Source organism: Eretmochelys imbricata, chromosome 19 (assembly GCF_965152235.1).
Source record: "Eretmochelys imbricata isolate rEreImb1 chromosome 19, rEreImb1.hap1, whole genome shotgun sequence".
NCBI lineage: Eukaryota > Metazoa > Chordata > Testudines > Cheloniidae > Eretmochelys > Eretmochelys imbricata.
Genome location: NC_135590.1, coordinates 10,919,846 through 11,041,741, shown reverse-complemented (window position 1 = coordinate 11,041,741; position 121,896 = coordinate 10,919,846). Strand labels below are relative to the sequence as shown.

The window sequence follows — 121,896 nt, the reverse complement described above, 5'->3', positions numbered from 1 at the left end:
GGAGCAGGCCGAGAGGGTCAGTTAATTGAGGAGTCTGCAGATTTTGATCCAGAGGGCTTGGCAGAAGCTCGCAGGCAGCCTGGTGCGTGTGGAACATACAGACTTGGGTCTCGGCCAGGAAGGCAGAGCCCCCCGATGGCAGGTTTAAAATGCATTACCTCTGCAGCTCTGTGTTCCGTGCTGCGTTTGATCAATTACCTGCTCTTCTGGGAAAGCGGCAGGTCTGGGGAGGTTGTACTGCAGTGCGGGCGCTGGACACCTTCCCTCCCGTACAGCTAGACTCGCCTACGGATGAGCCTGCAAAAACAAGCCCGCGCTCCTTGTCTGTGTCACAGCCGAGCTGGGAGGCCCACGCCCCTGGCGTCAGGGGGCCGAGAGGGACGGTCCCTGCTTGCAATCTAAGGAGTTGGGAGAGGCACGAGGTGGGAGAAAGGAACTTTAACGAAGGAGAAACTGAGCCCGAGAGGGGATGAGCCACAGCTGGGGTTTGAGCCCGGATCTCTTGAGTCATTTCCCTTGCACCAGCCTTAACCACTAGGCCGCCCTCTTTCTCATGGGCCCAAGGGCGCCCGCTGCTCCTTTTGGTGGCTGATGCTCCCAGACACGCGCCCTGCGGCTCTCAGAGGAGGCGGGAGCCTTTTCCCTTGCACAGCAGGGTTTAGAGGCGAATCGGGCCCGTAGGCTCAGGGAAGGGATTTGCACGTTAAGGAGCTTGATGAATTATTGAAAAGCCTCCGTGATGCCTCGCTCCTCCAAACCCTATTAGTGTGTGTGGGCACAATGACACCGCACATGGGCTAGGGAGTGGGAGGGAGGAGCACAGGCTTCCTCCCCCCAGTGCCACCCCCCGAGGGAAGACTCCAGGCAGCGCTCTGGCAGAGCCGTGGCGCTGGACTTGGGGATGGGGGTTTGCCCTCCTGACATGGTTGACAGTCGCGCTGCCAACCCTCCCCTTGGTATGTGATCACCTCTGTACTGTCACCGTTTGGAACTCCCCCCCCGGGAAGTGTCAGCTGGTACCAGCCTGTTGTTTCAAGGTGCCCTGTGTCTTTATACAATGCAGCATTAGAGAAAGCCGCCAGTGAAAGTGATTAGAGCTCCAGGAAGGATCCCCAGTGAAAGAGCCAGGGCCATTCGGTTTCGAGAGGAGAAGAATGAGTAGGGATAACGAATCCTATGGAGGAGGTAACTCAGGAACTCCTATTTACCCGCTCAGACTGCAGGAACAAGGCGATGCCCAATGACACATTTGTTGCCTTTTCATCTGATAAAAGGAAACTGTTTTTTTTTTACGTTATTAGCTTGTGGAACTCTCAGCCACATGCTCACAGTGAGCACGGAATTTAGGTTTCAAGAAAGGATTAACCCATTTCTCTGGCTAAGAATAGCTGCAGTTACATTAGCTAGGGTAAAATATGTAAGGCACAAATCCTCATGCTTCAGGGCATAAGCTGACCACCATGAGCCTGAGATCAGGAAGGAACTTCCTCCAGGAACAAGTTGTTCTATACTAATCGGGGGTCCCTCTGAAGCAGCTGGGATCAGTCACTGGGGGGATGGCGTACCAGGCTTGATGAACCATTGGTCTCACCTGGGCCAGTTCCTGTGTTCCTATAATTTAACAAATATAACCTCATGCGGTCTCTTCTACCATTCCCCTCCTCCCCCTGAAACCACCAGAAAGGGCTGGTTATTAATGTCCTAACACCCTTTTATTCTGCTGACACCAGACAGAATTTCCCAATTTGACTCCTAGCCCAGGCACAAGTGCTGGCTAAGCTGCCACAGCTGACTTCTGGGGGCACCAGGAGAAGCTGTTTCCCACTGCACTGATCCAGACAGCACTGGGAGGAAGGAGCAAAGCCGGGTCATGCAGAAAGGATAACACGCCAGCGGGCCTGATTCAGAGTTGACGCCGCTCTGTCGCGTTCAGTGGTGTTACTCCTGATTTACACCAGCTTGTGTGATGAGAATCAAGGCCCCGTGCCTCTGCCCGGCTGTTCATACAGTCTCACAGATGCACTCGGATTTCTCTCGCACTCAGAGGCACATGCTGGGTGAACCCACGCCCCTCTGTGACACCCGGAGCCCAGCGATGCTGCCAGATGTCCTGCTCTGGACGGTGCAAGGATTGCGTTGCCATGGCCCTCCCGGGAATTGAATCAAACCGACCACAGCGATTTCCTGCTTTTCAGACTTGTAGGCTGCCACAAAGGTCTGCAATAGCTCAGTTAAAATCCGGCCTCCTCTGAGGGTGATTTTTTTTCTCTAAAACCCTTCCTGTGCCCCTGAACCCACCAGCCCCTGACCATAGAAACCGAGCTTCTACCCCCTGCTCTGACCCCGCTCGTGATTCGATGTAAGTAGGAACAAAATAGGTTTACAGACACATCGCTGCCAAGGAAGTGTGTGTCTCAGGAGGCCAGTCCAGCAAGCCTGCCTTTAAACATAAGATGAATACAGTGCGAATGGATTGCCTACGTTCACGCAGGTTCACCATGTGCATGGCGTAGCATCCCTACACGGCTAGGCCGTAAGACATCCCGCTGTTCCAGCCTGGTTTTCTAGTCTGTTTCCTTTCAGGTTTACAGATGGAAGGGTCCCAACAGTGCCAGTAAAGATGAAACCAAAAGCCTGGATCCTTTGCAGAAGTTCAGCGGGCGACAGACGTGCGCTCAAACCAGGCGCCGAGGAGGGCCGGCCAGCCAAGCCAGCCACACGGTGGCAGCGTAACCCCACGGAGAGGCAGCAGGAGCCTGGGCGAGAGAAGCAAGACCCCCGGGCAAGCTGAGTTCCCGCTAGCCCCTGGTGCGTCTCCGGGAAGAGCAGCGGGAGGGGGCTGCAGGGAGTCGGGCCCCCCCGTGAACAGTGACTGATGGGACGGGTGTGCCCCTCTTTGCAGGCTGTGGTGATTTTGGCATGCACTCGTGCGCATTGTGTTGTCCCCTGCCGTCGACGGAAGTGCTCAAGGCCTCGTGTGTGAGAACGGACCCTGGTTCGTGAGCTCCGCCTGCCTGAGACCTGAGCGATTCGACACCCACAGGCCCCGGGGATTGTGCCTCGCTAGATTTCCCCCTTGCAGGGAAGGGACCCATCCCGGCGCTGCCCGCCGGGTCCGCCTAGACCTGTCTAAACTGGGGCCTGGCTCTGTCCGATGCTGGATCTTGCCCAGCTCATCCTTCTCATTTAGAGCAGAGCAAGTCAGGACCCCAACAGCCGCGCCCTGGAGACGTTTGGCTCTACGTCCAAGACACGGGGTTGCGGCCTCTGTCTAATGGGAATGGAGGAGACTATGGGGTGGGGCTGGGCTCAGGACCGCAGCCCATGTGGGTGCCCTCGGGCGATGCGGTCACTGGGTAAAAGTGGGAGGGTTGGCTCAAAAGCCAATGTGGATTATCAGGACAGGCACCCACTCAGGACTGAGGCTTGAGTCGGGATTTGGGCAGCTCAGATGCTTTTGATCCTCGTTTAACAGCAAGGAGCTGAAAGCAGTGATGGCACCCGCCGCCCCATGGTCGTAGGAGAGAGGCTCTGTTCTTCTCTAGTACCTTTGACCCCATGCGCTCCTTGTCCTTCACACGTATTAATGAATTAACCTGGGTCTGGTGACTCAATGTGATTATCCCCGTTTTGCACAGGGAAACTGGGCCACCAAGAGGTGACGTGACTTGCCTGAGGTCACGCAAGTCAGTGGCAGAGTAGGGAACAGAACCCAAGAGTCCAGACTCTGAGTCAGTGTGTGCTCTAAGCAGGGTCTCTTGCTTTAACCGTGTGTGTGTGTCTAGGTATAGGCTGATGCCTGGGCTGAAAGCCATTACGTGGTGAAATTCAATCCAGGGGCTTGGGGATAGAATAAATTCAAGTGGTTTATATAGATTCTCAGGCCCCTCAGCTTGAGTTACAGCCTTAGGAATGGCTCAGGGCCCATGCATTGTTATTCACAATTGGTGAGGCGCACGTATAAATATTCACTAGTATAAATATTCAGCTAGGATTAATTGCTTCTGGAACAGAGACCTGTGCAGGTGGCATAGCAGAACAGGGCCTCCAGAGCTAGGACTCTGGGTTCGGTTATAAAGTGGTGACTGGGTCACGGTTTGTTAGCTGCCACCAGCATCCCGTGTGACGTGTGTGTGTGCGGTCGTGAGCATCGCACAGGACATACATGCCAACAGAAAGCAGGGGAGGAAAGGTGACATCCTGTCAAAGGCCATGGGAATTTTGTTACTAGTTTTAAACCGGAGCGAGGGGATGCGGCAGGTCCTACCCAGCTCCTTGTAATTCCCTGGGGCTTTGGGCCAGGTTGGGATATATTTTTTTATGATAACTATAGACATGAACTTCAAACCCGACAAAGGACTTGGACAGTTTTAAGCAGCTCTTTGATTAATATGTGACCTTTCAATGCTGTGGATTAAATTAATAAATCTTTAAAATTTAAACCTATGCCACTTGCAATGTAATGTTTTTTGTATAGTCTTCTGGGGGGGGTGGGGGGGAGATCTGCTCCTCTTCTCCGCCACAGATGTGTGTTATGCCCACAACTCCACTATAGTGCGTGTGCATATACAGCAAAAGAGGCAAGATTACTACCAGGTAAAATCCTATGAGATCCGAATATGTGCATCCTTCTGGATTTTGATCTGTTACTAAAAAATAGCAGAAAATTCAAGGCTGACCTCATGGGCTAAATGATAAAACCAGCCTCTCTATGTGCCCGCTCCAACAACACGGATCGTGTGCATGTGCAAATTCTATCGATCCAGGTGGAGGGCGCCCATCCTGGTGGCAGCTGCAACGTCTAATATCATGGCGCTCTCTGCATCATCTGCTTACCTACCAGTCCCCGGCAGACCCACTGACGTCCCTGAAATCAATGGGTGAGTGCAATGAACAGGACTTAGTCCTAGGTGTCTGTTGATACCCAAATATTAATTAGAATTGAATACACAATAAGCAACCTAGGAGTGTATGTGTGGGTGATACATTTTCTGTTTCATCTGCACCTATGTGTTACTTCATTGATGACTCACACATGATTAAAATTCTAGTGATATTCCCAAACCCCTGGAGTTAACCCTTCACTCATCACTCAAGAAAATAAAATGTCATAACAAACATCAGTCATAGTATGTATTTTAATTGTATTGTATCTATGAGCCTCTGTGAAATTAACAATGAGCGAGTGCTTTGAGATCCTTGGAGAGAAGGCCCTATGGAAACACAAATTTGTATTGAGATGCAGCATGATTGAGGGGGCAGGACACTGGACTGAGGGGAGGAGACCTGGATTGTACTCCCAACCCTGCTACTGACCTGCTGTGTGACCTAGGGCAAATCACTTCCCTGCTCTATGGGGAAAGGAAGTATTTTTTCACACAATGCGCAGTCAACCCGTAGAACTCCACAACATCCTCTGGCAAGAAGGCCAAGACCATAAGAGGGTTCAAAAAAGAACTAGATACGTTCCTGGAGGCTAGGTCCATCAATGGCTATTAGCCAGGATGGGCAGGGATGGTGCCCCTAGCCTCTGTTTGCCAGGAGCTGGGAATGGGTGACGGGGTAGATCACTTGATGATTATCTGTTCTGTTCATTCCCCCTGTGGCACCTGGTATTGGCCACTCTCGGAAGACAAGATACTGGGCTAGATGGACCTTTGGTCTGACCCAGTGTGGCCCTTCCTATGTTCTGTTTCCCCTCCTGTTTTGATTGTAATCTCTTAGAGGCAGGGGCTGTCTCTTACTAGGTGTTCGCACATCACCGAGCGGTACCAATCTTGTCCGAGACTTCTAAGCATTCCTGTGATCCCCGTGCTGATCATGCAGTTCCGAGGGCTGTCGATCCCTCACCACGTTTTACGTGAACCAAACAGAAAGTGAGAAATGGTCATGCTGTTTCCTCGTGCTTAAGGCACAGCTTTGGATTTTGCACATGCAATTTGACCATGCAATTTTGCGTGTGTGTGTGCGTGTTGACAGGGCATATGAGGAATATCCACTTTGTCCACAACCCTGTACTGCCAACGCCAAACGTTCAAACATCACGAGTCAGGGCCTCAAGCACCATGCGATGGGCTTAAAAAGCAGGAGACTCTTTAAAGAGAATTCAGCTGGGGCTCTTTTCGTTTGCCTTCTGGTTTGTGATGCTTTAGGGGGGCTTTGGGGTCACATTTTCAATCTTTTGGCCACAACCAGGGTTAAAAACTTACTTGTTTTTAATGAAAGCTGAGAGTCTCTTGTACTCACATGACTCCAGGGGCTGGGGCTTTAATAAATACACCCAATACCATGGCAACCCCAGCACAAATGGAGTCCAAGCAGGAATTCACCCCGAATAAGTCACATAGAGGTGGCTTGAATATTTAGGCTGATGTTTCCAAAGCCACCGTACAGGATTTGTATGCTTCCTTCCCAATGGGAATGGGGTGTCTAGATCCTCTCGAATGGCTTTGAAAATGTCATCCAGAACGTACACAGCCACCCCACCCAGAAATAGGGAACCCCCAGACCCTCCACCAGCATTGCCCCAACCCTAGCGCTGAGTCCTGCAAACCGGAGACAGTGCAAGGCAGTCCCTGTCTATCCTTTGCCAGCACCTGTCCTGAGCCCTAGTCCACGGGCCCAGACCCTGGTGCCACCCCCTCCCAGTGCCATAGTCTGTACTGACTGAGTACCAAAGAGAAAAACACTGCGGTTTGGGCAATGCTGAAACAAAGTGGATTTTTCCCATCCTGTGTGTGTTTAGGTTGCAAGATCATCAACCCCTAGCTCCCTGGGACTGTCTCTCTTTGTCTCTCCCCCGAATATCCTGGCAACAGCAGGGAGGAGAGAACTCCAACCCTCCGGCAGCCCCGCCGGGAGCGAAAGGCGAATCCCCACGAGCAGTAGAGAGCCTATGACACACACACCGCGGAGCAGTTCCGATTCCACCCAGCAGAGGGCAGCGGTGCCACATCCCGGGGGCGGGGGTGGGGACAAACCAACCCCCCCCAAAAAAATAAAAACAACCAACCAGCCCGTCCTGCGGTTCCCAGCAGGCTGCGTCTGGAGGGCCCCGGAGCCTGGCTGTGGGTGCAAAGTTCAGCCCCAAACTTGGCAGAAGTTGGACGGCCGGGCGCGGGAGGTTGGGGGGGCTCCGAGCCCTCGCAGCCGGCTCCGCGCCGGGCTCTGCCCCCCGCCCCAGCTCGGGCTCGGCGGGGACTACAATCCCCGGCATGCCCCGCCGGAGCGCTCCCTGGGGTTCCGGCTCGGCTCCGGCGGCTGACAGGCGAAGGTAAGCAGAAGTCGGAGGCAGGCGGCGGCGGCGGCAGCAGCCCCCAGCGCTCGGGAGCGGCAGGCGGCGGCGAGCCCGTCCCCAGCCCCGGCAGGCTCGGCGGAGCCCGGCAGGCAGCGCGCAGCAGAAGGCGAGAGAGGAGAGAGCAGGGGGGGGAAGGAGGAGGAGGAGGAGGAAGAAGAAGAAGGTGGGGGGGGGGGACGAGCAGCCTCCGCTGCAAAAGCCAGGGCTCTGCTCTGTGTCTTCATTTCCTTTTCCCACCCAGCCCCGAGAGCCGCGGCGGAGGGTGGAGAGCGCGGAGCCGGGGAGCGATTCCTCCCGGGCTTGCAACCCCCCCCCTCCGCCCCCCCCCCCCAAAGCCCCGCAGCCCCCCTCTGCTCCTGGCTTTTCTTTTGTGTGTTTCCCAGGCGGAGAGAGCGAGAGGCGGGAGGGAGCGGGGCAGATCGGCGGGGAGGGGGGGGCAGGCAGGCAGGCAGGCGGGCGGGCTGGCGGGCGGGGAGGGGGGGGGGGCCGTGTCCAGCCGAGCTGCCGGAGGAGAATGTGAGCGGAGGCGATGAACATGCTGTCATTGAAGGTGGCCGGTGGTGCTGAGGGCTCCATGAATCTCTCTGGCAGCAAAGACTCAGCCCCCGTGGAAGAGAAAAACCTGCCCCGGCGGGCGGCTTCGGAAGGGCTGGGTGCCCCGCAGCCGGCTGGTGAGTGCCAACCTTTCCTTTTCCCTGCCGCCCCCCGCCCCTGGGACCCCCCCCCCCGCGCCGCTGCTCCGCTCGGCCGGCTCCTCGGGGCTGCTGGGTTTGCCAATCGATCCCCCCCCCCTTTCCTCCCCCCCCCCCCCGGTAATGAGCTAATCTAGCAACTTGCTGCAGAGTGCTTGGGCAGCAAACTCTGTGGGGAGGGGGTTAAAGGGCAGCCTGCAGTCCAGATGAAACAGCCTTTGTCTCCCCGTGTAGCAGCTTGGCAGCAGTTGAGGCCAAGTGGGTTGTATTTCTCTTATTTCCTGTCCGCCCTCCCCGAAGCCCACACCGCTCCGGTGACTGCCTTGCAATATGCTCTCCATCTCTCGGTGGCTGCCTTTCTGTGTGTGTGTGTGCGCCCCCCCCCCCTTTAAAAAAAAATCCCTACCGCAAATCGCTTTAGGTGTAAACACTAATCTTGCCTTGCACATGCAGATGGGGGCGATGCAGGCAGGGGCTGTGCATCTGAGAAGCCCCAGAGTAAGAGGATATGTTTACTAAGTGGCGGGGGTGGGTGGGTGGGGAGCTGCTTTGAAAGGGAAGGGTGGGTGGCGAGGCGAGGGGAGGGGGGGGGGTTGGAATGGAAGATCAAGCCAACAGTCCTTTATTATTTCAGCATGTGGGTTTGGTTCTAGGCAAAAGCGTGGGGGTGTCGGGGACAGACGCCTCCTGGCTCTGGCTCATTTCCCCCCCCCCAACCACCCCCCCCCCCGTTTGGCAGGGTGAAGTTGCATCCTCTGTGAGAGTTGTTCCCAAATTGCTGGAGTTTTAATTGCAGTTCAAGGAGCAAAAGCCGCAGAAATGTTTGGCAAGGGGGGATATGAAGGCGGGGGGGGGGGGGCAGGGAGGTAAAGGCTGGGGTGGGGAGACGTTGTCTGGCAAGCAGAGTTGTGTGCGCGCTGGCAGGGTGGGGGGCGGGGGGAGTTACTGGAGCCAGCGTTACCTGTGGAACAAAGTCGCCTACTTCTTTAAATAAATAAATAAGCCTGGAATCTATGCGTTTCCTTTTGGAGGGATGTGATTTCACAGGGTTCCTCGCCTGCCTCCCCCTGCATGTGGGATTGCTGAGTGACAGCTGTCAGGCTGGCTTCTGTCCACTAGAAGGCAGGCGGCAGTTATAATGAAGGATGTCAACAAAATTTGTGGTGATCTTTCTTTTCTCCTGTCTGCGCCTGTATCTCTGTGATATCAACCCAGCCCTTCCTGCTGTGCTTCCCCCCACCCCCAAAGCGGTGGGGGCTGCTGGACAGCAGAGGGATAGACCTTTGGTTGGGGGGGGGGGGTTCTTTATGGTTCATAAAGGCCTTTAGTTGCAAGCATGGTGAAGGTGCTTGGCTGGGCTGTCCAGGGGGGAATGCTGCACAAAGTTGGATGCGTTGGAGACCCTGCTGCTACCTTAAATTCTAGAGAGCTAGTTCTTAGGGGCCAGATTTTTGTAAGAGTCTTTTCTTTTGGATTTTTTTTTTTTTTTAGATCCCTTTGGTGCCAAGGTGCTGCACCCCCTGCTTGCAAATAACACACTGGAATTCTTAGCTCAGACCCAGACACAGGGTTGCTGGAGTAACTCCACTGAGCGGCACTAGTGGGAGATCAGAACTACCCCCCTGGGTGCTTAGTTGGAAAACACTGAGATTCTTATACATCCAGAAAATCAAACTACCCTAGCAGCCAGGCTGAGGAGACTGAATACTCTGCGAGCTCACTTGGCAGGGGCCAGTTTCTCCCCATGCAAGACCAGGTGGCCTGTGCATAGAGAACTTGGCATGTTGCTTTGGGAGTGGAGCTCAAAAGCCCTATTCTGAGCTCAGTTTCGCTGGTATAAACCCAGCGATTAGTGGAGTGACTCCAGATTGACACCACCGTGACAGAGAGCAGACGGGAGCCCTAAGAACTTAGGCACCGATTCAGCAAACACTTAAGCGGGCGCTGAAGACCCACTGAATTCAATGCGACCTCTTCAGAGCTTTGCTGAATCGGGGCGTGATGACTCACTAGGTGTCCCCTTGCAGTGACTGTCTTGTTGTCTGTGGGATCTGGAGGGGGAGGGGGAAATGCTGCTCTTTATGCCTATGCAACCAGAATAGGCCAAACCATGCCTGGTGCAACTCCACCGCAGTCCATTGCCTCCTGGGCCGTTACGTGGTGGGACGATTTTAGCCCCTTGGACCTGACTGTGCCCTCACTCGTGCTGGCTTTGCACTGAGCAGGCACCCCATTCCCTTCCCCTAAATAGTCTGGCTGTGTTGCTTTCCATGGAGCTGCTCCCGGTTGGCACCAGTGTTGCTCAGAGCAGGATTGGCCCCGTTGCCTTGGACGGGGGGGGTTGCGGGAGACGTATTGGCACCATGGTGGGAACGGGGTGGGCAAGGACGTGATGCAGAGTTGGGAGCTGGAGGCTGGGGCAGGAGAGGCGATGGAAGGTTATAGGAGGCTTGAAGGGGCTGGCTGGACAGAGTACCTGCCCTGGCCTCCTTAGAAGAGGCAGCAGGGACCCGGGGCAGTCTATTTCTGCTGAGATCCCGAGGAAAGCTCTGGGAGAATTGTAGGCTTCTATAAATAGCGTGTGTCAGCCAAGTGGAAACAGGGCCTTGAAATGCTCCTGCTATTCTCTCGAGTGCTGGAAACCAGCTCTCAGTAAACAGGCTTTGGTGGGGAGGGCCCTTTCCTACTTCTGGACTTGTAATGTGGGTGGATGGGGGGGATTTCTGCCTGGAAGTGGAGCCCAGCACCCCACGGAGAAGGGGCTTTGGACACCAGCCTGTGGCTCTGTCTGGCTGGATGTGCGATGGGTCTTTTGCATTGAAGATCTTCTCCCTTGCGCTCGATGCTCGGTAATGGACAGTCTGGTATGTGCTGTCCTGTCGGGCTGAGCCTTACTAAAGTGACTAGTGATTTTGGGTGCCCAACCTGAGAACTCTTAAAGGGGCCTGGGTTTTCAGTAAGTGCTGAGCATCCTCCGTCTGAAACTCAGGCCCCCTTTAAAGTGGATCAGGTCAGGCCTCCAAAATCCCAAGTCACTTCTGAAAATCCTGCCCCTCATTGAGTGCGTGTGATCAATGTATCCATTGTCGACTCGCCAGATCCGTGGGGGCTCATTGTCGTCTCCTCTGGCATGCCACCATTGACTTGGAGTTATTCCTGATTCTACACCTGGTACGAGCGAGGAGCAACTCGGATCTGAGATGTTTAGCAAACCCATTGTGCGGTGTGTGTAGACCATGTTTTTGGCCAGATCCCTGGAAGGGTCAAGTGAAACGTACATTTTATATCCATGTGGAATAAAAGCCAGCAGGAGATGCTGTTCCATTTCCAGCCCTGCTGATAACCTGGACATCTGTCCGGAATAAGCATACATTTTCAGCTGTTGGCTCTGCCTTTCCCCACCACCTCTATGTCAAGTGATGCACGAGGGGCTCTCGAAAGCCCTGACTTTTGGTGTGTTTGAAAGGTAAAGCTTTGCTTTGGAGCTTGTGTGTTGTCTTCCATGCTGGGGAGCATGAAAAGTGTGTTGCCTTCTGAGACACATCCCTTCCCACACTGGTATTCTCTGGTGCAATTCGTTGCCCCTCTGCTCTGCTATGAGGCATTGTCTGTTGCACAAGAGTGCGTTGTAGGGCTTGCTGTGACTCCGCCTCTGTCGCACACCCATTCTGGAGCATTGCACAGCTCCCCAGGACACTTTGGCTCTCTTCCATAAACGTGTGACTGCATTGCTCACTGGGGCATCTGTGCATGTCTGGGGCAGTGCCCTGACCACCATGACACGTTCTCTGGCTGGTGCGTATGTGTGAATGCATTGCACTGTGCTCTGTGGCTCCTAGGCTTTGTTCACGTGCGTGTGTTACTCACTGTGAAATAACTGGTGTGACCTCCTGTGCGTTGCAGGGCCAGTCATAATGCCTCCTTGCATGTACTGGTGCATTGCACGGACCAGCAGGACACCTTTGCTTCTTTGCACACTGTCCTATGCAGAGCACTAGTGCACCGCTTCTCTCCTGCATGCTCAGACTGGTGCTTTGCACTAACCGTTGCCATGTGTCTTTGGTCCCTCGTGTGCACATACACTGATGCATTTTATCGCCCACCCTTTCACCTTTGCTTGAGCACCTGGGTAAGTATTTTGTTTCCACAGCAAAACGTAGCTTTAAGGCTGTAATTTTCTTCAGATGTGATCTCTGGGATGCCCGCTGCGACTCTTAGTGGGGTATATTCTGGAGCCCGGGATGAAAGGGATGTGACACACTCGAGATAGTTTAGCGGTGTAAAGAGAAACAGCCTGGAGTTTACTGGGCTGTCTTCAGGGCCCAGGCTAGCTTGCTGTCGAGAAGGTAGCATGTGCTTGCAATGTGATAAGGTGTGTGAGGAAGGCGTCCCGTTTCCAGCTTGGCAGTACTCGTCCATTTGGGCTGGGAGCTTGCTGAACTGGGCTTGGTCTCAGAAAAGCACAAAGATACATGGGGCAAGTGTGGGGATGAGTCCCTGTTCCTCTCTGTGAGTTTGCTGCTGGGGCTGCATATGGGGAAGATTGGCATGACGGTCTCCTCTGCTGGGCTGGCATCAATCACCGGTTCCATTGGCCATCACAGACCCGGCTCTCCCCCTGCGTCTTGGCTGCAAGAAGAAAAATCGGCATCAGAGAGTCCTGCCACAACTGGGAGAAGGGCGTCAACGGGAGTCAAAAGTTTGATGGCGAAACGCATCCCTCTCCTTCCTCCCTGCTCCCCGGCACTGCACCTTGCCCAGCACTGAGACAGGCTGATGTTTTCTTGGCATGGGGAAGGCTGCTAGCCCCCAACGCCCTTGGGACGGGGAGGTTCCCGGAGCATGGAGAGACCACTCAGGGGATCTAATTAACTAACAGAGCCCCCTGGCCCAAGGGAAGCAGGGTGCTGGGGGGAAAGTTGGGTGGAGCAGGTTTCCAAACAATGGGTTGCCCGTTGGGGCTAGTTACTTGCCTGGGCAGGAGGGCTGCCCCAGGGGAGCATCTGTTAGAGCTTGCAGGATGCATGCAGAGCCGAGCTGGGGAGAGATACGCGTGTATGTGAAGTTTGGTGTGTCCCCCTCCATCCGGGAGCGAGCTGCTAGAGAGGAGAGTTGCCTCAATCCAAGGGAGGGGTGAGGCAATAGCAGCCTGAGAGACCCCAAGCCCTCCCCCCAAAAGCTCTGACAGCAGTGGTTCTGTTCCCAGCACTGGGAGTGGGATCTAGTGGTTAAAGGAAGTGGCTGATAGTGGCCCGTGGTCTGCAACCTCCGCTTGGCTGGTCAGTGTCTCTGCCGTGGGAGAGGGGTAAGACCAGACCAGGTTTGTGGGACAAAAGTGAACCTGGCTCTGCGCTGCAAGGTGCTGGAGAGCGGGAGACAGCTGCCTGGTACCCAGGCCAGGGGAGTCTGTTAGGGCGGAGCTCTTCTGCCAGCCCAGGTGGGGAGCAGCAGCCGTGTTCGGTGGTGGTGTGACTTGCAAGCCAGGCGGAGGCTGGGTGCAAAGTGCAGAGATGCCAGTGAGAAGTGGCAGCAGCCGTTGGGCCCTCCAGAGGGGGCGAAAGGGATGCCGCAGGCCATGCTGGCTGGGGAGCAGGAGACTTGGATTTTCCTATACATGGCAAGTCGGGGTGGGCGCAGAAGAGGCCACAATGTGGATTGTGGGGGGATGGCCCCATCAGAGGCAAGTGCTTAGAGATGTGGGGATGATGGGTTAGGAGAGGGGGAGGTGAGCTGAGACGTGGGTGGGGAGGGGCCGTGTGTGCAAAGGTAGGAATAAAGACACTTTTTAGGGACTGAGAGACTCCCCCAGGCACACCCCTGGGTGGAGAAGTGGGGCGAGACACACTGACATCTGGCAGACACGACCAGGGAGGGCAAGCGACCACTCAACATATGTGTGCGTGGAGACGTGGGGACCGCCGATGCATCCTCAAATGGCAAGATATGGGGAGACTGGGGAAACTTGACCATGGTACCGGTCTTCCGAAAGGAGGATGCCGTGATCCTGGCGTTTGCTGGCCAGGAATTTCTATCCTCCCACATTAACTAAAGGGGCGCTCTTAAGAGAAAAATGTCAAAGGTCCCAACGCTCTCAAGGCTTGTGCTGGCACTTAACGTCCATGGGTCTACCCAAGCGAAGCCTGGATGTTAGTTTGTGCAAGATCAGGGTCTAAATATCTAGAGGTTAATGGAACCTTGGTGCGATAAAGATCAAATCTTGCAGTGCCGTAAATCCAGGTGGTATGCTGATTGACGCCAGCTGGCCCCCAGGAATTTACCCAGCATAAAATGTGATGGCTTTCCTTGGGATGGGATGATACAAGGGACGCTCTTAGGGGAGTGTGGTGGATGAGCTGTAATGCACCTGGATTTTAGTCAAGCCTTTGATAGGGTCTCTCAAAATTTTACGGGGAAAGTTAAATCGTCTTGGCCTGGAGTGAGCACCTGTGGGGAGTGAAAAGTGTCTGAAGGATTGTGGTTAGGCAGCGATGATAAAAGGGAACCCCTGGCCTAGTGTTTGGTGCCTAGTAGAGGCTGCTTTAGAACCAGTCTTGATGGTCCAGAAGACACTAAACTGGGAGGAGCCGGGAACTCCAAGACAGAAGGAAAACAACCCCTCGGGCTCTGGAGAGACCAGAAAATAACGAACAAAGATTTGGGTTTTGTGGAGGACATTCAAGTTGGATGGGACTTTGCTGCCAGAATGTAAAGCTATATTTAGGGAAAGTTATCGTCTTCTGATTTTGTTCCTTGTTTTCCAGCGTGGCTAGTAGAAACCCATGGGAAAACGAGCCGAACCAGATCTTGGAGGAGAGGGGAGGAATGTGGGAAGGAGTAATGGCCAGGAGAAACCGAAATGTGACAGTGGGCAGCAGGTTGAACAGGGAGTGGTTTGCATACTTGTGTGGCCGTTATGATAACAAAGAAAGCCAGGGTAGCCTTGGGCCTGTGTGCTCTGAGACCTGGAACAGAGGAAGCTAGTGTCCTCCTTCCTTCCAGCACCACTCACCCCCTGCTTTGTGTGATGAGAGGCTGGGCTGTATTGACCGTCGGGGCCTGTTGGAAGGACCAGCAAGGGAGGCTGACTGGGATCTGGGGGAGGGTTTTATTTGTGCTGTGATTTGGAGGGGTTTCCATTGGGGAGCCCTTCTCTTACTTACCAATCCACCAGCCCATTGGCACCTTTGTAACACTTCCTGCAGCTCCTGGCATTTTGGATGCTTTTTAGAAGTGGCAGTAAGTCTACAGGTAGTTGGATTGTCCCAGCACCAGTGCCCTGGGAATGCTGTGCTCGGCTCTGGGCATTTTGTAACCAAGGGAGACCCGGGCACATTGGGAGAGGGTCGAGAGAAGAGCAGCAAAACAGATCCAGGGCTGCAGAGGCCAGCTGACATGGGGCTAAATAAGTATAGGCTGGCAAAGGGCTGGAGCGAATGGGGCTGGGGGCATATGCCAAGGCTGCAGGGAGATTAATTTGCATGGGACTGGGAGAGGAAGGGAGGCAGAGGGAAAACTTCGGCTGTTGTCAGGGGAGGAAGCTTCCTGGCAGTGGGAGCTCTGGGAGCGTGGCCTAGCATCTCGGTCAGCGTGTCGCAGGCTCTGAGCCTGCTTTGGCCGGGGATGGGGAGTTGGGCACGGTTTTTAGGTACTTCTATGGCCCCTCTTACTATAATCCCTAAGTGCCTCCAGTCTTCCGTGTATTTGTCCTCACATGCCCCGGGAGGTCAGGCAACGCTGTTACCCATTGTGCAGAAGGCAAACTGAGGCACGGATGATAAAGTGTCTGGGGTGGGGGAGGTCTATGGCAGAGCAGGGAATTAATGCAGGGCTCCCAAGTCCCAGGCCCATGCCCTAATCCCTGGGTCTCCTTTCCTTGCACCAGTAGGGGTTGCTACCCAGAGGTCTCTTCCATTTCTGATTGCTAGGGGTCCATACATGTTGTGTGTACTGGGGTGGGAGGGGAGACCCCCAGGGATTTCCCCATGGCAAGGGAGGCTCCTGGTTCTGCAGCTGGTGAAGGGGCGTTGGGCACATACTGCAACATGACCCTGGCCTGCTCTGGCCCGGCATGGGCTTTCCCCAAAGCATCCTTGGTCAGTGTCTTGGACCATGTCCCACCATAACCAGGTCTTAGCTGGTTTCTCTGCAATGCCCCCACCCCCGGTGCCGGCTTCCCCAGCAGCTCCCACTCACCTGGCATGTTCTCCCGGGTGTCCCCAACATGCGCACCAAGTCCACTGGCTTCCGCCAACCACGGGGTGTTAACGGGATGTTGTGGTGTCTCTCCCCCCGACCCACCCCCCAGCACAGCCATCCCTGAAAAGCTGCATCCTGGGACGGCTGGGGGTGAGCGTGATGAGAGCTCCGGGCCAGAGGGGGGACACCTCGTTCAGGACGGGGGGACCCCCCTATGTGGGAAACCCTGGGGTATGCAAACAAGGGAAGCAGTGAGGATGGGGCTGGGCCTGCCATGCCCAGGGGAGCTGGTGGGGAAGAGAAAGGCAGGATGGCAACAAGGAAGCACCCATATCCCCCCCACATCCCCTGGGGGCTGGGGTGAACCCCCTTGGGGAGGGCTGGGAGGAAGAGGCCTGGGCTGACCTGTGACCGAAGGGGGATGCCGAGCGTCTAGGGTGAGGTGTGGTGGCAGGACCTCACGGGGCGGGCAGGGGTCTGCAGGTGCAGAGCAGGGAGTGCCGCTGGAGCTGGCGTGGGTCTCGTGGGTGCTGTGCAGGAGGGGCGAAATGGAGGGGCCGAGCTCTGTGTGACAGGGTGGGGATGGCCGCCCCCCCACCCTCCAATGTGCTAGCGAAGGCCGAGGCCCAGTCCAGCTGCTCATGTTGGCTGTTGATGCGTCCCAGCTGTCTGCTGGCCCCTGGGCGCAGCTGGGCAGCTCTGAGGTGCTGGGTAGCGGGTGTGGAGAGCAAAAAGAGGACAGGGCAAGGAAAGAGACTGGGGGGCGGGGAGGGTCTGCTGTTTGGCTGCCAGGCGGGCGTGTGTGCGAGGTCCAGATGGGGCCAGCTCCCTGTGAGCCAAGCTGCCATCTCGCTCCTGGGCTCGGGGTGGGGGCAGAATGGAGGAGGGTATGGGGCGCGGTGCCTGGGTTGGTTCCTTGCCTGGCGAAGGCCTGGCTAGCCCGGAGCTGTCGCCTGGCTGATCAAAGGTGAATTCCTGAGCCGAAGCCCCAGGAGCTGTAATCCTCAGGCTGCAGCCTCCTGCTTTCCTGTCTCCCTCCCCCACCCCTCCCCACAAGCCAAAGGAGCCCGGGTGGAGGTGCCTTCCTCCCTCCCTCTCCCCCGTCCCCCCCAATCCAGGGGGCTCCTCGGCAGTGTCTCTGTCAGCAGTTTGTAAGGAGATGAAAACAATCCACAAAACTTGTTTTTGGGCCTGGCATTCTCCCTCCTTCCCTCCACACCCCCTACACCCGCCCCGTTTTCTCCCTCCCCCTTCCCACCTCTGCTTCTCTCAGATGCTTCAAAGGCAGGGATGCCCTGAAGGCAGCAGAAGCACCTAGCAAGCACACACTAAATATTTGAACATGGATGGGCAGGCTGAAATTTTGCCTGTGTCCCTCCCTGACCACTCTCCCCAGCTCCCCATGACCCCTTCTCCTCCCAGGACGATGGGGCAGGAGGAACAGACATAAGAACGGCCTTACTGGGTCAGACCAAAAGTCCATCTAGCCCAGTATCCTGTCTTCCAACAGTGGCCAATGCCAGGTGCCACAGGGGGAATGAACAGAACAGGGAATTGTCAAGTGATCCATCCCCTGTCGCCCATTCCCAGCTCCTGGCAAACAGAGGCTAGGGGCACCATCCCTGCCCATCCTGGCTAATAGCCACTGTTGGACCTAGCCTCCGTGAATTTATCTAGTTCTTTTTTGAACCTATTATAGTCTTGGCCTTCACAACATCCTCTGGCAAGGAGTTCCACAGGTTGACTGTGTGTTGTGTGAAATTCTTTCCCCTCTCTACCCCCCTGGCCATCCCCATGTTCAGGAGAGGGGCTGTGGAGGTCTTTGCTCTCTGCCAGGCAGAAAAACACCAACTTGCACCCCCTCCGGCAAGCGGCAGTCCTCTTTGCTAGCGGGGGATCTCAGCTACCTACGGAGAGCCCAGAAAATCAGTGGGCATCTCTTCGACACAAAGCGCTCTAACTGCAGCCCCTGGCACACAGACGTATGCGCTAGGAGCCGCAGTACCTGCCTACGAGCTAGCACCCCAGTGCATGCTTGTATCCCATCGCTGACACCAGGGTGCCCCCAGCACACACTCACCCAACACACATTTACACTCCCCCAAGCCAAGAGGCACTGTCCCCTATCACATATATGTACACCCCTGAAATGTTCTGATACACACACATTTCCCCCCACCCCCCAGCACAGGCCTGCAGCTCCTCACCAGACACAGGCAAACATCTGCTTTCAGAGCCATCTCCCGTCCCCCCCCTCCCCCAGGCTGAGAAGCACCCTCCAGCCCAGCCCCAAACCCTGCAGGGGCTCCTGACTCCCCTCCCCTCCCCAGCATTCCATGGGAGTGAAACACAAGTGCTGGCAGGGGCCGTCTCTCTCTCTGGCCTGCTCTCTGATTCCTGAACAAAGCCTCCCCTAGTTCTCCTGGGAGCCAGGGCTGAAACAGGAGAGGCGGCTTCTGCTGCCGCTGGCCTGGAATGGCTAATGATTGTTCCTCAGTCCCACCTCGGCTTTGCACTGGGAGAGCCAGAGCCCGGGGTGGGGGCTGGTGCTGGGGGCACTGGGGAGGAGAGGAAAGGGCTGCAGGGGTCTGTAGCTCGTCCAGGCCAGTCTGGGTAGTTCTAGTTGGACCCTGCAGGGTTTACCAGCACACTCCCCTCCACACCCCCACCCTCCAGGCCTTCCCCAGGGGGCATGCGGTGCTGAAGGGTGTTCTTGCTTCTGCTCTGGGGGGTTCCCTGTGCTGTCATAGGGCTACCGTGACTGCCCAGCTGCGATCCTTCCCTGGGGACATCCGGGAGAGGAAGTTGAGATGCAACAACTGGAGTGTAAATGCTGGGCCAGTTCTGCTCTCCCTGCCCTCAGGTGGATTGCGGATCAGCAAATCCGGATTCCTTCCAATGTGGCCGAGAGCAGAACCTGATCACTGCTGTCTTTGCATCTCAGCAAAATGCCAGGTCCCCAGTGGTGCTCCCAGAATTACAGGAATCTCTTGGAGAAGACTTAGAAATCAGTCACCCTGGTGGATCTGTGGCGGAGGGGAAGCCACACTCATGGATTGTGCTAAATTCTGGGGTCCCCAGCAGGTCCCCTTCACTTACCTAACACTGATTATCTGGGGAGCTCACTGCACTTTGCACAAGCCTCACAACTGCTGCATTGCAAGGTGGGTCAGTACCATTATCCCCGTTCTAGAGATGGGGAAACCGTGGCTCGGATTGGGGCTGTGACTTGATCAAAGCCATGCTAGAAGGGGCTTTGTCAGAGCCAAGATTAGAATCCAGGAATACCTGGCTCCTAGTCCTGTGTGCAGACCATGCCATGCCTTGCTCAGTGCCATGATGGTGGTATTCAGGTGGGCACATGTGAGTCTGTTCACTTTCTAGGTATGTACAGGAGGCCAGATGCAGCCCTGGTATAAGGGGCTCTGGGTTATTGACTTCCATGGAGTCACAGGTCTGAATTTGGCTGCGAGGTGCCGCTCAGAGGCAATTCTCGAACACCAGGCTTGCTTCCCGAAGTCCAACTCCTTGCAGCAGAACGAGGCTTCCCCTCCCCATCCGCCTCTGGTGAAGCAAGCCCCTGTCGGAGCGCAGTCCCCGACAGCGAAGGTTATTTTAATGGATGCATTACTTTAAACGAACCCTTTGCCATCTGTTCCACCCCCTAATTACGAATGCAAAAAAAGCCCATCTCACAGCCAGCGCAGGAGAAAGTAAAGATATAAGTGATTTAAATGCATGTAGCTGCAGCTCTGCAAGCAGCTGGGATGGGCTGACTTCCACTCCTTCCTTTCGTCTCCTAGGCAAGTGGGGCAAGTGGCAGGGGGCAGGCCCTCTCGTGCCCCACGCTGAGGGTATTTCTTCTTGCAATGGGAGGGGTGGCTTTGCTGGAGAGCGGGCTCTGGCTCTCAGGAGGGGGCAGCAAGGGGGCACCTTGTTCCCCTCCCCTGCAGGTCAGCTTTGCCCCAGGGCTAAATTTCTCAGCTCCTAGGATTCTGAGCCTTCAAAGTGCAAGGAAACGTTTTCTGCCTTCTTTTGCTCCAGTGCATTGTGGGAATGCCAGCGGGGTGGGGGGAGTGTGCGAGAGAAGGAGAGAGACACACAGCTGCGTGCTGTTTCAGACAAACCCTGGTTCTAATCAGCTCTAAGCCGTGCCACCATTGATACGTTCAAGGCAGCTATCCGGTCAGGATGTTGCTTATTAGATGTTTATGCCGCGGTCATGCCTCGAGGCCAGGCAGGTTGGGACCCAGGGTGCTAGGCACTGTACAAAGATCTGGTAAATGATGGTGCCTGCCCCATAGAGCTTAGGGGGTGAGACTAGGTGATTTGCCCAAGGTCACAGAGGAAGTCGGTGGTGGAGCAGGGACTTGAATCCAGGTCTCCTGAGTCATAGGTCAGTGTGCTAACCACTAGACCATCCAGCCTACTAGTAGCCCCATGCTATTATGGCTTATATGGCACCACACGTGCACAATGGTGTCTCACAGGCCAATGGCAGAGACGAGACCCTCGGTCCAGGGAGCTTCCAATCTAAGATAGAAGAAAGGTTCAGTTAAACAACTGATCACCCCAGGAAGAGAAGCGAGGCTTGGCTAGGGGGCTAAGAGGGTTCAAGTCCACAAAGAGCAATGTGAGAGGTAATGGCTCAGAGAGAGCGTCAGCTGTTCCCAGGGCAGCGGGTCATACGCTGTGGCCTGGTTTCGCATATTTCGTGTTCGTCAAGGTTTCTCACAGCCCGATCATGCAAGATTGCCCGGCGCCCTCCGCTCCCACACTTGGCACCGTTGGCCCCAGGATTTTGTAACTTTAACAGGAAAGCTAATGTGAATGCCCATGTCTGATGGGTGGCTATTGAAAGGGTTGTTGGGGGGCTTTTTCACCGTCACCTCCCTGTAAGAGCAGCTGCACGGCTCTTCAGTGCCTTGCTACAAGATTCGGAGGGGGAGCTGCTGGAGTCACACGTGGGGTTATGGGACAGCGAGAATAGAGAGTGCCAAGAGACCCTTTCTGCACCATGGGGGTAGGGGTATGTGCGTTGGACTGTGCGGGTGGGGCAGAGGCCACATGGCTGCGGAGTCATTGCCAGGGTGTTCTTGGGGGACCAAATTCTGCACTCGTTCACACCAGTGTAAACTGTTTTTTTTTCAGAGCAGTTACTCTGGATTTACACCGAGAGCAGAACCTGGCTGGTAGTTTCCAATGTCATCGTTGCAACTGGCTCTGTTGTATATTACTCATGTAGTGGGGAAAGACTATTAAAAACTGTAGGGCAAGATTTTCTAAAGTGCCTAGTGATTTTGGGGGTCCAACTTGGGCACCTTAAAGGTGCCTGATTCTCAGAGGCAGGGCTGCTCGGTGCTTTCTGAAAATCAGGCCTCTGTAAGGTGGCACCAGAATCACTTTGACAAGGGAGCTGAGCAAAACTCCTCGCGGTCCTCCTCCGTCTCGCAGAGCAGGAGAGCCTGAATCAAATGTAATGGGACCATTTCTGCAAGGGTAACTTTATTTTACCCTCCTGTGGGCTGCCTGTTAGAGCTGCCCCTGCTCCATTTAACTCCATCGGTTTGACCAGCCAGGTCAGCCGATATGCCTGAAAATCCAAAGCCACACAGAAGGTCGGGGTATGTTTCTCCTAAGTGGTGCTGCAGGTGTGTGTGCATTTGTGGAGCTTCTGTGCTCAGAGAGGTTCTCTGGCCCTCCGCAGTGCCCAGCTCTTGTGACACTTTCTATTTTTTCTTAAAGCCCCAGCTCCCGGAGTCATGTGATTACAGGAGACTCTTGGCTTCCATTTAGAAGGAAAAAAAGTGTGTTTCTCTCTCCCTCCCCCCGTGTGGTTGCAGAGAAGCTGGAAAACACAATCCCTAAAGGGTTAAAGACCAGAAAGCAAATAAAAGGCCCAAAATGTGTATTTTAAAAATCTCATTATTTTTAAGCCAATCTCATGCTTGTGGGGGTCCTGACTAGAAATTTTTGATCACTTGTGGGTGATGATTCTGTCTTCTGTGCGTGCGGAGGGCCATGTTTCTCTCTCTGGACACACACATGTGCTCTTGCTGATGAAACTGGCAGCTCCCTCACGCTGGTGTGGTGCCCTCGGGTCTCTATAGACCACCAAGGGATGAATTCCGCCAGCCCCGCTGCACTGTGTGTATTATCCCCCTCTTACAGACAGGGAGCTGAGGCAGAGAGGGGAGAAGTGACTTGCCTCGGCTCACTCAGAGAGACTGGGGCAGAGAAGGGCATTGGACGCAGGTCACCAAACTCTTAGCCCTGTGCCTGACTCCAGCAGATCCAGCCTTCCTCCCTGGGAGAGGCCAGGGGAGCCCGGGGTGGGCTGACGATGAGGGCATGGGTGCCGTAGGGAGAATGTCACAGGGTCTGCAGCCAGCTTGCTCCTCCTGCCCTAGAGAGGGGAGGCAGGGGAGTGAGGGGCTGCTCCGACCCTTTTTGCTGTCCCCGGGGGGTCTGCCAGTGAGTTCAGGGGGTGGGGTGGGGTCTGCCAGTGAGTTCAGGCCCAGCCCGTTCTACCCCCCACCCCCAGTCTTGTCTGTCTTCCTGGGTGCTCCAGTCTGTCCACGTTCAGCTGCCGCAGATGTGCCAGCAACTCAGAAAGAGGGAATTAAGTTGGGCTGGAGGAATTTTAAAGCTTGCTGCGGCCCTAAGGGTCTTAGACACCCCTGTGGAGACGGGCAGTCATGCAGAATTAATCCTAGTGGCAGCCCAGCTCCGCTTCAGCCCGTGCAGATCTTCGGGAGAACAAGAGGGGAGCGGGGCGGGGCGGGGGAGCTCTCGATGTGGCTGTGGAAATTAATAATAAAAAATCCAAGCTCTAACCCGGCCTTCCCCGGTCTCGAAGGTGGGGCTGGTGGGGAAAGGAGGAGGTGAGGAATTCTCCCAGGGCTTAAGGAAGCCTTGTCGGAGACCGCAAACGGACCCCCGCTGCTCCAGCAAACAGCAGGCGTGGGCTTCCGGGGGGCGGGCGGGGTTCTGCTGTCATGGCCCTGGCTTTGCACGGGTGTGCCCGAGTGTGTGTGTGTGTCTCCAGCAGGGAAAGCGCGCCCTGATGTCTTCCCCCACCTGTCCCCGGGGTGGGAAACCTCGCAGCCCTGCCCTGGATGGTTAGGGTGCCGGGGGTGCCTGGGGGGAGCCGGGAAAGCCTGGGCCCCCTCCACATGCTGGAGCTCGGTGACCCCACGCCACGTGACCGGGAAGAGCCCCCCGATGAGGGATGATCTCATGGAGCGGCCGGCCCTGGATCATGTGGCTGGCGGAAGCCCCGGTCTGCAAAGGGGCTGCGGACGGGAGAGAGGTGCCTGATTGTCCTTCCCCGCCCCCGAAGGTGGGGCCCCTCCTGAGCGGGCAGAGCGTGGGGAACGCCCCCCACCGGCCCAGCCGCCCGTGCTCGCCCTGCCACGGGCGGGGGGGGGAGGAGAAGGGGCAAGACTTCTGCAGACCAATGGGAAAATTCCCCAACCCCCTCCCCCACGTGCAGCCCCCCGGAATTGGGGCCGTGCCCAGCGGGGTTGTGGCGCTCTCGAGTGCTCTGCAGCTGTTGCCTAGCCCTCTGCTCCCGTGTTTTATAAATAATGCAGCACAGAGGCGTGTTGGCAGAGAGCGGTGCAGACAGTCGGATCGAAGGAGCCTTCAGCACAGAGCGAGCGAGAGAGGGAGGGAGGCTTGTGCAACTTGAACCTTGTGATTGCTGAAGGGAGCCGGGCTTCAGCTGGCTGGTGGATTCACCTGCCCTCTGCTCAGCCGCCCGGGAACGGCCGCAGGGGCCCCGCTGGGTAGGTCTGCGCCAGCTGCCCGGGGAGCTGTGGAAGAGAGCTAGGCCTCAGGGGAGCTGCTTCCCTGTGTTTTGGGAGGGGGTGCGCAGGCCTCACGGCCACTCTGGGGCGAGGGGAGGTCGCTGTTGTCCAGTAAAGCCGAGGGATGGGGACTTGGCCAAAGACGCTGAATGGCAGAGATGGGGGTAGGAGCCAGGCACGCTGACTCCCAGTTGTGGGTCCTGACATCCAGAATCCAGGTGCCTTGACTCCCAGCTCCCAGCGCGACCCCCAGTCCTCTACTAGAGCCGGGAAGAGAACCCAGGAGTCCGGACACCAAGCTCCGTGCTCTCGCCACTAGACCCCACTCCTTGCCCTAGGGGAAGGAGGTGTGCTTTTTGCGAGTGACTCCCAGTCGTGGGTCCTGACGTCCAGAATCCAGGTGTCTTGACTCCCAGCATGACCCCCAGTCCTCTCCTAGAGCCGGGAAGAGAACCCAGGAGTCCGGACACCAAGCTCCCCGCTCTCGCCACTAGACCCCACTCCCTGCCTTAGGGGAAGGAGGTGTGCGTTTTCTGAGGGTAAAGATGTTTGTGCGAGTGAGCGAGCGGCAAGGAGCCCGCCGATCAGACTGTTCTGGGTGCACCCCGCAGAGTCTTCAAGGTGACACCCACACATCACGGGGGCCATTGCGCCCGCCCTGCGTGGCTTAGTCGCCCCGATGGTGCAGCATGGCTTGCAAGGTTACCATAGCAACCTGCCGTTGCTAAACTAACCTGAGTAAACATTAACGAGGCAGCCGAGAGCCCCGCATGGGTCGGGGTTGGAGGTTGAGGATGCTTAGCAGGGGGTGGCAGAGGGAGCTGCTGGGGAAGGAGGCAGAGTGGGCCGTGGGTGGCACTCAGCCTTTGTGTAGGTCACTGCGGGGGCGGCTTGGTGCTTGGACCCTGCAGGGATTAGGGCAGGGGGGTCCCAAGCCTGCCCGATGTCCATGGTTCTGCTTGTCTTCCCCACGCCCATCTCCCCTCCTCCTGTCACCAGTAGCTTGTGGCGCAGCCAGCAGAAAAGCCAGGCTCCCAGGGAGGAGCTAGCGACTGACTAGAAAACAGGCTTGTGGAAGTATTTTTTTCCTCTTTAATTTAATTTCCGGCTGTGGTTGGAAAGATGTGTAGGGAGGAGCGTGGTCTATGGGCCAGAGCAAGGGGCTGGGAGTCAGGACTTCTGGGTTCTCGCCCAGACTCTGCGTGGGAATGTGGGCCAATGGTTAGAGCAGGCGTCGCTGGGAGTCATGATTCCTGGGATCTTTTCCAGACGCTGGACGGGGGTGTGGTCAAAGTGCGGGAATAGGAGCTGTGGCTCCTGGCTGCTGTTCCCAGCTCTGGGGGGAGAATTTACAGCAAGGGACTCGGAGCCAGGACTCCTGGGTTCTATTCAGGTTTTTCTGCTGCCTGGCCTGGTGACCCTGGGCATGTCACTTCCCCTCTCTGTGACTCAATTTCTTCTATACAAGGGGGGTGAGGACACTTCGAAAACCTTCGTGGCTCAAAAATCTCTTTCTGCTCCATTAATCTAGCTGGCCTGTTTGCTGTATGTTGAGTTAAAAGGCCTTAGCCCAATGGGCAAGTGGTTCCAGGACCAGGGCAAGGGGTTCCTTCCTGTGGAAGGTTCCCTCCCAGCTAACAGAAAGCCATGGGGCTACCTGTGTGGAGCCGGTGAGCAGAAGATGGTGCGTCAGCAAGAAGGCCAGTGTCCCAGTCCAGCTGCCTCAGGAGCAGCCGGGGCGCTGGGAGTTCCCGGAGAGCCCTACACAGCCAGGGCCTCCGGCGTTTACCTTGGGAAGGAGCAGAAAGAGCCAGGCTCTTGTCCTGGGGGTGGGGATCCTGTGTGGAGCCAGGAAGTTGCACTGCAGAGGGCAGGGATTTTTTTTTCCAGCTCCAGGCTGCCTGCAGGGGCTGTTGGTCTTGTTTGATGGGGGGAAGGCGGCTTTGGGAGTGACGGGCGGATGTGTGGTGCTTCGAAGGGAGTGGGCTGCGGCGGGCAAGCTGGAGGGGAAGGCTCTCAAGCTGATGCATAGCGGCTGAGTCCTGCCTGGGTATTAACACTCCTGTCAAAAAGCTTCAAAAATTGAGCCTCCCAGCCCCCTGGGCACGTAGCCACGTGTCTCCACTTTTACAGATGGGGAAACTGAGGCACGGGGCATTGAACTGACTTGGCCAAGGTTACACAGGGCGTCGGTGGCACAGCAAGATTGGACCGCGGCTTCCCGGATGCTCGTTGTGGGCCTGGACCACAAAACTGGCCTGTGTCGCATAGGATGTAAGTCAGGACAGAGTCTGGTCTCCATGTGACATGGGTCTGGCCCTAAGCGGTAGGAGCTGCAGTCAGCGTCTGAAGTCAGTGATGCAATTGACAGCAGTGGCATGACTGAAATCAGAGTCTGACTCTGGGCTCCCGGCCCCTCAGCTATCAGCGAGGCACTGCCCTGGGTGCAGGTGCATTTCGGGTGCAGGGACAAACCAGGATTCTTACCTTTCGTTCTCTATGGGTCAGGGGATGAGTCACAGTGGTCTGGGGCCAGGTTCCCCGCCCTTCAGCCTGGGAGCTCCCCTGCAGCCTGGGCTCCAGCAAGTGAAGATGTTCCCTGTGGCCGCGAGCACACCTGTATTTTCTCGGGATGTGTGGATGGCCACAGCCACTGCCCTGCCCCCTCGGGCATAGCGGGGGGCGGGGGCGGGAGCTGGGAAAGGCGAGAGGAGGTGGGAATGGTGAGCTTGCAGGAGCTGCTTCGGGGGAGACCCCCCTGTGTGTGGGGGGAGCGGGAGCTGGAAGGATGGCTCCGTGCACAGGCTGCAGCTGCTCCCCTACCCCGGTTAGGCTGGGCCCAGGTGCGCAGCTGCTGAGGTCACACCCGCACCCCCTCCCCCCCCGCATGTCATAGCAGGGCTCTTGCTCCCTGCTCCCCTGGGGTGTCCGCCCCATGTCCCCTACTGTGTCCCCCCTGTGTGGGAGGCTAAGCAGCACTTCATCCCTGTGCCCCACTGACTTGGAGACAGCTGGCGGCGGGCAGGGGCCACTGGCGGCTGTGGGTGGTGGCCTGGCTCATGGCACAGGGCCGAGGTGCAGGGAGCGTTCCGGGGGCGTGTGCATGCATTTGTGGTGAGGTTAGGGCGTTTCTCGGCAGCCGCCGCCTTGCCTCCCCCACCTCCCTGCAGTTGCCACGACGAGTCAACTGCCCGGGTCCCTCCCTTTCCTAGTGGCTTCTCTCTTGCTCTGTGGGGTACGGTGACCCCCATAGAGCCAAGCACCAGGATTTGCTTGTTTCTCTGTCTGTTTCTCTCCCCTGGCCATGCTGGCCGCTGCGCCACCCGGTGAAATTGGCGATGATTGGCTTGTGGCAGTCCGGCATCAGTCACAGAGAAGGCCCCGTGCTCATTTGTGGCTCAGGGCTTCAGGACAGTGACGGGGCTCATTAAAGTCGGAGGTGCAGGTGCCCTAGGTACCTTGCTCATCCCAGAGGGCTGTTAATGAGCGGCCGTTAACAAGCAGCTCGGCACTGCACTGCTCACTCCTGAGTCTGAGTGAGGGAAGAGGCTTGATTTGAAAGCAGGACTCGCAGGGCTGTGTCTGAAATTGCAGAACTGCCTTTCGGTGGGAGGTGGGAGCAGCACAGCTGTGGCTGGGTTGGACAGGAAGGGTTAATGACGGGGCAGTGGTGGCTGGGGACAGACTTCTCCTCCCTTGCCCTGGGTCTCAAAGGTCCCCCTGGTATTTATTTCTTTGGTTTGGGCCTGACATTTATTTCTTCTTTTCAGTGCAGAGGCTTTCAGGTTCTTTTCTTTGCTACCTGCCACCCGCTGAGTATTTGTGCAACAAAGCTTTGCTTGTGATTGCACAGCTGCCTTTGTGCAAAAGTGCTTCCGCGGGGGATCCGGGTGTTGCACGGCTGCCATTGTGCCTCAATGCTGGAGGGGGCGTGTTGCACAGCTGCCCCTGGGCCATAGTGCTTCGGTGTTGCAGGCGCGTGGTCGCATGGCCTTTGTGTCGTGGCACCCCCCACCCCCTTGTGCGCTGCTGTTCCTTTCTCTGCATCAGCCCCCTTGGCGTGGCTGCCCCTCGGCTGACTCTGTGGAAGTGCCCTCCCCCTTCCGCCGACGGCTGCGATTGCTGTCGTCCTGGGAGGTTGCTATGGTCCTAGTGGTTAAATGCTGATTGCACTTGCAGGCCTTCTGGCCCAGTTGTCTAACAGCCTGAAACCTGCAGGAAGATTGAGTGGAGACTCCCTGCCAGCAGCTCGCCTGCAGCCTGCTGATTTCCTCTCTCACACACACTCTGCACTCGCACCTGATTAGGCTCAGGAGCCTCTTTCCTTTTGCCTGCATCACTGCAAAATAAATCCGCCTCTCCTTTTCCCTCCTTCCCCTGGGCCAAACTGACGGCCCTACAGGCGCCTCCCTCTGCAGCTACCGGCTGGGTCTGGTGTGCCCCGGCCGGGGAGGTGTGTGCAGCCTGGCATGGGGAAAGGATCTGAGTTCTAATGCCAGCTCTGCCACTGACTCCCCATGTGTCCTTGGGCAAGTGACGTCCCTTCTCAGTGCCTCGGTTTCCCCAAGTGCTCTTATCCCCGTTTTTACAGATGGGAAACTGAGGCACAGAGGGACCAAGTGACGTGCCCACAATCCCCCAGGGAGCCTGTGGCAGAGCTGGGCTTCAGCCTGATCCCGAGCGTCTACACTGCAATTAGACAGGCCCATAGTTCGAGTCAGCTGGCACGGGCCAGCCACAGGTGTCGATTACAGTGTGGACACGCCCGCAGCGTACTCAGCACCCACAGCTCCAGCTGAAACCGATGGGAGCTGCAGGTGCTCAGTGCTTCTGCAGACCAGGCCCTGGGCATCTCAGGTTGAATATCTGAAAATGCAGGCTCACAAAATTAGGGGCTACTTCTGAAAAAGTTTGGCTGTAAGCTCCGTGCCTCGGTTTCCGCATCTATGGAAGGGGAAAGAATAACCCCTTCTGGAGTCGGGGGGCATAATGGCTTCATTAGTATTCGGGGAAGGCAGCTGAATGCTATTGTGGCGCTTGCTGGCAGGGGGCGGGAACGCGCGGTGAGGTGAGGATGGACACATGAAACAGGCTCACTCCCTGCCCCACTCGGCTCCCCACACCCCGCTCCATCTGCACCTTGCATGTAAAACCTGGCCATAGTGCTCTGGTCTGTGTGAGCCCGACTGCCTGTCTACGGCCCACTGGGGCCGAGAGGCGAGGAGGGTTCGAGTTAAGGGGATAGTCGCTAATATCCCTTCCCCCGCCTGCACGCTTCCTTTCTCCGTCTCCCCCTCCAGCTGTCTCTCTCCCATCAGGTGCCGTCCAGTGTTGAAGCTCTGGCCTGAGCTGAAGGATATTTCACTCCCCTCCCCCCCTCCGCCGCCCTGCTGGCCACTTCAGCCGCCTCTTGCATGGTCTCTGTGGATGAGGCCCATGTTAGGACAACCATGTGCCCTGGTCTAAGTAGAGCCCTGGAGCGGGTGAGTCTCCCTTGTGCTTTCGTCCTCTCTGCCCGGTCGGCTATTGGAAGCGGGCCACGTAGCTGGGCTCTCCTGTACCCCACCCCACTCTGGCAGTGGTGTAGCTCACCCTCGAGCCCATCATCCAGGTCCCACGTCACGTGCACGTGGCCCCGGCACCGGCTTCTAGGGGCCTCCCCGAGGTCCGGCCCAGGTGAAATTGGCACATTGGCAGCCGAGCTAGCAGGTGCGGGAGACCGAAGGGCAGCGAGGTCAGCTGAGCTTGCGCAGCAGGGGAGTGGGGGCGAGAATTTGGTGCTCGTGGAAGTAAAGGACTCAAGCGGGGGACCAGGGGAAGGAGCAGTGCAAGCGTTCTCTGTGTTAGCCAGCCTCACCCTCTGCTATGCCAGTCCTGGGCCTCTTGCTGCCAGCTGCACTGGGCTTGTAATCTGAGCAAGAGCCTACTGGTTGGTAGCTGGAGACCTCCTGGCTCTCTTGCTTTGGAGCGGGGCAGTCTGTGCGCCTCATAGGGGGCAGCCGGGAACCCCCCACATCTTCCAGGTGGCGTGAGGCACAGTCCAGCCCTCTTGTGGCGCTCTTCAGGGGCGGTTTGGTTGGCTGCCCGGGGCATGCATGGCTGGCATCTGTAAGAAGTTGGGGTGAGTTTAGCAGAGTGGGGCGAGGGTTGGGGGGCACTTAGCTGGCGAGAGCAGGCAGCGGGGATGGAGGAGAGAAGAAGTCATAAGGGGGAATTCTGCCCTGGCCCCATCCTGCTCGGTCTGGATTTGGAGCTTATTCTAGCAGCCACTTCCTGGCGGGGTGGAAAGGGGTGTGGAGGGGCAGGGAGCTGAGGAAGGGGCGTGTTACCTGTGGCGGGGGTGGGGAGCTGGAAGAATGGGGCCGTGGCTCCGTTAATGAGCTTTGGGTTATGTATGCAGCTTGTGCTTTATTCCTGTCCCCGGATGGCCATATCCTCCCCTTCAATCCAGCCAGGGTTGTCTTCTGGCCGGGGCAGGTGGTGAGGTCGAGGTCGCAGCTGGGCTCTGGGGCTGGGACCCATCTCTGGGTGGCGGAAACCACAGGGCACCTTCTGCTCTGTGTGTGTGTGTGCGCTGGGAGAGGGACCCTGGTGCCCGGGTGCTAGAGAAGGATCTATCAGCTGAGGCTGAGCGTGGAATGGCTGCCAGGTTGGCCCCCGCCATCACAGCACGTCTGGGGCCTACCTAGCCCTGGGGAAGCAGGTGTCCCTGCCGTTGGGTCCTCTGGCCTGTGTCTCCTACGGGGGAGTCTCTTGCACACCCCTGCCCCAGGGGGGCCATCCCTTCGCTAGAGGAGGGGGTGCCCATCAGCACCCCTCCCCCCCAGTGAGGAGACAGGTCGCCAGCCCAGCCCAGCAGGCAGGCTGCCGCCAGCAGCAATCAGCTGGACCTCTCCTCTTCCACGTGCTACTCTGCCTCTGACTCACTGCTTGCATCCGGTGTGTGGTCCTGGGGAAGGGGGTGGAATTCTGCCTCGGCTGGCACCGGCTGGCCCCATCGCTTCCTGGCCGAGGGGAGTTACTCGCCTCCAGGTGGTTCCAGTCCGAGGCAAGGGTGGATCCTGGGCAGGTGGGGCAGTTCTGGGCCCTTGCCAGCCACTGGATGCGAGTCCCTGGGCCTGCAGCGAGCTCGCAGCCTTGGTGCTGGGCGAGGGCTTGGTCTGTGGTTAGGCGGTCACCATCAGAGCCAGTAACAGGTCCTCTGTATGCAGACAGACAGACACGGAGGAGGCTGTCAGCGGGGAGCTCTGGCCTGCGGGGAGCCTCAGGCAGCCAAGTGGGTTGTGAGCGAGGGCTGCAGACTCTGGCCGGTGTGGGGCAAAGGGAACAACCGCAGCAGAACAAACCCCCTGCTCGGGGCCTCTCGTGGCCATAGACGTTTGCTCTTGGGGGAGTCAGGACACCGGGGTTCGATCCACAGCCCCGCCCCAGGTGTGTTCAGTGACGTGCCCAGTCACACGATATTCTCGGCCCCAGACACCAGCCTCCATCCTGTCCCGCTCGAGCCAGTGGCCACCCCCGTCAGCTCAGGGGCAGCAGGGATGGGTATTCCAGTCCTCATGGCCCCCGTAAGGCAGGGGCTGGTGTCCCCATGTTGTGGCTGGGGAGGCAGCCGGAGAGGGGAGATAACATGTCCGTGGTGATGCAGTGAATTAGTGTCTGGGCTGGGATCAGAGCCGGCGCCTCATGGTGCGGGCTGGGAGGTCCTCGCTCAGGACTGGCCGAGGCAATTATGAAATACACAGTTAATGACGTAGTTAGTGGCCATGATCCTGCAATGTGGGCTGCTAATTCGGATGCCCGTGCCTTGATGCAGTCCCAGCGACATCCGTGAACATGCTAGCTCTGCTATGCTCTGTGCAGTCTTATCCTGCAGCCCCGGCCGTGACCGCCTGCCCTTTCCTTCTCCGGCAGAGCCCTGACCCCCTGTCTGCGAGGCATGGGGCTGTGACGTCGTTTAGCTCGCCCTCGGAGCTGCTGTAGTGAATGGAGGGTGGATGGATCCTGAGCTAACCGGGGTGGGCATTTGGCAGAAGGGGGTCTCTCCTCCTGTGAGCGTCCTAGAGGAATGACGGGGATGGGCCGTGGGTCGCTCCCAGCCAGGCCCTGCTGGTGTATTGGGGCTCCAGGACTCCTCGCCTGCTCTCCCCACAGGTGTACCAGGGTGGTTTCCCCCTGGCTGGGCCATGGGGCAGAGCTCCGTGCACATCGTTAGTGAGTCAGGAGCACTGAGGGGAGAGGAACCCAGTGGAGCTGGACTTCCCCCTGGGAGGGCTGATGGGCGCGAGGGGGAGGAAGGGCTGCAGACCTGCAGCTGCAGGCGGCTCATGCTTGGCTGCAGATGGAATGGCCCCAGGTGTTGCAGGGAATGCGGGCAGCTCTCTGGGAAGCTGGAGGGGGCTGGGTGGGGGCTGGGCAGGAGGATTTAGCCTCATAAATCAGAGATTCATTCCCCCCCACCCTACATTTCATCTCTCGCCAAACCTGCTTTTCCTGCAGGCCTTGTGCAGGGCCCGTGTCCCTGATCATCCCCAGAGTGCACAGACTGTTACAGTGCAGCCCCACTCCCCTGCAGCAGGGGGTGGGGTATCTTGGGGGGGGGGGATCTCCAAAAAATTTATTGTCCTCTGGAATATTTCCCCCTCTGCCCCTTGCCTCCCCTGCTGCCCCACCCTTCTCTCTACCCCTCCCCCTCCCATGCCCCCCACCTCTTCCCGCCCCATCACTTCCTCACTCCCCAGCCTGCCAGTGGGCTCTGAGCCGACCTGGATTCTGCAGCCCAGGGCACATGTGTGAGATCGGCCCTGCACAGCCCATAAACCTCCGCCTACCCAGGCCCGGTTGCACCAGGGGCATTAGACCGCTGACGGCAGGGGGGGAGACGTCTTCTAAGTGGTGTTTTGATTCTCTGGTATCCCGGTTAAGGGGCCGGGGGCTTATAGTGTCTGTGCCCTTTGGAACAAGGCCTGTGTTCCAACGCCTACCACAGCGGGGGCCTGACCCAGGCCAGGGCTCGTAGGTGCCATCACAGCGTGACTAATAACCAGGGGACAAGGGGGGGTTGTCCCCACAGTCTCCTTTGGGTGAAAACAGGATGGTGGTTGCTTAGTAGCTCAGCTGCTCCTCCTGCAGAGTCCCCCAGCTGAAGTCCTAATCCACTGTGACACCGCGACCATCTCCGCGGCGGCTAATTGTGGTGTCCCCAGCCGAGGATTATGGTTTAAAGTGGGGAATAAGCAGCGGGTGCAGATGAGCTCCTAAGCAACAAAGCTCCTGTTTTCATGCAAGCGACTTTTATTATTAATATAATTAAAAGCCAACGGGAGGGAAAACGTGCCTCTGCTGAGCGTTCCCTGCAGGGTTGGCTGGGCAGGGACAGTGCCGCAAAGCTTTCCACCTGTCAGTGGGTGCGTAAGATCCAGCCTGCATTTTAGGGCACCCCACCAGCCGAGGAGCAGAACCCAGGAGTCCTGACTCACTGTCCTCTGTTCTGACCGTTCGACCGCGCTCCCTCCCCGTCTGGGAATAGAACCCGGGAGTCCTATCTCTACACACTTGCCCTTTCCTTCCCAGCTCCATCTGACACATGCTTATCCAGCACCTTCCATTGGAGGGTCTCAAAATGCTTCATAAACATCATAGAATCATAGAAGATTAGTGTTGGAAGAGACCTCAGGAGGTCATCTAGTCCAACCCCCTGCTCAAAGCAGGACCAATCCCCAACTAAATCATCCCAGCCAGGGCTTTGTCAAGCCTGACCTTAAAAATATCTAAGGAAGGAGATTCCACCACCTCCCTAGGTAACCCGTTCCAGTGCTTCACCACCCTCCTAGTGAAATAGTGTTTCCTAATAGCCAATCTAGACCTCCCCCTCTGCAACTTGAGACCATTGCTCCTTGTTCTGTCATTTGTCACCACTGAGAACAACTGAGCTCCATCCTCTTTGGAACCCCCCCCTTCAGGTACTTGAAGGCTGCTATCAAATCCCCCCTCACTCTTCTCTTATGAAGACTAAATAACCCCAGATCAATAAACATCCCCGGGTCAGGTCCGTTCTGTGGTGCTGTCCCCATTTCACAGGAGGGGGAGCTGAGACGTGAAGAGGGGAAGGTGACTTGCTCACGGTTACACAGTGAGTCTGTGGCAGGAGGAGAAGCCAGGAGCCTTGACTCCCAGCCCCTCCCTGCTCTTACCACTTCTGCCTCCCAGCTTTCCTCCCAAGGCCAGGAAGAGAACCCAGGAGTCCTGGCTGCCAGCCCCCTGCTCTAACCACAAGACACACTTCCCCCCCCCCAGTACTGTAATGCAGGCAGGTCTGTCTCTGGGGTAATCTATGTGCTGAGCGAATCTAAACTCAGCCCCTATGAAAGGGGCTTTGTATACTCAGGGTAGAAGCAGGCCTGGCTCCTCCCCGGACCGTCTCTTGGTCCTGTCCTGCTTCCCCAGGCTACGCCTTTGCATCAAGGCCACCATTTATTGCTTCCTGCTCGGGAAGGTGACACAGTCAGCAGCTGTGGTTTAGCTCAGATCTGTCTGGCCACGTTTCCACAGCTGAGTGATAAGCACAAGCTCCTTGTGAGAGCCTGAGCCGCCGGGCCCAGCGCAGGCCGGCCTCTGGAGATGATTCTCTTTCAGAGCCACGGCCCTCAGGTTTGCCCTGTTCTCTGCACTAGACAGGTGAAAATGGAGCTCGGAGCATCGAAACCGCGGCATGCCTGGCATGTTCTCTTTAAACAGAACTGAAGTGGGCTTAGGGCTGGGTGGAAGCAGCCCTGGAGGCTGGAATGATCCACAGAGCATCAAAAGGGGAGCAATTTGCAATGCCTACCTGCCCATGCTGGATGTGAACCGGTCACCTAGAGGTGAAAGGCTCCATGTTTCATTGTCAATCCCCTAGAGCTGAGCCAACCACCCCCATCCTGCATGTGGCCCGCTCTAGCTCAGGTGGCCTCCCAGGGTGACTATGAGGCTGTTATGGCTGGCCACCTGCGGGGTCCTCTGCCGCACTCAGGAACTGCCCTCCTGTAGTCCACGCAGCAGGTCTCCCCCACAAGCTGAACTGTGATTCGCCTGGCAAACCCCATGGCTGCAGTAAGATCAACCTCCTGTTTTTTTTAAGACCTCCAAAGCCCCTTCAGACCAGTCCCGTATATGGGCATTTCTGCCTCCACTGCCCAGAGGGGAGCAAAACCACAGTGGCTGTGCCGGAATACCCGGGCTATTTATGTCCCACCTTCGAGTCTGTCAAAGCGTCCTTCCGCCAAGCAGCGGGTCAGAGCAGTGCCGGCAAACGGCAGCTCCTTCTAAGCAGTGCTTCTGCCGGTGCCCCGGTGCGTTTGGTTTCTCTGCATGGAATTTAGGGAGAATCAGCCCTTCGGGGCGCATGCAGGATTCTTTGGGAGCTGCATGAAGGCAGCCTCTTGGCCGGAGGAAGCCTGCTGCTGGCAGAGGGATGTGCTGATGTGCTGGGACACAGGAGACCTGCGTTCGACTCTCACCTTGGTGGTCTGCGGTGTCACTTGTGTGCCTCAGTTTCCCCTCCCACTCTGTCTGGTTAGATTGTGGAACTCCTTGCCTAAGGAGGTTGTGAAGGCTAAGAGTATAACAGGGTTTAAAAGAGAACTAGATAAATTCATGGAGGTTAAGTTCATTAATGGCTATTAGCCAAGATGGGTAAGGAATGGTGTCCCTAGCCTCTGTTTGTCAGAGGGTGGAGATGGATGGCAGGAGAGAGATCACTTGATCATTACCTGTTAGGTTCACTCCCTCTGGGGCACCTGGCATTGGCCACTGTTGGCAGACAGGATACTGGGCTGGATGGTCCTTTGGTCTGACCCAGTATGGCCGTTCTTGTGTTCTTATTGTGAGCTCTTTGGGACCGGGGCCGTCCCTCGCTACTTGTCTGTGCAGTGCCTAGTGCAGTGGGGCCCTGATCCCAGCTGGGCACTGCTGTCCCGCACCTGCTAACTAAGGGTGATGCTGAGCCCCCGGGTCTGTGCTGATTGCCTGCCCCAGGTGCCCGCGCTGGCCTTGCTGAGGCTGCCCAGGAAAGAGAGAGAGAGAATTTAGTGTCTGGGGCTTGGCTCTTGGAGGAAAGTGGCTTTGGGGAAGGGCTGGATGTGCATTGCACATTCCAAAGCAGGGGGGGCCCAGCCTGCTGCCCACCTCACCAGCCAGACAGGTAAGGGGCCAGAAAACCAGGAGAGAAGCCTCAAATCTCTGGAGCTCCCTTGTCTTCTCATGTGCACTATCTTCATGCCTTCTTGTGTGCAGCCCCATGGCACGTCCCTGCGCTCAGCTGCAAGGCCCCGATCCCGGCCACGATCAGGTCCCTCCTAAAGACCCGCTTTGGCCATTCTGTTTGGTGACAGGTATAGAAATTACCGGTGGTTCCCCTTCTCCTAATGCCTGTGGATTGGTCCTTAGACTTTACCATCCACCCATCCCTTTGTGAGTGTTTGGAAAGTGCCTGGCAAGCAGCGGGCGCTGCCACAAATAATGATACACAGTGGACCAAGCTCTTGCTCACCTTAAATATTCTCTTTCAAAGTTAATGTGGGGGAGGCGTGATCACGGGAGAAAGGCAAGTGGGCTTCAGTGCTCTGGGTCACTCGGTTCCATGGGCTGGAGCCTCTTGCTGAGCCATGTGGTACCCGCACTTAGTACGCCCACATTTTGAATAGTGCATGCAGATATGGTCACCCCATCCCAAAAAAGATACACCTCTACACCTCTATAACGTGACCCGATATAACATTAATTCGGATCAAACGCGGTAAAGCAGCACTCCGGCAGGGGCGGGATTGTGTGTTCTGGTGGATCAAAGCCAGTTTGATATAATGCAGTTTCACCTATAACGCTGTAAGATTTTTTGGCTCCCGAGGACAGCATTATATCAGGGTAGAGGTGTATATTGGAATTGGAAAAGGTTCAGAAAAGGGCAACAAAAATGATTAGGGGTCTGGAACAACTTCCATATGAGGAGAGATTAAGACTGGGACTTTTCATCTTGGAAAAGAGACGACTAAGGGGGGGGATGTGATAGAGGTCTATAAAATCATGACTGGTGTGGAGAAAGTAAATAAGGAAGTGTTAGTCACTCCTTCTCATAACACAAGAACTAGGGGTCACCAAATTAAATGAATAGGCAGCAGGTTTAAAACAAACAGAAGGAAGTATTTCTTCACACAACGCACAGTCAACTTGTGGAACTCTTTGCCAGAGGATGTTGTGAAGGCCAAGACCATAAGAGGATTCAAAAAAGAACTAGATACGTTCCTGGAGGCTAGGTCCATCAATGGTTGTTAGCCAGGGTGGGCAGGGAGGGTGTCCTGAGCCTCTATTTGCCAGAATCTGGGAATGGGTCACAGGGAATGGATCACTTGATGATTCCCTGTTCTGTTCATTCCCTCTGGGGCACCTGGCACTGGCCATTGTCAGAAGACTGAATACTGGACTAGATGGACTTCTGGTCTGACCCAGTCTGGCTGTTCTTAGGTTCTTAAGAATGCTGTGGGATCATAGGGTGGCCACTGCCGGCAGGTTCTCCTAGACCTGCCCACTGGTGTCTTGCACCTTCCTCTGAGTTCGCTTCTGTCAGCCACTGAGCAAAGTGTCTCTCTGCTCTGATGCTGTCTGGCAAGTCCTGGGATGCTAGGGGTGGACGTGGGAGACACGCCAGTCTGAAAGGTGAGTTTGTGTGCAGATGTGAGGCTCCGCTTTATCCTGGCATCAACATGGGGTTGATGTCCCCCCTTAAAGCTGCCCTGCCCCTGAAATGGGAACCCAACCATTATTTCCCTGGCCTTTGCTGGGCTTTGAAGTCCTGCCAGTAGCACTCTGCAGATCTGCCTCATTAACAGGCAGCAAATTAACACAACCCCCTTGTTCAGTCCCCTCGCTTGCTTGCCCGCCCTCTTGTTCCCTGGCTCAGGACCGGTGAGAATGTGGAAGTGGGGTTTGGGGCAAGCCGTGGGACAAGCACCCTCTCCCACCCTCCAGTCCCTGTAAGCTCTGGCTCTCTGTATTGTCCTGTACCATCGTGCTAAGTCCCTGGCCTGATGGTTTATTCTCCTCAATTCTGGCGTATGGTGCCGGGGCTGCTCTCTCTCTGGACAGGAAGACGAATGAATTCCATTACGGGATCGTGATTTTATTCCACGTGTCAGGGAGTCTGAGATTAACTTGCTCACCAGTCTGTGACAAACCCAGACACACACACACACGCACAAACACAGAGGTGTTTGCACGTCTGCTGCAGGTGGGGCCGGAGCGGTGCACTGGATCCCTCCCCTCCCAGCAGGGCCTGCAGGCAGACGTCCTTCTGTTCTGCAGCCCCTCATGCAGCAGGAGCAAATGCCACTGCCTTTGCACGGAGGCCTTGCAGCATGTGCTTTTCCTGGGCTGCCCCCCACTCCTTTCTAACTCATTGGGCAGCAGCCTGAGGGTGCTGCAGGGAACCCAGGGCGAGCTACAGGACGGGAACCTATGGACTGGACAAAGCTCCTCGGGGGCTGGTTCGGGTTCATTTGCAGTGAGGGGGAATGGCGTACTGCTACTCTCGCTTTCTCGGCTTGGTCTCCAAAGCAGCTGTCGTCCGGGTGTCTCTGAGCATGTCAGCCTGCCCGGGCGGGCGCTGAGCTCCCAGCAGGGGTGAGGTGGTTAAAAAAGAAGTGGGGAAACGGCCCTGTGCTCAACTCCATATTCCCCAAGTGAGACGTGTATGGCTGACTCCCCGGGTGGGCACCACTCCACCCCGCCCCAGTGCGGAGGGGCTGCAGACGAGGCCTGTGTGCCTCAAAATAGGCCTTCAGCCACTCGTAAGCGGTGCCCGGCCTTCCTGCAGGCCCCCTGCGCGTGGGTAGGGTCACCTCCAGTGGCTTTCAGGGTGGGGCCGTGAAGTGTCTTTGCCCTGGGGAGGGAAGGCCTGGTGGCCCGGGGTGCGTCATTAGAGCTGGCGGAGGGGGTGTCCCTGGCAATGGGCCTCCGTCAGTCCCGTAGCCCTGGGTGTAATCGCTGGCTCCGTGTCGCTGTTGCTAGGAGAGTAGGTCCCAGGCTGCACCGCGCAGAGTGGCCTGTCGGCCGCGTGTAGGGAAACAGGAAAGGCTCCTTGGCCCCCTCTCTGGGCCCTGGCCCCGGCAGGCTGCTCGCGGGCGGGGGGGTGGGGGCCGCGGGGGACGGCAGGAGGGGCTGAGTTAGCGCAGCTGCCTGGAGGGCTGGAGCGACCAGCCGTTCAAGGCTGGAATGGCGGAGTGTGACTCCCGAGTACCTGGCTCAATGGCAGCCAGTTGTCGGGGCCGGGGCTGGGGGGGCTGTGTGTGCCACAGGGCTGCAGTGCCAGGGAGGGCTCAGCACGGCCCGGCACAGCACACACGCACGCACAGGCTGGGGAGTTGCAGTTGACCTTCCCAATGCAGCTGGCGTCCTCCTTCCCTCGCCCGCCCCTCCCTGCACTGATATGGGTGCAGGCAGCTGGCTATGTTTGCTGGAGGCTTTTGCATTCCAGTTCTTGGGTCACTCGCCTTCTAGACCTCTCCAGGGAGCGGGGCTGCTGGGAGCTGGAGCAAACAACTGGAGGGCTCGGTGGGGGACAGACCCCAGCGTGGGGGCGGGGGGGGGGAGTTGCTCCCGACTGCATGGCCTCACTCCTCTTGCTGTCCCCCTCCCCCTGACTCCCCTTGGGGTGAAGGATTGTGAATGTTGCATGTGAATTCCTGTAAAAAATGGAATAAGTGTTCGCTTCCTTGTCTGCATGGCCCTGAGCGTCCGCAAGGGTTGGGCAGGTATTTCAAGCACCAAGGCACGTTGGCTCCCATCCCCGGGGAGGGGTGTGCTACGGTTCCCTTTGGAGCCCCCCACCGTGCGGGCACATTTTTGCCTCTTGGAGCAATTCCTGGGGCAGGCGCCAGCGGGATCCTAGGGTCCGGGAAGCAGGGTACTCCAGTTATATGCAGGGGAAGCCGGGGGCGCAGTATTGCCTGGGCATTGCCTATAGCATGGCAGGGGGCCCGCTAGGTATGTCACGGTAGCCTGGGAGGTACCCTCGCCTGGTGGCCGGTGGCGGAGCGAAGCCGGGGCGGGGGGTGAATGGGGGTTTCACAGGACACAGTGGCAGGTGGACATCAGGGTGCGGGTGAGGCCTGTTCTGGAAAGGAGGAGGAAGTCGGCCCGGTCCCTGCTTGGTGGGTCCCCCAGTTCTGAGCAAGCTAAGCTGCCCGGCTCAGCCGCCTTGTTCCTGGGCTTGCCCAGCAGCAGCCTGGTTAATGTGTAGTGGAATGCGCTGTGGAATTCTCCCTGGGAAGATTAAGGGTCTGTGTGGAGCCACAACAGTGCAACATGATTCAGTGCTGAAGGGAGCAGGGGAGGGGTAAGTGTGGGGCAGGGAGGAAGCAGAGGGTCAGTGGGGGGCTGAGTTCTCCCAGGGAGCCCGGCTGCATGGGGGAAGGTCAGGTCTGGCCAGATGCAGCCCCTCCGCCCTCCCTCCAGCACTTTGCACATTAATGCAAATGCACAGGCCTGAGTGGTTCATTAGCAGCGTGTGGAATGGAATAATGCATCCGCATCCCATTAGCCTAATGAAAAAAGGGAACGGGCACCTGGAACAAAGCTGCCGACTCTTGGCTTGTGTCCTGGAGCTGGCGGTGCTGGGGCCCCCGCTTGCATCAGCCGGGTAACTTCAGCGGGTGCATCCTTGGGGGCCTGGGGATCCCCAGCTCCCTGCGAGGGGAGGCCAGTTGGGGAGCAGCGAGAGAGGTGCCTGATCTGGACAGGATGGGGACACACATGGACAGCTTCCCTGGTGCCTCGGTGCGGGAGCTTCTCCTCAGTCTGTGCCAGGCACAGATGGCCCGGTGTGGGGTGGATCAGGCAAGGGTGGGCAGTTGAGCTCATGTGCAGTCAGCTCCGCAGGGAACTTCCACCCTGCAGAACAGTACCCCTGGCCCCCGGCCTGCTTCTGTGGCTCTCCCATGGCTCTGACCCTCGGGGCACCCGGGAATCCGTGCCACCTCCCGGCCACCCCCTGGTTCTAATGGCCCAGGCAGCTTGCTGGCTGTGTTGGTGTCTGGACTGGGGCCAAGGGAGCACTGGGGCCAGTGAGCGCGGCGGGTGTAACCCGGACCTTGGAGCGCCCATTGTCCCCCATGAACTGGCCACATCCTGATTAGGATTATGCCAGGATTTACTCTGACAAACTTGCTCCATTTGCTTTGCAGCTTCCCTGAGTGCTCAGCAGGGCGGAGGCTGCTTGGACTCCGCACAGGACCATGCAGGAGCAGAGGCTGGCCGGGGGGAGGGAATTTGGCTCCGCTCCTCCCAGCGGGAGGGGCTGTCCAGACGTGGAGGAGTGTTAGCAGACAGTTCCTGCCCTCCTCCCTTCGCTCAGCCTCTCCCAGCAGGCGGCGCTGGAGGGAGCAACGGAGGAGTGTTAGGGGTGTGGGAGGGAGCAGGGGGGTCCCAGCAGGGGGCGCTGGAGGGGAGCGGGGTGGGAGCAGGGGGGTCTCAGCAGGGGGCGCTGGAAGGGAGCAGGAGCAGGGGGGCCCCACCAGGGGGTGCTGGAGGGGAGCAGGGCGGTCCCAGCAGGGGGCCTTGGAGGGGAGCAGGAGCAGGGGGATCCCAGCAGGGGGCACTGGAGGGGAGTGGGGCCGGGGCTGCCCGTCGGCCCCAGCAAGTTGTGAAAACAGCAAAGCAAAGCCCAGCTCCCCCAGCCAGAGAGCCCGGTTCAGCTGGGCAGTCGTTCTGAGCCGGGCAGAGAAATGCCCTGGTCTCCGGGGCTGGGAGCAGGGAGGCTGAAGGATTAGGGGGAGCGTCGCCAACCAAACCAGGCTGTGCCGGAACCAATTAGCCTCTAGCAGGCAGCGTTTCAGATGCTGTTATTTCTGCCTCTGCTCTCCCTCCTTCTGTCTCTCTCTGCCGTTCTCTTTCTCTGGCTCCGCGTCCCTCCCCTTCCCCACACGCCCGCCCCCAGCAGCTCCTCTGTCTCCATTCCTCCCCGTGTTGGAGCTTGTTTTGGGCAGCACAGGGTTGGAGTGAGTCACGCCGCGCGGCACGGAGGGGATTCAAGGAGACGTCTGCTGTTGCTGGGCTTTGGGCTGTGCTGGCACCGTGGGTGGAGAGCAGCGTGTTTTGTGTGAAACCCCCCACCCCCTCACCCGCCCGCCCCTCACCTGCCAGCACGGCCAAAGGGGGGGTCTCTTGGCCGAGGCAGCCAGCGGCTGAGTCACGGATGAAACTTTAGAGCCGTTGGAACTTCCTCCGCCGAGCCCTGTGCTGGGGGAAGTGGTTTATCGGGGCGACTGGGCCGGGCATGTGGTTACCCAGTTTCCAGACTGGGCCCGGTGCACCGGCATGAAACCAGGGGCTTTAGATAGAAGCCCGGCTCTGAGGCGAAGGAGGAGAGATGTCTTTCTCACCCGGGGCGGGGGGGGAGCCTAATATTTCCTGCTGGCCCCCCTCCCCTTCTGGTCACAGCCATCTCCTCCCCTTGCCTTGAGCTGCACTGGTAAGATATTTCAGTGCCACTGGATCAGGAGGAGATTTAGGTCAAGTGCTCAAGTGAGTGGAAACAGCCATCTGTGTGGGGAGAGGAGGCCAGGCCATCCGGAGCCCAAGGAGCCGATGGCCAGCGTTGCAGAGCAGGCCTCGAGGTGGGGGAGGAAGAGAGCAAGGCAAGGGCGCTGGCTTAAAAAGGCACCGCAGACTCGACGTCGAGTCGGTGATCTTCCAGTGTGCGGGCTCACGGCCTCCCTTTGTCTCCTTCCTGCAAAATAAAAATACCCCCCCTCCCCATGCACATGCATACTGGCAGGGCTGCTGTCAAAAATGGAGGGGAAAAGCTGCTGGAGCTGCCTTGGCCAGGATCCAAGACCCTCCTGACATCTAACAGGAAGGTGTGTGTTTGGGGAGGGGGGAGGGGGAGGATAAAGCGATCCGAGTGCCAGGCAGAATTAGGCAAAATCCCAGCCCTCTCCTGGTGCAGGCTTGCAAATCTCACTGCTGGGAATGATCTAAACCAGGAGGAAGCATGGCCTAGTGCATGGAACAGGACTCCTGGGTTCAGGCAGGGAACGAGGGTGGAGCAGCGGGGGACCGAGAGTCCGGATTCCTGTTTGTTCTCCCAGCCGTGGGAGGGAGTGTGGTCGGAGGGTGCTGGGGAAGAAGGTATTTTCTTGCCGTGAGTTAGCTGACGCAAGGTAAATCCTAGTGAAGACAAGGCAGTTTGTAGGTTTCACATGTGAGCAGATCGGGGCAAAGACTCTGGGGGCTCTAGGGTTTGCCCCAGCCTGCTAACACATGGGAAGACCAAGCAGGGGTCATTTTAAACTAGGCTTTTACCTTTTGTCAATTACACGGTAGCAAACTTGTGCTGAGGACACACCTTTGTCCTGGTGAAGACAAGGCCTGAAGGTTAGAACCAGGACCTGGGAATCAGGACTCCTGGGTTTTCTTTTTGACTCTCACTGACTCATTGGGCAAGTCACTTCATACCTCTGTGCCTCAGTTTCCCCATCTGTGAATACTATGAGCTTCAGTAAGCCTGTACCACCCTCTCCAGAGAGGTGACATTGTGTGGGCGTATATTGCTGTAGTGTTTGAAGACCCCAATCAGGTACCCGCCATTGTGCTAGTCAGAGGTTTACAATGTTCCTAATGTTCATAAAGGTCTTTGAGATCCTCAAGGGAAAAGCATCAGAAGAGGGTAAAACAGTGTCGTGCGTAAGCTCCCAGGCATCTGAGAACGGCAGGACGTTGGGGCCACAAGGGATCATCCTGTGGGTAGGAAACCGGGGTCTGGCATTTTCTGTTCTTCACTTGCCGTTCTTTACCTGTCTCTGCGTTTCCTGTGGAGTTCTTTAATTTTCTGATTTGCGTCCGTGCGTGTGACGGAAAAGAGGAAACCCTTAAAAACCCTGCTGTGGGCGGGCATATGCAAACCAGGCTCTTTCCTGCAGGTGGCACTGACGGTGGGGTTGTAGGGCTGGCCCGGGCCTGCTGACTCAGCGCTCTGAAGGCAGCTGGATCAGGGGAGATTTCCTGTCCCGCGGTTTTTGGGTGATCACATAATCTCCAAAGTTAGAGGTGTGTGTACGTGGGGGGTGGGGGAGAAAAAGCCTTTCTGTGCCACCTTGTTCCTTCCTCCAGACCTGGAGCTGTATTAGTCACTTCAGCGCTTTGCCCAGTCTTGTTCTAAATGACCCCAGCCAAGGGGGCTCTCCCCTGCCCCTACTTGGGAGGCCGTTCCCCAGGCTAATGGATCCATCGCACTGCTAAGAAGTGTTGCCCTGATATTCAGCCTATTCACGTGGTAATTTCATCCCCATTTGCTATGGAGGTGAAGCATTGGCTCGTCAAGCGCACAGTTGGTTCCTGGGTGGCTGAGGGTGAGGCTTGTCTTGGTAGAGTGGGGCTATTTTGGGGGGCAGGGGATGGTGATATCCCAGTGTACACTTCGGTCCGGGTCCTTCCCAGAAGCTGGGAATGGGCGACAGGGGATGGATCACTTGGTGATTCCCTCTTCTGTTCGTTCCTCCTGGTGCACCTAGCATTGGCCGCTGTCGGAAGACAGGATACTGGGCTGGATGGACCTTTGCTCTGACCCAGTATGAACGTAAGAATGGCCCCACTGGCCATATAGGGCCATTCTTAGGTTCCTATGTCCTTCAAGCTGCTGCCAGTGGCTGGACCCCAGCACCCACTCAGAGTCGCACCAACCTCAGGCCCTTAGTGCCCTGCTGACCCTCCCCCCATTAACCCAGCAGGGAGAAAAGGGTTCTCGGTGCAACGTTCTGCTTTTAAATTGAGCCGGACCCTCGCCTTTAACACTGGGCTCCCGGGGCTCCCAAGCCATCCCAGTCGCTGGAGGGGCTTTGTCCTTTCCGTTTCCTTTCGTTATTTCGGTGGCTCTGTGCAGCTTTGCTGAATCTCCACTAGGAGGGTGATTTGATTTGATTTTTCCCTCCAGGAGTCCTCTCTCCACTTGGCACTTGTTCTGCCGGCTCTGTGTGGCTCAGGGGGTGAGCAGCACCCCCAAGGAGGAGGCATGCGGGCAGCCGGTTTGGTGCTGGGGAGGGGTAGTTGGGGCAGGAGGAGATAGTGTTGCACATGTGTGTCCAGAGGGATTGTGTGGGGCAAGAAGGGAGAAGGGGGTCTGGGATGGATGGAGAGGCATATGGGGCAGTGATGGGGGACTGGGTGAGAAGGAGGTGGTGTAAGGTGCTGGGGAGGGTACAATGGGAGCTGTAGTGCTGAGGGAAGGGTGGGGTCAGGGGCCTGGGGTGGTGGTTAGGGGAAGGGAGTTACTATGTTGATTTCCCCGAGGCAGGGGATCCTTGGGGAGTGCAGTGGCTGGGGGCCGGCGGGTGGAAAGGGTCCGTGGATTCCAGGAGCTGCCAGTTCTTTACAGTCTCGGAGGGCTCCATTAATTCTTTAAATATCCAGCCTTTCCAGGTGGGTTTTGTTGAAAATTAATTTCCGGAGCTATTTTAATTTCGCTGTAGTTAATTTGCTGTTTATTTTAATTAATTAACGTCGGGTAAATCTCCTCCCAAGCATCCCGCAGCCGTCTGTGGCGGCCGAACCCTGGGTGGGAAGGGTGTGGGGAGGGAGGGAGCCAGGGATGCCAAGGGGATCGCGGGGGCTGGGGTGCAGGAGGGAATCTCAGTCCCCTGCCCCATTCTCCTGTCCTGCTCAATCTCTCACCCCTAGAATGGCCTTGAGGATTTGGCTCTCGACCGGAGAAACGCATTGGGAGAGATTAACTGGAGCGTCCCCTCTGTGTCCATCTGTGCCGTGGGTCTGGCGGCCCAGGCCACCGTGGCCCATCAGCAGCAGGAGGCAGCGATGCTCCAGGTCCCTGCTCCATTGTCCAGGGAGGACCCCTTGGCTGATTGAAGTAAAGCTGAGGGGCAGTGTGGTCCAAGGGGTAGAGCGCTGGCCTGGCCATCAGGGGATCTGGGTTCTGTTCCTGGCTCTGCCAGCGGCCTGCTGGGTGACCTGGAGCCAGAAGCGTCATAATGCCGTCCCCGCCCCCATTGTCTAGTTGGACTGTAAGCTCATAAGGGCAAGGCCTGTCTGTGTGTGTGTTTGTGCAGGGCCTCGCACAGCTCCCTCACTGTCCCGGAGCTCAGCTGGGGCCTCCAGCCACGGCTGTCATGTCAATAATGGCAGTAGCATCAACCTCCCCGGCTGGAGCTGTGGGCCTACTTCCTGCCAGGGCCGGGGATCCACCTGCTCCCCAGCTTCTCGCAAGGGGATAGAGCCCCAGGGCGAGGGGGCTAGCAGGGAGAGGACAGCAGGGAGCTGTTGCAGGCATAGGGTCTGCAGGAGCAGCGATGAGACTGGGGAGGGCTGGGGGGCGGCATGGCCAGGTACAGGGGAGTGTGCAATGGGGCTCTACCTCCTAACCCCTTTGTGACTCCTGGGGAGGAAATGGGGGCGTCCCCCAGTAGCTCCCTGCGTCTCCAGTACTGGGTCCCCCTGCCCCAAAGGCGGCTGGGCCTGGCCTGTTTCGTCACCTCATGCAATGCACAGTCCCCCGGCCCCGGGCTGCTGCTCTCCCCTCCTGAGGAGCATCAGCTGGCCAGGCTGCTGTTGAGAAGGGCCTGCACGCCCCGCCTGCGTCTCCATCCTCCCCGTCTCCTCCCCCCAGGGGGCTCCTGGGCTCCCCCCCAGCGAGCGGGAAGAGGCAGCGGGCTCAGGCCAGCAGCATCACGGGTGGCTCATCTGGCCTGCTCAGGGTGCAACACAGCAGCTGACTCCAGCACGCAGGGCGCGTTTCCTCCGAGACAAAGGGGTTTAGGAGCCTTTGTCCTGTGGAGAGAGCCTGTCCCACCTGCGGGCTGTGGGAGCTGCAGGTGTGGGGCTGGGCCTTGTGTGCACTGCAGTGGAGCCCAGAGGCCCCAGGCGGGAAGCTGCAAGGGGAGGCGGGATGGTCTGAGGGCCTGGCCTGGTTGGTCCTGACCCGCAGACGTAGCTGCTGTGTGGGGAAGGGGTCCAGGACAAAGCCTAGGGGTGCAGGCTGGCGGGGTGAGCCCGGGCACCTCTACGCGGGGCTATTGTACGGTAGCGCCGTCTCTGGCCATCCTGTGCCTGCCTCCTCCATGATGCAGGGACACTGCTTGGCCTGCTACGGAGGGTCCCGAGGCCCCACATCCCTGTGCCCCTCAGTGGCTCCTTCTCAGCCCCGGACCCACTTCCAGCCCCTGGCAGAGAACCAGCCCTTCCTGGGGCACTGGGTCCCCTTTATCCTGCCCTGCAAGAGCTCTCCTGGAGCTATGGGTCCCCCAACTTTCTCCCCTTCATTCTGGGGCTCCAGGCCCCTCTCTCCCTCCCCAAGGGAGGAGCTCCAAACCCCCACAGGAGCAGCTTCTCCCTGGATTCTGGGTCCCCCTTTTATAGCCCCGCTCCCTGAAGCAGATTCCTCCTCCCAGCCATGGGGAAAGGGGCTGCCATGGTGGCTGGGCGGGTGCGTGTCTCTAGGCCAGGGAGTGAGAAGGAATGAACAGGTGGGGATGACAAACGGAGGAGTGCGTGAGAGGGGGAAAGTGCAGGGTTAGGAGAGGGATAGAGTGACGGGCGAGGGGGCGTGAGATGAGGAACAAGCTGACATCAAAGAGAGGAGTAGGAGAAAGACCTGAACGCCCTAGTAGGGCAGGGGATAAGTTGGGGCTCGGAGCAGAGCTATAGGCAATAATGGGGGGGTGGGGTGGGGGCACACAGGAAGAGCCTCTGGGAACCCCAGCTCCTCCGGGGTCCACAGGGTCTGGTCTATGCCCCAGCGTGTAAGCAGGCCCAAGGGAGAGTGATCCCTTTAGTGGACTGGGCCCAGTGAGACCGAACCTGGGCTGTTGCTGAGTATATTCGAAACCGTCTCCCCGTCTCCTGCATCGGACGCCCCTTGCCACTTCCACGCCGCCCCCTAGGCCTGCCTCCCTTGGAGCCCCGCCTCACTGGCTCGCCCCTCGGGTCCCGCTGTCTGGGCCTGACCTCAAGTGTCCCTTGCGTTCATTGCGGGTGAATGCCAGGAATGAGCTCTAGTCATTGGGGGGCTATCGGGGCCCACAACAGACAAACCAAACGGTGTGATGCTCCCAGATTCACCCCTGCCTGGGTTGGTGGCATGGCTAATTCCGGAGAGCTCAGTGGGAACAGCAGGGGCTCCTCAGCCCTCTTGGGGCAGAGCCTCTGGCCCCGATCCTGGGCTGCGTTCAAACCCCTTTCCACCTCTCCTGTGCTGTAGAAGGGCTGGAAAGCAGATGGGTCCCCTTGCTGGGAATTCCCCCACAACCAAGAGGTGGGACAGGGTAGGTCAGGTAGAACAGACTGATGCTGCCCCCCTCTGCTGGCGTGGGAGGGGGTGTGGCTGGAGCACTGTTTTCCTGCTCGCCCAGGGTGCTGGAGTGGCCCGAAGAGACCATAACTTAAAGCAGCGTCTGGGGCTACCCTGCCTTACATGAGCAGCCAGGCAAACCCTCAGCCAAGCCCAGAATTCAAGTGGCACAAAGATGGCTGCTTCCCACAAATTGGGGCCCTGGGCTCTGGCCCATCTGCCAGTGCCCCGCACACTTTTGGCACTTGGGGTGACGACCGCTGTTCTCTCCAGCACCGGGGTCGTGTGGGGCTCTGTGCAGACAAATAAACAGGCCCACTTCTGGCCTCCAGGAGCTTGCAATCTGACTTAGACTCAAAGTAACCCTGAGCCCTGGGCCATAACATGTTGCAACAGCTGTGCTCGATCCAGCCAAATTGCTGGGCTGACTTCAGTGATGTCCTGAGAACGTGGAGGTGGAAGGGAGTGGTGAGGGTCTCCATGGGTTTACGGAGAGCTAGTCCTGGTGCCCCAGGCACTGCTGACCCCATGGAGACCCTCACAACACCTTGCAGTTACTCAGGGGAAGCTGGGCTCTGGACCAGCGGGGTCCCTGGAGCCTTTCCCTGCTTCACTGTGGAGCATTGGAGGGTGGGGTCCGTCCAGAGATCTTTCCCTTGCAAAGCAGTCCAAAGAATGGAGGAGTTGAACTTGCTGATTGGGGTGTGTTGGGGGGAAGGGTGGGATAAAGAGGAAACTGAAATCTCTCTAGAGTGGAATCGACACAAGGGGATGCCAGGCCAGGGCCCCATCTGCCAACGTGTGCGAACACGCGCGTGCTCAGTGCACGCCAGGGCCTTGACTTCCCTGATCCGGGGATCCACGTGTGGGAGGCTTTGAGGAGGCTGCTGCTAAGAGGTGGCAGGAATGTGCTGAGCCAGGAAGGGTTAATGGCACCAGGACTTTCAGAGAGTCCCCCTCCCTCCCCTGCCTGCCTTGTGCTCTTGGCAGGGAGGCTCCGCTAGATAAGGGGAAAACCAGAGAGAGCCCTGGTGCTGGCAAGGAAGCAGAGACCTTTATTCAAACTATGTGTCTGGAACCAGCCTCCGGGAGCAACACAGAGAGACAACAGGGACCCAGGGGTGGGGTGGGGGAGGGAAACGCCTGCCTCCCTGTTACATTTCACCCTCCGGCCCAACCGTCTGGTTAACGGCAAAGCAGGCTGGGCTGTGTCTGTGCCTAAAGTGAGTCCAGATCTGCTCAAACCGCAGGGCTTTGGAGGCACTGCCTGTCCCAAGTGCCGGGTGCACAGCCAGCCTCTGCAGAGAGCAAAACTCCTCAGCTGCAGTTGCCTGCCTGCCCCTGCCTCAGCAGGCCACTTCGTCCTAGAGTCCAGAATGGCCCAGCTTTCACCCCCCCCCCCCCCCCCGCGCACGAGTGGGACGGCGTCTCCTCAGCGTGGAGAGGAGGAGCGCCGTATGGCTTAGCGAGGGAGGGAGCACGGTCTCGTGGTCAGAGCAGGGCTAGGAGGCAGGCGACCAGAGTGCTTTGCTGTAGACTTGCTTGGGGCTGTTGGACAAGTCACCTTGGAGGGGCTGACTTGCAGAGGTGCTGAGCAGCCACAAGGGATTTTGCCTGGAGCTGGCTGTGCTCAGCACCTTTGAAAATCAGGCCCGTTAATCACTCTGTGCCTCGGTTTCCCCATCTGTAAAAGAGGGATAATACTGAGCTGCGCCCTGCTGTGGAGAGGGGCTGAGGAGTCATTCATTAATGTTTGAAAAGCGCTTAAATAATTCACCACGTTCAGTGGCAAAAGAAACCCGGCTAGTGCATCAAGCCCCCTGCATCCGCCTCTCTCTGCGTCCCTGAGCGTCACTCGCAGCATAGCGCGTAGAGATGGGAGATGAGCAATTCGGAACTAGGAACCTAAATGGGTCAGAGCCTAAGGGTGCTGCCGTGGGGGGGATCCTGCAGACTGGGCTATGGGCTGGAAAAGTTCTTACGGGTAGCCCCGGTTATGCCGGTGGTGTTTCCAGAGCATCCCCTTTGCATGTGTAAATCCTCTCCATTGGCCCATGAATGGCTGCCCTCACCCATGCAAATGCACCTACAAGCAGATGCATTTGCCGATTGGCTGCACTTGCAGATTACTGGGGGAAACTACTGCTGATTTATTACCAGTTCATTATTTGTATTCTGGTCGTGTCCAAAGGCCTTAAATTAGGATCAAGGCCCCATTTTACCAGGCCCTGGGCAAACACGGAGAGAGATGCCTTGTGGAAAACGTGGAAGATACTGAAACGATATGATGCTATAGTACTTTGCATGTGTATAGAACGGTTCATGGTTCCTATGTCCTTACTTAAGCAGACGGTGTGAACAACTGGCTAGAGCACTAGACTGGGACTCAGGCTACCTGGGTTGTGTTCCCTGGTTCTGCCAGTTGCCTGCTGGGTCTAAAAGGGAGCTAACAATACTGACTCCTTTGTAAAGCGCTTTGAGATCTGTTGATGAAAAGTGCCAGAAACGACCTAAGAATCATTATTATTAGGCTCGCAGAGATGAAGTGATTTGCCCAAGGTCACACAGTGAATCAGTGGTGGAGACAGAAACAAAATCCAGGAGTTCTGGCTCCCCATGGCCTGCTCTGTCCACTTGATCATCCGCCACAATCAATCTGTTTGGTAACACCATGCTACACGCTTGTTGCAAGGCCCCACCGAAGTTGGTTGGGTTTAGTGATTCACATCAGAAGTTTGGCTGAGAACCGAGAACAGGGCTGATCGAATTATTTCCTTAGGGATAATTTTTTTGATGAAAAATGGCTTTTTGGGGGTCACAAAAGAAATTTCTGTGGGAAAATGTTGATTTTGAGCAAATGGTGGGGGGGGCTTCGCCGAGAAACGACATGTTTTCTGTTCCTAGAAACTGAAAATTTTCAGCCAAATCCCTGCAAAATTTTTAGCTTTGGCAGCCCGAAACTGAAGCCGCTTGCAGAAAAATGTTAGTGAAAATGAATTTCATTTTCCATTGGGGGGAGGGAGGGGGAGAGAAACACAAAAGCATCTGCAGCCGTGATCTACAAAAAACCCCCTGTTGCGTGAGCCTGGGCTGTATCAAAAGCTCCTGAAACCTGGGGATTTCTTTTGGATTTTTGGAGCTTGAATTTCAGTTTCACTCGGAGAAATTCATAGTGAGTGTGAGAATGTATGCGAATTCCTATGACTCCAACTTGAGGAAAGGTTCCTACAACCCCCCTGTGAACTGAAGATTGTTCCCACCCTCCGTTCTGCTGGGCTCCAGGAGCCTGCAATGCATTACTCGTTGCCTTTTCTTTATCTGTACAGAACATTGCCACGAGAATGGGATCTTTGTTTCACAGGGTGCATCCACACTAGGCAAGGAAGCTGCTGCAAGGATGCCACTGGCGTGGAGTGGCTGGTTCCTGCTTGTCCTTGTCTCGGGTCAGTGCATCCAACCCAGCATCTGACGGAAATACGGTCTTGCACGCGGTGCACAAAGCCTGGCTGCACCGGTGTGTTGTGGGATGCCTGTGGCACCCAGCGCGGTTGCTGGGAGCAGAGGCTTTTGGGTAACTTCCAAATGTGGGGCCGCGTATTGTGGGACAGAGTTAGGAGGAGCAGCTGAACTGAGTGCTTGGGTTTTTGTTTGGGTGGTTTTTTTCCCCCTAGCCACACTGGGGAGAAATCCATTATACGAGGCATCCGCTCAGCCAGAGCCGAGATAAAGGGCTCGTTCCCCAGCCTTGTATTGCAGGCAGTGGTGGAGATGGAACCTAAGTGCTCCAATTCATGTCCCCAGGTTCCAGTTCGGTTGCCTGCCCATGCCGGGAAGCTATGTGGGCAAATAAAAGGGCTTGTGCCTTGAACTCCATTGCAAGGCGTGGGGGTGGGAGAGCATTTAGAAGGGAGGGGTGCTGCGTTATTTACAAAGCAGGGCCTGTCCCTGCTCAGGGGCAGCTGCCACCTCCACACCAATAGGATTCGGGTGTCAGGTGGGCAGCGAGCAGCAGGCTTGCAGGATACCTTAAAAAGCACAAAGCTCCTGTTTTCATGCAAATTCCTTTTGTTCAGAGTGAGCTGGGAAGGCTGGATAGTGCATGGGTGGGAGGAACGGGGGTGGGGGTGGGGGATGACCTCTGGGGAGACAGGGGTCATCATCAGCTGGAATCAAGATTCAAACCTAGTGCTCCGTGCGGCTCTCCTCCGATTATAATCAGGGGCCAGGGCCGCCTGTGCTCGGAAGAGGTCTGCTGCTGGGACAGCCGGGCTGTCCCTATTCCAGACTGAGAGTCTTCAACATCCTAGGACCAAAGCGTCAGGGATGCTGGAGCTCTGTGAGCAAAGAAATTGTGATCCTGGTCCTAGACCTAGCTGTAGGCAAAGCCGGGGTCTCTTGCTCAATTGCCGAAAGCCTCCCAGATATTAGAAGGTATTAATCAGGAGAGCGGCTCTCTGTCCTCTCCTAATCTCTGTCCGTTCCCTGGCAGATCACGTGTCCTGCCTTCACTGAGCAGGGAGTTGTGGGAGACAAGCTCAGGCCCTGGAGATAGATGGGTGCCTCTGTTTTTGTGGGTCTAGCTTGAGACACCAGGCCTCTCATCACTGTTAATATAATGGAGGGGCTGCTAGGATGTTGGAGCCACACAATAGCCAGCGTGTCTGGATAGGGCTCTCCGGAAGCCATCCTTGGAGACACAGAAAGGAGCTAAACCCAGACAGAGGGCAGGGCAATCCTGGTATAGAAAAACTGGGGTCCTGGTCCTGGAGTCCCACGGGGCTACTCCCAGGAGGAAGGGCTGCCTGTGAAATCTGGCAGACTCTTGGGGGCCGTGAGAGCGAAGCTCAAGGGGTTTGGGTTATGGTCAGAGGAGTGCTGATAGATGCATATACATGCTGCAGCCTTCATAGACATTGAGGGCAGGAGGGAGCCTTGCCATCCCCTGGTCTGCAGCAGTGCCCCCAGCGATTCCTGCATCACGCCCCATTTCCTGCACTGTGGTTTATACAGTGAATGGATCCCTGGGAGCCTTAACAAGGCACCCGTTCGGGTGGATGCACCCTCCCTCTGCACGGGGCTGGCCTCGGCGTGACGTTCGGCCCTGCGCAGGGCTGCTGTGGTACGTGGGAGATGTTCCAAGACCCCTTCGCGCCGGTCTCAGTTCAGGGCAGAGCGGGAGCGGCTCTTAGCGGGGTTTGCGGCAGGAACGCAGTCCATCAGGATACGATTCACCTTTGGCAATTTCTTCCCAGTTCTCCAGTCAGCTACAAAATTATATTTCGTAGTATTGACATCAGGACCGTGAACTGTGACTTCCTTCCTAGCCGGCAGCGGAGTAGGGTTATACACAGGCACCGGTGATCTATTTAGAGTGTGACCTTTTCGGGGCAGAGGGTGTCTCTTGCTCCATCTGATCAGCACCTCGCACGGTGGTGCCCTGATCCTGCCTGGAGCCTCGAGAACATGACTGCAATCCAAACAATTAGAAATACACCTATTTTGTGCGTATGTCTGTCTAATTAATCCCATAGGAAACTAGGGTTTGCCAGACCAGTGGCCAGTCTAGCATCCAACAGTGGCCTACAAGCATCGTCCCATAATGCACCTGATTGGTTGTGCATCTCTGTAGATAATGAAGTAGGAGCAACTTCTTCCCGACCCCTGAGGTGCCCAGCTCCTACCCTGAAGCCTGGAACTGGCTCACCCTTAGCATGTATATAACGGATAGGGGTGGTAAAAATGATCCAGCCCTTTTAAAATCCAGCCTCGGCACGTGACCCCGAAACCTCCAGTGGCAGCAGTTCCCATAGGAGCAATGCCTAAAGAAGCATTGTCTTTACCTGACTCTATCTTTGAGTGACCCCCTCATTCTCTAATGATGGTGCCACAAAGCAAAGGAGCGTCTGATCTGCCCTTCGCAGTCGCAGGTCTGGGCACCAAGCCTCCTTGTCTAAAATGTAAATATCCCTCTAATTTCTGAAGCTTTTGGGCCTTGGCCATTCCCATCCTTGACTTACCGACTTTTCTTCAGCCTCTCCTGCCCCTTTAAGTTGAGGCAGCTGAACCTGGGTGTTCGAGCTTCCCCCATTCTGCTCCAGTTTGTACCGGGGTAATTGCACGTGTGATTTTTGAGAACGGAATTCCGCCCATTGCTGGAAATGAGCAAGCCCTGGTTGACCTTAGCGAATGTCTTCTGGCAGCAGCTAGGAACCCGAACCAGGGAGCAGAACCCCATTACGCCAGGGGCTGTACAAACACATAGAAAAGACCACCCCGGCACGCCAAACCTACAGTATAAATAGTCAGGCCAGACGAACCAATGTAGACAAACAGCTTGTCAGCTGTACAGCCCTTGTATAAGCTACTAGCCCTCCCCACTTTTCCCCTCCCCAAACAAGTTTCCCGACTATCAGGCTGCCACAGCCGACCTTCTGCCCAATCTAATCTGTCTTGCATTATTTCCTGTCTCTTTATTAATGCACCCAAGCCTCCTGTTTGCTTCTTTAGCTGGAGTAACCACAAGAGGGAAGTTGGAGTGCTCGATGATCCTGTCAGAGCACGGAGAGATGTGTATAAACTCATTCATGGTTCTCCTGCCTTCTGGTCTGTGGAGTCAGAAGGCTTTCTCTGTGCAGCAGCTTGCACTGACCACTGTCAGAGCCAAGGCACTGGGCCAGATGAACCGTGGGTTTGATTCAGTCTAGCGAGCCCTGTGCCCCTATTGCAATGTATTTTTTAACAAGAAGATCACGGTTTTTATCAGAGCCCAGAATACTGTGCCCTTTGCCCTCCGGCAGGGTGGCTCTACGGTTCTGAGAGACCATCACAGGAGGAAAGCTGCATCAGGATTTGTCTTCTAACTAGAGCTGGGCTTTTCAATGCAGCCTAAGGGATTTAGGCACCCAACTCGCACTGACTTTCACCTGGCTTAGAGCCCTTAGCTTGGATCGGTTTCACGCGTGGCTGAAATGTGGCTTGTGAGGGGAGTTAAGCCCGGTCTGCACCGGGATGCAAAATGGTGCTGGCTGCAGCCATTCTGGAACGCTGTTCAGTGCCTGGGCTCCCTGCCGTTTGATAAGTCCGTGCTGCCGGCCTCTGGGAAGGAGGGGAGTTTTGCTACAGCGTTCACGCCCAGCCACTCTGAGCTGGGTTTGGGCTGGGAGGGAGGGGATCCTGCAGCAAAGATGAAGTCAGAGTCTGGCTGGGGAACATTTTTCCCCAGCTCGAGTCGGGCGGAGCAGAGAGACCCCTGCTGGGGACCCCACCCCTGAAGAGAGCAATTGCTGCTCCCCAGCACTGCTCGTCCAGGAGACTCTGGCTGTGTAATTGCACGCAAGTGGTCGCCGTAGTGTAGACAGGGCACAGGCTCTTTTAGCCACTCTCATTTAACCCTGCTCCAAGCAGATCTACCGTTGCCTACACTAGTGCTCTCCTCCCATGGCTGCCACCTGTGACGCCGCCTCCGTGGAGAACCCCGAAAGGCACTAGCATAGACGCAGCCTCGTGCATGATCTCAGTCCATTCTGCGGTCCTGGTCCCCACCTCGTGTTGAGGGCATCATTTTATCACCCAGTTTGCCGACCCTTCGTGTGAATGAAACCCAGGTCCCTGCCGTGCTAGGACACAGCTGTGCTCAGACACAATCCCACGCTGCAGAGTGGAGGTGAAACTCAACCCGGTGTAAATTGCCATTGCTCCGTGGAGGTCGTGATTTCCACCCTCTGAGACTCCATCCCGTTGACTTCACTTGGCTGGAATGCTCCAGCGGCGTGGGTTACCCGTGCAGGAACCCAAGCGGGCTTTGCGGTTAGGGCAGCACATATGGGCCTGTTGTGAGAGACGAAGCCAAATGCTGAGCGGCCGTAACCACTTGAGCCGTGGGGTAGTTGGGTCTAACCCTGTCCTTTGAAATCATTTCACTGCTGTAAAAGAGGTTTTGATGATGATAGATTTTTTATTATTGCAAGTTTTAAATAAACTGGAGGGCTGGGACTCAGGAGACCAGGGGGGTCTCTTCCCAGCTCTGCCCCTGCCCTGTTAGGTGACCTTGAGCAAATCTTGTCCCCTCTCTGTGCCTCGGTTTCCCCATCTGTAAAATGGGGGTAATGCTACTGCTTCTCCTTTGTAAAGCACTGGTGAAAAGCACTGTATGAGAGCCAGGTGGTTGTTATTGTGGGGGAAATGGTATGTCCACAGCCCAGCACCGCTGACTAGTGCTGGCAGATCTGCTGGTGACTCTAGGAGCACAGTGGCTGGGGGTGTCAGAGCTTATGAAAAGGTTCTGGGCGGAGGGTTTTATTTTAGGATGCCTCAGCTGGACATGGGCCAGAAAGGACCCCGGAGGCCTAAAATAAAATATTTTCCCAGTGAGATGCCTCGGATTGGAGGAGCTGCTGCTGCCATCGTGCTGAGGGGGGTTTTGCAGCTGCGTGTCTCCGGGTGACAACCCTGCCTCTGTGTGTTCATGCGCAGTGAGAATAATTGGAATGTCTGGAGCACTTTTACTTGTGAGGGTCTCCAAGTGCTTTTTAAAAAGCATCCATTTGTTAATCATCACAGCTTGATGCAACCGCCTGACCCCTGCTTACCAAATGGGGAAACTGAGGCAGAGAGCAGGACGGGGACTTATCTAAGATGACACGAGGGCTCAGCGGAGGACCTGGGAATAGAACCAAGGAATCTTGACTCCCAGGTGCCAGTGGCTTTCACTCTGTGTCGGGTATCCTAGTTCTATGGAGGCAGGGACTGTTTTGCATTGTATGTTTGAAGAGTGCTCAGCACAATGGGGACCTGATCGTGACTGCCTTTAGGAACTTACAAAATAGTATTTTCACTTCTTGTGTCGTCACTGTAGGATAGGAGATATATCTCACACTCACGCAGGTTTCAAGTGGTAGGAGCATATGAATAGCAGTTAGAGCAGGGGAAATGAGAACTGGGACTCCTGGGTTCTATTCCTGGCAATATAACTTGAGTGTGTGTCCAGTGGTTAGAGCAGGGGACTAAGAATCAGGACTCCTGGGTTCTGTTCCTAGCTCTGCCATTGATTGGCTATGTAGCCTTGGTCTCTACCCCCTCTTGGTGCCTCCATCTGTAAAACGGGGGGTGCTAACCAACCCGCCGAGATAGTGGCGGGGTTCTGGCTGCCAGTGTAAATTTCCAGATGGATGATCAGCTGCAGGGGGCTGGGGAGTCCCCAGGTGAGAGGCAGCTTCACAATGCAAAATGTTACCACCCTAACGTACACTGCGCTTCCCCCCCATCTGTAGCACTGAAGTTAGTATCCGGAGCCTGTCTTCCACCTCTCAGCAGGCAGCTGAAATCTACAAGGGAGATCGTGTCCTTGCTCTGGTGGATGTTCCCCACTGCCTCCCTCTGTGGAAAAGGGGGGGTCGGAGTGCTGAAAATCAGGAAAGAGGGAGTTAGAAGAGAGCCTCCCTTTGAAAACCCTAACCTTATTTTCCCAGGTCCAATGCCAGTTTCCATGGAAACAGCAGCCGGGAGCAGAAACGGGAACCAGAATCCAGAAATGCAAACCCTAGCGCTCCTATTAATTTCACTCGCTGGATTCCAGCTCCCGTTTCCCCAAGGAAACGGGCTTCAGAGGGAGGAGAATATAGGAAAGCTTTCTCTGTGGGACCACAATGGCTGCTCCCACCGAATGGGCCAGGGCCCGGAGCTTGCATTCCAGGCCAGAACGGGGCCTCATTTTTGTTGCTTCAAGCCCTGTTTCTGGAAACGCAGTCAGAAAAGCAGCCGGCAGCTGGGGCCAAGGCCTCGCCTTGGGAGAATTCAGCTGCTGGCTTCCTGCTGGGGGATGCAAGTGTTAGGTTCCAAAACCAGCTACGGATTTGGACCCATCTTGGGACAGGCAGTGGCTGGGCTGAGGGTTAATGAGCTAACACGTTCCAGCCTGCACTGTTAGCAGTTTCATTCGCACACATACCACGGGGCGGCTGGAGATCACCGCAGTCGGGATCTGTGTCAGCCAGTTGGGCTCCTCCTTTCAGGGCAGCCGTTCTTTCGTCGTCTTAGAAACGATGCCACTTTGGTTGGCTTTTTCGTCTTTTGGGCTCTTTTTCTGGTGTGGCTTATGACGATTTAATCATCCTCTTTATTACTGTAATTGTCTGAACGGGGCCCTGAGCACCTTGGCCGAGGAGGTGAAGGGCATGGCTTCAAATGTGTGCATATCTGTGGCTTAGTGTACGCTCTGTGTGTGTTGTTATGGTGCCCAACATCTCAATCTGCACTCAAGACCCCGATGTGTTCGGTGCACAGACCTGTCCCTGCTTCCCACTTGCCATATAACCAGACAGGTAGTTAACACAAATGCAAGAAAGACCAAATAAGTTGAATAACCGTGAGCAGCGTAAGAAGCAGTGAAGATATTTATTATATGTATTCTGCTCAGGCCTAGGACCCCCCAGGCATGGCCAGGCCCCCATTGGGCCAGGCACTGTAAAACCCAGACCAAAAAGACGGTCCCTGCTCCAAAGGTTACAATCTAAGGGGGGGTGGGGGGAGAGATACATACATATAGTCACTGAATGCCATGCACTACCTGTGTATTGCTTCTCCTGGCTGGTCTCGGCAGAGCAGCTGGGGAGCGAGGTCCAAGTTGCAGAGTTTCGGATCAGAACTTCCCAAAGTTCGGGTGTGTCCGGAACATGGGTTTTGCCGGCCAAGAAGTTTAGCTCCTGTTCCCAACTCCGCAAGCCCCAGGAGAATCCAGAACCAGTGTTTTGATTTGGGGCCACGGGGGCGCTGGAGTTGGGGGGGGGTGGCTGAAACTATGTGGGGAGGGCCAGAGCTAAGCAGCCTGAGTAGAGGCTCTGGGAATGGGGGAGGTGCTTTAGCCAGAGTCCTGTGCAGTGAGGGTGCTTTGTGTCTCAGCAGCGCTCGCTCTGGCCCCGAGCTCCCTGCTCGCGTTCTCGTGGCCGGATGAATGCTTTGCCGAGGGTTTCAGGCTATTCCTCGGGGTCTCTTTCCCGGTCTGCCGGCTTGGCTGGGGGAGGGGTGTTTGCAGCCTGACGGAAGAGAAGCAGAAGCAGGAGGCAAGAGCAGAACATTCACATTCGGAGAGGGGTTGGGCTGCTGGGTGGTGCCTGGGTCCATCTGTCCTTGCTGTCCTGCCGTCCTAGGAGGGCGTACACACATCTGCTGAGACCCTATGCTGGCACCCAGTTGGGGGAAGGCTGAGAGAGGGGCAGTATTTTAATCAAATCTGCTGTACGTGCTATGTGCGCACCTGGGAGCCAGGACTCCTGGGTTCTAGTCTTGACTCTTCCCCCTACTGGCTTGGTGACCCTGGACAGATCCCAGCCCCTTCTGGGACGCACGTTTTCCCATCTGCAAAATGGGAATCAGGAGACTTGCCCTCCTGTGCTGGAGTGCTTTGGGGGGCTCTGGTGACAGGTGCTGGTCAGTTTCGAAGTTGCATTATTGGTCTGGGTGTCTTGCCGTTTTTGCACGTGTTACGAGGTGCCCAGAAGCAACTGAAATGGGAGCTGTAGAAATAATTAAACAGAGATGGGCCTGCTGTGTATTTGGTTCTGCGAAATCTCCTGGGCCAGCTGCATGTTCTGTAAAGCCGCGACGGGCTTGGACCCGTGATCCCATGTTCTCGGCTAAGAGGCTTGTGTACAGACAGGCCTGTGTTTTCCCAAGTGCGTGTGCCTGCAGGCTGGAGCTGAATGTGCTCATCGGGCTGTGCTGTGCAAATCCTCGCCTTGCACTAGCAAAAGTGCTTGTGTCATATCACACGTGGCGTGTAATGTACACATGCCCTAGCGTCTCAAGGGTGCGCTATTGAAGATTTCCAGCGGCTCTGAGGGGGTGGCATGGCTGCAGAATGGTCCAGGAACGTCTTGAAGGCAAATGCTCGTGCTGCCACCCATGCCCGGTGTAATATTGGCCAAGTTGCTGATGACCTAATTTTCCAGAGCACCCAAATGTCCGCTGAAGTTCAGTGGAGTTGCTGAGTGCTCGGCACCTCTGAAAACCAGCCCATTAGCCTTTCCCAGCCTCTGCTTCCCCGTCCATACAATGGGCACAGGGCTACTGCCCTGCCAGGCAGGTGTGTGTGAGCGGGGCTCAGGAGTGATTGTGTGGGCAGAGCTTTGGAGCGAAGTGTTGAGTGGTATTTCTCTCCCTCTCCCTGTGCTGTGTGTTGAGCTTCTGGGATCTGTGCGTACTGACCGGTTAACACCGGCATTGTGTGCCCACACCGATATACATCATTTGCAGACGGACAGGTATTAAGATACATTATGGATAACTCAGCGAGAGAGACGCTATTAATAATATAGACGCATACAGAGGGAAGAAAGTGCACACTTGATTCTCATGCTGCTACCAGGAGTTCTGAAGCTGGCTCTGGCTGCCTCTTCCCACACGTGACTGCAACACAGTGGGTAGCTGACAGCCCAGAGAGACTGGCTTGGGGCCAGGAAAAAAGCAGAAAACACAATGTCTGTGCATATCCTCTCTCTTAAAATAACACTCCAACACCGTCTGAGACGAATTAAAATAAGATCAGGAGCGATCTTGCAGGGAGAGACGGAAAGAAAGGCAGGCAGGGAAATGTACATGGCTGGCTTTCGTCAGCCGCGGCCGCATGCATGCAGCCACCTCCCGCGCTCTCTCTGGGTAAAGGGCTTTTGGGTTTGGAACTTAAGTTTAAAAAAAAAAAGAGAGAGAGAATCCAAATCCATGTCAGGAAGCGGGAAGGTGGCGGGGGGGAGAGAACCATGACGTCGTGTGTGCTCAATGCCCAACACATGTCGGTCCTTTAGGGGAGACTTGGCAAGGCGAGGGATTGTGAGCAGCGCTGCATGATGAAGATCATCAGGAATTTCCTGCAGCTGGAGAACACACCAAATACCAGAATGAGCGCGCGAGAGCGAGCACAGGGCGGCCGAAGTGGGGGAGAGGAGAGAACTTTCAATAATCATTAATGAAAGCACCACCAATGACACCAAGCTGCTGCCGCCCCGGTGGCTGGCGGGGTTGTCAGGAATGAGCGGGAGCCGCGGGAGGAAGGTGCTGGATCGCAGCAGGGCTGGGCAGCGGGGACGCTGGATCGAAGAACCTTGGCTCTTGGGGGTTTTTTCCATCCGTTTGTTTGTTTGCTTTTTTTTTTTTTTTCAAGGCATGCCGTGGGCTGGGAGGCTGCCTTCGGCTCTCCCAGCACGATCTACAGCAGAGACGCTGGGGTTTGCTTCCTTCTGTCCGACCCTGTCCCCTCCCTTCCTAATACATATAGGAGGCCTTTTTCCCCTGCCGCGTCCTGGCATGGAGCGTGGTGGGAGGTGTCTGTGATTTCTTGACACTGGGACGTGGCTGGAGACCAGGGGCTCGGGTGCGTGTTTCCCCGGTGGGACTGTGGCTTGGGAAAAGCTTGTAGGCTTCAGTGTTTGTTTTTGAAAAAAATCAGCCCCTAAAGTGCCCAGCCTGGTTGCAAAACACTGGCTGGACTTGGTCCGGTCGACCTCCCCTCCGCTTCCTCCTCTGCTCCCTTGGCTCATCCACCATTTGCTTCCTGTCTGCCCCTTCGCACCAGGAGCCGTCTTCTGTGCAGCTCCTGCCATGTGGCTCCCTCCACCGTAGAGCAAAGCTAGTCCCTGCACCAGAGGGGCTGGATAAGGGTTAAAAGCAATAGCGCTGGGAGCCTGCTTCCCATCAGGGCCTGTGTTGCAGGGAGACAAGTTAGTGCGGTGACGCCACGGGCCCCGAAAAGGGTAGAGATCTGCAGCGTCCGTGGGTGGCTCCGTCGCTCTCGGCAGCCTCGGATTAATGTCCTGGGACAGGCTTTGCACAAAACGAGCCTCTCCTAGAGTTTTGGAGCCGCTCATGCATCCAGGTGCAGGCTGCCCCCTTTTCCCTCCCCCTCCCTGGCCTGCTCAGCTAGCTCACTTCTCCCCCTTGGATTCAGTACTTTGCTGTGCAGATGCTCACTCTGGCTCCCTCGGGCGTGGGGGTGGGGGGGGCAAAGAGATCAGAAGGGGGCATCTTGCAATGCGGGAGCCAGGTAGCTGAAGGTCACAGGGAAAATCTGGAAGTGGAGTTTGGAGCTGGACTGGAGAGCCCTCCGCCTTTGATGGCGGGGAGATGGGAACAAAGCACGGCAAAGGAGTTAGAGGGAAAGGGAGCAGCATCTCTCTTCATGCATGCCCTCGTCTGCCAGGGGGCTGAGCACTTGGCGCCTCAGGAATGGGTTCCTTGGGACGTCCCAGACGTGGAGTGGGGGGTGGGATCTATGTCCTTGGGAAGATTTGTTTTTTTTTTCTTTTTTCCCTGTGGAGCCTCTGTAATTAACACGGTGGAAGGGATGGAGGAGGGTCCCTGGGACCAGCTTGTGCATTATTGCCAGATCACAGGCAGCAAATGTCGAGAGCATGCCCTGGGTTTGCAGGCCCGGAGCTGGGCACCTCGGGAGCGCCAGCACCTCGGGAAAAGGCTGAATTTATTCCAGGCCACAGCATCTCCTTGACCCCAGGGCCCAACATGAAATGTGACCCTGCTCGTAGTCGCCCACCTGACAGGGCTCCTGGGACCGTGCTAGGGAAAAGGGATTCTGGGGCAGAGGGAGTGGGAAGCCTGACTCCTGGTATTCTGTTGTGGGCTTGTAGCCGAGAGCCGTGGGCATGTTGTTTTCCCCGTTCCCTGGTTTTGATGCAGAAGGAGCGGCGGCTTGTGCTGTTGGGGTATCAAGCTGGGCAGTAGCTTCCTGGGCCTCCAAGTTGTCTCCTTGGCCAGGCGCATTCCTGGCCTTTCTCCCGTCTCGCCGGCAGGTTCCCATTTCCACCTGGGGCGGTGGGAGCGTAATGCGCTGCCCGTGAGGGACCTGACCTGCAGGAGGCGCTGTGCCAGTGACAGAGCACGCGTGCTGCCTAGGTTCCAGAGAAGATGGCCAACCCCTGTCCGTGACTCACCCAGACAGATCCCAACCCTGCTGCATATTGTTTCGGCCCCTGGCACCTGAGGATCCTCAGCTGCTTTGCAAGCACTAATTGGTGACACACACGCACACCCCCGCAAGGCGGCGGAGCTCTGTTCACACCCAGTCTGGGACTTATCCAAGGTCACACGGCAAGTTAGCGGCAGAGTCCAGGACGGAATCTGACAGCCTTGGTGTCCAGTCTGTTGCTCCGACTTCAGACTGTGCTCCCCTCCCCCAAAACAGAGGCCCCCCCCCCCCCCCCAAGCTGGCTTTTGGCCTTGCCTCTGGGCTGGCTGCTTCCCAAACAAACCCAGGGGGTGGGCAGGGGGCAGGGGGGACGACACCCTGGCTGCGCCTGAGCTGCCGGAGCAATGCGGCTCGCTCGTCTCAGCAAATGGGTCGAACAGGGAGTTGACCCGGTTTGGTTTTTCCATTGTTTCCCTTTGCAAGAATCCAGAGGTGCGCACATGGAGCAGTGAGCTCGTGATGGCAAGGGGGCAGGGGAGGTCCGCCGGGAGGTGACCCAGGGCCGGCTGGGGGAGAGGCACCGGCAGGCTTGCTCCTTCGTTTTTGCTCCTCCTCCCCCTCCCTATAGTTCTTAATACTAGATTGTAAGCTCTCGGGATCTGCATCTGTGCGGCACCTTGCGCAATAGGGCCCTGGTCCTGGTCGAGGTCTCTGGATGCTGCTAGACTACAAATAATGCTGATAATGAATGAGCAAAGTAAAAGCGAGTACTGCAGGGAACAGAACAGGGGTGGAGGATAGTCCAGGGAGCACAGAAAGGCAGCGGGCATACAAGACATAGACTAATTCCTGCCCTAGCCAGCAGGGGACACTGCAGGGGGCAGGCTGGGAAGGGATACACTGGGCACCAGAGTGTTGTGTATGCTCTGCTTGCAGGGAGGCTGCGTGACCTTGGCTCCCATCCCATAGCTGGTGCTGAAGGGGGCACTGGGGCCGTCTTCCTCTCTGCCGAGATAAGCAAGTTGTCTCCGGGATTTTTGCGGGACAGGAATCTCTCCTGCCCCGGCTCGCTGATCCGCGAGGCGTCCCTTTGATCTCAGCGCGAGATGCAGCAGCCACGTCATAGAGAGGGGCTTCATTTTTACGGTTAATTGCAGGCCCTCTCCTGCTCCTCCATGGGAGAGAGAGGAGAGGAAAGGAAAGGAAGGAAGCAAAGGAAGAGAAGTGGTGGGGGGGAAGGAAAAGCAGAACGGGGTTTTTCGCTAACAAGCTTGAAACCCTAGGAAGGAAATTCGGGGTGGGGGGCTGGTCCTTGCATCATGGTGCTGCGTGTCTCTGTGTGAGAAGAGGGTTAACCCCAAGGGAAGGGGAACTGGCGTGTGCCACACCAGACATTGCCAGTTAATTGTTAGTTTAAAATCCAGTGAATTGGGCACTCGGACAAGGGAGCGCTGTGGAGGGAGCAGGGGTGCAAAGCACCTCCTGCCCAGCTCTGTCGCTGCCCCTCAAACCTTCTGCTGCTGCATCCCCTGTTCCCCAGTCCTGGCTCCTCCAGCTGTAATCCTGACCTGCAGCCCCTGCTCTTCCAGGCTGCTCTCCGGCCACTCAACAGCTCCGCTAATGTACCTTCGTCTGCTGTGCCCCCTGCTAGGCCAGTCTTGAGCTCCCCACTGCTAATGCGCTTCGTTCCTGACCCTATCGCAGGCCTGGGCCCCTGCCCAGCTCTGCCGAGGCCCCTCAACCCTGAACGGCAGCCCCCGTGCTACAGCAGGGCTGGGTCTCTCCTGCACAGAGCCGCGTCTTCTCTGTGCCTGTTCTGGTCTTGGGTGCCCAGGCAATGCGCTGATTCATCCCCATTTGGATCCACAGCAGCCCCTGGCCCCACCCGCCTTCCAGGGCCTGCAGCCCAGCTGCCAGTGCCTTGTCCGGGGAGAGGCTGTTCCAGTCCCCACCCAGGCCCATCCTTTGGGTCACTGGGATGAATGCAGAGCATCTGCAGAGCTCCGGCTGCCTCCCTTCCCAGGGACTGAGCTACCCACTTGGGAATCCACCTGCGTTTTGGTGCTGTGGTGGGGGAATGCCCAGGGGGCTCCCCTCCTACGCATGTGCTAAAACCGGCTTGGGGCCAGCTCCCTAGAGCTGAGAGGCGGTTCCCCCCTCCCCCTCCCCCGCCACGAGGGAGCGATCCCCCCCAGCCCGCCGCACACCTAGGTCTCTGTGCATTCACTTACTCCAGAGGCTGGATGATCCAAAGCTGACCGGTAGATCAGTCTGTCTGCTCGTGAGTGGTGGGATGCGCTGGTCTGCCTGAGGGAAGTGGGGGCTGTGAAACATGGGGGTGATGAGTTAAAACCGAACTAGGTGAGTTCCTCCTTTCCGGGGTTTTCCGGCACATCCGCTCCTGGTTCTCCTCCTCTTGCTTCAGGCCTGCCATTCTGCACAACCTGTTAGCTCGACAGGGGCCCTGTGGCCATTGTAGCCGGGGCAGCCCCATTGTGCTCTCTTGCTGCCGGGTGGGCAGGAGGATCCAGGTGTATGTTATGCCGTGGGAAGGAAGGAAGCGGTGGAGGTCTGGGCTGGGATTTGAGCCTTCGCTCAACAAGAGCCCAGCTCAGTCAGCCTCTAGCACGGGTCGGGGGGTGCATGCACCCCAGGCATCAAACCCTGCCCTAAACTGGGGACATCCCAGCCGGTTCAGTCAACGGCAACACGCCCTTTGGCTTCAGTGGGACCTGAGCTTGCCACTCCCAGTGTGGAGCAAGGGCAGGCCCTGGCCTCATCTGGGAGCAGGCTCTTCCCTGGCCAACCAAACCATTTGAACTGCTGCCCAGTTTAAACGGGACCCTAAAGCCAGTGTGGCGGGGGCCACTAGCTACTATCAGCCCCTCGCTAGCCGGGGTCAGAAGGAAGTGCCCCAGCCTGTACCTCTTCGGCTCTGTTTTCCTAAGCCTGTGGCTGAATGGCACTTGCAGGGGGCCGTAAATCATTGATCAGCTTTGCTAAGAGTCTGTCAGAGGGGAGGGTCAAGCTGGCTGCAGGGTGGCACTGGCAAATTCCTCTTGGCCCCTTTACCAGGGGGCCGGTGCGAGGCATGGCTGGGGTACCCGCCCGCACCCTTAGGCTCAGCCCGCAGGGAAGTGACCGGGGATACTGGATTCAGCAAGTCTGAGCCTGGCGTCTGTCGAATGTCACCTTACCCAGACAGTCTGTGCTTCCCTCTGTCTCCATATCAACCGTTCTGCTCCAACCACCTGCACGGGGTGCGGTATTGAGTGGCTGGATCAGAAGAGCCATTAGGCAAGAAGTATTAGCTCTCCGCCTCGGGTCTGCAGCCAGTTCCCCACCTTCCGCCCATTGCCTCCTCCCCCGGATGCTGGGCTGAGACCCATAAATCACCGCTCTGGGGCCTAATCCCGGACGGCTGACTCAGACTCTCCTAGTCCCCTGGTGAAAGAAACAAGCCGAGAGATCCTCTTTCCCCACCTCCCCGCCCCAGGCCGCTCTGCACGGCTTCATTTACTTTAACCCTGGGAATCAAGGGTGACGCCTCGTACTTGCCAGGGCCAGCTCGGATGAGCTGGCAGCTGCCGGGGCCCCCTGGTCCCACCCTGACGAGGATGGTGGGATGGCCGCTGTGCGAGCTGCAGGACTGCGCAGTGAGGAACACCAGCTGCTGGGAGCCGGGTGGGGAGAATCCCTGGAGCATTTAAGCTGCCTCCCCCAGTAGGCAGGGACAACACTCCAGTGCGGTAGGTGCTCACAAGACGTGGGTTCGGTTCTCTGCTCTGCTGCCGACCTGCTATGCAGCCTTGGGCAAGTGAAGTCAGCTCATACTGTGTGCCTCAGTTTCCCCAGCTCTGAAATGGGGAGGGGCTGCTACTGATCAGTATGTGAAGTGATAGGAGACCTATGGGTGGGGAGTGTTAATAATAATGATCTCTCAGCTCTGCTCAGGATACAGCACAGGCCTCTGAACCGGGACAAATCCCCAGCCCAAGCAGGCCTCGCAGAGAGCAACTGTGGGGAAGGAGGACAGGGCCTTGCACTGTGTCCTGCATTTTGCAGACGGGGCAGGAGGGGGGCTCCCTTCAACAGACCAGATGTTCTCACCCCATTGAGGGGCAGGTTGGGGAGCGAGGGCCTTGTGTATGATTGGAGACAATGTGCACATGCCCCAGTTACATTTAGCCCCTGGAGAGCCTCTGAGGTCCAAGCGGCCCAGAGCGGAGAAGCCTGGAGGCTGAGGGCACCTCCTGGCTACAGTAATGCAGAGAGGACAGTAGGGGCCCTGGGCTTTGTTCTGAGTGACCCAGAGGCGCTAGGTGCTGCGTGCTCCCCTTCCCCACGCCCAGCTCCAGCCCACGGCCAGGCTGAAACTAGGGAAAGGGGCTTTGTGGGGTGTACCGAACCTGAGGAAGCTCTGACAGACAGATGGACAGATCCCTGGGGCGCAGGGAACGCGGATGCCTGTCTGGATAGCTAGATCTCTCCTTTGGCAGGGCCCCCACGTTGCTAGGGGAGCCCCGTGTTCAGTGGAGCTGAAAGGATGTTTGTGTGTTGGGGTCAGGGGATCCTCCTCCGATGTGAATCGAGGGAGCCCCATTGACGTCAGTAGATCCGGGCCAATTGGCAGCCGCAAGTGATCCGGCCCCACGAGCACATGGGCACGAGAGAGGCCGCGGGCCCGATTCTGAGCTAGCGTGGCAACCGTTGCCGTCGGTGGAGTGGCTCCCAATTCGAGCCAGTGCGTGAGCTCGCAAGCACCTCCAGCATCCGGCCTCGTTCCCCAACGCGGTTTGAATCCACTGCAAAGGGAAGGTCTCAGCCCCGCCTCGCCGCACCTCGTCCGTATCGCGAGGATGCGGGGGAGAGAGATGGGCGACAGATACCTAGATGTGTTTTCCTTCCAGCCCTTCCATTGCAAGTCCGCCTGCTAGTGTGTAATTTTACCACGGTGCCTAAATGAGGGACAGAAGTAAATTGACCTTTTAACCCTTTTTCCTACCAAGGGATTATAGCCTGTTTCCTGTTAAATCTCCTCAAGAACCAGTTTCATCCTGCTTTGGGGTGGGGGGGAGTCCAAGGGGGCTTTATTTTTCCTTCTCTCCCTGGCCCTCTCTCTGCAGTTCCAGTTGGGATTTCCAAGGCCTGCTAATTACCCCAGGCCCTTGCTGGTGTTCCCGGTGAATGACCCGGGCTCCTCTCTAGCCCGGAACGGGGAGGCAACGTGGAAAATCGCGACCAGGAAGGAGCTGAAGGCCGGGAGTGATAAATATTGAAAGGGTGGGATTTGGATGTGGGCGCAGACAGCTGCGGTGGTTACAGTGTCACACTATCTCTCCACAGGTTTACTGACCCATTTCCATTCACACGGCTGCCAGTATCTTAGCAACTGCAACAGTCCCCCAAGAACAGGCATATTGCCTGCTATTAGTGACTGCTGCAACTGTGTCAAGGTTAGCCTGCTCCCTGAAAGCCCTGCCGTGTGTGTGTCACAAGAAGCCAGCACGGGCTGTTTTCTGACCCAGGCACGCATGCGCAGTGGAAGAGACGGGGTGTGTGTAGGTGGGGGTGGGGGGAGGAACAGCCCCTCTCTCCAGCCCAGCCCCCTTCTTCCCCGGATCGTCCGGCTGACCCCTAAGTCCGCTCCCTGCCGCTTTCCCGGGGGTGCGGGAAGGGGCATGCAGTTGTGTGCGCCTAGCAGCCCCGCTGTGCAATGCAGCTGTGGGTATGGATGACCTTAGCCCTTGTCTGGGGTGGGGATTTACCCCCATGCCAGCAATCGGTGGCCGGCCACCCAGGGGAACCTTCCGGGGGGCTTGCAAAGGGGCAGTTACACCAGCAGCCGGCCAAGCTCCCAACACAGATGGCGAGGGCCTTGGATTGGAAGCTCCTTGGGGAAAGAACTGCGGCTGTTTTCACTGGGAGTTAGGCATTTGGGCACCTCACTCCTTTAAGGTCCTTTGAAAATGCCGGCTCGTGTACATCGATGGGCCTGTTGGTTGCGGGTGAGCAGCACCCAGAGCTTCAGAATAGAGCCCTGCATGGGACTGGTTTTTTAATCCCATTCCCACCCACTCCTACGTTGTTTCTTGCGTTTTTATTCTGCTCCCATCTGCAAAAACCTTAGATCCCGAAAGCGAGACAGATTCCCCCATGCTACTAAAACAAACAAACCCCAAACACGGTCGGTTAATATATATATAAATGGCATTTAGAGACAATTTTCACCACTCGAAGAATAAAACAAATCTTGCTTAAACCATTTAGTGTTTTCCCACAAATTACTGCAGTCTGTTGTTTTGTTTTAGTTTTTTTGCCACCCAATCCTGCCTGCAACAAAGGCAGCGGGTCCAGTGGGACCCGCAAGATTCCAGTCCCGGTGCAAGGCTCTGTTTCAGAGCCGTGGCATTTCTGCAGATCCAGGCACTGTGGGCCAGACAGTTCAGCTCCCAGATGTTCAGGCATCTAACTAACAGAGCAGATTATCACAAGAGCATATCACCCAGCAGTTCCCATTGGGACACACGTGGCCTTGTATCCCAACAGCCACTAGGCTGAGCTCTTGGGGATCTGGGTCTGACTGCAGGGCCGGAGCACTTTGGGAACTCACCCTCCATGTTGGTACACCTAACACAGACAGGGCGGGGCTACGGTCCGTATTAACAATCCTTCAGGACTGTTCACGCTTGTCCCTAAAATGACATTCGGATGTTTATCTCGTATTTTTACCATTCAAAACCGGGCTGTTGGGTTATTTTATTTTTTCCTTCCTAATGAAGTTTGGCAGGTGTTTAGTCCTGGATGTGTCTAACTGGTTTTTTCCTTTTTCTTTGGCATCTTTATATTGAAGAGACGTAAATAAATCAGGCAGTGGGGAGAGAGAGGGAGAGATTTAACTTTGAAAAGAGGCTGCTTAGAAGAGAAGCATCCGTAACTCTTCTTTTCAAAGCTGCTTCTGGAGAGACTTGCACCCGTGCAGTCTCTCCACTCCTGTCCTTGTGCTCGTCAATGTTCTCTGATGCGAGCTGGCGAGTGTGCATGGTTGTGCACGTGTGCGTGTGTGCATGCCTGCTTGTGTACCACTGCCCTCTACTGGATAGAATTGGAACTGCGCAACTGTGTGCCATAGGCCCTGTATTCTCAGGTGGTCGGGGATCTCTGCGCTTTGGCGGACCTGAGTTTTGCTTCTGCTAGGACCAGTGTGTGTGGAGCAGTAAGTTCCCGGGCATCCCAGAATTGATTACGATAAGCTTCTCCATAACAGAACTGCTAAGTGATTAAAGCAGATGGGTTGCGGGAGACACTCAGTTTCTCAAAGTCCTTAAATACAAATGAACGTAGTATAGTGCTGACTGTCTGTGGGGTAAGACCCCTGCCGTTCTGTGTGGGTCGGGCGGGGAGGGGTCTGAACCTGATTTACACAGAGATTTACAGAATGTTTTACAATCAAAACTAAGCCCATCTCCTCCCTGAGTGCAGGGAAGGAGCTGTTCATTGGCAGAACTCACCAGCAGGACAAACCTGCTGTCAGCTCTGGTTTGGCCTTGCCCCACATTTGCAGGGCGAGGCTGTGTTTGCCCCTCTAGAAGTCCCTGCCATGCGCCATCACAGTGCAGGCTGCTCAGAGCCACCGTGGCAGGGAGTTTGCCTTTGTACCCTTTTCCTGTTCATCCATTACCACTAACACACTGCATGCCTTCCAGGCACACTGCAGGCCTCTGCCATCCCTGCAAGATAGCGCAGTGTCATTAGGCTCATTTGCAGATGGGGAAACCGAGGCACAGAAAGGCGCAGGGACTTGCCCCCTGGCAGTATGCTGAACCAAAGGCAGAGCTAAGAATAGAACCCAGGAGATCTGGGTCTTGGGCCAGAGTATTCACAAGAGCCCACCTCCTGTTTAGTCACCAAAATAAGGGCCCAGATTTTCAGAAGAGGTCAGGATGGTGGGTGCCGAGCAGGCAGAAAACCTGGCTTTCGGTGTCCCACTCGGAGCTGTCAGGTGCTATTCCCCTCGAGCTTTTGGAGATCGAGCTCCAAACTCCCTTTAACTTCAGTGGAAGCGGGAGCGGGCCCGTGCTGTCCGCACATCTTTGAGTTTAGACCTGATCCTGAGCATTGGTTCAGTGTAGAGTTGTGTCGGGGCCTCCCGCAGACCCTGCTTGTGTGCGTTGGTACAGCAATACTTCCAGGCCTCGTAGTGAGACAGTCCAAGCCACAAAGTGCTTGCGAGCTCGATGGACAACACGGACAACAGGCACCGAGAGGGAAAGGGACATGCCCAAGGTCACCCAGCATGCCAGTAGCAGAGCCAGGAATAGACTCCAGGTCTCCTGACTCCCAGTCCAGTGATCTCTCCATTAATCATGCTGCTGCCCATATAAACAAAAGGTGTCCCTGGCCACCGCAGCTAAGCCATGAATCACAGACTTGTAGGACTGGAAGGGACCTCGAGAGGTCATCTAGTCCAGTCCCTTGCACTCGTGGAGGGACTAAGTATTATCTAGACCATCCCTGACAGGTGTTTGTCCATCCTGCTCTTAAAAATCTCCAATGATGGAGATTCCACAACCTCCCTAGGCAATTTATTCCAGTGCTTAACCACCCAGACAGTTAGGAAGTTTTTCCTACTGTCCAACCTAAACCACCCTTGCTGCAATTTAAACCCATTGCTTTTTGTCCTATCTCAGAGCTTAAGAAGAACAATTTTTCTCCCTCCTTGTAACAGCCATTTATGTCCTTGAAAACTGTGACCATGTCCCCTCTGTCTTCTCTGCTCCTGACTAAACAAGCCCAGGTTTTTCAGTCTTCCCTCACAGGTCATGTTTTCTAGACCTTTAATCATTTTTGTTGCTCTTCTCTGGACTTTCTCCAATTTGTCCACATGTTTCCTGACATGTGACGCCCAGAACTGGACACCACACTCCAGGTGAGGCCTGATCAGTGTGGAGTAGAGCAGAGTAATTACAGGGCTGCCTGTAGAGACCTAGGGTTGAGAATGGTCAGCAGGCTAGGTATGGATTTGCAGTTGGATCAGGCAATGTCCTGGAGGGGGTCCCATGCCCAGAAGTATCAGCCCAGCCCAGAGCAGGGAGATGAAGATTCCTCTCTGGGCAGCCCTGGTGAGCCCCCACAACCAGCAGGCTCCTGAGCATCTCAGTGATGTGGACAAATTAGAAGGAAGCAACCAGAATGATTTAAGGGGTTGGAGGGATTGATTTATACAGAACAATTAAAAGAGCTTAATCTGCTTAGCTCAGCCAAACGACAGCCAAGCAAGGTGGGGCTGGGGCTGGGGTGGGGGGAGGAGACCTGTCTACCATGTCCAGAGCAGCCCAGGAGACGAACCATGCTGGTTAGGGTGGGTAAAGGGGACACTCCTGGGCATGATGGTGTGACGGGGAGGGCAAGCCCCGGCTGAGTAGCCAGGACACTGTGCCCGTGGTGGCATCCACAAGGCTGGAGCAGCATCCCTGGCGGTGGGAGTTCCACTGGATCCTTGAGTTATTGCAAACCAGCCTGCATGGCACGGGGCATGGTCCTGACTGGCTGGGGGAGGGACTTCGCCATTGGCTGTTTTTTTTCGGTGCCGTCCTGGCACATGGGGCCTGGGAAGGGACCTGTCCCCACCCTGCTGCTGGAACGGCTCACTGGCATCGCAGCGGTCCGGACTCAGAACTGAACTCCTGCTGGGAACAGAGAGAGCCCCGGAGCCGGGGCTCCTATAGGGAACGCAGGGGCAAGAGACTCAAAGAGCCGACAACCAAGCCCAGGCGGGGAGGGCTGCCGAGCTCTGCTCTGGATTGAGGAGGGGGCTAATCTCATTGGCCTCGGTGGGAATTGCACCCAGTTACCCCAGGGCTGCCTTTGGCCCAGCGTCTCAGGGTTTAGATGGAAGGGGTGGGGGCGCAGCTTGATCCTGGAGCTGGGCTAGCTGCCATCCAGGCTGCAGAGAGCGAGCGAGATGGTGTCCCAGAGCGCCGGATGCCTCCTGGGCATAGCCTGAGATGGATGGCAGGGGAGGCTACAGCCTGGGTTTGTGCTGTTCCAGCTGTTCCCGTTGTTGAGTCGCATTTTGAATGAGACAACGTTAGAAAAAAACCACCCCTATTCTAAAACCATGTTCCGGTCTAAATCCTGGTGGGTGGGTAGCTTTGCTAATCCCTGCGGTTATACACAGCCGGCTTCTCCCCACACCCCAGGAGCTACCCCTAGGGGGTGCACTGGTGCGAGAGTTGGTGGGGCGTGTTTCACTGTCCTCACCATGCTACCCACGCGGACTGAGGACATGAGGTGTCTCGTACCCAGGCGATCCCTCGGAGAATTTCTGAGGTAGGCAGGACATAATTACTTGCGGGGGGCTCTTGCGGAGCACGATAGGGGATTGTCAGGGAGCACCCGGGGCGGGGAAAGGGGGTCAGGAGAGCCTCTGTCTCTTCCAGGAGTCAGCACTGCGCACCTGTGCGGTCACTGAGTCACTGCTGGCTCAGAGGGAAGTGCGCCCCCTATGGAATCGCCAGTGCTGCTGCTTGAAGCCGGCTCTTTCTTTGAAGATCTCCTATCCCAGTTCTGCTCAGGCCATGCTTGGCTAGGTTGCTGGGTTCTGCTCCCAGCTCAGCCTGGAATGGACACAGACCTCATTTTATTTTTCCTTAATTTTCTTTCCTCTGCTCCCGCCTCTCCTCCACCCAAACATTTTGTGGGTCTTGCGGTCTGACCCTGAAGCAACTCAGTGCAGGAAGCTCTCCCCTGCGTTCAGCCCAGCTCGGCAGTCGGAAAGCAGAGAGCTGCCTCCTTTACTATGGGTGTTTGTAGCCATGTTCAGGAAACTGTAGCTTAAAACACTCAAGGTAATGAAACCAGAGGCCCTGGCAATTGTGGGTGGGGGTCTAGCCAGTACATCTGCCCGCCCTGCCATGCCACCGGAGGAGAGGAATCCTTGTCTGGGTACTGGGAAGGGAACTAGGGGTGTTCAGTGAAAAGACAAGGTGGCAAATTCAAAACTGATGAAAGAAAATACTTTTTCACCCAAGGTGTAAGTAGACAGTGGAACTCATTGCCACAGGAAGTCATTGGGGCCACAAACTTGGCAAGATTCAAAGGGCTTGGACATTTCTCTGGATGACACCAATCCAGAGTTGGAATAGTTCACACCAACATACGTTTTGGGAGAGAGAGGAATCCTCCATGCATGGGGGTTTGAGCCAATCTCCAACTACGAAGATGAAACCTAATATTGGGCCCTTGCCTGACGCTCTGTCCTCTGAAGCATTTGGGGCTGGTTCTGCTGGAGACAGGCCCCTGGACTAGATGGACCTTGGTCCTGATCCAGTCTGGCAATGAGAATGTCTCTGGGTGCTTCCAGGCACCGCTCAGCCCCCACCCCCAAGCAGCACCAGGCTCCTCTCTCTTATCGCTGCAGCTAGAGAAGGTGGAGGATGGGCAGGCTCACTAGAGGGTCTGGGTGCTGCACTCAGGGTCTCTGAGCGTGTGTGCCCTAAACTCACCCATCATCTTCCCCTGCCAGCCCCCAACGCTGACTCTCGCAGGCAGGATTTGCAGCCAGGAAGCGAGGGAGGCATGTTCTATAGGCCACCGGACTGGTAGGATATTAAGAAAAACTGGATATTAGGAAAAAAATTTTGACTAGGAGGGTGGTGAAGCACTGGAATGGGGTCCCTAGGGAGGTGGTGGAATCTCCTTCCTTAGAGGTTTTTAAGGTCAGGCTTGACAAAGCCCTGGCTGGGATGATTTAGTTGGGGATTGGTCCTGCTTTGAGCAGGGGGTTGGACTAGATGACCTCCTGAGGTCCCTTCCAACCCTGATATTTTATGATTCTATGAACCCCCACCCCAGCCCTGGAAATGTCTTGAGGCACATTGGCCCCTTGGGTAAGCAGGGGCAGCCCCAGTGTAACCAGTGGGGTGTTGCCCCCCCCCCCCGCCCCGCTGTACTTTGGGCAGTTCCTGGTGCCCTTCCCTTTGCCAGCACTGCCGGGGTGGTGAGCTCAGCCCCGCTCAGGCCAGCTGTGGCTGAGGAAAGGCTCCAGCACCCTGGCCTGCCAGGGGCAGGGTTGCTGCCGGCAAAGGGGCCCCTGGAGAAGGGAGGCCCTGGAAGGCCCAGCTGGTTTCAGCTAGTACAGGTTGAAGCTTCCTGCAGCTCTAGCATAGCTCTTCCTGGGCCCGCAGCAGGGGGAGCCGTGGCGAATTCTCCAGCTGCTTCTGTCGGGAGACGTTAGCCTAATTAAAACAGCCTTCCACCTGGCAGATTGGTTATCAGCTCCCGGCCGCCAGAGAGCCACCAGGGCCGAAGGCTCTAGCCCAAAGCATATGGCTCCGGGAGTGTGTTTGAGAGCGAGGACATGAGCACGGCGTCCAGCCGGGGCGGGTGCACAGAAAACAAGTTGCCTTTTCAAGGCAATTAGCTGGGCCAGGGCCACTCGTTGCCCCTGGGCATTCCACTCGCTGCCCCCGCCCACCAGTTGGGCACTGGCGCATCCAGCTCCGTGCCCCTCGGCAGTGAGATCTAGAGCCACCCGGAGCTGGGCCGGAGCCGGGAGGCAGCGAGGAATGTGATGAATAGGAACAAAAGGTCTAATATGCCTTCAGATGGGGTGAGTGGAGCCAAAAGGTTTTCTGCTGACCCCGCCGCCGCTCAGCCCCATCCTGGCTCCCTCCCTCCCACACACACAATCCCTTCTGTTGACATGTCAGCATTTCTTCTTGCTCGGGCCACCAGGTATGGGGCCTGCTTGGGGTGCTGCCCGCAGCCAGGTCGGTGTGGAGGGTGTGAAGAGCTATTTGTTTCACAGAGGGCTGGGGGAGGAGGTTGTTAATGATGTGTGGCTCCGGTATAGACAGGGCTCTGCAGCCGTAAAGTGCTTTACAAAGGAGTCAAGGGAAAACAAAAGAAAGGGAAACCGAGGCACAGGCAAGCAGTGACTCACCCAAGGTCAACTAGCTGGCCGCTGGCAGAGCTGGGAATAGAAGCCAGGTCTTCTGTGTCCCCGTACAGCATCCTGTCCACTAGGCCACACAGCCTCCTGGTGTGATATTGCATCAGACCAGGTTCTGCCATAGAGATCTTTACCTCTGGGACTCCAGTGCCCTTCTGATGGGCCTTCCTGTTTGGTTTGTGGGGAGTGATGCAATATGTGGGTGTGGATCTAGTGCTGGTTTGATGCTCTTGGGGCTGGACTCCTGTATTTGCCCAGGGAACAGGTCTGGTGCAAGCTTTTCTGGGGTCTGGTCAGGGCCGGTTCATGCTAGTTAGGATAGATTTCATTATCATTGCTAGTATCTGTGCTCCGTTGCGCTAGGTTCTGCACTGGTACCCGGAGGGCATCCACAAAGCCGTTGGGAGGTGTGATTGCACATGATACGTGTGAGCTGGCTTGGATCAATCTAGCTCGCTAAATATCACGATTACAGTGTAGACGGAGTGAGCATCAGTCCCCGCTCTGAAGAACTTAGTCTGACTAGACAAGGGAGCCTGGCTATCCCCGTGTTATAGGCAGGAACTGAGGCCCAGAGTGAGGAAGTGAACTGTCTGTGGTCATTTTGGGAGAGCCGGCTCTCATGAGGGCTTTTAACCACACGGCCATCCTCCTTCCCACGGAAGGAAGGTGTCTGTGATGCACCGCCCTACTCACTGCACACAGCTCCCCCCAGTGCCATCAATGCTTTGGCATTAGTGGAACAGGTAAGAAAACACCTTGCATTGACACTTTCCATCTCTTGTCACTGCCGACCTGGCCTGGATTAATACCAGCGTCCTGGAAGGTGAAAGCTGCTCCCGTTACTAGTCACTAGCCAGTCAAGGAGTGGAAGTCAGCTAAGAAACACACAGTAAAAGAAAAGACTTCCAGAGCTCCAGCCTGCTCCTAATCACCCCTCTATAAAGCCAGAGTGACTCCACTGGATTTACACTGGGGTAGCTGAGATCAGAATCTGATGCACCGTGTTGGTCTCTGTATCTAACCTATATTGAGTTCATTAGCATGGTGTCTTGGCCCTCTAAGAACTGGGCCTGTTTTCTAAATGGGGGCCTGATTCTGATCTCACTGGAGGAGGTTTTACACCCGTCCATTGACTTCCTGATTTACCTGGGGGTAAGCTTGTCAAGCAAACAGCACCATATACCCTTTGCCCCCTGAGCTGCACCGTTTCACCTCCTCTTTGCCCCGGCCCGACCAGATCAGCGGGCCCTGCTCGAGTGGTGTGTCGCAGGCTGGGGATGCTGTTGCTGCTGTCTGGACATTAAGGGGCTGTAAAGTGCGCCAGGGTGTTCCTGTCCCTGAGCGCGCTGCACCAAAACAATACACTGCACTATAAACCAACAGGGCCCCGGCGAACGAATCCCTGCTAGAGTGAGGCCTGGCTCCCTAGCCACAGCCTCTCGGAGCCCTGCGCGCAGGAGGGCCAGAGCACAGAGACTTACACTGACCCATGGCAACTCCACGCCAGCAGTAAATCATACAGTGCTATGCTGGTGAAGCTGTGAGCAGGGTCAGTTCTCTTCAGAGTGGCCCGGGGTGCGGGGACAGGGACCCCTTCCACTCCTTTGCAGAGGGGGGTGCACTCCCGTCTCACTTGGGTCCATGGCCCCCTGCTCCCCTTTCAGGCTCCGAGGGGCATCACCTGTTGCTGGCAGACCCTGCGACTCAGGGCACAGTGGGATGGGGAGGTCTGCAGGGGGAGGTAGGAGAGGGTTAGCTGGCCATGGGTGCATGCAGGTGGCTCCTTTCCCCCAAAGGCTGAGCCAAGGACAGCCACCCCAGATGGCCCTGCCTAAGACTGAGCTAGGAGGGCAGCTAGGAATTGGTGCCTGGAGTTGCTTAGGAGAACTGTTCCTCTCCCACCTCCCATCTCCTGTGGCCTGAATAGAACAGGCAGCCATGGGAAAAGTCACATGCCTTTTAACTGGCAAGAACCTGGCTGGCTCACCTTGTTGTATGGTGCATGACACGGTCCGAGTTCACCTGGGGTGTCCGACGCTGCTCCCTGCTTTGGAGTCCCACCCCCCCCAACCTAGCCCCATTGATGCACCGAGCTTTGCCAGCGTTAGCCCCATTTTGCATGGGGGAAACTGAGGCACAGAGCAATGAGTGACATGCACAGGTCGCCTGGCGGGTCAGTGGCAGAGCTGGCAGTAAAACCCAGGGGGCCCCTCTAACCACTAGACAGGGCTGTCTGCCTTGGTGGGTGCTCTCCACCTCGCCCGTGGGCGGGTCCTCTGGCCGCGAGCCGGCTTGTGGCCTGGTTTCTGGGCTGGGGCAGGTGGCGGTGGCCTGGCGCAGCGACCCCGGCAGCGGCCTGGGAAGGGTTAATGGCGAGTTTGCTGCTCCTGCAGACAATTAGTGCCATCTCGCTGACAACACCACAGTGAGCTTCCAGCCTCCTCCACCTCCCTCTTCCCGGCCATTTCAGCTGTTTATTCTGAGCCTTCACAATTGGGATTCTGACTGGAGGAGTTGGCTCCCCTCGCTGCCCTCTGACCCGCTGTTGCTGTGGAAACTGGAGCCAATGTAGGACTCTGATGGCAGGATTACTGAGCCTGAATTCACAATCTCTAAACTCCCTTGAACATATAGAGAGCCGCCCCCCCACCCCTGGTTCCCATGGAATCCAGCTCCCGTCCCATTCGGAGTCGGGGCGCTGAGTCACGTGCCCCGTCCCCAGCAGCCCTCAGGCCAGACCCTGCCCTAAGGGGGTTACGCTCCCCATGCCAAGGGAGGGAGCATGGGCCTGGCAGCCAGAACTCCTGGGTTCAGCTCCCAGCTCTGGGAAGGCCCAACACCTAGTGGTTAGAGCCAGGGACTGCGGCTCCAGACTCCCGGGTTCTCAGATCAGTGTGGGGTGTTTTTGTGGGGCTAGAACAAGAGACTGGGGGTCAGGACTCCTGGGTTCTATTCTCAGCTCTGCCCCTGCATTGCCTCGGTCAAGTCTTTGCCCCTGCCTATGCCTCAGTTTCTCCAGCTGTAAAATGGGGCTAAGTGCCCTTTAACCATCTCACAGGAGCGGTGTGACCTTTCAGAGCTTGAGCTTCCCATGCGAGCCAATGACAAAACCTCCAGTGATGGCCAAGGGCTCAGCTCGCTGGTGTTCGCTAAAGCTCAGGGTGATTCTTGCGTGGGATCCTGTCTTGGGCCCGTCGCTGGAGGACCTGAGTGCCCAAGATGCCAGCCGACAGGCTGTACTGCAGGCTTTTTGGGCTCGCTGGCTCTGGGGGAATCATAAAACCTCCTGCCCTGTAATAACAAGCATCTTCCTTTCCTCTGCAAGCTCTCCAGGCCCTCTTCCTACTTCCCCTAGGCAGCCTGCCTCCCATGGAGCCCTGCTCCCATTTGTGTGGCTATATCAATCCCTAGGGGTAAATCCCTGGGTCTTGCAACTTTTCTCCTTGCCCCTGTGGCCTCAGTTCTTGCTCCCAGACTCGGGGCTCCTGACAGCTTCTTGCTGGCTGCCTTCCCCCTTCACCCCCAAATCTCATGCGGTGGGGAAGGCCACTGCTAAATAAAGCGGGAGTGAGCGGAGGGGAGAGCTCGGAATCTGGGCGAGGCTGTGAATTGCCTGGAGAGAGCCCGAGAGGTAGAACCGATAAATCCCCTAGCCTTTGATTAGAGCCACACAGCTTCCCCCTTGCCTCCCTTTCCCCTTCCCCTGCGCTGGGCGTGCTCCCTCTGCCCAGCTCAGTAGCCCAACAGCCCTGCTCAAGCCCGTGGAGTTGCACCAGCTCCCCCCAGCCAGACCCTTTCTGCCTTAACGCGCACAACCCCCTGGAAGCCGGTGGGGTTTGGATGGTAGGAGGGCTGCAGGATCAGGCCCTTGCGTACGCAGTGGGGAGACCCACTCCGGTGCCTAGGAGCAGAGCTCGCTGTTTTTTCTTGTGCTGCCTGCTCGTTTCCCCCGAGCAGCCAGCTGGGGGCGCAGCACTCGTGAGGACCCCAATGCTGCATCCCCCACCCATCTCACCCCCATCTGTTTGGTGCATTGCACACACAGATGGGTGCATGGAGGACCCAGGGAGAGTGGCCAGATCCGAGGGGCCGTAGAGGCCAGTCCACTGCCAGGTCCTGGCTCTGCCCTGGGAGCCATTGCTCTGTTCTCCCTCCCCCCCGCAGGGCTCCTGCCCTCTGGCCTTTCCTGAGCCGGCTGCTGCTGGAGAAACCAGACCCCTTTCCCACACTCTGCTCCCAGCCAACTGCCCCCAGCTGAAACCTGAGCCAAAAGCATCTGCAAGCCTCATGCCCCAGCTGACATTCCAGTTGTGAACAGAGCCCTCTCCCCCCTCGCCCACTCGCCCCCCCCTCCCCATCACTCCTCTCATCTGCTCCCTCCTTTCCTCTCTTGCACTTTGCTCACCCCCCCACCTGCTCTCCATGGATTTTCTTCAGGGCTGCGAGCCTGATTTGGCTTCTGATTTCTCCTTTCCCTCCTGCAGCTGCCTTAAGCCTATCTGGACCTCATCCACCCTTCTGCTCCCTGTTCTGTCCAGTGCAGCATCCCAGAGATTGAGCGGGAGGGGGGCACCTAAGCCCTTGAAGTCTTTTGAAAACAGGGAGCCCTGTCCCCCATTTTAAAGGTCGTCCCCTCTTGCTTATCTGGGGGGTGGGGGGAGGGAGAGACCTGGTTTGGCTGCGCCACTGGCTGGGTTGGTGGCTGAGTGTCAGGCTTCACGCTCCGGGCCACGCAGGGAACCCGGAGCTGTGTTAGTCATGATCAATTAGTGCTGCTCGCTGCCCCGCAGTTCTCTGCATCCCCGCGTTGTGCTGCTCTGGGCGGGCCCCTTTCAGTACCGATCGCACCCTGCAGGCAACTGTCCTGCTGGTGCATGGTGCCCCCCAAGCCCCTTCTGAGCCAGGGCACAAGCAGGGATGGGCAGGGTGCCCTCCGTTGCAGCACCATAGTGTGTTGGCATCCTCCAGCATGGTGTCCCGGGCTGCAGCGGGCGCTGGGGACTCAGGAGAGCTGTTGGGAAAATTGGGGAAAAGGCTGTTTTTGGTGCCTCGTTTCCCGACCAGCTTTAGTAAATGCACTTTGTCTGTGCTAGATGCTGCATGCCCCGGTGCAAACTCCCCAATCTGCGTCCAGACCCTCATTTTGCAGGATACCACAGCAAAGGTCCCCAGATCTGCCCGCGAACACGCTGGTTCCCTGCAGCCGCCTGCTCCGGGCTGCCCTGCCAGCCAGTCTCTTGTGCATCGGGCTGCAACCAGCTCAGTCTGCACGACAGCCAATTTTGCTGCATTATCCTGCAAGGATAGGACGCTGGACTGCAACCAGGCATCTCATTGCCAGACAAAGCCCCGGAGCCCGTTTCTCCTCTTCCCCCGGTGGAAATCCAGGGGACTGGTGCTGAAGTCAGCGGAGATCAGAATCAGGCCCCTGGGCTTTGGAAGGTGCTGTGAGCAGCACAAGGTGGAGGGAGGAGCCTGCCCACTGAACAGTGGGTCGAGTCAGGGTTTGCAGGAGCCTGCCCCTGCTGACATGCATGGAGATCTAAGCTCCTTGCCCCTCCCTGTCACATGCCATTCAGTGGGCTGGCTTCCCCTGGGCATAAGCAGGCACAGCTGAACCAGGGCTAGGGTGACCAGACAGCAAATGTGAAAAATCGGGACGGGGGTGGGGGGGTAATTGGAGCGTATATAAGAAAAAGACCCAAATATCGGGACTGTCCCTATAAAATCAGGACATCTGGTCACCCTAACCAGGGCGAACAAAGCTGGCTGCAGTGGCCTTGTGCATGCTTACAGCAGGGCTGAATTTGGCCCCGGCTGTATTTCCTGGGTGGGGGGGAGGTTCCTCGAGACTCATCAAGGGACTTGCCCCAGGTGCAGTGACCTCCCACCTCAGCCCCCCAAAATACACAGCCCACCCCCCGCTGTGCCCTGGGGAAGCGTCGCTCTGGTTGCTGGGGCAGCGGGAGATTTGTGAATGGTGCTTCAGGCCCTAAAAGGGAGCTTGCATGCCACAGCCATCAAATCCAGCAGAGCTATACCTGCCCTCCCCAGGCCGGGCACTTAGCTACGCTGCCTGGCGCTGTGGGCATTTCCCCTGGGGCCTGGAGCCTCAAGGGCTTCCACCACTTTGTATCAGAAAAAGCAGGAGCCCTCCCCAGGACACCAGCCCCATCCTCTCCCTCCCCTCCGTTGCTCTGCCCTGCCCCAGGGGCGGGCGTACCTGGAGGGGCGGGCCGGCTGCACTCTGCTCTTCGGCAGACCCTTTTTTCCTCCACAGCTGTACCTGTTCCCAGATGTGTCTGCCCCTTCCCATTCTCTTTGGTCCCTTCCTCTCTTTGCATAGTCATGGTTCAAGGTCCTCCTTGTCCCCACCCCCGCCTGGGGGGTGTGGAGAGCAGTTTGCAGTTCCCACTTCTTGAAGACGCAGCGGCATTGCAGAAAGCAGAGACACGTTCAGTTGGCCAGCGCCGTACAGCCAGCCGGGTCCATCTCCGCCATCACGGCACCCAGCCAGGCAGGACTCCGGCACTTTGGTGTCCTTTGCACCATGGACTGGGGAGATCTGGACACGTCCTCTCCGGGGAGGGGGGAATAGTCCGTGAGGATGGATCTCAGTTTGCCTGCACCTCTGTCTGTAGCGTCGCTGAGGGTAAAGGCGGTTGAACGGCGTTTGCCCACTTCCCATTTGGGGAATATGGAGTTTACCCACTTCTCGCCCTTGGTGTCCACCATTGCCACTGGCCTGCAACACCCAAAAGCTTAGTTTACCCACTTCTTTTACCACCACCTCCTCGATAGAAGACCTCAGTCCCCTTCTCCACCTCCCCTGCCCCTCTGGCACTTGGCCTGCGGTAGCCCTGCTCTGAGCAGCTCTGTCCCAAGGGCTCGGCATGGCAGGTCTGCGTGGGCTTCCCCGCCAAGAAGGAGCTGCATGTGCAGGCCCCTGATGTCGGAATTCTCCGTGGCACGCGCAGGGCGCCTGGGGGTGCAGAAGGGCGTGTGCCCAGCGGCCATCAGGAGGACAGAAAATGCTGCCTTTTGAGCATTTGCTAAGAGGTGCTGCTGGTGCCTGGACTCTGCTTCCTTTGGGAATGGATTGTTACTCCTCTCCCAGGCCTAGGTCTTCAACTTGGGGTTTCCCCACCTGAGACCCAGCCTGTTAATGTGCGTAAAGTGCTCTGAGGCGCTTGGAGGAAAGCCCTAGAGAACGGCAAAGCCTTCACTCTTCTGCAGCTGTGGGATTGCCAGCGTCATGACAAATCCCAGCAGGAGGTAGCCTGCTGGCAGGTCAAGCCCTGCCCAGTGCTCCGGCTGGATATTCAGTTTATGCCCAGCCCTGATGATCTTGTCGCGCCGCCAAAGCCTTTGGTAACGGCTCGATTGCTGGCTCTGTAGCCTCCCATTCATTGGTAAACATGCTTCTGAATTCATTGGTCTTCCATCTGAATAACATGGCCATACCAAGAAAGCTGCTGAAACCAAACCAGTGCAGGGTCATGGACTCCCCCAAAGCGGCTATGGCTGGGGTTGGCCCCTGGTGCCCTGATTTTGCCATCACGGGTGCAACATGGCTGGTTTTGTCACTGGGCGTTTATTAGGAGTGGTATTATTTTGTCTCTTGGTGGAGCTCTCCAGCGCCACCGGAACCCATCGGCAGAGAGTGAGCCAGCCTTCAAAAGGAAGCCACTCCGTCAACGCCCCTCAGCAGCTGCGTTCTCCTCAATTAGAAGAGGTAATGGAGCAATTTATGGGCATCTCCAAAGTGATGCCTGAGTGACAGGCTGCATACGATCAGCACCGGGGCTCTGCCAGCAACTTGTGTTTTTCCAATTTGAATGGAAAGCTCCCTGGCAAAAATAATAACAAATCCCCCAGTGTGGCAGGCACAGGCTGGGAAGCCGGCCCCTCGCCCCAGCTCCATCATCAGCTGGGTGCTTCTGTTCCTTGCACTTGGGCTGGGACGGGTAGCCTGGGACAGGTTCCCACGTTCCAGTTCAGGTTTATTCCGGGAGCTGGCAATGCCATGGCTGGGGTGGGGTTGGAGGAGAGCTCCTTGCAGCACCCAACTGTGCCCCCTCTGGCCACGTAAGGAACAGCATTCGCTCCAGCCCAACTCTGGGGCCGGAAGGATGGCGACTGCAGTGCAGAGACAGGGCGGGGCTGTTAAATGGAGAAGATCCTTCCGCAAGTGCGAGAGATGAAGGGCCTCACTGATGGGTCTGGTTTGGGGAGGAGGGCTGGGAATCAGGACTCCTGGGTTCCACTTCTGGCCCTGCCACTTGCGTGCTGTGGGATCTTGGGCAAGTCGTGTAATCTTGCCGAGCCTCACTGGAAAAACAGGTCTGATTATATGTTCATGCCTCGCAGGTGTGCATGAGGGATCCCTCATTAGTGTGGGGAAAGTGCTCTGAGATCCCGGGGCACAAGGCTCTGTACAAGTACAAAGTGGTGGTCCTCTCCCCTCCGCGCCGTTCATCCTTGGTGCCAGGTGTACAACGCTCGGGGGGGGGGGTTGTTAGGGGACAAGGAGAGTGGGGCAGGAAGGATTCCAGAAAGTAGTGGGTTTGGGGGTGCTTGGCAGGGGAGGACGGGGGGCTGGGTGCTGTGGGGAGCATGACTGAAGGAACAGAGGGAAGGGGGGAGCAGAGCAGGGAGGGCAGAGGGTGGGGACATGAGCGGGGAGAGGGTCTTGCAGGTGAGGAGCTTGGACGTGGTGCAGTGAGAGATGGGGGATTCGGGGGGAGCGGCGGGTGGCCTTCAAGGCAGCGTCCGGGCTGTACCCGGGAGGTGGGAAGGCTGGAGAGGTGGAAGCTAGAGGTGCAGCGCTCCGGGGGGGTTGGGACAGCGCTGCATGGGGGGGGCGCAGTCCCACGGGATCAACCCCGTCAACCAGGGGAGTAGACACAGCTTCCCGCCACCGATGCTCCCACTGCCCCCCTCAGTTCTCCTCCCACTGGACACAACGGCAACCCCCTGCTGGGGACTGAACCGGGAGCTGCTGGGCCCCCACTGCCCTGCCTCTCACACCCCAGGGCAGTGCACGGCTCTGATCCAGCAGCCTCCACACCCCCACTCTGGTGAGGTGTAAATGCCTGCGTGAGGGGTGGGGCTGGGGGACCCAGGACGGCTCTCCCAGCTCAGTGTCCCACAGGGGCAGCGTTGGCCTGGGCTTGGGGGGAGCTCCAGGGAGCATCTCCTGTTCCTGTGGCCTGCTCCTGGGGATGGGACCGGGTGCCGTGGCTCACCGGCCTGGCTCTCTCTCGCTGCAAATGGCAGATGGGGAGCTCTAGCTTGTGTGTGTTTGCTTCACATGCCTGACTGGCATACTCTCTTAGGCGTTATGCTGTCCCTGGGTGTTCACCTCTCTTCCCGCCCCCTCCCAGCCGCCGGGATCTGTGCAGCAACATGCTTCCTTTGGCAGCCTCTCCACAGGCCCCTCTCGATCCCCGTCGGCCCTTCCGAGCCTCCTGCCCCGACGTCTGGGTCTCCTGGGAAACCGGCTCCTCGGCCAGGCGTTTCCGCTCAACGAATGCGCGCCCCCCCGAAAGCCCACCAGCAGGGTCGTAAATCCTGCCGGGGAATTCTGCCCTTCTTGTCTAGCTGGTTTCTAAAATTGGCCAAGGGAGGGACCTGTGTCTTCCCCCACCCCTTTATCTGCCCCCCCCCCCCCCCGCCCGGTTTGCTGGTGAGTCACCAGCACGGCCAGTGAAGTGCACAGGGGCTGGGCGGATTGAAACCCAGCCTGGGGTCGTCGCGCTCACGCTGGCCTAAAATAAGGACAGCGTGCAGGGGTGGGTCACCTGGCGAGGGAGAAAGCGAGGGCAGGTTTCTGCCTGGGCACCACCAGCCCACAAACTCAGTGCCGTGGGCTAGGAGGGCAGATGGTGGCATTGGTAGCTGGGGACGTGAACCGCCCGGCTTGCACACCTGAGCCAGCCTCAGGAAACAGGGGCCTAGTGATTCCTCTGCCTCTCTCGCTCCCCCGCCGCTGCTTTCCTGCTCTGTCCATCACGCCCTCCGCTGCCCCCCCCCTGCAGCTCCCTGGCTCTCTCCTGCCCTTGGGGCTAAAAGCCGAGATGGGCGCGCAGGTGACTGGAGCCTGTGTGGGGCGCTGCACGCCGGCCTGTGTGGCAGAGACACACAGCGGGATCGCTCTGCCTCCCCCGGGTCTGTGTATTTCCACCTTCCTGCCCCTCTCCCCCTGGCACTGGGGAGCACCGCCTCTGGAGCTCTAGACCTTGGGACGGGCATGGTTCCAGCTGGCGCCTTCCAAATGTTACTGGCCTCCCAGCATCCAGCCTGCCTGGCGTTAACCCTCCGTGTGCCATAGGGAGGAGGCAGATGAGCCCGTGCAGACTCCCCAAGGGGAGGTTTGAGCCTGTCCACCTGCCAGCCTCCACCCCCCACCCCCAACACACACACCCCCCAGCTTGGCTTCCATAGCCAGCCTGAGATGGGAAAAGAGCCCCCTCCCTGTGCAAAAAAGCCAGATAGTGCCATGAGCCAGCGTGGGGCGGGTACTGGGTGGGGCGGGCGCTGGGCAGGGATACAGCCTTGCGGTCTGTCTCTAGGGGGGGACATTCTGCAGATACTTGGGGGCAGGATGGTAGCCACCATCCCGCCCCGCGGGGGCAGTGGGGGGCGCGAGGCCCAGGCGTGGAGTGTGGGTGACTGGTCGGGCCTGAGGTGGGAAACAACCACACCAGGGACAATAAGGCTGAGAGCAGAGGCAGGCGTCGGCACGGCCCCTCTCCAGGCTGGCCGCTCAGCCATGCAAGGCATGCTGGGCCAGGAAGCTGCTGGAGGAGAGGAGCACCGTCTCCAGCTCAGCGGGGCGGGGGAACAAAGCTGGCACTGAGGAAGGCAGCTAAATTTAGCCCCTTTCCCTGCTAGCTCTCTCTGAACTGCAGCTCTCTGTTCCAGCCGGCCGAGGTGCCATGGCTTCGGCAGTCCATCTGTCGGCCGATTTCTCAAGCCCCACCTCCCCTGCCCCCTCCCCTTTGAGGAAGGGGAAGGGGTGGGGAGAGAAGGGGCTGGAGGGAGGCAGCTCCATCCCAGCCAGGTAGGAAACAAGGGTCCAAATCCTGCCCTGCTCCCCTGGATCCAGGGGCGGTGAGGCAGGGAAGAGTCTGGCCTTTAAGGGTAGAATCACACATCACACCCCCCCACAAGTGGCGGCTGCGTCGTTGAGCCCGCACATGGTGGGGGCAGGCTAGTTTATTGCCTGGCAGCCCCTGCCCAGACCGACTGGCTCCGGCGGGAATAGTCCCCTTTCAGGAGGCACCAGCAAAGTCCCCTGGGCAGACTGGTACCAAGCGGGCCAAGCATCAAAGGCCCTGTCTGCTCCAGGTGGGACGGAGCCGAAAGAAGCCACTGGCTGGGCCCCTTGGACAGCTGTCAGCGGCCCCCTTGACAGCTGCACAAGCACTGGGGCGCCCCGGGAGGAGGTCTCTGTCTGTCCGTCCGTCCGGTCTGGCTGCAGCAGCAACATCTCTCATGGTTTCCACCCAGCGATGGGGAGATAGACATGTTGAGCTGCTCCCGGGTCAGACGGGCTCCCTAATCATAGAATCATAGAATATCAGGATTGGAAGGGACCTCAGGAGGTCATCTAGTCCAACCCCCTGCTCAAAGCAGGACCAATCCTCAATTTTTGCCCCAGATCCCTAAATGGCCCCCTCAAGGATTGAACTCACAACCCTGGGTTTAGCAGGCCAATGCTCAAACCACTGAGCTATCCCTCCCCCCAAATCCTTTCCCACCGGGCAGTGCTTGGGGCTTGGAGGTCGCCTGAAAACCCGTGCTCGCAGAATGCAGTGGTATGAGCTGCGCTGGTGAGGTGCATGGTCGGGGAGGAGGCCGGGCGGTTCTCTTAGGGTCGCCATGTAAAGGCCATGCTGAGCCAGGGGAGGGCGGGGGCGAGGAAACCAGCTCTCTGGTGCCATTGGTGCCCCTGCGGTGGCTTCCTCTCTTAGCGGAGCTGCCCCCGAAGGGAGCACACACCTCTAGCAGCACTGGGAGAGCAGACTTCGCAGAGTTAGGCAGCAGGGTGGGCTGCACCTGTGTGCCTAGGAGTGGGAGGGTCCTGCCCGCACGCCGGGCCCGGAATGGGTGAGAGTTCTTCAGGGCGAGGTGGTGCTGAGCCGCTGAAGTCAGTGAATAGACGTTCTCAGGGGGGTCGGTCAAGCTGATTGCAGCAGGGAAGCGTTGTGGCTGGAGAGGGGGACAGAGGTGTCCGTCCTCCCCTGCCCCGCCATCACAGAGGCAGGAGGTGCCTTCACCTTGCGTGCAGCCTGCCGTGAAGACCTCTGGGATGCTGCTCTCTGTTGGGAGCATCTTTGGTGAGCTTAACTCTCCACTGCTTGTGTCTAGTGCAGAGCCCTGGATGGCTGGGCTTTGTGCATGGGCCTGCATGCACTGCCCAGATCCCAAGTGACATTCCAGAGTCGTGAGGAAGGAGGGGACTGTCTCTAATGCACCCTCCAGGAGTCCCCGTCTTCTGGAGACTGCATTACCCCTGCGGGGGCCAGCCAGGTGGCCGTGTCCAAGCCTGCCGCTGGAGATGCTCCACAGATGGAGGCTTCTACCCCTTGCCGAGAGCTAGCTTGTCGCCAGCTCCGTGTGCCAGGTCTCCCACCCAAATCCAAAGAGTGGGAGTTTCCCAGGCGGTGCCCATAATGGGGCCATCTGCCTAGCAATTCTGCACCCCGCTGCTAGGCTCCCAGCGCCCGCCATGGAGCATCTCACATGTGACATTTCTCTCCATTCGCCGTTGCCGCTAGAGTGGAACTGGGTTGCGGCCATCTCTGCTGGAGAGAACTTCCCCGGCTAGCTACCCGATTCTGCTCCAGGCAGCAGAGCTCCCTGGAACCTAGGAAACTCTGCTCCCAGGGGCGCTATCGGAGGAAAGGAAACCCAGCAGCTGAGGTAAGTCTGCCGAACCCGCTACCTAAGATTCAACACTCTGGCCATCTGTTCTGTCTCCTCATTATAAATTCCCCCCCCACCCCCCAAAAAAAAGTCAGCGGGGGGGGGAAAAGGAAGGATCGAGTGTTGCGAACAGTGATGGGAGCACGGCGGGAAAGGGTCGTTCTTTTCTGCAGGCTGATGGCTATCGTTCAGATCAAACAATCCTGCCACACGCACACACACACCCCTCCTAGTCCTCTGGTGTTTCACCTCCAAAACCCCGGCTTCCCAGCTGGAATGAACTGGATAAAATGGCTTTATTGGTCTCCACCTACCCCTCAGTCTTCACGCAGCCAATCTGCAGCCACGTTGCCGACGCTTGTGGTTTGAGCGCAAGTCTCGCAATGATTCCGTGGGTTTCCTATGGCCCCAGCTCCTGGAGTCCTGGGATTTATGTGAGAATCTCAGTTTTCATTGGGTGGCGGTGAGGGAATAGTTTCTCGCTTGGAAAGGTGCAAGACAAATACAAAAGACCACCGCCACGGTTTGTGATTTTTAAAACAAATCTTGTGATTTTGGTGGGGGGGGGGGTCTGAGTCATGATTTTTTTAACACTGGGGTTGGCCGCGCTGCTGCCACCCTGCGGTTCAGTATGAGCGGCTGCCCCTGCCGAAAAGTAGAGGAGATCTGGAAGGCTGTGGGGTGCCCCAGGCCCACAGCAGGAATGGAGGAGCTGCAGATCTGTTCTGAGGGGGATTGGGGTAGAGGAAAGCAGAAGGTGAACAGGAGGGGGGTTGGTTTGTGTCAGGACAGACGGGAGTTGGCAGAGATGGGGGAGGAGCTACGAGTGGTATAGCCGGGGTCCGGGGGGGGGCGGCGGTCTCAGGTCAGGATTCTGGGGCACTGACAAAGCTGGGTGGACAAATTTCTCTTCTGAGGTCTCTGCCCTCCCCCAGAACGTCTGTGTGAATCGGGGGGAGGAAGCCGAGGGTTGCAGTTGCTACGCCGAGGTACCCCCGCACCCACACAACACAGACTCGTTGGGGGTGGTCCTTGATAAAAGGCTGGAGTTGCGAATCCATCCCAGCTCATCACCGGCGCGCCGAGCGGGAGCGTGCCCAGGCCGGTGGGGGCTCAGTGACGCGTTGGAAGAGCGGGGGCATCGGCGAGGCAAGCCTCATGTGCAGTAACATGGACAGGAGGTGCCAGGGGGTGAGAGCAGCCGAGCGTGTGCCTGTTTCATCTTCTCTGGAAAGCCTGCTGCAGTGCCCTGCGGGGCTGGGCAGCCGGCGAATCCCGGAAGAGGCTTATTCCTGAATCCAGCATCAGTCACAGGCAGGTCTCTGAACTCCATCTGCATGCGCATCCACGGATTTGGTGACAGGAGGTCTTTGGCTGCACTGTCCCCACTGCCATCAGCCCTGAGTCCTTCACTGATGCTCTGTGTCAGCTGTCTCACCAGAGCGGGAAGGGGGGCACGCGATCCCTGGTAGTTCTTCCGGTTTGCATCTTAAGCCCCCAGTTCTCGTTCTGAAATCCCCTGGCTTTGAAGGACCCTGCGTTTACAATGTACCGCCACTTGCTTTTGGGAGGGCGTCACTCCAGGGCAGGGGGGACCAGCAAATCCGGACCGCCAGATACTTTTGAGCTGATCCCGGAATCTTTTTATTTACTTATTATTGTCATTAGTGTTATTCTATTTTATTGTTTTCTCTGGAGTCTGGACCTTGACTCTACCTTGACCGAGAAATTTGGAGCTGAGCAAAAATCTAATTGACTACCCCTGCTCTAGGGTATTACCCAGGGCCCCGGTGTGCCAGGCACTGCACAGAAACAGTGCGAGACAGGCCCTGCCCGGAGACTTTCCGATCGAAATAGACAAGAGGCGGGGTTATCACCCCATTGTGCAAGTGGGGAGCCAAGACACAGAGAGACTAATTGGTTTTCCCAAGGAAGGTTGTAGCAAGGCCAGGGATTGAATCCCACCCTGCCGAGTCCCAGTCCACAGCCATCACCACAATACCATCCTTCCTTTTGCTCCTCCACCTCCCCCTCATCCCCCAAGAGCCGCACAGCGCTCAATAGCCCAGTCACTGTGCTGACAGAGAGGGAGAATGACCTTTGGAAAATCGGGCAAGGGGGGGGAAAGACCTGCAGTTTGGCAATAGGCAGAGAATACAGCCGGGAGCTGCAGAGGAGAAGGCTCTTGCACCAGATGGTGAGAAAAGGCAGTTGAGGAATGGAGCGGGAACAGAAATGGACATAGTCAGGAGAGTAACAGAGACAGCCATGGGGCCAGATTCTTCCTGGGCATCAGTGTGTCGGAACTGGGACTGACTGCCCGGAGGAAGGTGATTTAGTTGGAGCCTGCTCAAAGAAGATCTCTGGGTTTGTTTCTTTTGGCGTTTCAGTTTCCCTATTGCACCGAGAATGTGGATTTGTTTCTCTTCACGGCCCTGCGGCCCGGGGCGGGGTTCGGACCTGGCCAGCCCCGGCCCGTGCATTTTTCATCTGCATTTTGTATCTCTAATGAAACTAAACAGAACCCCCCAGTTGTGGGGGCGCGCCCGGGGTGGGGAGGAGAGCGTTCTGGCACTCCTTCCCCCAGCCCAGTGCAGAGCTCTGGTGGGTGGCACAGGTGAATACTTTGTTCTGTTCTCTTTTGATATAAAGCAGCCTATTGGATGTGGGGGAATCGTTAAAGTTCGGACTTTCCCAGGGAAACCCCGGGGCTACCTGTGCCTCCCCGCCCAGGTAACCTCTGAGCTCCTGCCCCTGGGACGCTACACACCATCTGTTCCTCTCTCCAAGTGACCTCCACCTTCCCGCCTCTCCTCTGCCCCATCCACCCTGTCTCTGGTGAAGGCCTCTTCCGCCCCCCACTGCTCTGAGCCTTTCTCTGTGGCTCCCCCAGTGCTGCTGAGATGTCAGCGTGGGGGACACGGGCCTGGGAATCCAGGCCAGCTGGGCTGGGCTGCTTGCCTCACTGTTTGCTTTGGCTTACGGCCCTTCCCCTCTCTGCCTGCCTTCCCCAGCTGTGGAAGGGGGGTGAAGAGACTGCCCCGCCATTGTGAGCGCTGCTGCGGGGGAAGTGGTGGTGGTATTTGCACTGGGATGGGCGTGGTGATGGCTTTCCGAGCTAGCAGACGCTGGCCTCTCCCGGGCAGGGACCCTGCCTTGGACGTATTCTGGAAAGGACGCTAAGGGCAGGTCAATGCTGCAGCCCCAGGGCTCAGGGGGAGCAAGGTGGGGAGCGACGTGAGTGTGAGGGGGCAGGAGGAGGTGGGGTGGGGTGGGAGACCAGGGCTGCATAGGGCCACAGAGGGGAGGGCTCCTAGAATTTAGACTCATGTAGCTTTTAAGTCCAGAAGGGCCCATTAGATCATCTCCCCTGACCCCCTGCAGAGCTCAGGAGAGGAACTGAGTGCGGGGAGGTTGGACAAACACAGAAACCCTCTGAACCCACCTGCCGGGAAGTCAGCACCCTGCTGATTTCCATTCATGTCAGCCAGCCCAGGCCTGGTTCCCCGGACGTTTGTTCGATGGAGCAGGTTGGGGCCGGCGGGGGCTGAGCCGTGACTGCTGCGGGTATGTGGGGCCAACAAAGCACCGTCTACAAATGGCCGAGGAGCAGAAAGAGGGAGGAGGGAGCAGGTTTGTTTGGGGTACAGCTCTGAGCGACAGGGTGGCATTGAGAGAGCTCCACATCTGCCATCTTGCCACCCCAGTGGCCCCCCAGCAAGGAGGGGCACTGGGGCCGTTAGGGGGGTGGGAAGAATTCTGGAGCCAAGGACAGCTCGGCCTGGCCAACTGGGAAGCCGGGGAAGGGTGAGGTGGCTGCGCCCAAGGGGGCCAGCGTGTGGCCCTCTTTCAGTGCAACACCCTGGTTCGTGAAGGAGTTAGCAGGCGCCGTCCAGACCCGGCAAATGTCTTTTGCGCTCCAGTCTGCGCAGCTGCTGGGTGACTGCTGTTTGTCTGCCCATCCATGTGGTCTCTGGGCAGGCCCCAGGCCCCAGTGCAGAGCCCATCCCTGTGGTATCCGGACAGGCCTCGGGCCGTAGCGCAGAGCCCATCCCCGTGGTCTCTGGGCGGGCCCCAGGCCTCAGTGCAGAGCCCATCCCCGTGGTGTCCGGGTGGGCTCAGTGGCAGTGCCCATCCGTGTCCTGCAGGACATTCCCACTTCGATCTCATCTCCAACATGAGCTCCTCCGATGGCTAGGCGGGGTGCGTCACTTCCCTATGGGAGGCTGCCGCTTTTCCGCTGAGCTGATGACAACTCGCTCCCCCACCGAACGAAGTCTCCCCATGGCACCGCTGGCCAGCAGCTGTCGCCTGGGTGGGCCAGCGGCACAGCGAAGCCTCGCTGTTACCCCAGCCTTGTGCAGGCGTGCGGGGCTGGGCTGTGGCACTGACCGGGGTGGGGCTAGTCCTTGGAGCAAACAAGCCCTGGCCTAGCTTTCCCCCTTCGCGCTCAGCCCCGGCCACCCTGTCCGCCTGCTGGGCTCAGAGGGGTTCTAGGCAGGCCTGAACACAGCTGCCCCCCACCCACCCCCAGCTCAGCACCAGGCTGAATTAAACACCTTGAAAGAGGCTGTGTCCTTCCCGGAGTCACCTTCTCCAGCCGGGGGCGGGGGGGATTAGAGCTTCAGAGGGAGCCCCCTCTGCCCCCCATCCATCCGGCGTGGGGCAGAGGGCGCTGGGCAGCCTCCCAGGAGAGGGGAGGGCTGGCGGAGTCTGTGTCTCTGCTTCCTGCCACCAGGAAGCCTGAAACTGCTAAACTAATTAAAGATTTTCAGCAGCAGGATTAATCCTGGGGTGGGGGGGGAAGCTAACAGCCCAGGTAGGCAGGAGGATATTGGATTTCTGAAAGGCGAGTCAGCACTCTTCGGGGCTGTTATCTTTCCGAGGCTCCAGGGGTCAGGAGGTGGGAAACAGAGGTGACTGCAATCTCTCTCTCACCCACCCTGTGCATTGCTCCCTCTCTCCTTCTGTGACTCTTCCTCCCTCCCGCTTCTCCATGCATCTTCCCCCCCCCATGCATCTCTCTCTCCCCGCCCCCCCATGCATCTCCCCGCCCCCCCATGCATCTCCCCGCCCCCCCAGGCATCTCTCTCTCCCCACCCCCCCAGGCATCTCTCTCTCTCCCCATGCATCTCTCTCTCTCTCCCCATGCATCTCTCTCTCCCCCCCCCATACATCTCCCACCCCATGCATCTCTCTCTCTCTCTCCCTCCATGCATCTTCTCTCTCTTGTGTGGTCTCTAGTCCTGTTCTGTAACCAGAGAGAGAGAGAGGGAGGGAGAGAGAGAGAGAGGGAGGGAGGGAGGGAGGGAAGGGGGGGAGGAAAAACTCCCCCTGGCTAAGAACCCGGGAATGGTGAAGTCCAGAGCTCCTAATGCAGAACATGTGGCAGGCTGCCTGAGGCAGAGCAGAGGAGGTGAAAGTGAACATTGTGTGGCGAGCATCCGCCCAGCGGCCCCTCCCCCCAGCCCCCCCAGCCCACTCCCACCCCTCTCTGGGCTGTGTCTGCCAACGCTCAGCACGCCCCAGCCGAGGGGGGTTGGGCTGTGCCAGGCTGCGGCTCAGGGTGGGAGCTTGCCGCCCCGGGCACGTGCGGCATCGGTCCCAGCCCCCAACTCCCGCTGGGCATCGAAGCCGGGCGGGCAGTGCCCGGGGCCGTCTGGGAGAGGAGCAAGGTGGCTGTGTCGGGCAGTGCCCATTGTGTAACACAGGGGAGCGAGTCCCAGGTCTATTCTGGGGGCCTGGAGCCTCCCGCAACAGGCCCTGCTGTCCGTGTTGTAGGTGGGAATCCGGAGTCACCCCACATGGAACACAGAGGAGTTACTCTGCGTTCACACCAGGCTCGCCGGGAGCCTGCCGTGGTTATCTGCATGAGCAAGCCTTGCTATTGCCCCACCAACAGCCGCGTCGCTGCCCAGGGGACACACTTTCTGTGCTCAGGACCCATCTGTTGAGTTGCATCGTGCACTGGGCTGGACCCCAGCCTCGCTGGGCTGCGCCGGAGGAGAAGTGGGGCGTGGCGCCACTTCTTCAGGCCGGTGGCTCTGATGGGAGCTTGGTTGGGCCCCGCTGCAGAGCCCACCTGCGGGCTCTGCACTGAGCCAGGTGTATTGTTCTCGATGCACAGCTCCTTCGAGCTCCGCGCCCGGTCCCAGTGGTGCCAATCTGGAGTCGCTCCCCTGCCAGCTTGGTGGAGCAAAGACTCTGCCCTGACCCCCATGGAGGGCGCCTCCGATATCCTGGCTCACTCGGCCAAGGGCAGGGGGCTGCATTCTGGTGCGCCCCGGGCCTCCGTTTGGAAAGGCCCCAGAGCAGGGGTGGAGGGCGGAGGCCGCAGTCTCTGGCTTGGCCAGGTGAGCATCCTCTGATGGCCCGTCATGCGTCAGCAGCAGCTGAGCCCGTCAGACGTTGCAGATCCCCATATCCCACCCCTATGCCTAGCGCAGAGCCGTGTGCTCCAGCCCCTCTGCCTTTTGGGGGCCTGCGGTGGGGGGGAGTTGCCTCCTGCCTCCCCTCTGTCTGCTCAGCAGCTGCTCAGGGCTGTGCCTAGTCGTTAAGAGGCTTTAATAACCCAGAGCAAGTGTGGTCTTGTTACAGCCAGAGAGGAGCCCATGCAGAAGCTGGCTGGAGCTGTGTGTGTGTCTCTCGGGGTGCGTGTGGGCCAATGTGTGCGCATGTGTTTGTGTACAACGTGTGTTGCCCTGGGTGTGTCCGGGTGACTCGGTGTCCTTGTGACTGGGTGTGCCCAGGCGGTGCGTGGCATGAGCTTGCATCGCCCTGGCCACGGCCTGCCCTGATTTATACCGGCATAAAACTGCCCTGAACCCGACGTAGCCACTCTTGAACTGAGACAAGGTTCTGGTCCCATCCCAGTCCCGGCAGCAGGGCAGGCTCCCAGTCCCTGACTGGTTTTCAGTCTCTCCACGTTTCACTCGAATTAAAAGGGAAAGCAGCATGTGCGCGGGGGGGGGGGAATTGGTACCCCGGGGGCTGTTCTGGAAAGTCGTCTGTGCGCTTCCTGCCTGCCTCTCCTCCAGCAGCTCCCAGCTCCGGGCGCATTAGCAGCTGCATGAGAGACTAGACCGGTCTTTCTAGTGCATACTTTGGTGCTCCGCATTGCCCCTTGGTGTAACTCTACACCACCCAGGCCAGCAGCAGCTCTCTGCAGGGCTGGAGACAGAGCTGCCTGCATTTCTGTGCCAGCCGGGAGACCCGAGGTTGAGGAGGGGAAGAGATGTGGACTGAGTAACTGACAGGTTTGAATTCTCCTTCCCTGCCTTGTTGATGAGTTGTCACGCTAATGCAAGCAATGGGAAGTCTGGATCATGCTCTGTGTGTGTGTGTTGGGGGAGGACACAGGCAGACAGGAAGAGGGACAGTCGCACAGGCTAAGGGTGGGGAGCAGACAGACACACTCGGGAGGGGCACCGGCGGACACACAAAGATACAGACACACACACATAAGGTTACAGAGGAAGAGAGGCAGAGACACACATACGAACGCAGGAGAGGCTGGTAGACCCACAATAACACCGACTCTCAATCGCACAAAGAGCGAGCAACACAATCCAGGAGAGACTCAGACTGAGGCATGCACACACCCACTGAGACCTACTAGCGCCCGCACATCTGCACCAACACACAAAGAGAGAGCAAAAACCGCAACCCAGCAGCACACCCACGGGCAGGGGGAGCCCTAGGTCAGGGCTTTCGCTAATGCAGAGCTTGGAGCCTGGTTGATTTCCTCTAGGGCTCTGATAGATCCTGCGTGAGACGGACCAACAGACACGAGCCAGAGAAGCCAAGAAAGAGCGAGATGGGGCTGGGGCTGAATTGACGAGTGGTGGCTGGGCAGGAGGGGAATCACCCTGGAAAAACACTGGAAATGTCAGCACGGGGCCTGCAGCTGACGCCACCGGGACAGGCCGGGGCCCTGCGTCCGGGAGCCAGCCAGAACTGAGCCACGTCCGTGTTTCCATCCAGGCTGATGGAAAGCCGTCTGTGTCCCGAACGCTGCCCAAGCAGCGACCTCGGGCACGGGGGGCGAAACGGGGGGAGGAGGAGGTGCCGTCACCCCTCCGTCGGTGGCCAGAGGGAGCCTGTCAGTTCTCTCCGGCACGTTGGGGTGGAGAGGGAGGGAGAGTGGCTTAGACAAACAGACAGTTGCAGACAGATGGGTAGGCGTGAATGCCTGTGCGGCTGGCTGTACCCGCTCTCTCTCACACACACACACACACACGCGCGTGCAGGCTGAATAACCCTGTGGGAGCCTGTCTTTAAGATGCCAGAGCGGAGCACGATTCAGCAAAGTGCCATGCTGGGCTCTGTGCTGCTGGTTGCATAAGCCCCCTTCGCCAGCCGCCGAATGCGGCCTCCCCAGGGCCTGCCATGCGGAGGGTGGGGGTGGGAGAGAGCCGCTGCCCCTTTGCGCCCCAGGCGCCGTTGCTGCCCCCACTCCCCCTGCGGGAAGGGCATTTCTGGGCCCCTTCCCCTGTTGCTGGGACAAACCCCCAGCACCGCCAAGTTCCCCTGCGTGTCCCTTGCCCCCCGCGTGGGACCCTGCACCCCCCCTTGGCTCACGCACCCGGGTCTGTGTGCTGCTCGTTCACAGATGGGAGCTCCCTCGCCTGCCAGCCCATCGGCCTGGAAAACGGAGCCAGCCCGCCAGCCGAGTGGTTCCAGCACGCCCAGGGCTCCGGGCTGCACCAGCCTGACAGCGAGGCGGACGGCGGCGAGAGGAACTTCAAAGTGAATCTGCACTGCAAGCACTCGCGGCCAAGGTAACGGCTCCAGGGTGCAGGGCAGCCTGGTGCTCTCTGCAAGGGAGTGGGGGAGCAGCCTCGTGTTGTCACAGGATCTCAGGGTTGGAAGGGACCTCATCTAGTCCAACCCCCTGCTCTAAGCAGGACCAATCCCCAATTTTTGTCCCAGATCCCTAAATGGTCCCCTCAAGGATTGAACTCACAACCCTGGGTTTAGCAGGCCAATGCTCAAACCACTGAGCTATCCCTCCCCCCATGTTATCTATGGGGGGGGCAGCCCCACGTTATCGATAAGGGATGGGAGAGCAGCACTGTGTTTTATTTTCCCCAGAGCACTGGAGGCCGGAGCCATCTGAAGATCTGGGCCTGCAGATCTGATTCACGCCCCTTAGGGTGTTCTGGGGGAGCCACGCGGGTGGATTGTATTGCCTATCTCTCCCCTGCCCCTTGAGTTGAGCAGATGTGCTGCAGAGGGGCTGTGCCCAGGGTTGAATGGGGCCTTTGTGTTTCTCCCCCCACCCCCAGCAGCTGGGCCTGCCAGCGCTGCCTCCCCGGAGCACCTGCCTTTGCCCCGCGGCGAGCGTCTCCATCTCTGCGGCAGCTGGGGTGGGGTGGGCGGTGAGCGAAGGGGGTGGTAGCACCTGGGCACTTGGCCCTCGCTTGGCACTCAGGACTAAGGATGGACGAACTGACTGGAGCAGTGAGGGGTTCAGGTCTGCAAACCCTCATCAGCCTGGGTTTGGAGCCAGCTCCGTTCATCAGAACGCCCAGCTTGGAGGGGACAAATGGTTGGCGCTGGGCTTTGCCCACCTCTGTTCGAGACCTCCACCTGTGTTTTGTTCGAGGGGGGCTCCCAGTAGGTGGGCACCTCGGTGTTTCTGGCTGTCTGATCTTTCTGTGCTGAATGGTGACCTCAGGGCTGGCGTAGCGGGCGGGGGGGCTGCAGGTTGGGATTGAGGGGCAGTAGCACAACTATGTAGGGCAAGCTTGCCTAGACCTCGAGCTTGCCCAGTTCGCCCCTCACCAGCTGTAAAACCCACCCAGCACTTAGCGCAAAACCCAGCTTCACTGTCCAGGCTGGCTGCTGTCAGAGACTCCCCACGGAGCCTGCCCCTTGAGCACGCGGGGGGAGCACAGGCCCCGGGCCGCGCGCTGCACAGAGAACCTGCCTGTGAATAGCCATGGTGACTTGCCCGGGCAGGCAGCCTGTTTCCTAAGTGCAGTGAAATAACCCGGTCACCCCAGCTACGTCTGCCAGCACCCCTCTCTGTGCCCATGCCGGGGAGAGACAGGGCCCAATATCCGGAGCTTCCCCACTGCCCGTCATTGCGTCCTCTGTCCATGGCAGTTCTGCCCCAGGGAGGCTGGTCAGTATCATTAACCCAGAGGGGAAATTGAGGCACGGGGCAGCGAAGCGACTAGCCCAAGGTCCGAACTCGGGTCTCTTGGTGTACCCGTCCCCCCCGCTGCAGCCACTGGCCCGCACTGCCTCTCCTCCCGCCCCGCACATAACGACAGCCGCACGCTGTGTTTGATCCCTGCTGGCTCTGGTGCTTTTCCATGGGATCCTGACCCTTCTCACTCCACATCTGGCCAAGCGTTGCCTGGAAACGGCAGCCCTAAGCACCGGGTGTTCTCCAGGGGAGGGGGCGGGAGAGGAAGGGGAGCCAGGGCCCCTGCCGGTGTGTGAAAGGCAGGCCCCAGGAGCCTGAGCCGAGCCGTGGGGCAGACGACGCTGACAAAGGGGGGACACGCGGTGGGGCTGAAATGGCCGAGCTGGGGCAGGCGGGGTGGAGACGGGGGCCTTCCGTCCCAGCCCGCAGAGGGTGCTGGAGAGCATGGCGCAGCGCCCAGCCGGGCCTAGCACACGACAGTGCCCAGCGGGGCCTGCCAAAAAGCTGAGGTCACTTCCTGCTGCAGCAACTTCCCGTGAGCGGTGGAGGGGCTTCGGGGGTTAGGGTGACCAGATGTCCCGATTTCGGGGCCTCTTTCTTATATAGGCTCCTATTAGCCCCCACCCCCTGTCCCGATTTTTCACATTTGCTGTCTGGTCACCCTATCGGGGGTGGAAGGGATTCGGAGCAGGGCAGGAGCCATTGAAAACCACACCTGAAAGCTGGGGAGGGGGCAGGAGGGCGGAGGAGGGGGGAACGCTAAACAGGGAGCGAGAAGGAGGGGTGCAAAGGAGGTGCAAAGGAGGGACGAGGCCTGGCAGGAGGGGGCAGAAGTTGGCCCTCGGGTGTCCTAGCCTCCTGCACAGTTCCAGCCCCCGGGAAAGGAGGCTGTGTGCCCACCCCTCCCTGATTTACCCTGCCCCTCGGTGGCAAGGTGGACGAGGCCTGGCAGGAGGGGGCAGAAGTTGGCCCTCGGGTGTCCTAGCCTCCTGCACAGTTCCAGCCCCCGGGGAAGGAGGCTGTGTGCCCACCCCTCCCTGATTTACCCTGCCCCTCGGTGGCAAGGTGCCCTTTTCCTGCCAGGGTGAGGGAGGGGCGGACCAACCCCTCCCCCTCTCCTGTTGTCTTGCAAATGGGTTTTGTTTGGTGCTGCTGGGGGGAGGGAGGAAAGACTCCTGCCTTATGTGGGCTGGGGCAGAGAGGGTGGTGCGGGGGGCGCGGAAGAGCCAGCAGCTCCTCTTATTTAGCCTGTTTAAAGCAACAAGGCCGGAACAGCTGGGCCCAGTCTGAGAGCAGCCTGCGGGGTCCCACCCCAGCCTCGCAGCTGCAGCCCTGGCGCGGGGGGGTGTTTGCTGCGTGTTTAATCGTGCTGGCGTTCACACCCCACTGGGCCGGACGGGAGAGCCTCCCGCTTCTCTGGGTGCTCTCGGTCCGGCCAGCCTGGCAGCATGTGGCTCCAAGGGAGCGGCTCAGCGCAGGCCTGGCTGCCCACCTAAAATGCAGGGCAACCTGGCTACCTGCAAAAAATCCCACGTCCTGTGAGTCATAGCTCAGTAGCCCTGATGCCCAGTGCCCACGCAGCTGGGCGGGCGGAAGGGTTCTTCCGTTCACCTACCCACTGCTTCTCGGGGAGGTGGATTGACCAGAGCGACAGGAGAACCCCGACGCGTCTACGTACAGTTCTTCAGGGAACGGGGGTTAAGTCCCAGGAAAAGCTTGGCCTTGGGGGTGGGGCTGGGTTCCAGCCATCCAGAAGGGACAGCTGATGGGTGTGTGGGGGTGAAGAGCTGCTCGGTGGTGGGGGTGAGGGCCCCCCTCATTGCAATACGAGCTGCCCATCCAGGTGGGGGACATTACATGGGGGTCTCTCCCCTTGCCTCAGGCTGCTGACGAGGGTCCCTGGCCTGACCGCCAGGGGCCAGACCCCGGCCCTCTCTGCTCTGGAAGGATGAATGAAGCCATGTCCCCTGAAGAGCCCCGCACTGCCTGTGGGGCGCGGGGGGAGATGGGGCCTGGGGCATCTCCACTCCGGGCCCATCCATCCTCGGGAAAAGCTGGGAACAAAGAACTTTTCTTTCGCTCGTCCCCTTCCTTCCTTCCTTGCAGACCCAGGACGGGGGGAGGGGACGCCCAGGCTGTCATTGATCCATTTCCAAACCTTAGTGCCAGGTGCTTGCTTCTCCAGGCGACTGGGTGGAAGGAAAGGGCTGGCTGGCTGGGCACAAAGGGGAATACAAAGGGGCTTTCTCTCAGGCCACAAGGAGCGCAGGTTGCAAACTTTAAGCAGTAGGTGGGAGTAGCTCTGCTGACGGGGAAGGGGAGGGGGCAGTGGGGAAGGAATCCAGGAGTGCACAGGCTTAACCGGTTAATATGCATAAACACTTGGAGGAGGATCCGTAGCTCACAGGGGACACCTAGCGGTGGTACGTCCGCAAAGCCCTTTCCCTTGGTGTGGGCTGCTTGTCACTCTCGGCCTGGTGCAAAGGGACCAGGAGGCTGAAGGAGCAGGCTGGAAAATGTGCACAAGGTCCAGGGACTGTGGAGCAGGTGTACAAAGAACAGGGGCAGCATCCCTGCCCATGGGACAGGCTGCAAAGGCTGGAGCAGATCCCCAGCCGAAGGGCAGGGGTAGCTCAGACATGCAAGACCCAGGCAGATCCCCAGCCTGTAGCTCAGGGGTGCAAGACCCGGCCCGTAGCTCAGGCATGCAAAGTCTGGGGCAGCTCCCCAGCCCGTAGCTCAGCCGTGCGAGGCCCGGGGCAGCTCCCCAGCCCGTAGCTCAGCCGTGCGAGGCCCGGGGCAGCTCCCCAGCCCGTAGCTCCGCCGTGCGAGGCCCGGGGCAGCTCCCCAGCCCGTAGCTCAGCCGTGCGAGGCCCGGGGCAGCTCCCCAGCCCGTAGCTCCGCCGTGCGAGGCCCGGGGCAGCTCCCCAGCCCGTAGCTCCGCCGTGCGAGGCCCGGGGCAGCTCCGCAGCCCATAGCTCCGCCGTGCGAGGCCCGGGGCAGCTCCCCAGCCCGTAGCTCCGCCGTGCGAGGCCCGGGGCAGCTCCGCAGCCTGTAGCTCCGCCGTGCGAGGCCCGGGGCACCTCCCCAGCCCGTAGCTCAGCCGTGCGAGGCCCGGGGCACCTCCCCAGCCCGTAGCTCAGCCGTGCGAGGCCCGGGGCACCTCCCCAGCCCGTAGCTCAGCCGTGCGAGGCCCGGGGCACCTCCCCAGCCCGTAGCTCCGCCGTGCGAGGCCCGGGGCACCTCCCCAGCCCGTAGCTCAGCCGTGCGAGGCCCGGGGCACCTCCCCAGCCCGTAGTTCAGCCGTGCGAGGCCCGGGGCACATCCCCAGCCCGTAGCTCCGCCGTGCGAGGCCCGGGGCAGCTCCGCAGCCCGTAGCTCAGCCGTGCGAGGCCCGGGGCACATCCCCAGCCCGTAGCTCCGCCGAGCGAGGCCCGGGGCAGCTCCACAGCCCGTAGCTCTGCCGTGCGAGGCCCGGGGCAGCTCCGCAGCCCGTAGCTCCGCCGTGCGAGGCCCGGGGCAGCTCCCCAGCCTGTAGCTCCGCCGTGCGAGGCCCGGGGCACCTCCCCAGCCCGTAGCTCAGCCGTGCGAGGCCCGGGGCACCTCCCCAGCCCGTAGCTCAGCCGTGCGAGGCCCGGGGCACCTCCCCAGCCCGTAGCTCAGCCGTGCGAGGCCCGGGGCACATCCCCAGCCCGTAGCTCCGCCGTGCGAGGCCCGGGGCAGCTCCGCAGCCCGTAGCTCAGCCGTGCGAGGCCCGGGGCACATCCCCAGCCCGTAGCTCCGCCGTGCGAGGCCCGGGGCACCTCCCCAGCCCGTAGCTCAGCCGTGCGAGGCCCGGGGCACCTCCCCAGCCCGTAGCTCCGCCGTGCGAGGCCCGGGGCACCTCCCCAGCCCGTAGCTCAGCCGTGCGAGGCCCGGGGCACCTCCCCAGCCCGTAGCTCAGCCGTGCGAGGCCCGGGGCACATCCCCAGCCCGTAGCTCCGCCGTGCGAGGCCCGGGGCACCTCCCCAGCCCGTAGCTCAGCCGTGCGAGGCCCGGGGCACCTCCCCAGCCCGTAGTTCAGCCGTGCGAGGCCCGGGGCACATCCCCAGCCCGTAGCTCCGCCGTGCGAGGCCCGGGGCAGCTCCGCAGCCCGTAGCTCTGCCGTGCGAGGCCCGGGGCAGCTCCCCAGCCCGTAGCTCCGCTGTGCGAGGCCCGGGGAACCTCACCAGCCCGTAGCTCCGCCGTGCGAGGTCCGGGGCACCTCCCCAGCCCGTAGCTCAGCCGTGCGAGGCCCGGGGCACCTCCCCAGCCCGTAGCTCAGCCGTGCGAGGCCCGGGGCACATCCCCAGCCCGTAGCTCCGCCGTGCGAGGCCCGGGGCACCTCCCCAGCCCGTAGCTCAGCCGTGCGAGGCCCGGGGCACCTCCCCAGCCCGTAGTTCAGCCGTGCGAGGCCCGGGGCACATCCCCAGCCCGTAGCTCAGCCGTGCGAGGCCCGGGGCACATCCCCAGCCCGTAGCTCCGCCGTGCGAGGCCCGGGGCAGCTCCCCAGCCCGTAGCTCCGCTGTGCGAGGCCCGGGGAACCTCACCAGCCCGTAGCTCCGCCGTGCGAGGTCCGGGGCACCTCCCCAGCCCGTAGCTCAGCCGTGCGAGGTCCGGGGCACCTCCCCAGCCCGTAGCTCAGCCGTGCGAGGCCCGGGGCACCTCCCCAGCCCGTAGCTCAGCCGTGCGAGGCCCGGGGCACATCCCCAGCCCATAGCTCAGCCGTGCGAGGCCCGGGGCACATCCCCAGCCCATAGCTCAGCCGTGCGAGGCCCGGGGCACCTCCCCAGCCCGTAGCTCAGCCGTGCGAGGCCCGGGGCACATCCCCAGCCCATAGCTCAGCCGTGCGAGGCCCGGGGCACATCCCCAGCCCGTAGCTCAGCCATGCGAGGCCTGGCACAGGTCAGGTGCATTATCTGTGTTGGAAAGGAGCGCACGGAGCCCCAAATCCCATGCTCCTCCTTTGGTTTTACCCTGCCCGATTGCAGCAGAAGGGCATGTCCCCCTTGGGGCCAGCCAGGGGTCAGCCTGAGACCAGACCATTTGCGTCAAATGAAAGGGTTAGCAAGACGCCTTCAATTCTTGCCTCGGTCCCAGAGCTTTGGGCCAAATCCAGCCCATGCCATAGGCATATGCAACACACGCTGGTTTCCATCAGAGCGGCCCCGCTGTGGCATTCTTACTGTGGCCCCGATACCATTGGTGATGGGCACATCAGAAATCTACAGCCCGTGCCAGCTGGGGGAGCTCTGAGTGAGATAGCTGTCCAGGGTGGGGGAGAGGAATCAGGGGGTGGGAGGTGCAGACACGGGGCTGGGGTCTCTGAGCTGAATCTAAGCTGCAGGCTGTTCAGGGAAGGTCCTGCTCTCTGGGCTAAACGCCTCTTCTCTTCCCTTTGCAGAGAGCTCAAGTGTAACAGCCGGAGCAGCAAGGCCGAGGGTAAGTGCCATTCCTGGGGCCTTTCATCCAGCCCGGGCCCTGTGGCCCAGCTGTGGGGCAGCCGCAGGACTGGTTGGGGGGCAGTTTGGTATCGGCAGCCTCACTCCTGTAAACGATTCCCAGCAGCTCCCGTTTCCCTGCCCCTGCGGGTGGGCTCTTCCCAGAAGGGATTTCAGTGCTGACCCCGTACCGGAGCTGGGGCAGGGAGCTCTGTGGGTAAGGGGGCCCCAGGGATTCCTGGGATGCTGCCATAGAGATGGGTAGGGGTCTGGCCCTGGCAGGCTTCCGCTGCGGGGGAAGGATTTTGCTAGCGGGCATCGGCTGTGGCTTCTGTGTCGGGGAGGGGTGGGGGGTATCACAGCATTGCGTTTGTGATGGGATCTAGCTTTGCTAGTAGGAGACGCTTTCCAGCTCTCGGGGGGCTCAGCTCTGGATCAAGAACCTTAGGGCGCTTGTGGGATCCCTGTTTTTGCAGCTTTTTAAGAACAGGTTGGACAAACACCGGCAGAGACGGTCCAGGTGTACCACGTCCGTCCCTTCCAGCCCTCCCCAGGAGGCATCGCTGTACCATGCTTTATGGAGCATTCACCCCTCCACTGGAAGCCCGCAGGGTGCCAAGCTAGTTGGCTCAGGACTGCCCTGCCCTGCATTAAGAGTCTGACTTTGCTTCTCTGCCTGTTTCAGGTCCATGCATTGGCTTCTCCGACACCCATGTCAGCAACTGTTCCACCAAGAGGCATCCAGGAGAGGAGGAGTTCAGGATGCGCGTGAAGCCCCCAGGCCCAGTGGTGACATCTGGTGCCATCCGCAGCTCACCTGACTACGTCCGCGAGCCCAAGTTCTACCAGGCAGGGCATCCTGGGCAGAGGCCAGCAGCGTGCCCAGCAGAGAAGGCCTTATCCTGCAGCGTGCTGAGCTTCCCTGAGGGTTCCTGCCCGGCGCTGGGCAGGGAGCACCAGTCCGGCTCGCTGCTCCATGGGGACCCGGCCGACAGGTGCCAGAGCCTCCACGCCCTTGGTCCCACCAAGGGAGAGGACTTCTCCTCGACCAACGCTTTGGGCTGTGCCAGTGACCCCCGGATCCTGGTGGGGGGCCTGGATGAGACAGCCACCCACGACCGCGCCCCCAAGACCTTCTCCAATGCGACGCTGGCCTCTGGCCGCTGCAACGTCGACAACATCGTCTCGCTGCTGAAGAGCAAGTGTGGCAACGGGAGAATCAACCTCCACCCGGTGGTGCAGCTGATCGACATCATGAAGGACCTCAACCGGCTCTCTGAGGACCTGAAGAACAGTGGCGTCCATCTGGACTGCGGCAACCTGCGGCTTAACAGCCACCCAGGCCCCAGTGAGGAGAGCCGGACGCCGGCCAGTGCCGGGGACCGAGATCTCCAGTACAGCTTCTTCTCCTCGGCCACACTGGCCAACAGCATTCGCAGCCCGGAGGAGAGGGTGGCACAGTGCAACGCCAAACCTGAGCCACCCAGGCAGACTCACCCGGCCCCCTCTGAGGAGGAGATGGAGGGGGGCAGAGAAAGTCCCCAGCCGCCAGGATGCCAGAGCAGCGCTGCCCCGGCCTCGAAGCCACCCGGCAACCCAGACGAAGCCAGCTGCTCCGAGCCAGACACCACGGATTACTCTGAGCTGGCTGACGCAGATATACTGAGCGAACTGGCCTCTCTGGGCTGCCCAGGGGCCCAGTTGCTGGAGTCTCAGTCTCTGGAGCCCCAGCCCCAGTTGCTGTCAGCCCAGGAGCTCGATTCCCAGTCCCAGTTACTAGATTCTCAGTCTCTCGAGTCCCAGCCTCGGCTACTAGATGCCCAGACTCTGGATCCCCTGCCCGAGTCCTTGGAGCTGCAGAGTCTAGAGCCGTTGCCAGAGTCGCTGGGGCTCCAGTCTCTAGAGCCCTTGTCCGAGTCTCTGGAGCTCCAATCTCTAGAGCCCTTGTCAGAGTCTCTGGAGCTTCAGTCCCTGGAGCCCCTGTCTGAGCCTCTGGGACTCCAGGCCCTGGATACTCTGCCCGAATCACTGGACCCCCAGCTCTTAGACTCCCAAGCCCAGCTGCTAGATCCCGAAGCCCAGTTACTGGACCCTCCGTCTCTAGGGCCCCTGCCCAAGTTGCTGGAGCCGCAGCCCCAGCTCATGGCAGCCGAGCCCCTGGGGTCCCATCCGCTCCAGCCCCGCCTCAGTAGCTGCCAACTGGGGGAGGTGATGAAGCGGGGCTCCTGCGCGGGGCGGGGCGCGGGGCGGGGCGGGGACGACCACCGGAAATACGCGCTGCGCAGAACAGACAAACCAAAGATGCTCGGGCGGCGGCGGCGGGCGGGGCGGGGTCGGAGGGTGGAGGTCTCTGCCGAGAGCCGAGTCCTTCCCCTGGCCATGCCAGCGGAGCTAGCCCCGGGGCCGCCCGAGCCCAGCGTATCCATCCTGCTGGCGGCTCCCGCCCCGGAGGCCGACGACGTCCAGAAGGCCGCCCTGCAGGCCAAGAAGGGCAAATGCCGTGGGGTGCGCAAGATGGTGGTGAAGATGGCCAAGATCCCCGTCTCCTTGGGGAGGAGGAACAAGACCACCTATAAGGTCTCCTCCCTCAGCAGCAACCTGAGCGTGGAGGGCAAGGAGCTGACGGCCCGCACGTCCATGGAGCCCACCCCGCTGCTGAAGATGAAGAACAATGGCCGCAATGTGGTGGTGGTCTTCCCCCCTGGGGAGATGCCCATCATCCTGAAGCGCAAACGGGGGCGGCCCCCCAAAAACCTGCTGCTGGGGCCAGGCAAGCCCAAGGAGCCCACCCCGGAGGTGAAGAAGAGGAGGAGGAGGAAGCAGAAGCTGGCCTCGCCCCAGCCCTCCTACATCGCCGACACCAACGACAGCAAGGCCGACTACTCAGATGTGCTGGCCAAGCTGGCCTTCCTGAACCGGCAGAGCCAATGCTCAGGGCGCTGCTCCCCACCGCGCTGCTGGACCCCCAGTGAGCCCGAGTCCATCCACCAGGCCCCCGACACACAGAGCATCTCCCACTTCCTGCACAGGGTACAGGGCTTCCGCCGGCGCGGGGGCAAGGCGGGGGGCTTTGGCGGCCGGGGAGGGGGCCATGCTGCCCGCTCGTCCCGCTGTTCCTTCAGCGACTTCTTCGAGGGCATCGGGAAGAAGAAGAAGGCCCCCGCGGCCGTGCACGCCGACCCCGTCCACCCGCGCAAGAGGGGCCGGCCAGAGCCGGATCCCTTGGGGAAGCCCAAGCGGAAGAGGCGAGCCCGCAAGAATGGGGTGCTCTTTCCAGAGCAGAACCCCAGCCAGAACTTCAGTGACAGCACCTCGGAGTGGGCCGGGGACAAGGGGAGCCCGTGGGCGCCCCACCACAGCCACCTCTCCAGCCAGGCTAGCAGGAACTGCAGCTACCAAGGTGCGGAGTCCCGGGCGTTCCACTCCTCGGCGCTGGAGTCCAGCTCTTCCAGCCGGGCCGGCTTCTTCACCGGGAGCAACCCATCCTCCCAGGCGGAGGTCAACCAGGAGAGGCACAACCTCTTCACCGGCTACTTCCGCTCCCTGCTGGACTCGGACGACTCCTCGGACCTGCTGGACTTTGCCCTCTCGGCCTCGCGGTCCGAGTCCCGGAAGTCCTCGGCCACCTACACAGCTCCGCCCAACGCCATGCCCAGCCAGCGGGGCCTGGCCTCCTACCCAGGCAGGAGCGCCAAAGTCACACCCACTGCTGCCACCACCACTGAGACACCCTTCCACGCGGTCCTGCCAAGCCGGCAGTCCTTCTCCCACAGCCGGGCAGCCGGCTACGGGGTCTCCCAGGCCGCCTCAGACTGCCGCGGGGCCGACGCTTTCCAGAAGCTGGTGCCGCCCTCGGCCGTCTCCAGGTCGCCCACCGCTCACCCCACCGCCACCGCCAGCTACGCCCAGTATGGCAGCTACGGCTCGGGGCAGAGTGTGACGGCCTCCAGCATGTTCCAGCCGGGAAAGCAGTACCCCGCTGCCCAAGACTGTCCCAACAACAAGGACTGCAGCTTCGCCTACGGCAGCGGGAACAGCCTCCCTTCGTCCCCCAGCAGCGCCCACAGCGCTGGCTACGCCCAGCAGACAGTGGGGCCCAGCTTGCCACTCAGCAAGGCCTCCTTCTTCACCAGCTCTGAGCCAGGCCAGTTCTCCGGCTCCTCACACACGCCCCTAAGGTGCGACAGCCGGGCCAGCACCGTGTCCCCCGGCGGCTACATGGTCCCCAAAGGTTCAGCTTCTTTCCAGCCCTCGTCCGAGAACTGCCGACAGTTCCCCAGCGCTGCCCAGTGGACTTTCCGACAAGGCTACGGTGGGCTGGACTGGAGCTCCGAGGCCTTCAGCCAGCTCTATAACCCGGGCTTCGAGTGCCACATCAACGAACCCAACGTCATCCTGGACATCTCCAACTACACCCCCCAGAAGGCCAAGCAGCAGACGGTCTCGGAGACCTTCTCTGAGTCCTCCTCTGACAGCACCCAGTTCAACCAGCCAGCTGGGTACAGGCGGGCCAACAGCGAGGCCTCGTCCAGCGAAGGCCAGTCCAGCCTGTCCAGCTTGGAGAAGCTCATGATGGACTGGAACGAGGCCTCCTCGGCCCCGGGTTACAACTGGAACCAGAGCGTCCTGTTCCAAAGCAGCTCCAAGCCCGGGCGGGGAAGGCGGAAGAAGGTAGATATGTTCGACGCCTCCCATCTGAACTTCTCCTCCTCTTCCTCCTCCTCCTCAGTGTATCCGTCCAAGAGGAGCACGGGGCCCAGGCAACCACGAGGCTCCCGAGGGGCCTGCGCCTCCAAGAAGGAGCGGGGCACGGGGAAGGCCAAGTTCCCCACCAAAGCCCAGCAGGTCAACGCACTGTTTCAAGAGAGCACGGACTTGGGGCTGGATTATTACAGCGGTGACAGCAGCATGTCCCCGCTCCCCTCCCAATCCCGGGGCTTCGGGCTCGGCGAGCGAGAGCCGGGCGACTACGCTGGGCCCTACTCCATGAACCCCTCCACCCCTTCGGACGGGACCTTCGTCCAAGGCTTTCAGAGCGATTCCCCCGGCCTGGGCCAGACGGACTTGGAGAGCAAACACTTCCCCGCCCTGCCACACCAGCTGGCTGCCCCGAACCAGCAGACTGTGTTCGAGGCCAGCTTGCAGAAAGCCTTCTCGCCCAACTGCTCCCCGACCCTGGCCTTCAAGGAGGACCTGCGGCCGAGCGACATCCGCAAGCTGCCGGCCTGCGAATCACTCAAGCACAGCATGCCGGGGAGCGGCCTGCCCCACCCCGCGCACATGGCCTGCCGAGACCTCCCCATGCCTCAGCCCCTCTACGACTCCCCCAGCTGCAAAAACCCCAGCTACTGGTACTCACCCAACTCCAGCACCAGGAGCCCCCCCTACGACAACAAAACCGGGGCCGGCCTGCTGGTGGACTTCATGGGGAGGGCTGACGCCTCCTGCCTCAACCCCCACCTGAGCAACACCAACACCTCCAAGGGCGAGAAGGAGCCTCTCGAGATGGCCAGGGCTCACCACCGGGGGGCGTACGCTTGCCCCTTGATGAATGACTTGAATATCTCCCCAGTACCGAGAGACTCTATGTTGCAGCTGCAGGACAACTACAGGTACCCGAGCTTCCCGCCCCAAGGGCATCCGATCATGGCCGCGGCCCAGAAGAGCGGGTTTTTGGGTCCAATGGTAGAGCAACACCCCGAGGACACTTTTACAGTCACCTCATTGTAGTGTCATCTAAAGTGCCAACCGGACAACGAGGTTTTGTTACAGGGTAGGTTCTGGGGGGGTTCGGGGGGAGGGGAGGCACCGAGCTTGGCCCCTAATGCCTGGGGACGCAGGCCTGGGCCACCACGTTGGGAGAGCACAGCTAATCTTGGAGGATAAAGCGGGAGGGGGCAAGGATCAAGGGAAGGAATGGAGGGGGAAGCCCCGCGGGACAAGGGGGGGGCAATGAATGGATGGTTGGGGGGGTGAGCTCAGCTTGGGCTGGGGAGCGGATCCCCCAGCAAGGCTCAGGTGACAGGCTCGGGGTCCCGCGAGAATGCCCAGAGCGGAACCGGTGCTGCTCACGTGTTCGTGTTTCTGCCGACACATGGGCACAGGACCTCTCACGTTACCCAGTCGGGGAGGTGACACCCTGATGCTAGCGTCTCTATGCGTCTAGCTGCAGTATGTAGAGGAGAGCCGTCCCTCGAGGATCAGGGTGCAGGGAGAGGACTGTGTATCCACCTCGACGGTGCCATAGAGGTTTCAGAACAGAACTGGCTGCTCCTTGGGCTGGTCTCACCTTTCTGTAACTGGGACCTGGGCATCCTACCCCCCTGGATTTGCCAGCCAGTGGCTATGCACAAGCACCAGGACACCCTTCCAGCTGCGGTGGGGTTATCTTCCATGGGAAAGCCTGATCCCCAAACTTGAACCCAGGGTGCTGTCAGGAGCCAGCTATCCTCGCTGGCTCTCTGGAGCTTGGGTTGCTAGGAGGGACTGTGCATTTGTTTGCAGAGTGTGATAACTGTCCAATCCCTCCGGGCTGTCGAGGAGGCTCTGAGGATCCTGTGCGGGCTACAGCAGAGAGGAGAGCCCTGCCCTGCTTTGCACCTGCTCCCCCTACATCTCCTCGCACGGAATTTGCCTAAGCATCCCAACCAGTGGTCCAAGCTTAGTTCCAGGCCCCAGGTTTCCATAGCCACTTAGGGCTTGGAGAGCTCCCTGTTTCCCCATCCCGCCACCGCCCCGGGCTATTTGATCCCTTTCCCAGTGAGTCCATTTGCACCCAGACCATGCTCCATGCCCTATTCACAATAGAGATCATCCAGCCTTTCACTTCCAGGCACCAGCTGACAGGAGCAGCATTGCTTCCCATGCAGAACATTGCACGAGGGCTGAGGGGCATTGACGGGGACGGTTTGTCATTAGATCGGCCAGAGGCAGGACATGGGAGGTTATTGATCAGTAGGTGTAATCCAGCAAATAGCCTTGACCCAGACTATATAGACTTGATGGGCAGGGCCCAGGATGTAAAGATCTATGGCCCAGGTTGGTGCAAAAGGCCCATTGGCTTCAACTGCTCTTCCTGGGTATAAACTAACTGAGGGCAAGATTTGGAAGGTATGTGGGCTGGGATCTCCGCTCTCTGGGGAGTGAGATGGTTTGGAACAGGGAGACTCTGTTCTAACATCGGCCTCCTCTCTCCCCACACACACACAGGTATAAATCAGGAGTAACTCCACTGAAGCCAGGGGAAAGCCAGAGGGAGAGGGGTAGGTCCGTCTTTGTGGGCCCTGGGAGAGCTGACTCTGCCACAGATGTCCTGGGTGGCCTTGGGCATGTCACTTAGGCCCAGCTCCCATTTAGCATATGAATAAGGACTGGATCTCCTGAAATGCCCAGCGCTCAGCATGCCACTTGGAGCCAGATTTTCCTAAGAGTTCTGAGCTCGTCTGCAAAACAGGCCACTTATTTCACTGCCCCAGTCTCTCTCGGCATAAAATGGGGCTTTCATTTGTCTTTTTAATTTGTCTTTCATTTCTCCTACCGTGTGAGCCTGATTCTCATTTACACTCTGGCCACTTGATGCTGCTCTGGAAGAGCAGTTCACATTCCCATGGACTTTATGGCCTCTTTACGCTCCCAACGCCGTGTGAAGGGGCCTTAGTGTAAACAAGAATCGGGCCCGTTGTCAGGGTTACTGTTAAAACCGGAAGCTTTTTGGAGCAGGGGCTGTATCTCACCACGTGTATATACAGCACCCGGCACAATGGATTCTGATCTCTACTGAGCTGTCTAGGGGTGACCGTAACGCGTATCATCAGTAATCTCCAAGGGGATAGGCTGTGTTTGTTGTGTCCTCTTCTCACCCCGCTGTTCTGTCTCTCTCTTTTTCAGAGCTAATTTAGCCAGCACTTTTTCTGGAACACTTTTCAAGTTCTGTATTTAACTGAGATCGAGAACTGTTTGTTTGCTTTTCTAAAAAAAAAGAAAAAAAAGAAAAAGAAAGCAGAGAAGAGGAAGAGAGAAGCCCCCTGTTTTTTTAACAATAAGAACTCGCTCCGTCTCTGAACAACGTGGCTGTGATTTTTGGACCAAGCCGTGTTGTCGTGTCCGTCCCTGTCCCCCGTCCCCCCCCGCACACACCTCCTGCTCCACCGCCTCTCGCAGAAAGACAATCGGACAGCAGCCGCCTCCTTCCCGCCCCCGCCTGCATGCGTGTGAGCTGACAGAGGGAAGGCAGCAGAACACAACTCGGGACAGCGACGGGAGGGGCTGGGGGGAGGGGGGCTGGGATTTTTTGTTGGTTGGTTTGATTGGTTTTTCTACAAAAATAAATGAGATCTGTGAACTCGAACGAAAAACTCACGGATGCCGACCGAGGACTTGGCTACGTCCCCTCTTCCGCCACTTTTGCTGTTTTGGAGGGTTTCTTTTATTTTTTGTTCCCCAGTGTGTTTGTTTTTGGGGGTATTTTTGTTGCTTGATTTTTTTTTTTTTTTTTTTTGGAGAGCCAAATATATATATATATATATATATATATATATTTATATATATATTAAAAACTCCACCAGTGGATCTTGGAGACACACCTATTGCCTGGTAAGTAACTGAGCAGGATCTCCCTTCCCCCTGCTATGTCTTTTCTGCCCCCCAGACCCGCTTCCGGGAGCTGGTGTGTGTGTGTGTGTGTGTGTGTGTGTTAGGGGTCGTCCCTCTCCCCTGTTGACTCTTGGGGGGCTGGAGTCAGCCGCTCTGTGCCGTTATCAGAGTCGGCTCAGGTTGGTGATTGCTGCGGAGGGCTGAATTAATGGGGGAGCTACCTGTGGGTGGGAAGGGGAAGGCCTCTGTGTCCCGCAGTCGGTGTGGACCGGGGAAGGCTGTTGGTTGAGTTACTCTGTGAGTTTTGTAGCGGAAACCTAAAGCTGTGCCTTGGAGAAAGGGCCCCTGCAGACTGTGGCGTGGCGTTAGTCCTTCCTGGGCTGGGGGGCAAGCCAGACACCCCGTGGGGCGGCAGAGGGGGTCCCAGCACCATGGCCTGCTGAGATCAGTGGACAGGCTCCTGGGGTTTGGCGCGACCCCCAGTGTAGCTCGTGGGCGGAGAGGAAGGGACGCTCCACAATGCAGTGAGGACGCTGCCTCCCTCGCGCTCCCCAGGTCTGTTCGTGTCTCACTCACGGAACTAGGAGCTAGATTCTCCCCTCGCTCGCCCTTGTGGGCGTCACAGCAGCTGGGCTGGGTCTGGCCCTGCGTGTCTGAGATCGGATCTGAGCTGCCCTGCATTCCCCTCTCTCTCCTCTTCCCCGTTACACGGTCTCCTTCCCCCTAGCTCTCCTCTCCCATCACCCCCTCCCGGCTAGTGCCCCCTCAACCACCGTAGGGCTGATGAGATGGAAGATCCTCACACACCTGCAAGCACCCGGATTTCAGCGTGGCCTGAGTGGGCCAAGATCTGCACTTACCATCCCTGTTCGGGGAGGTTTTTGATGCTCGGGGAGCAGCCTTCGCCCCCAGCAGGACACGTGAAATGTTCTCCGTCCCTGTTCATGGCGAGACTGGTAGAAGCACGGACGCGTGCATCTCCAGGCACAGACATAAAGGGCTGGGTTTGGGCCCACTCGCCCGCTGTGCAGGGGTCAGGTGAGAGGGGGCAAGAAGCCCTTTCCTTCCAACTTCACCCCATGCAGCAGGCAGTCATCACCCCGGATCTTACATTCCCGGGGTGTATTGGGAAAAAGAGGGGCTTACAGCTGCTGGCCCAGTGCAAGGTTAACAACATTCTCCCTGTGATGCTGTCCTGGGGATGGAGTTTGAGGGGAGGTGGATCTGTGAAGTGGGGCTGGAAGACCCGGGGGTACCGTCCGTGCTGATGGGAGGGCAGGCGATTCTCACCGGGGCCATAAACTGGTCACTCCGGGGCTGTAGGAGGGATTCTCCCCCATCCCCCGTACTTGGCCAGGTGCCCTGTGGGTCTGGGTGGTGGGAGGCCCTGTCTCAAGCATCAGTCACTGACTGCTGCTGTCAGTGGATCCTGGCTCCCGAGGCCTCCGCTCGCATGGGCTGTTCAGTGAAGGAGGCTGTTGGCTTTGGGATTTGTGCCTAAATCAGGGGTCAATAGGAAGGGCCGTAACACGCTGTCCCCATGCCTCCTGGGCTCTTCAGCTCAGCCTGATTTTGACTGGCAACCACCTATTGCAGGGACCACCCATGGTGCTGGGCTTGCGTCTCCGCTCCCCTTCCCATGGCCCTGCACTGATTTCAGCGGCGTCACTCCTGATTTACACCAGTCTCCGCATCCCATCCAGCTCCCACTGCCGTCAACAGGAGTCTTTGCGTTGGCTCCTTTGGGAGCCGGATCAGGCTGCCGGGGAGAGGAGAATCAGGGCCGTGGAGAAACGGTTCTGCTGCGCCCCCTCGGCAGGCTGCCTCCGCTAGGCAAAGGGGCAGCCGGCGGCTCCATGTGGCTGGAGTCGCTGGCTATGGAACTTGGTGTGAAAAACGGGGCACTTGCTGGTTTGGGGGGGTGCGCGCCTGTTTGGATGTGCACATGCGTGTTGGTGTGCGGGGCACATGGTGTGGGGGGGAGAGACACACGTTAGTGGACGGGTGTCCATATTTGCATGTCCGTGTGTGCACATGCGTGTCTGTGGGCATGCATGGTTGTGGGTGGGGGGCTTGTCTGAATGCCTGTCTGTGTGTAGAACCCTGTTTCTTTGCCTTGTCTTCAGATCAGTGCTTCTTCTGCACTGGGAGCCTCTCTGGCCAGGAGCTGGCCACAAGCCCTTCCCAGCTAGCAGTATAGGAAGGGTAGGCTGGCTGCCAACCCATGACCCCGTCCGTGCCCCCCAGGGTAAGAACCCATGACTTGGATCCTCTGTCAAAGCCTGCTGCCTTGGGTTCCCTACGTTCAACCACTCATGCATGTAATGGTCCTCACGCAAGGGCTGATAGATCCTTCCAGCATGAATCCACTTCATCCCACCCCTCCATTTCCATCCCAGCTCTCTGCCTGGGAAGCCACTGGCTGTTCCCTGCCCCTGCCCATTGCCCTGGCGGGCGGGACCCCTGAGCCTTGCAGAAGGAGGTCCCCTGGGTCCTGAGTCCCAACCCTTCGCCAGGATGCAGTTAGAGCCCTCTGGGGCTAGGTAATTTGGTGCTAATGGTGAGCCAGGTTTGTTTCTCACTTGTTCAGTTTCAGTAAGGGGCTCTCCTTTGACAATGGATCCATGTTGAATTAACAGACCAGAACTGCCTTAGGAAAGGCACATTCAGGGCTCAGGTGAGGCCTTTCACCCGCAGTGGGAATGAAATTTTTGATTATTTTTTTTTAACTCCTTCTCAGCGAAGGGCCCCAAGGGCCTGGTTTTCAGACAAGCTCAGCTTCTCTGTAGGCACCTAATGAAATGGGTCAACTTCCAGCAGTGTTCGGCACCCATTGAGAATCCCCCTCCTGCCCCTCTGAGAACAATGGGGAGTTCCCCCCACACACACCCCACTGAGAACAATGGGGAGTTCCCCACACACATACACCCCACTGAGGATGGTGGGAGCTGTCGGGCACTGAGCTGTTGTTATTACAGTCACACCTAGAGGCCCCAGCTGATCCAGGCCCCGTTGTGCTAGGCGCTGTACATTCCCCCAGTGAGAGACGGGCCCAGCCTCAAAGCACTCACAATCTCAATAGACATGGTAGACAAGGGAGGGGGTGGGACAGAGGAGACGTGATGTGCCCAAGACCGAGCAGAGCCTAGAATCCAGGTTCTCCCGACTCCCAGCCCAGTGCCTTGTCCTCTAGCCGGTGCTGCCTCCCCGGCTGCTATGAAAATCTGCACTGAGCTCCCCTGAACCCCCAGCCTCTCATGCCCATGGGCTGATCCTGCAAGGCGCTGAGTGCCTCTGAGAACTCCCCAAGGCCTCTCCAGGGCAGGACGGAGGCAGCCTTCCCCTTGCCCAGGCAGGAGCCCTCGGTCTCTGGGGCTGGAGAAGTTGAAGCTCTGGGACCTGGCTGTGGGGCCTGGCTGTGGGGCCTGTGGGAGAGTGACAACCAGGCCTGCAGTGCTGTCACCATCTCTAGCTCCTGGAGGGTGGGCACCTCCTTGCTACTGTGCCCCCGTTTCCAAGCCAGCCCCTTCCAGGGGAGGAGGAATGAATCGAAGGGGAGACTGACCCTGGGATGGGGGTCTGAAGGAGCAGCACAGAGGGAGGGGTTTCTGCAGTGCGGGGGGCTGTCTGCGTGTTCGGGGGGGCGCTTCAGGCAGCGGGGCGACCCTCAGGCTAATGCCCCGTCCTGCAGAGCAAACTCCCGCTGCTCCCATGCCCACCAGCCCTTCTGTGGGCACCGCTCGTCAGAACTCCCCTGGGGGCGCTGGAGTCCTCCGGAGCCGGGGGAGCTGCGCGGAGCGACTCCAGCAGAGGATCGGGGCCTGCTGCTGGGAGGACCCCTCCGCAGCAAGCCGAGCCCAGCCCAGCTCCATATCTATGACAACTAGTCTTGGCTCAGGCCTGAGCTCTCCTTGTTCTTCCCCATCCTCGGTGGCCTAGTGGGCTCCCGAGGGGCTACGCCGGCGCATTCCTCCATGTTCTCGTGGCTCCAGATCCTCCTGCTCGCTGGTCTCTCCTGCCCTCCAAAGCTGGGCCCTCTAGGCTCACCGGCAGCTGATGTCAGTGGAGTCACTCAGGTTTTACATCAGTGTAACCCAGAGCAGAACCTGGCCCTTGGAGCGTTTCTTGTAGCGGTTAACACAATGGATGTAGTGCAGGTCTGGTTCCTACATGGGGCCCCCTACTCTGCTGTGGGTGGCCAAGCAGCCGCACCCATGCCCTCCCGCCCCCACCATACATGTCTGTCTGGTCCTCAAATGCACCCAGGAAAGGTGCCATGGTGCCGACCGGGTACTGCATGTGCCCCCAGGTCCCCGCTGTGAGCTCAGCTCTGGAGAAGATGCATTGGCTCATCTCAGAAAGTCACCTGCCATGCGGCGGGGAAATCTTTGCCCTTCTCCCCATGTGCTTTGGGCCGGGCCTGGCTCCCTTCTGGCTTAAACAGGTTCTGCTGCTCTAGATGCTAAAATGCCTCTGAACTTCAGAATCCTGCCAAACCCCCCGGTTTGAAACAAACTGGGTTCCATCTGGAGCTGTGAAATTGGGCAGCCTGGATCTCATCACGTGTGTCAAACGAAAACCAGACCCCTGGCTGACCTAGTGAGACACCTCTCTGACAATGGCCAGGAGCAGACAGGTACTGGCCAGAGCAGACAGTAGATATCCTGTGTGCTCTTTTGCAATCCTACGCCATGAATAACATTTCTTCCTGACCCCCAGCTCTGAACCAGGAGGACTGAGAGTCCTGGGAATTTGTATCCTACGCTAGTGTGATTGCAGATGGTCATGGTGGGACCCTGAGGTGCTGGTACCTCTGAGCAGCGAAGAGAGACTTTTCATGAGCGGCATGACCCACAAAGTTCAGTGGTTCTGCCTCTCAGCCCACGACAAGATGGTGTCATTGTAACGGGCCCGGTCATCTAACAGAACCTCAGCACCAAAGTCTGGATTCGGATCGGGCTTTGAGCTGCACTCGGGACGCCTCTATTGACACTATACTGGCCTGATCCCCTCTCGCTGACTCACGCCAGAGTAACCGAGAGCATTCCCAGGCTCACAGGGCATATATGTAACGGTGATGAGTGCACGGTGACCTGGCACGGTGCCCAGTGCTGCCAGTGGAGAGGCAGAAGGGGCCTGTGGGTCAGGCGTTGGGCTCGGGTGCAACTGACTTCAGTTCCTGCCTCTGTCTCAGGTTTCCTGTGGGACTTTGTACCAGTGTCCAGTCCCCCCCCCTTCCAAAGAGAGAGAGAACATATGGCCAGCACCTGGCACCTCTGTGTTCCCCCAGCCTTTGTCTGCCAGGTTTATTTAGACGATAAACGGTTTGGGGCAGGGCCTGTCTCTTGTTATAGGTTTGTCTACACTTGAAATACTACAATCACAGCTGTGACACTGTTGCACTTCAGGGTAGATGCTGACTAAAGTCACGGGAGGGGTTGTCCCGTCCGCGGAGGGACTCCACCGCCCCGAGAGGTGGGGGCTAGGTCGACAGAAGAATTCTAGCGCTGTTTCGGGGGTTAGCTCGGCTTAACTCGGGGTGGGTGTTTCACACTGCTGAGCACCATAGTTGGGCCTGGCCTCGGTGTATGTACAGTACCTAGCACAGTGCCTAGGAACCCCAGCCGTGGACCAGGGGCTGGATGTTCAAAGCTGTTTAGACACCTAAAGATGCAGAGGAGTTGGGCACCATGTGTCCTTCTCTGATTCGCTACTGGTTCTTGTCCCGCCTCATCCTCGTAGTATCGTGCAGTAAGTGACCTGCCTAGCGGCGGCTTTAGGCACCTAAATACTTTCTGCAGCTTTTGACCCCTGTTGTGCTAGACATTGAACAAAAACACAGGCCCTGCCCCCATGGCAAGACCCCCACTGACTGCAGCGGGTGTTGGATCAGACCCATAGCCCTCCAGGGGTGAGCGCGTAGTGTGTCATCAATGTCTGTTTCATGCCAGTGAATGGGTGAAGGCAGGTGTGTGACATTAATTTCCTCTCTCCTTTGTCTTTTGCAGCTTATGTAAACAAATGAGAAGACCCCACCCTGTCCCATCCCAGCCATGAGTTCGCTACACCACAGTCTGCATCCACCGGCTGCTCTGGGCAGATATTTTTTTTTTGTTTTTTTGGCAGGGGCGTGGGGAGATGGGGCGTGTCCCCCAGTCCCAAAGCATCAACATGCACCAAAATCCCAGAGAGAAGAGTGAAAAGCGTCGCATTGCCTTTCACCTGCCTGATCTACGCCCCGGGTTGGCCTCTCCGCCTCACTTCTCCAGACCCCTCCCCCACAACTTTCTTCCTCTACCCCACTCTGTTTGGCAGCAGAGATGCCCCCTGGTCTGTCCTCTGTTTGGCAGCAGAGATGCCCCCCCGGTCTCTCCTCTGTTTGGCAGCAGAGATGCCCCCCGGTCTCTCCTCTGTTTGGCAGCAGAGATGCCCCCCAGTCTCTCCTCTGTTTGGAAGCAGAGGGATGTCTGTTCGTTTGTTTGTTTTTTTCTGCACAAAACCAGCAATTGTATATACTTTTGAAGAAAAGAAAAATGTAAAAAAAAAAAATCAAAAACAAAAAACCCGCACACGGAAAAAAAATTAAAAAGAAAGAATCCCCCCCCCAAAAAAAAAAGTTGAAAGGCAAATATGCAGGCGAAAGAAGCAAAAACCCACCAGTATGCACTGAGACAATTTATTTACAGATCGATCGACAAAAAAAAAAAGTAACCATAACCTATTTATTGTATATAATGTTTTATTATAAATCGTGTCTTGTATATTGCATTCTGTACATCTGCTGTGGTTTTGTGATGTGCAAATTCCGCATGGGTTCATTGGGTTTCAGTTGCCTTTTTTATGACGAGGACGACTTTAGTTTTATTTTTGTTATTATTAATAATGTTTTTGGCAGGACACACCCAAAGATCCAAATTTGTATTAAAAAAAAAAAAAGGAAAAAGATTTAAAAAAAAAAAAACCACACACCGCACCCTCTTTGTGGTTGAAGGGGGGGGGTTGCTTGGCGGGGGGAGGGGAGCTTCAGGGGAGGGAGGGGTTTGCGGGGCCAGGGTGAAGGAGTTGTCTGAGTTCTTGTTTGCCACTTGTTCGCTACACCAGTATTCCTTCCTCCATGCTTTCCCAGCTGCGCCTGTGAGGAGCTCAGGGGGGGGTGTGTGTGTGTGGGTGGGTGGGTGACTTTTTCTTTTTGCCCCCCCTCTTTATCCCGCCCCCCTCCCCTTTCCCAGGGTTTGGAAACTATGTACAGCTTTGTGGATTGTGCAAAAAACAAAACAAAAAAAAAACAACAAAAAAAGCCCTCCTGTGTTGTCCGTTACTGCGCAGCGCTTATATGAAATCCAGCAGAAATCTGGTCACTTGCAGGCGGAGCGTCTGCTCTGAGCATCCGTTCATTAAAGACCATGAGCTCCTCCTGCTTTATGATTTCTTTGAAAAGGCCCCCTTGACTCCATACCCCTCGTTCACCCCAAAAGTCCCTTTCGCTTTCCCACTCGACTGGTCTTTTTGTGTATTTAGGAAGGAATTTTTCATAGGCACTTTTTTATATTAAAAGAAACCTATATATTGAGCGATGAGGCTGCTTCTCTTTGCTTCTGTTAACGGTTGGAGAGGATGATTGGGGGGGGGGTTAATGGAGTCTGTCTCCCCGCCCTCCCCCCTGCCCCCCCACCCCCACCCCCACCCCCGGTGTGCAAGGGGGTTCTGGAGCTCTGCAATGGATTAGCTGGCATGGCGTGAGATGCTGTGATTATGCATTAGCTGGGGGGTTGGGTGTTGGCGGGGGAGGGGGATGGGTGTTGCTTACGAGGCTAGATCCGGAGCTAATGGGAGTTTAAAGCTGCCTGCTGGAAATAACCAGTATCCTGAGTGACAGGCAGCAGCCAAGTGAATGTGATTCACAGTGCCAGGCTTTGCACGCAGCACTGTCAGTTTTGGGATTTGGACTGCCAGCCTCTGAGGGGATGTCTGCCCTGCAGCTGGGAGCAGGCCTCGTGTGCCAGCATGCTTAAAATAGCGGCGTGGACCAGGGGGTGAGGTGACTCCAAGCTTGGGTGTCTGGCCCGAGCCTCTACCAGGGCCACAACCTCCACCGTGTTATTTTTAGCACGCTAGCTCGAGCTCGGCTAGTGCGAATCTCTGTGTGGACGTATGCTAGGATCCTTTTCCCAGCCACTGGTGCAATCACCCTGGTGTTGGTGGGACCCGGGCATTTTTACCACCCTGTGTTCAGCAAAGTGTAGATAACCCAGGGTGGCACTAAACATGCACTGTTGCGGGGAAACCAGTCTGAAATCTAGCTCAGACAAGGCCTGAGTGAGCCTGGAACAGCCTCTTCCAGGGGCAGGGCTCGGGAGATCGGCCTTTGCCCTCCAACGCAGAAGGAGAAAGCAGCCAAGCCAGGTTTCAGCCTAGCTCTGAAAAAGTCAACTAGCAAACAGAAGGCTCAGCAAAGAGCTCCGGGGCTCCTCTCTTCTATGGCGGATGAATCGCTGGCGGGAACGTGGAACTCACTAGGAGCTTTGGGGAGGAGAGGCGGCTGCACCAAAGGGCTGAAGCAGGACTT

General features: G+C 58.1%; 1 protein-coding gene across 5 annotated transcripts; it reads left to right on the top strand.

Annotated features, from left to right (window-relative positions):
* Nucleotides 1–7,075: 7,075 nt before the first annotated feature.
* Nucleotides 7,076–113,256, top strand: AHDC1 (AT-hook DNA binding motif containing 1). 5 transcript variants are annotated; one of them, XM_077837969.1, is made up of 6 exons: nucleotides 7,076–7,273; nucleotides 7,848–7,968; nucleotides 97,735–97,903; nucleotides 104,702–104,739; nucleotides 105,424–110,511; nucleotides 112,626–113,256. In XM_077837969.1, exons 2-5 carry the CDS (start codon nucleotides 7,872–7,874, stop codon nucleotides 110,466–110,468), a joined length of 5,349 nt encoding a protein of 1,782 aa, XP_077694095.1. In that variant the 5' UTR covers nucleotides 7,076–7,273; nucleotides 7,848–7,871; the 3' UTR covers nucleotides 110,469–110,511; nucleotides 112,626–113,256. The 5 variants fall into 5 exon arrangements, with proteins under 5 accessions (XP_077694095.1, XP_077694096.1, XP_077694094.1 ...); XM_077837970.1 differs by lacking the exon at nucleotides 7,076–7,273 and adding an exon at nucleotides 7,282–7,403 and having other exon boundaries at nucleotides 105,424–110,350; XM_077837968.1 differs by lacking the exon at nucleotides 7,076–7,273 and adding an exon at nucleotides 7,282–7,403.
* Nucleotides 113,257–121,896: the final 8,640 nt, after the last annotated feature.

Bases quoted from the DNA above. Each gene is read 5' to 3' on its own strand.
- AHDC1 (XM_077837967.1), top strand. From the start codon at position 7,827: ATGAACATGCTGTCATTGAAGGTGGCCGGTGGTGCTGAGGGCTCCATG. The intron at 7,969-97,734 runs GTGAGTGCCAAC...GCTCGTTCACAG, and splicing joins GGGTGCCCCGCAGCCGGCTG to ATGGGAGCTCCCTCGCCTGC. The intron at 97,904-104,701 runs GTAACGGCTCCA...TTCCCTTTGCAG, and splicing joins TGCAAGCACTCGCGGCCAAG to AGAGCTCAAGTGTAACAGCC.